The following is a 144,179-nucleotide window of genomic DNA, read 5'->3' on the forward strand; positions in this document are numbered from 1 at the left end:
AACCTGAGCAGGATGGTGGAGGCAGTCCAGGTAAGGTGCTCTTCCTGAAGCGTGATCCTGTAGAAAGGTCTGGTAGCTCTGCTCCTCTGAGAATCCAGTAGGTAAGTGCTGCTTGCACTGTACCACATACCAGCTTATATCCAGGTGAGAATGCTTGGCTCCTCCCCCTGGGCAGAGCATCTCACAATGGGATGATGAGTGTGAAGTGGGTCCTTGATGGCCCATTAAACAGAGATAAACCCTGGAGAAAGTTACCTGTGAGTCATGGGCCATTAGCAGAAGACACCCCAAAGGCAGGGGGCCTGGGAAAACACTAGCCCACCTGGTTCAAGAGTTCATGAAGATGGTGATAGAATAAATACTTTGTGTACACCCTGCACTGCAACCCAGGACAAGCTACTCATCAGAAATGAGTCTATCCACTTCTGAACTCCTGCATCACTGCAGTTTCTGACATCAGTCACAAAATCCATGTAGCTTTTGCAAGGGCCACAAAAACCAATAGCTTTGTTTTGCAATGCTTCCTAATGTGCACATTTACATGAAGTGTAATTTAAAGGTTTTGTTCTTTTTGTCTCTTAATTTGATGCCTTTCACAAACAGAATGGCTTCCTTGTAAAATACTAACACCAGTTTGGCAACCATTCTAAAGTACTTCATGCATAACATTGTATAGAACTCTTAGAAAAGCCTATTTGTTCTACTACAAAACCTTTTTACTGCAGAAAGAAGGGGAAATTGGTTAAGCTTTTGTGATTTCTGCCATTAAAATTGCTCCTATCAAAGTCTGCTAAATAAAATATGTCAGTGTTCCAACACAAATGAGTTTTGCTCCAATAATCACAACATATCCCAGGTGGAACATGTTGGAAATGCTTAGAACCAAAATTATTCAAACCTTTTGAAGATTACTATTTGCCCTAGGTTTGCCACATAAAAGATTAAGAAATAAGTTGATATTGACAGGTGTATTTTTCTAAGATTGGAAGGAAAGAGAGTTTTTGAGAGAAAGAAACTTTTTCTTACTTCAGACAGAAGTAACCTATTTCAATTTTATCAAGAACCTATTTCAATATTATCAAGAAAAAAGAGAAGACCACTCCTAAACTAGTGTTTCCCAGCAACGCTCAGAGGAAATAGAATTTATAAATGAACACATGGCTTGATTACCACTTCTAAACCAAAAATCATTAAAACTTAAATTTAGATCTTGTCTTTTAAATTCAGATGTTAGTTTTGGGATGGGGAAAAAAAATAAAGTTATCTTTGTTACATGAGCCTAATCATGTAAAGTTATTTCAAACCTAGCCTAGTAGGAGCAAATTTATGTCATTTAAATACAGTTTAAACTATATAATCTATTATAAGTTTTTGAAGCACTAGTGCATGTTTATGTAAAATTTATTTTAAATCCCTCAACCACCACACTATTAGAGAAAACTAATTCCCTACAATGTCTCCAGGAATCATTTACTTATTCCTTCCAAATAAATAACCACACCTATCCTTATAGAACACCCTGCACCAGTGCATCCCTTCCTTTCTCAAGGCAAGATTTTTGATTTCAGCCTATTGGAAAGGTTTTTCTCCCATCGTATGGGCATTTGTGATTTTTAGTATATATTTCTTTTCTTTTTTTTTTTTTTTTTTTTTTTTTTTTTTTTAGTTTTCTGAAGCCCTTGAGGAGTTGCAGTGTCTCATTTTCTCTGTAGGCAGATCTTGCTGACTGGTAATGAGAAGGACAGGTTTGACCTCTCTTAACATTAATGATCAGAGCTTTGTTTAAAATACCTCATCACCAGATGATGTTAAGAGGAGACAAGATGTACTTCGCATTTTTATTTCACACAGAATTTGAAATAATATATTGTTAATTTTATGTGCACACCCTCCTATAACAGGTTTACAATACACCAAATGTAACGCAAAAATATCCCAGTGCTTAAAATTCGCATATTTTTCCAAACACACTGAAGCATGACTGAAATATTAACAAGAAGACATCAGGGGTGAAAAAGACTGTACAACTGATACAATAGTAAAGAACAAAAGCACACATTAAAATGAAATTAAAATCGTGATCTCTCACTCATACTGAAATGTTTTTTGCATGCATAATTTAATGCAAATCTTATTCAATTTCACTGAATTTTTATGCATTCAGTAAATCTACCATAGAAAGGCCGTAAGTCAAAACATTTTACCTGAATGTTTCCAATAAACTTGTCATATAAAGTCAGGAAAAATATGCCTAGAGAACATCACAGAACTGCTTCAGTGCTCAATTTTGAGTCAGGCCAGATCTCTAGATTTACTTATTTTCTCACAGGGAAAGAAAAAAAAGCAATTCAGCATTTCTTAGAAATCATAAACAAATAAATGTCCCTGTATAATAACAGTAAAAAAGTAGTTAATGTATTAATGTAGTTAATGTATTAAGCCACATCTATTGACTATTGTTCTCCCCTAATTATCACTGTTACAAAATGGGAATTAGAAACAATGTTACCTTTTTGAATCACATGCAGTAAAACAAGCACAGTTGTGTGCAATCCAAATAAGCCATCAACTGTTGAATAGAATAAAATCATTGCAGTTGGACTTAAAGGACAGATGAGAATTTCTTCTGAAGGTTGTTTGCTGGACAAATCTTACTTGAGGTTAGACTAGAGTTTAAAAGATTTGTTAAAAGTCCCTTTCAACCCAAATTCTTCTATGATTATTTAAGAATATAAGTATTTTTCATAGATAATGAAAAGTGAAATAAGTTGACAAGAGACACAATGTTGGGAAGCATTGTCACAACAGAATGTACCAAAATGAGAGGAACAGAGGCAGCTTTACACCTGTGAATAATGTACTAAAATGCAGCTAAACCAACTGGAAACCACAGAGGAGCCCCAGACATTAATTCATGATGACTTGATTTGAAGAACAGCCCAAATGTGGAGTTTCTTACTTCCAGAGCTTCCTCAGGACACCTCACACCACCCAGCAGGCATCGACAGATGCTGACTGACACAGAGCCATGGTCTCTCGGCTTTGTATTCACCTATGGTATATCTTTCCCCAAAGCACATGAATGTTCCTTATTTGCCTTTAATTACTGACTTTATAGTTCATTTGGGGGGGGACACAGTAGTATTAATATAGAAAAAAATGGCATAAGTAACTGAAGTTATTTGCCAGGTTATTGACAAACCTGGAGTTAACGATGCAATTTCAAAGATTGATTCTCTTCTCTGTGAAGGGATTATGATTAAAGGAAGAAGTGAATAACAATAACAATGACTGGGGCTAAATTACTGTAAATTTTTCAGCTAATTAAAAATAAACAATGAATATATCAAACCAAAGACTGAGTGGATCAACCAATGAATCAATAATAATTTGCTCCTGAATTTTGAAATTATCAAGTCACTGAATTAATACAGAGAATAAACCATAAACCTGACATAAGGAAAAGTGTCTTTTTAAAAACTCCAACAATTCATGCATAAAGATACTGCTGGAAGATGTATTACATCCCTTGCTTCAAAAAACATAAAAGCAAAAAACTCGTCCATCCATCTTCTTCCTGCCCAATACCTAATGTCCTATCTGCCACTATGGCCTTGACTTAACAGTTGAAAAACTTGAAGGTTCATTCTTAATGTAGCTTTTTGACTCAGGGAGTTCATCCAAAAGGGTAGCTAATTGCAGAGAAATAATGAGATTTAAGTACTTTCCCTTCATTCAAATGCTAAAATCTCACTCTGGCTAAAATTTGTTTTTCCTCCTGCTTCCTTCACAGAAATTAACAGAAGTCTTAAAAAAGAGAGGTAGCTACTAAAAAAATTAACAAGTCCAGCACAATTCTTTCATCCTGACTACATGAATTTAGACAGTAGCCAACATAAAATTATTTAAAAACCCAAACCAATAAAAAATCAGGACAAGTAGATGTTTAAGATCTGAGATCCTGCTTGAACAGCGTTGTTCTTCATGGGAGTTATTAGGAAAAAATAGGAGGAAGACCTTGAGGCCAAGATGGGAATGGAGCCAGAAGAGGCAAAGGACACAGGAGGTGCATGGTCAAGCATGATTCTGGGCCAAGAAAGTGAGAACAGAAGGCACTAGCCTAAAGACTAAGGCAAGAGGGGATACAGAAACTGAGATGAAGATTGGCCAAATTTCTACCAGTCTAAATTCTGCATGGAAAAGATATGGGAAAGAGCAGGGGCCAAACCCCAGACATGATTAATGGAACAGAATCTGTTGCGGTGTGCATTTTGGATTTAGTGAAATATCTGTAATTTTTGTTATTAAGTTTTTAAAGGTTTCATTCCTACCCCCACACACCCCCCTGCTTCCCTTGATCACTGTCATTAACTCACATAATAGCCCTGGCCTTCCCCATTGTATCTTCTTAATTGTCCTGGCCTAGGCCATTGTAGACCTATTGTATCTTATCTCGGACACTCCCGGGTACTTGATGGCTATGGCAGGCCAGGTGGCTTAGCCAAGGCCTCAGGTATCATCCACACCCCTTTTACCCCTATTTGGCAAAATCAAGCTCCCCTGTACCTAAATCTCTCCCCCCTCATTTCAATCTGTAACGCCCATGTTGATAAGGGCAACCAAGAACTCTCACAGGCACTCACGCTTTGACCACCTGGGCCTTTGCCCTCAATAAACACCTTCCTAAGTAACACCAAGTGTGAGTTCGCTCCATTCTTCCAAGCAAGGTCACTGTCTGAAATCTGGACCCAAAGTATTAACTTGTTTGTATGGTATCTGAAGAGCAAGCTAGCCGGAGAGACAAGCTCGGAAGGACCATAAGAATCCAGAGATACACTGCCTAAAAAAGCATCAGACGGTTTCATAGATATGGATAGGAAATTTACTGCAATTATTGCTCAGGAATTTGCACTGCAACATATAACTGCACTCAGACTGCCTTCTAACAGTTGCTCCCTTAAATCAGACTTGAGAAATGTATCACTAGTGGAGCAGTCCATAGAGACACACATGACTGTGGCCCTACTGTGAGTGCTCTAACACTCAGTCAAGCACAATTTGGTTTATTAAAAGTCTGTAAGGAAAAGCACAGAAGGGCATAGAAGTATGAATGTGCCAAAACCCCTTTTTGTTGTACCTTGGAGTCATTTATTGTAGGCAACTCTTCCCTGGCATGTAAGGCTCAGAGTCTAACCAAAAGAAAGTATAGATACAAAGTAGGTCACCCAAGGTCCTGAGGGAATATAATGCTTGATAAACTGCACTTGGGTGGAAGCAGCATCTTGGTATGTGTCAGTAATACACCTCCTGTATCATAACTACCCATGGCTATCTCTTAATGGAATTTTATTGAATTCCAGGGAGTGCTGAGGATAGCCCTCATCCTGCTAGTCTCATATTGGACCACGACATAACTCATTTATGTAGTTTAAGAACCTCTAGCAGGAGATAATCCTGCATTTAGTGTTCCCAATTACCTGCAGAAACAATCCTGGGGACTGATTTCTGTGGTGAAAAGCAATGTGCCTTTGACAAAGGAGGTGCTGAAGAATGAGTCCACTTTGGGGATAAGAAGTTCTCAATGGAATGCAGGTAAATTAGTCCTCTGAATTAGATAAATCTCAGAAACTGCAGGGAACCTATGTATTTGTAGATAGAGGATGAACAACAGAACTCAAATGTTTTCTCCCTTCCTGATGATACTACCGAAAATAGAAAGAAACTTAAAAATCATTGCCAAGGAATGGAAAAATGGGCTCTCAGAGTCCCCTATGTCTTGAAAGAATCCCCAGAAAGGGGAAGGCTGTCAGACAGCAAAAGAACAATATAGATAACACATCCTCAGCCAATGGGATTTGTGAATTCATGGGAATTCTATGGGAAAAAGCTCTGGCTAGAGAGCTACACAGAGAAGCTGAAGAGGGTCCTGATGCAAAGTCATTAAGCAAATGGCCTCTCAGGACTTGGAACTTGGCTGGTGCCCATAGGTATGACACATTCCAGACAAGGAGCTAAAGACTCATGGCCTCCAGCATTTTTCAGTCAGAGGAAAACTCCAAAATCTGCTTGTGTAGCATTTTTTTGAGTTTAGTCTCATTTTCCTGAGATGTTCTTTTGCCAAACAGATGCATAACACAGTGGTTATTTTCAGCCACTGTAGATAGAGGTTGGTGGTTGATGACAACATGACACACACAAAAAAAAGATAATCAATGAAATTTTCATGGCCAAGGCAAACCAGTAAATGATGAAACAGAAACTATATTGACAAGAACAGAAGTGCTACATAGGAAAAGTTACATCTGTCTTGAGCCACTGCTGACAAAAGGAAATGAGAATCACCACATAGTTTTTGAATGGCAGTCTTACACACAGCATTAGAGAAAGGAATGTTTGAAAAATAACCTAAAATATCACAAAAATGAACAATCTTTCAATCAGGCATGGTTCGGCATATAGATTATCCAGAAATTTAATGAGAGTACAAAGGTCCACCTGAAGAATTTAAAATGTCCCTTTAAATAATTTTTGTATCACAAAACTGGGTATTTTTGTTATTCTGAACATGTACTAGTACATCATATATTATATATTCCCTCTGGACATTAACTCCCAAACTCAAACAATTTTATATCTAAAAATCTGAAAAAAGCCCACACTTTTTATTATGTTATTTGCTGTTATAACCAGCCTTTTCGCTTTGGCTTACTGCTGTGTTAAATTTAATTTAAATTCAGAATTACTTATGGCAGAAACTTTTATTTTTATTATTCTGTAAATTCAATGTTAACTTGTAGTGCAGTCTAGTAAGAGATGGTGATACAATTGAGAAGAAGAAATGGAAATTCTGAGTGAAGTTGTGTAGAAATCTATTACCCAAGTTAGTAAATGTCTGCTGACCTGGGTTTTTTCATATTTTACTTCTATTCTAGCTGCAGAGCTTAAAAGAGGAAGTGGTGTTTTTCACTCCAATAGGAAAATAGTGTCAGCCTAAATATTAGACTACTCGGCTGAAGTTTGAAATGAGAAATTAAATACACCTTCAATGCAGACACCTGGGAATTGAGTGTACTGCTACAGAGATGAATTACCTCTATTCCTCTCAGGAGTGCAGCAAGAAAAAAAATGACACAAATGTTAGCACTCTTGAATAGCTTGTCCAGTAGACAGAGAAGTCTTCTCTTCCTGCCTTCACTTTCTCCCTAAAACATGAGGATGCCAAATATGAATAAGAAGTTTGGATATTTTCTCTGAACAGACCTTATTCTCATTCTGTTTTTATCTCTTCTAAAAACTATGGATTAAACATAACAACTACGTCAAACTACTTTCTGCTTTCTTCTCTTTTTTTTTATTTCAGCAGAAAGATCATTGTTTCTGACAGACTTGAAAAGTAAGTAAAGCATGACTTAGCTCTGTCTGTACTTTAAACCAATCCTTTTTCAGGCTGGGGTTCAGCTAGAGAATGCTCCATCTGAGAACTCTGTTCTGCAATTTTGATTCCTACAAGTAGCTTTAAAAGGTACAGTGTATATATGAATCAAAAATTCAGAATCAGATGTAATATTTAAATACACCTTTTATATACTTGAAAGCTTCTACTAATTACTCCCCCAAGTCTTCCTTTTATTAGGCTAAAAAATTCTAGTTTTCCAGTGTTCCCACTGGAAACATCATGGTAGATGTCTAATCATGAAGAAATTTAAAAAACCAACAGCCCCACCACCAATTCTCTATCTACGAGGAGATTACCAAGGGGCCAAAGCCAGGCTTTTCACAATGATGCCTGAAAAGAAGAACGAGGATAAATGGAAATAAAAGGCATAAAGTAAGGAGAAACATTCTCTGAGTAGGGAGAAAGATTCTCACCACGAGGCCAAAAAATAGCAGAATGTGCTGACCAGAGTGGTCATGCAGTCTATGAACTGGTCATGCTTTCAAACTGAACATCCTTGGAATTTTAAAAACTCAACTGGATAAATCACTGAGCAAACTGGTTTGTCCTTCTAGTTGATGCTGCTTTGAGCAGGAGGCAGGACTAGACATTTTGAGATCCTTTTCAACCCGAATTTTCCTACAGTCCTAAAATTTACAAGCCTGCTTTTTGGAGAGTCACTAAAACTCTGAAAGAACCAGGTGTATCCAATGTGATGTTGTGATGTTCACAAGTTTAGCACGTCCTGTTTTTTCACTTAACTATAACCCATATATTTACCACTGATGCATGAAGTTGCATTTAAACTGCCAGCCAACCATATGAACTTAAATGGGTTTTCTGAGCTCTTATTTTAGTTCCAGAGAAGACTAGAAAAACAAAAGCTGAGCAAACAAACAAGGCTCTGCTCATAAAGAATTCTTTGGATATCTTATTTGTCCCTTAATCTGCCCTTTATTGCTTGCCAGTTGCATTTTTCTTTACATTTAACAAGCTCACTTGCAATGGCAAACAAGTATTCTCCTAATGATGTTCTGATGGAAGAAACATAATTACACACCATAAAACCTTAGTAGCTACTTTAATTGCTCCACAAATTATCTTTAAGTCCTGTGCATGATTTATAGTAGCAAAACATTCCCCTTTTCAGCAGCTAAATAGAGCTGACTGGGAACTTTAAAAAAAACTTTTTTTTTTTTTGTTTGTAGAAAAATGCCCACCAGATAAATCTATTTTTCAGGGCAGTTTTCACTTAAAAAAAAAAAAGAAAAAAAATTGATGACTAAGTTTTTTTAAATGTAGGTAGACCTTTTAATCAGATTTAAATACCAGGTAAATGAGATTTTAATCACACCAAGAATACCCAAGTTATGAGAGACAGAGAGATGAACAATTTGTAAGCTGACACACAAAATGATAAAAACAGATTCAAGATCTTTATTCAACCAGATTGCAGAGGAGCAAAAATATTGAAATTTGCTCTCAGTGAGGGATCTCTCTTGGTTGAAGATTTTTCTTTTCTGCTGTAGTGGAAGGAATTTAATGTGAAAGACAAAAAAAAATTCAGTAAATGAAGTTTTTGTTTGCTGATGAGCCTATCTTCAAATAACACTTGGGCAGCTGTGAGACAATAAGCAAACACAAATACTTGCGTAATTACAGCAATTTCCACATTCCTCATCACCTCAGCATTTTATAAATGAAGTAAATGAAGTGGCAACTTTGATGCAGAGCTGCATCATTTTTAGACTGAAAATACTCCTGAAAGTAGAACTATGAAAAGACCAACATTTTAGAAAGTGAAAACTGTTTCTCTACAACAAAGCTCTACACTAATTAGGCCATAATTTAACTAGTAGGAAATAGAAATCAGTGAGGAATTAGGAAAGCTTTTGGAAAGAGACAAACTTTGTAACTGTTCCATCAGAGGACTACATTCTGCTATAATTGCAGTTCATGTTTTCAAAGAGGTGTATATTAATGGGTTCCAGCTCACTAATGAAAAATGTTTGTTTCTATAGAATTAATTGTTGAAATGTCTAAACAACTTTGAGCTGAACTCAATGAAATCTGATCTGCAGACTGAAATCCTTAATTATTAGCACTTTATTGAGCCACTTGCAGTCTAAAACCTTTTCAAATACAAAGTACTGGAACAATCTTGCTCTACATTTCAGTTGGATATAATTATTTTCTGAATGAGACAAATTGACTGTTATGTGAAACACATCTACTGAGAGTTTAAGCTGGAATTATATACAAATGCTAAAACAAAACAATCCTGAAAGGTAATAAGTAACAAGCAATATAGAAATCCAAGTAAGCTGTGCAAACTTTGTGAGCATAAATTATATGTGAGAACAAAGACTTGTGGATAGCAGATCTCTAGCAAGTGCTACTCAAAAAAATCCAACTTAGAGATAGATACTTTTCTTCTGTGCCCCAGACCTGTCTTAGAAGACCATGACTGCAGAAACATCTCAAGTTTCAAACTGGAGGCACCAAAGACAAAATGACAAACATATTTCAAGAACTGAGCAACTGCGGCTTATAAAATTTAAACCAAAGATGAAGCAACAAGGCAAATCATAGAACTTTCAGTTGCCATGGCATATTGATAGCCATTAGTATGTTTGTATAATTTATTACAAAATTATAGCACATAAAAGAAATAAGTCTAAAATATAATTAAATACACAAATAATATATATAAAGTATAAGCGTATATGCATTTATATTTTAAAACAGAAATAAACCCAGTATATAATTAAAAAGTGAAAATTGAAGCCAAGATTCCATTTTTTTTTAAAAAAAGAGAGAAACTGGGGAGTTGCAGAAACTGTATTTCATTCAAAGTAAGTACTATCAAAATTTCATAATTCAAAGAATCACAGAATCACTGGGTTTGAAGAGACCTTCAAGATCATCGAGCCCTAACACCTCAACTAAACCATGGCACTGAGTGTCACATCCAAAACACATCCAGGGATGGTGACTCCTCCCTGGGCAGACCATTCCAGTACTTTATCATCCTTTCTGTACAAACTTATTCCTAATATCCAACCTCTATTCCCCTTGGCACAGTTTAAGACCGTGCCCTCTTGTTCAGTCAGTTGCTGCCAGGAGAAAGAGACCAACCCCCACCTGACCACAGCCACCTTTCAGGGAGTTGTAGAGAGTGATAAGGTCACCTCTGAGTCTCCTTTTCTCCAGGCTAAACAACCCCAGCTTCCTCAGTTGTTCCTCACAGGGTTTGTGTTCCAAGCCCCTCACCAGCCTCACTGCCGCCTCTGGATGCGCTCAAGCGTCTCAATGTCCTCCCTAAACTGAGGGGCCAGAACTGGACACAGCACTCAAGTTTACAACTCTAAAGCAAATTTTTTATATCTGCACTTTCAATTAATTTCAGATTCATCTTCTGCTTTTTTTCTATGAAATCATTCACAAATCAATTTAGTGTGGTCACATTTTTCTCTTTGTAACTTACTGTGCTAGAGCAGGATTATCCTTAAAATTTTGGGCAATCTGAAGACTTCAATATGTGAACGTTGTTACTGGGTGTAACTGGCCTCAATTTTTAGAAATTAAAATGATATTTTCAAAATCCGCTTACTTCCATGTATTAATCTTATGAAGCTAATGGGTTTTGAAAAAAATTCTATAAAGCCAGATAAAAATTGAAATGAAATTCTTGATAATTCTAATAAAAATCTAGAATACAATAGTTTCATGACAAGAAATATACAGTACTAACTCTAATGTATCTACCTTAATCTTAACATCTGTAAATGAAACTTGCCCCTCCTGATTTCATGATGATATCAGCACTAAGGTTAAAGATTAATCTTGAAAGTGCTGTGAACAGAAATGTACACTAATGTAAATTCACAACAATCACATTTTTATCATAATAATGAACTTATTAATGCTGAAGAAGTCAATATTACTTGCACTAGTATACTTTTTATTTTTTATTGTTTATTTACCTTCTTAATTTCTTCCACACTACTGAATCCATCTTAACTTTCAGCTTCTCTCTTCCATAATAATTCAGCTGCAGCTATTTCAGGAGACAGTCTTTACTGAAAACAGGTATCTCCTATTGTAACTTTTTGAATTGTTACAGATTTTTATAAAGTTTCTTTTTTCCATCATATACTTTGAAACTCTATTCCCACTAAAGCTGTCCTTTTGAAGGTCAAACCAAAATACTCTTCTTTTTCTGAGTGATTTACCCTCCCCTGAGTCTTAATTTCTTTACTGTCAGCTGCTCTCCCTTACAGTTACTATTTCCTTCAGGATGATAAACACCAGAGTTGATAAATGGGTAAGATCAATGGTGCTATCAAAGATTTAAACAGGTGCTGGAGATGGAATATATAACAGGATCCTTAGCTTTGATGATCCCCCCCTTTAAGACTGGCTTGTGCTCCTCTACCTTGGGGATCTTATGTGGACTGTCACTTAAATTTCCCCTTGGAAGTTTGCCCATGGCTCAGACATGCTACTCCTTGAGTAAACTAAAAACTGACAAAAGCAGCATTTGCAAAAAGTAATGCTAAATGTTGGTGAATGACTGCAGAGAGCTACCCTGGAGTGTACTGTGGAGGATGGTGATAAGTCTGACAGTGTTTGATACTGTCAGAAGTGATCTGCAAGAAGGAGATGGGATTGTATTAGTGACACTCAACCATATGTAGGGCATATGGGGAGAACTTGCAAATCACAAATCAACAGGCAAAATTAATCAGAGGAATAAACAAAACACAGAAAAATTCAGTTAAGAGAAAAAAAGAAAACTAATGTCTCCAGGAAGAAAATAATCTTATACGTACTAGAGACAGCTTAGGACGACATCTTGTCTCCAGCTGCTTCTTTGTGATCTAGCTCTTACATGCTATCTGCTTTGGAAGCGCAGGCACTAGCTTTATTTTTCAGGAATCCTTTTATTCTGACTTCCCTTTGTTCTCTTTCCTGGAAGTTCAGGCCCACGGCTTGTTATCCATCTAATGCTCTGCTCCTCTGCTTCCTCTAGGACTTTTCCTGACACCTTCTCCAGAGCTGAGAACCTCTGATGACATTTCCTTCAGGGTAGGGTGACATTTAAAGCAAAGGGCACAAACCCTGCAATGGAATTTGTAAACACACATAAGTATACATTAGGCAAAACATAACACGCCTACACAAATTTCTGGCAACAGTCACATCTGTGCAAAAACGTTTTTCAATCTCTGCATGACCTTTGAAACCAGAGGACTTTGTCTGTACCGGTGAATTAGAGAGTGTTAGGACAGAGATGTTAAATCACCTATTGCTGAAATGTCAGACTGAGCAGGGATCACTGATTTTCCACACTTGGATGGGTGACCCACCTGGACACCACATAAGAACAAATGAATATCCTTACTACTGCCTTCTGGGGCCAACTTTTAAACTAGGAGACCTCCAATGCATTTTGTGAGAAGCCCTACAGGTCATACTGGCTTAAGATAATTCTTTGATAAATCTGTGTGGTGAGCGATGCAAACAGTACAGGATCTATTACAAGAAGAAAATTAAAAAGAGAAAGGAGGAAAGAGAAAACTTAAAGCATAAAGAGGAAAGTAGAACCCAGGGAATGGTAAGGTTGCAGACACACTTTTTCCTGACTGCATCTGAACTGACTGAAAAGGTCACTTCCCAAAATTACTTCTAGACTGCAGTTGCCTAGGGTCATGATAGCCAACAGAATTGCTCTTCTTCACACATCAAAACCATCTCAGTTGAAATGAAGAGCACATCTGTGTGCCAGACTGAGCCATCCTAACAAAACACCTATACCAGTGTGATCAGAGACTGGTTAGAAGAGTTTAGCCACTTCTTCCATTAAAAAAACCCAAAAAACCCCCCATGTCTAAATCTTAAACCTGTCCAGTAGTGTTAGTGGACTTAAGTGTCTAATGTATCTAGAACAATGCATGGTGCTTTTGTACAAGCAGCTGCAACATGCTCAAGGAAAACTGCAATTATACAAAGCAGACCAAGTACAGTCTCAGCTAGAATTACTTCTCTCCAAGCAGAATAATGTTATCAGGAAGTTATTAACAAATCAACTCAAGATAATAACACAAATAATGCTGCCTGAAGACTGAATCACAGGGGAGAACATAGAGGGTTAAATGAAAGCCAGTGAAGAATATAAGATCTGACAGGGACATGGAATATTAAATGGATATATTCCTGTTTATCAACACTTCATAGCACATTACCAAGACAACATGTAAAATGTTCTGATATTTATCAGTCTGGAAATTAGTAAAGTATTTTTTCACTTATAATTTCTCATCTTCCTTTAAAATGCTGCTGATGTGAATTCAGTCACTGAGCTTGAAAGTGCATTTGATAGTTTGGTTATGATAAGCCCTTTTCTTCAAAATATTTTTGAAAAAAATCCATCCAGAAGAAATATATAAACCCCTCTAAAAACTACAAAGGCTTCTTCACCTGTGTTACTTATAAGGCTTTTGTCTTTTCTGCTCTTTGGGACAAGAGTGCTATGGGAGTTTAGAATTCGTGCTTCTGCTTTTCTATTAATTCCTGCACCATGGGTGCATCCTGAAGCTAAAATTAATAAACCAGGAAGAGGAACAAAACACCCCACTCTAAGTTACCCTGAGTAAAAAATGTAAAATCTAACCCTTAGTTACATCTATGTGCCTGCAGCCACCAGAACAGAGGTGAAAGATCTTGCAAAAATAATATAGGTAAGATCTTGGGATTGTTTCATTTTAAAGGTGATCTTGCAGTTTCAGAATATCTTACTTCTCATTAACTGCCAAACAGGTACAGCTAGCTCTCACTGGGCTAACTGGGCTGCCTAACCAAGGCTGAAGACACAAGGGAAGGTGGTAGCAATAAGGGTAGATATGGCATTAGTGTGCAACCTAGACATGGAACACAACAAAGCCTTTCAGCCATCAACATTTTCTCTTGTTAAAAATGAAACCCCTTAGTTTATTTCAAAATAGCCATAAGGAAACTTTGTGTGAAACAGGATCATTAACTTAGCAGTGAAATGATTTGAGTACAACCTGCCTCTAGTACCTTTTTCAACTTTACTAAAAACTAATGAGTGGAAAAACCAGAAAGTGTCAAAAATAATTCCAGTGAGATACATGACTAGCATATTTCTTTAACTTATTTGTTTCACTTACTGCCTTAAGTAGTTTTAATACTACAGCACAAACAATTTTAAATAGATTTTCTTTCTCATTTGGAGCAAAAACTAGAAATGCTAAACAGAATCCTAAAATTTCAGTCTATTTACTTCTTACAGTTTGGGATGTCAATTTTGGTTTATATAATCATTAGGAAGAAAAAAGTGAAGTTGAGTATGCTGCTCAAGAGTATACATTAATGTTACACACTGTTATTTGCAACCATACCTTAGTGCAACAAGGAATTTGTAGTGGTATCCATGTGGAACAGGCTTGCTTTGTGCTTCTATTAGCTTCTAATATATGAGCAGACTTTTGACAGCTCAAATAGTACAATCTGTTTTCTGAATAGTAGAACAAATTGCTGCACTAAGATGCTACCAAAAAATCTATTACATTCTAATGGTGGTGGTCTAACATATAAAGTGTTCCACAGTTTTTTTATAAATTCTCTCCACTCAAAGAGCATTTTATATAAAAACAAAAAGAGAAAAAAATCTCCTTTGAAATAGTTAACTTGTTTGCCTTAAAAAGTGCTAACTAACAAAAGAAATAATATTGAATGGAACGCTAGCAATCTACATTCCCTAGTTATGAGGTGTTCCTTTTATTTTATTTTATTTTAGGACAAAAACACATATGAAAAATGTGCAATTGACTCTTTATTTAGGAAGTAGACTATGCTTAGTTTTATAACAAGACCTATAATGAATCACCTGCTAAGTGTCCAGATGCCTGCCCTGGTGATCCAAAAAATGTAGTAAGCTACAAGATTAATCTTCCGTTCTTTCTTTTTCTGGCTCAAGATGCATTTCCTAATTTTTGGTTCAAAAGACAAAGCTCAGAATACACAATGGTCAAAAGTAACAACTTTCCAGAGGAAGACAGAATGAAGAGCTGTAAAGGTCAGAAATGACCCAGTATCTTCTTCAGATGAAAAAAAGGTGTAGTATAGAAATGTGTTCACTGTCTTCTGTGATTGTAAACCCTTCTTGTTAATTCTTTATGTCAAAAAGATAATAAAAAATTAGTCTGATACAATTTTTTCTTGCATTCAGCAGTAACACAAAAGCAATGGAGCTCATTTATGTTACAAGGAAACAGATTAGGCTCTGTATTTGCCTTGTAATAGTACCTTTGCTTTCAATGTTTTATCTTCTTTCAGAACACAGTAGTCATTTACAGGAGTTTAAACTTCTGTTTTCTCCAGAGATTTTACTTCATAATATTCCTCTGACTGTACAAACTCAGCTGAATACATCAGAGAATACACTTATGAAATTCGTAGGTGTCATCATGCTGGGGTCAGGGGATGTCAGCTACTCCAGAGGACACGCTGGAAAGAAAGTCTTCAAAGAATATAACTAAATTCAGTAATTATAAGTGGAAAAAAAAATAAAAATCACTATGCTTTGACAGAAGAAAACCAGAAATGGCAGCTAACAGAAGAAAGCAAGAAATCACTGAGACATCTTGGAGGAGTAACCAGCATCACTACTAAAATCTGTAGTGTACAGTTTCTCCTGTGTGTGCCAAAGAAATTGTTAATGAATGCATGTGTGCTGCTTTTAAAACTGCATGTACTGAAGAGCTGAATTCTGTAAGGTGCCAGAATTGGTGTAAGCCACATGAATTGCTGGCATTTATGAGAATAAGCAAAGAAAAATGACTTCCCTTTTAAACAACCCCAAACAAAGATCTTGTCTTGGAAATATTTCTATTCCCTGGGGGATGTTACTGGTTTGCAGCGAATGTTTCCTTAAGTATAACTTGAAAGACTGTCTCAAACATGAGCTCAAGCCTGGTAAGCAGGTGATACGCAAACAGTGCTCTTTTCAAAGATGAGCCACTCTTTAGTGTAACTATTTTAAGGGTGGGCATAACCCCTAAGAATTCAAGATAAATTTGAAATCAGCAAGTTAGTGGAAACCATACTGAAAGAATGGCTTAATTAAAGCAAGGCTGTAAACTAACATTGTTTGTTCAATTAAAGAAGCAGGTGCAGACTAAGTGAATTTACTTACATGCAAAACAGGAAAAACTAGAAGATAAAGAAGGTGAAACAATTTACATAAGGGAGAGATGATTTAATAAAGGCCTAAGTGAAGCAGACCATCTGGATGAAGTTGCAGAAATTGTCACAAATCAAGGCAATTAAGAAATGCAGAACAGAAAGAAAAAACCCCTTACTGGCATGTGACAGACAAGAAAAGCACAATCCAGGAAAGCTTGAAGAATATAGCTGTAGAAGCAAAAAAATCAATAAAACTTTTTTGAGTTCTAAATGGAAACATACATATATGGACAGCTGCTCAGGGAATGAAAATAAACACAACAAACGTCCTTTGCTTTTCCTGTATTTGTGCTTAGCATTATGAATAATTAAAAATACTTTAAAACTCGCCCTTCTTTTCATTATTAAACTGAAACAGAGTAAGATGCTAATGTTAATGTAGTCCTCTGATTTTATCTGATTGCAGTTTTTAACTACTTCACTCTCAAGGTGATCACTGAGATTTGCACTTCAGGAAGGACCAGTGGAAAGTGTCCAGCCTGGGAAGGAAGTCTCCTTTGCAGTGATGCAGGTTGGGAGTGCCTGGCTGGAGAGCAGCTCTGCAGGCAAAGCTCTCGGGGACCCACGTGGGCAGTGAGCTGATTGTGAGCCTGCAGGGGCCGTGGCAGTGATGAGCACCAAGGGCATCCTGGGCTGTGCCAGCAGGAGCACAATTAAGGGAAGGGATTACCTCCCTCTAATCAGCACTCGTTAATCTACAACTACCCTACTGCCCATTTGTGACCCCCAGGAAAAAGACGCTGATAAACTGAAGAGTATTCAGCATAGGGCTACCCAAATGCCTTGGGGCTCGAGCATCTGTGCCATCAGGGGGGTTAAGGGAGCTGGGCCTCATCACCTCGGAAAGAGATGGTTGCACAGGCGGGACCTAACAGCAGCCTCCCGTGCCTATGGGAAAGATATCAAGGGAACAGATCCAGGGTCTGGATGGTGAAAAGCCTTAAGACACTGTTCATAGATGAAGTAACTGTATACCAGTTCAGACTGTATACAAGGAGACCTTTTTTCACCATGAAGACAGTCAAGTAAAAGAGCAGATTCAGGCTCCGTCCTGGAGATTTTTCAATACCTGACTGAATACTGAAATAGCAACAGACAACATTGATTTAACCAACATTGATTTGATCCCACAGCTAATGCTGATTGAAGCAGGAAGTTTGACTAGAGACCTTGAGGTCTCCTCCAACCCAAATTTTTCTACGATCCTATGAACATCAACTAATGTTGCACCACAGTAAACTACAAACTATATCAGACAGTAATGCACAGATAACTGAATGAAAAAAAATATTATAGGATTAAAATAAGGTACAACTTAATTTTCACTGTTACCAACATATACAAACAATAACTTGCAAAATCAATAAACAGATTATGAAAAGATTCCAAACTAAGTTTACAAAAAGATTCTGAGACAGTCTACTTCAAAATCCCACCCACTGCTGCTATTTAGCAGGCATGCAATACTCTTCAGGGAACAGAACAGTCAATGGACCAGCACTAGAATAAAAATTTATTTTCTTTGTTTCATAATTTTTCTATTTTCATAAAACGAGACACTCTACCACAAAATTCTTTTTAAAACACATAGAGATAGAATGAAAGTCAGTCATCCAGAAAGCTATGAATGTGGCAGAACAACAAATTATAAAACCATAAACTGCTATTAGGCTACTAATAAATAATTGCTAATTCAACCATATAAATACATAATTTAACTGTGTGTACTTATATATCTGCTTTTATAAGGCTGAACAAGTTGCATTTGAGGAACAATAGCATGTGCCAACATCTAAAGTACATGTATTTACAAAAAAAGAGATGTGCAAGACGAAAGAAATATCCTTGAACTGTTCATTTTAAAACTGTAAAGGTAACTATGTAAAACACTCCAGAGAACAATGACAGATCACACACACCAAATTATTTTCAGTGTTTCCTATTTAAGTCTATGAGATGTTATGCTCAGCACATCGGACCTTGAGATGGTCCTTTTGAGACATCCAATAGTCTACACTCAGCAAAGAGCACTTTCTCTGGATTTGGTATTCCTCTCTGGAGGCCAGTCAGGTAAAGCTTGGACATGGTCATACCTACTTAGTAAGTATTTGAAGACTTAGTTTAAACCTGCAGCAGGTTTCTTGTAACCTGGTTGCAAATCCCCCAGGGACTATCTCAGCCATCCTGGTAATTTCAAAACTAAAGACAGTGGTGTTTACTCAAATTACATCTAATGGCCATTGGATAAGAACAGAAATTATCTGAAGAAGAGAGATTTAAACCTAGGATCTCCTACTCTAAAACATATAAGGTATCACAAATGCGGGGTTTAGTTTTCAGATTAAGACACCTAAATGCATGTTTGTGGTGGTGAGTTACACACCTAAGCTCATGCTGTCACCACTGTTCAGTTGTCTAAGCAGACACATTTAAGTGATAGTGCCACAGATGATGCTTCAGGGTATCAGAGGCATCTATCTACATGAACAGAGAAAAAGTGACACAAGACTTGGAGAAGATCTGCAGTCCTTTGGGCTAGCAGCTAGACACCCAGACCAAAACAGTTGGTTACTTTGCAAGTGTTTCACAGATCAGACGTCTAAATGTACAAGTCTACCTTTGTGCATTTTCATCTGGAGCCAAGTCCCCTCTTAGTGAAAAATCTTCAAGAAACAAGAGACAACAATCTAGTAAGTATTCTGATTGCAGGGGTTACTGCCCCACCAAAGCCGAGGTGTTCATTAATGCGGTTCACTGCACTATTTGATTCTGCACTAAGCAAATAAGGAGAGCCCAGCTGACCAGTTAACAGTACTTCTGCAGAGAGGTGAGTGTGTGCCTAGATTGCTGCAATGGCATTGCAAGGGGAACTCTCACTCTGCCTCAACACTTTCAAAGATGTACAACTGCTCCAAATCCCTGTCAGAGTGTAAGTGCCATGCAGTTGTGCCATCTCTGGATACAAAACCTTGTCTTTCTGAAAAATAATGTTAAAAATCATGTCTCCAAGTGAGCAGTTACTTCAAAATTCACCAAGGATTAATATATTTCTTGAAATATCCACTGCTTTTCCAGTGGCCTAGAGAGCTTACTGGTGAGAAAGAGCTAAGATCTGCAAAAAAGAAAATATGTGTCCCTTTTTGCCTTAGTTACTTTACTAACAACAAAAATACTTTTTGCCAATTGATGAGCAAATATGGTGCGCAATCTAGGTTTGAAATTTTCTTTTGAATAACAGGCTTGAAAAAAATACACCTTTTGCCATTATATAGATGCCAGTATCCTTCTGCATTTTGTGTCTTTTGCTTATACACTATATTTGAATGAAGCTTTTTTGAAAAAATTAAAATGAAAATTATTATAATTAGGAAAATTTTATCAGGTAGGTACTTGTTAATTTTATTTATTTCTTTCCTTTCTGTTTTTGCAATCATGTTTTGAGCACTGTGGAGGAAGAAGGAAGAATTGATCCTCCACCAGAATGAAACAAAAATACAAGTAAAGCAGCAACAAAAAGGGCACAGCAGTTCCTGAGTGGCTACCCAGCTTACACACTGATTTATTTTATTTAGTTTGGCTAAATTTATCTGATTTTCTCATGTGACTAGTCAGGAATGCTTGCTTTTCAAATCAAAGATTTCTGTTGGAAGAAAGTTAGCTAGAAGAAAGCATTAAACAAATGTTACCATATGACATATCAAATAGGAAGTTTAAGAAACAGAACAGGGGGCAGGGTCTTAGCTAAGAAACACTCTTTGGGGAGCCAATTCACCATTAAAGTAACCTGCTTTCTAAATATCCATGTATTTTACATATATATAAAGCAAAGGTTTATTAAAAAATAAATGCATTCAAATTGATAAGATAGTGATGTTTCAGAGAATTTTCCTGACACAAAAATTGAAGGGGAAGAACAAGGACTAATGCTCAAAATATTTTGCATTTATAGTGAATGTACACTTCTAGGAGACATAATAGAACTAAAATGCTTTTTATCTAATAGAAAAAAGAGCAATTGATCATAATAGTTACCCTTTAGATTTATCAAACACTATAGTTCAGTTAAGATATTGTTAACCTCACACTTTAAAGACCTTTTAAGATAATTCCTGTTAAATTATGTTACTTTAATTATTACTATGAATATAATACCATTGCACAGAAAAAAATCCCATTAAATATTAGATAACATGTAAATATACCAAAGGGGATTTTATCAATATTCATTAATTTAAAACAGAAAGGTTTAAAGTAACTATTAAATGAGTTAAACTTCTTCAGATTAGATCTCTGAAATCATTACTCAACTCAAAGTGAATCAGGCCTATTGTATCTAAACTTGTATATACACAAGTAAAGCCAAACAATATACAATGAATGTGAGAAAGATGTGAAACTGAGCACCAGATTTTATTTTGCTCAAGTAATGACTCATTTGATTATCAGTAATGAAGACTGTCCTGTAAGAACTTCTACTGAGAAGTTGCCAAGTTTAAAATAAACATTTCTATTTCAGCCAACCAGACACTGTCTCTAAACCACGGAGAAGCTACACAACTCTTAAAGGACAGGCATTAGTCTCCTAACTTGGAAGCTCTACACAGAGATTATGACTGTACTTTAAAATTCATAGTGTTTATTTTAAACAGCACTTGAAACAACTTTCTTTGTTCCATTTTCACTGTGTGCACAAACACCAACACACTGTTTTCTATTATAAGAAACAGCATTTATTGAAAATGGCACCTGGATGATTACATTTTTCTATATTCAGAATTGGAAATAAATTGCATTATCTCTGAAACTGTTGTATAGAATAGTAGTTTAAAGTAAATGTTTTCCAATAAGGATAATATCTCTGTCTGGCTTGAAAATTTTCCAATGAAATCCCACAACAAATGCACAGTTAAAAAGTAGGCTGCTTGTTTTAATCAATTTGCATTTGACCTGAGTTCAAAAGAACACTCACTCTCCACAAATATAAAGAAAATAAAGGGAATTCATCCGAGAGATGAAGAACAATTTGATCAAGGTTCTTCAGAAATTTGATTTTTTCTTCTCCTCCATAGTGTGAGCTTGAAATGTTACTTTCTTCTGTCTCATTTTGAAGAAGTTGTTCCAGAACTGTGCACAAAAAAAAAATATTCTCATACTGGGTGATGTCATAAACAGACTGGACCTGGGAATAAAGAAAAATCAGTACATAAGTAGAGTGTGAAAACATTTCTGCAGCCTAACTTCTCAGATGACAGTTGAAGGAATACTGTTAAAATTTGCAGTAATATTTATATAATCAGGACTCCTGTACAGTCAGTATGATTACTTCTAAAAAATGTTTTCCTTTTTGTGGTAACACTCAAACAACTAACACTGCATCACGCCACCAAGTGTGATGAAAAGTCAACATAACCTCTTCATGAGAGAGTTTGTTTTACCTAATTATCCACAGGCTGTGACATACCATAGTGATGTAGAGAAAAACAACTACAATAACAGCTTTGTTTGGTTTGGGCATATAATTAGAATTGGTGGATTTCTGTTTTTTGAGAAATAAAATAACAAGCAAGAAAGAATTTTTTACTCCTAAATATAGACACTCATCTATTCAAGTGACACATCCAGAAAGCAAATAAAAAGTCAAATTTTCAATTGCAATAGAAAAGGCACAAGCCAGTTCCAAGCAACTTTAAGTGGAGTATTCAGCTTGTCAAATGAGCTGGAACAAGGACACTGACCAAACTAAAAAAGTTTTATGTCTTACAGCCTTATCCAATATAAATTCACCTGTCCTGTATCTAGAAACTGGAATTTTACACACAAGCTTTCTGTACATAGGAAATAACTGGTAAGTTACAAACTTAAACCTTGGAGAAGTGTCTCTCTGGAATGAAATTCTGTGTCCTTAACAACCATATCTACTAATAATATGAGATGATCTTCTTCTGAAAAAGGGCTGCAATTAGCAGGTAGATGATCAGAACTGAAAGGTAAAATCATAGCTGCTAGAAAATTAACTATAGATTTTAGAAAATGGACTAATAGCTCCAGTAAATTTAAAAACCTGTTTAGACCTGTGGTACAAAGCCAGATGGGTCAAGGCTTCAACACGGGGCTGTGAAAACACATCAAATAATTTTACTCAGTCTAGATTACATACTGTAAGGTTTCCAAAAGGAATCTGTTATACAGTCATTGGTTTTACAAAAAATGTAAAGTATTTTTGATTCCATTAGAATCTAAGAAAAAGACAGCACTTCACCTTCTCCAGCTAAAACTGAGGAAGATGGTGACTCAGAGATTGATTTGCTTTCTGAGATAGTAGTTATTAAACCTAAAATCTGTCTTGAAGCACCCTGTGGTAATGATTTTCAGGTACCCTCTCACCTCAGAGACAAAAGTAAGACACCACAGCCATCCTATTGCAAAGCCTCAACATAGCAGAAGAACTTTGCTGAGTTTCCTAGAAATCTTGAAAATTGGGTTTGTTACTACAACATATTATCCCTAGCCTTACATACTCCTATTCTGTCTCTCTGGAACCTGGTAAGAAAAATGTGCAGTTTAGAAGCTGCTGCCTAGAATTCAGTATTGACATTCTTGTCAGAACAGACAGCAAAAAATGAAACAGTATTACATTATTTAATAAAAGCACATTAATTATTTGCATATTTCTAAAGTTCAGTTAAATCTAACTGCCTAATTTGGGAAAATCTCCTTCCTTGGGAAAATCAGAGGTAATAAGAGTCTGTTTCTTCAAATATCAAACATCCAACTCTAGGACAATCATACCTAGAGTTTTACACTGATTGTTTTGGCTGCTAACTACCAGTGGGGAGCTAAATATATTTACTTTGCTTATTAGACTAAATTACAGCTTTCAAATTTGCGAAAGTAAACTTTATTAATGATTTACTGAATTTCAAGGAAATAGATGCCTCTAAAGCCCTACAAAGTCTGCTCCTAAGACTTTCAGCGTAGGGGTCATCTGACCAAACACTGGCATCAACAAGCTGAGATAGTTATCCCTTGTTCCTGATTCAGCTGACGGAGGGAAGCAAGGGGTGGCACAGAGTTGTCTGAATGTACATGTCTACTGCCATTTCACATGCCTCAGAGGAGCAGCTGTAAGTCAGGAGGAGTACCTTAGGTGTGCCCTTAGATGTCTGAGTTTTTGCAACTGAGTAGCTCCTAGAGTCCTTTAGCATGTAATTCATCCGACTCCAAACTAGAACTACAGATATACCATGTCCTGGAACTCTTCACAGTGATAAAGTGTGACTGTACCCAGAAAAAAAAGACTATGTAGAAACATAAATCGAAGTTCTATGCTCTTAGTTCTGTAACTTGGAAATTAGACATACAACATTACAAGCAAAAAATTTTCTTTGACTCTCAAGTGTTGGCCTTGAAAATTCACTCCTTTTATATGAGTAATCAATATAAAATGTTTTAGAAAGGCAAATTATGTCACTTCACTTACCCCTGTAAGCTCAGGTTCTTCCATACAGTTAATAGTGCTACTTTCAGTGGGTCTTAAAAGGTGCAACTAATTGCATCTTAGTAAACTATCTGATTATGGATAACAGAATCCACAAGTTAACTAATTAGCTTCTTCTACAAAAACTACTGCATTAAAGCAAAATTGCTTTAATCACACAGAACTGACATTGAAAAGAAAGGGTAAGTATGATGGCAAGGAGGAAGTATTTTTTGAGGTAATTATTTTTCTGGAGACAAATGCATTTTGAAATATTGCATTATGTAACTGAGGAGAGGAAAAATCAGTCTAGAACATTTTCTGGCTCAAGGCTTACTATTAACCTTTCCAACCATTTATTAATCTGAAAAAAATGTGCCTCTGTTTCTTTTGTTAGACGTCTACTGTAGCACTGATTGATGCAATTACTACCAATACAAATTTATGCCTCATAATTGGTAAAGGGATGTCTTTATTGTTCCCTAAAGGTGCAGAGTCAGATAAAAGGCCTGTTAATCTTGCCCATCAATGTGTGTAAGCGGGTAACTGTGCATGTATGTGTACACACCAGAAAGTTCATAGGATGCGTCTATAAAGCAAGCCTCATATATATATATATATATATATATATATATATATATACTGCTATTCTAGAGTACGTTAACACCAACTTTAATAACTTTAACACTAACTGTTTTTCAGAATCAATTTTAAGGTAATCACTCTTACAAAACAGACAGGTAAGCAATATGGATATATATATATATGGATTTTGGACACTACACTTTATGCGATCTGTCCTCATCAATTTTGCCTCACCAAGTACTTGGAAATGTGTTTTGTAGCAGTAGCAGGCATTTTTCATGTACCTTAGTTTTTAATTTAACTTAACTTTTGGAATGATTTTCTTATTATGATTTCTCAATACAAATAAACTTTTTAGAGTTAAATAATTTAAAAAATATTATTTATATAAAATTGAGCTTTACATAAGATGGAAACAAGAGTTACAAGGATCTCCTAGCTGGATCTGATGATCTGCTAATCAGGATTAACTGTATTTACATCACCAGTTCAGAATGCAAGAAGTGTCAAAATGTTTGGTTGAAATTAATTCTCCAATCTAATTCTCTGATTCTTCTACATTACATGTTGACCACCTGGAAATGGACACATATTTACTACATAATTTTAAAGCAGGGAAGAAGTTCTCTTACATGTCTCCATTATAATGCTACCACAGTCAGTACTAATATGTTAAAAGAAACTGCTGTGTTCCAGGTCCCTGGCCCTTTTATACTTCCTCTGCAAAACAATAGACTGGGTAGCTCCAGACCAAATCCCAAGCTGCTGCTGTTTTACTGGACAGATTTGGAGTCTTGGCAAACAGATTAGAAAATATTATTAGAAATTATTAGAATATTAGAATATTTTTGTTTTCTTGTCTTAATGGTTTACACACATTTATATAATTCATTCAAATGCCATTAGTAACAGCAATATAAAACAAGAAAAAAAAATGGAAGGAATTCTCTACAATTCTTAAGGCATGTCACCAGCCAAGTCATATTTCCAGTGATGCAGTCTGTTGGGCCTGGAATTACCATATGCAGAAGGCTGATGATACTTTCTGAGTAGAGGCAAGTAAGTTTTATTCCTTTTACATCTCAAGAGATGTACAGAACTGAGACAGTACTTTACCACTGCAAACAAAAAATAGATGAAAGAGAGTATGTTCACGGCAACTGCTTCCATGCAGCTCAGATGCTTGTGTAGAAGTGTCAGCAACACCTGTATGTTCTCTGGAATACAGGAGGAATGGCAATAACTTGGGGAAACTTCTTTCTTTGGTTAAGAACAGAAGATTTAAATGCTGAAACTTCTGACAAAATGAAAACAATTAAAATTAATTTCAAAGCACCATTATGTTTGATTAGAGACAAAAAGCGCCCCTCCTTTTCTACCTCTGTAATTTAGTTAACATCTGTTTAGGCTTTTTAAGTCCCATGGAAATACCAAGTTTAAATACATGTTTCAACAAGTAACTCTACATAAATGCTACATAAAACACTGACATACCAATACAAACTTTAATCAGACTGGAAAGATGAGTGTTTATTTAGAAAGTCATAAAATTGACACTTCTAGATAGTTATTTTAGCAGAAAAGTATTTAGCCCAGATCTCCCCAATCCACCCTATCCTTACAGTTTTGCTTCTTTTAAATTTTTTCTTGCAAGTTTTGCCTCTTCCATTTCTTGGCAAATCTCTTCTATTCAGAAGGAATGTAACTTTACATGCTAGCAAAGTGTCTTTCCTATGTTTCAAGAAATTTTAAGTAAAATTTCACTGAAACATTAAGTGTTAAAAGGTAGTGTTTCTCCTCTTTTACATGCATGTTTTTCAGAGAAGCAAAAAGAGTAGACCAAAATACACAAGAGCTGCGACAGCCTGGCTGGTTTTGCCTTCCAATGGAAGCACAAGCAGCAGGAATTGCAGCAGCATCAGCTACTGGACTGTGACTACTTAGTTAAGGAGCATGAAGGATAGAACAGAACCAAATCTGCCATCTAGCTGTTTTCCAGATAAAAGCCCCCATGGCCTGTCTGTCCCATCCTCAGGCAAGAAAATGTAGCCAAAGCTTCTAGGTAAAAGGTAGAAACAAAGACCATACATTTCTCTTGATATAGCCTATACCAAAAAACACCATCTCAGCAAGAAGTCCCAGTGCCCCCTTGCTTCCTTGCAGGTGGGTATTACAGGAAATACAGACTGAATCCTGGGCAAGAAAACTAAAATTCATGGGCCAGGAGGCCACAGAGAAAATGGAAGCTGATGTCCTACAGGAATATGGGACTTGCCCAAACTGCTTGAAAATATTTGAAGAGGAGCAAGCCTCTTAGCAAATGTCTCAGCTTGATTTACATGTTTCTAGAGACACAAAATCCTGGGTGTACTATTTAATAGACAATAAACCCAACTCTTTTTTTTTGTTGTTGTTGTTGGTTCATTTTATTTGCTGCTTTGGCTTTCTGGTGGTAAGAAGGGATGCTCCATCTAGAACTAAGAGGAAGGTGACTGAGACTAAACAGAAAGGAAGTGACATACTAAATGCAGTCACTGATGCTCACATCAGTGAAAAACTTATTTCTGTGCTCACTATGCTTGCATATAGGAGCGAGACTGAAATCGCTTTCTGCATTTTAACACTGCAGTTCTAATGAGTATATAATTAACTGTAAGTTCCTAAATGGAGCAGTATTCGACTAGATGAAAGCATCACCTTTTAAGAAAAAATGTTTCTAATGAAAAACGAGAAAAAAGTGACCGACCGGAAACTCTATCAACAAACTGTCCCCATTTGGCAAATTTTGTGTTTACAAAGAGAATGCTGAAAACCTAAGTTTTCAGTAGAATCAACACTGTTTTTACTCTACTCATCCAGTCTAGGTCAGAGGTTAATGGAAATAGGTTTCAAGAATCACTGAATTGGTCCCTCAAGTCAATACATTCTCATTTTATGAATAAACAAGATTAATTTTCACAGGGACTTCTGTTCTTGAGCCTTCAGTTTTCCTTTGAGAAATCCCTATCCAGGTTACTTATTGCTGTGTTCAAGTGCTAAATACAAGAGAAACATTTCTTCATTTGGATAGTAGGCATTTTATTTCAAGAGAAATCTTCTCAACTGGATGTTCTGCAAACATGTAAATAATCTCTGTTTGATAATTAAAATTTACAAACCAAACAATATCCACAGTACACGAAATGAGAGTAGGATAAAAGAGATTATCTATAATTGTTCTTTAGTGTTTAAATAACATGCAGCTATGCATCTCTAAAAAACTTAAGGCGGGCAGGCATGGAAGTCTACTAGAAATCTTTTTGTCCTGTTTCTAATACTACTGTGTTAAGGTAAAAGGTAATTATAAATTGTCATGATGCAGGGTTGAGGTTTTAGCTGATTAGCATGTCTCTTTAGGAGCTTTTTGTTTTGTGATTTGAAATGCCTGTTTCCTGAACAACCCTCTCAATAATCATAATCCTCATAACCATGTCAATTATTCACCTGCCAAGTAAATTCAAACTGAAATTTGAACTCTCAGTATTTCAAGCAAAATTTACATCATGTACAATTCCTTATTTAAATTTAAACTCTCACAGCCCAAATTTTCAAAATACTTTCATATTTTTCAGTGGGTCCTGAAATTCTATTTTTGCCTTTATTCATGCTGAGCATCACTCTCTTCTCAAGTAGATCCCTAAGTTTCAACTATTCTGCTTGCAGATCAAATGTGAATGCAGAAAGGCTCGAGGAATTACCAGCATTTGTAACAGTTACATTTCAGAGGAGAGACCATTAGATAAACTCTTGGAACAATTTAATCTACAGCATATGCAGTGACTAGTCCTGAGTAAGATAGTGCCAACAACACTTTAGAAGTCCCAGACAGCCTCATGCTAGAGAGGTTTCAGAAGCAACAGTAAGAATCCTGCAAAAATAGTATCTGTCCAGACATCATTATTTGGCATACCCTGGAAAATACTTTCGATAGAATTTAAAGTGTTTGTGCTCTTTGCTATCTCCCAAGGGGAAAATACTTATCCCTGAGGCATCTATGCATTGTGCCTCTTCCACATATCACTTAGCAGGGTCATCTGTTACTAGCCCTTAGTGTGACACACTGAATTACAAGAAATTCCCAAGACATCTTAAGCAATACTATTCTTACAGTAATACAATTTCTACAACATATTGTAAAAAATTAAGTATGTCAGCAGCAGAGCACTGATGTTTCCATTTTGGAGTAAGAATCATGATTTTCTTGCAAGTAACGTAACAAAGAAAGCTTTAAAACTCAAATTCTAATCCCCTTTATCCTACTAAAGAAAGCCAAAATATGTCACAAAGCTATCTCATTTGGAGAGAACAGCCAGAATGTATGAATCTGTGAACCTTCTTAGGATAATAGGAATGTATAAACACATTTTATTGTAATCTACAAGGCATAAACTTCAAATCTGACTTCTCACATTTATGTTATTTTATAATTTTTTTCTAAAATTATAAAAATTATTTCTTCACAAGTTGAAGCATGTGAAATATGTTGGTTTGATTTTGATTTAGTTGTTTTTTTTTTTTTCAGAAAAAAAAATCTGAAAAAAATAGTGAATATGTCTATTAGAGTGTAGACCCTTCCAAATCAAATGGGCTATTTAAGAATATTTCTAACTTGAAAATGAAGTTACAGATCCGACAATCCCACGTGAAGTCTCTATCAGGAGAAAGCAATCAACAAAACAATTTAAAAAATTTTCTCAGTTATGAACACTTCAGTATTAGAGAAAGGGCTTTTTTGTGGTTTGTGTTTTTGGAGGACTTGCCTACTTACAAACATAAGAGTACTACATGAAATAACCATTGAAATAATAAATGCTGTTTGTTGACATAAGAAATTAAGTTCTCATCCTGTGAGAAGTGTTGTAACTACAGTAAGGCCAGTGATCTAATCAGGTCTTGAAAATAAATATCATATATATAATATTTTTATAGGTAATAGGACACTAAGGTAATAAGATTAAGTTTTGAATAAAATTTCTCCATTATATAAATCATGTCATAAAACAAAGGATTGTTGAAAAATGCAGCTACATTAGTTTCAAAAGATTTGATAGTTTACCTATTTTAGAAAATGCACGGGAAGCTCTGAAAATAAATAGCATTCACTTTGCTTTAGTGACTCTAGAACTGGGCAGGCAATCATGACAGTAATGCAAGATACACATTTATTTGTACTGAATCATAATTAATTAATTTTTGAAAAGAAAATTTTCAACATGCTTTTCATCTCCAAAGGCTTTTTTTTCCTAAAAGTATGATAACTTTGCCTACATAGAGCTTGACTTCCTATAATTATCTCTTCCAAAGCCAGGGATGGAAAGAATCAACTGAACCCAGCAACCAGCAGATGGCTGGTCCAATAACAAACCAAAGCAGAAGACTGTCACAGAATGTACCCTTAAATTGCCTGCCACAGGACATGAAAGCTGAAAGCTTGTATGGGGTGAAAGAAAAATAAACAGTTGTATGACAGTGAAATCCATGGATACACATGTAAAAACAACTGCTCTTCACCTGGTATAGTGCAACTAAATTTATACTAGGAAAAATGTTCTTGAAAACACCTTCAGGCTCCTTCTCTGATTTACTCTAAGCACTGCCAAGAGGCAGAATGGCCATTCCCATGTTTTTCTATCTCTCAGTTTAATTTACTGCCCCACCCTCTACCAATGATAAGTTACTTCAGAGAAGAAAATCTTCCTTTTTTTTAACTTGAAGCTCTGGAAGCTTACAAGCAGTGGCTCTACATGCATCCCCCTTAACTTTCAATGAGATCCTTGCTCCAAAGCCAGAAACAGACTCCACCACTGCAGGTGCAAAATCAGAAAGAAAAACAGCCCAAACATAAGCAAACCTAGGTGGTTTCGGACTGAGAACAAATGTGTGCTTGATGCTTGTATTTATCTGCTGCAAAAGAAAACAGAAAATCCAGGAAAAAACAAGACAAAAAAAAAAAAACCTCTTAAGAAGGAGCAAGAGGAGTGATTCTAGGCATTGCCCTGCATGAGGAAAAGGACAAACCTGGTTGGAACACTAGCTTAATGTTTGTAAAAAAAAGAAGTTGACATCTGCTTTCTGAATTCTTTTCATCCAAGGAATCAAGGTCTCTGTATATTTTTAATAGATAAAAAATAATACTGCTAAAGAAGACAGGTTTCCTTCTAATTACGCAGTTATTTTTCCTCTTCCATAATTAGAGGCTTACTATTCTATATTTGTTCAAAGCAATATTTAACTTAGTATTAAGCCAACCTTTGTCTTTGATTTAGGAAGAAGTGTTTTAGCTATCCATTTATCTTTTCTCTTGTTTCAGGAAAAAAAATCTTGTAATTATTGTATAGATAAAAAGTCTTTAGGAAAGTGTTTATATTTCACATATATACAATGTTTTCCCAAACTATTTTCCTAAATTGGATTAATGTTTCCCTTAGATATAACTGAAACAAGACAACAATGGTATTTCAGTGATTCTACCATCTGTCTTAAACACCCACTTTCCCCTTCAATTATGTCACCAAATCCCATATCAACTACTGAATTTTTAAAGAATATTATGAGAGTCTTCCAAACTTTAACTGTAAAACTCAAGAGACCTGAGAGACATGGAAGACTCAAGAGATACAGTGTCAGAAAAATTTGACAGCATTGACAAGCAGTGCTAGTTTTGTTATTTATTGTATTCAAAACCATGTGGAATATATATGTAGAATAAATCTTGAGTGGGTTAATTGAATTTAACAACATGAAAATATTTCTCGTTCAGCTTAAAGATGTGAGAAATTACAGATTCAACATATTTAATTGAAAATCACACAAAATATAAAATGTCATGAAATCATGAGAACACCACAGTGTATCTAGAAGTTTGCATACATACATAAAAACTTAATTTTGGCAGGAATTAGACCTTTTGACTAAAAACATAACAAAACAGACAATGGAACAGATTGCTACCTACAATCTTTTTAGGCTTTACAGAAACCAGATGGGTATGACTCTAAGCAAAGATGGTTTTGCTTTCAAATTTTACTTTTCCACTAATTATCTGGTAGACTCTTCTGGAATGATCTAAAACAAGAAGTTGTCTAGACAACTTTACTTTTTAAAAATTGTTGGTTTGTTTCAACTGCTTTAGCAGCACAGTCATATAAAAAGACAGGTTTTTAAGAGCTACAGAGCAGCAGTTTAGAATGTATGAGTGCCATGGTGCTGGAAAGCAGTGATAGGCAATTCAAGATTGGCCCTCTAAAGTTCAGCATGCCAGCAGTAAGTCTAAAGACAGTTTCACTCAGGAAGATCCTTTTGAAACTGAAAATCTTCTGTAACTTGCGTGAAAATTGCAGCATCCTGACAGATCACAAAAAAGCAGAGTAAACTTGAAAGGGATTAAATTCTAAATTGACCATCAGAAGCCAACTAGTTTTTCTAGCTTTGAAGGAGAAAATATAGGAAACATACAGAAAGGATTATGTACAAGAAAATGCTTATAATTCTAAAATTTATGATATCAGGTGAAACAAATAATGAAACCATTATCAAAGAAAGTTCTGTGCTCTGAGTATTATCATATAGTGAAATTTACTAGGTTCTACCAAGTCCAAGGGCTTCCTTTTCATAACACCAGAATAGTTTGACTCCCATTCAAAGCAGTCTGTAGAAAATTGTCTGCTTATGCACATCAGAGTTGCTACATGGCAAACCTCTCACCTGGATGAGTCTGTAAATCTCAAATATGTACAGTGACAAGGGTACAACTGGCCTTAACTAAAGGAAAATGTCTTCAAGAGTGCAGAGTCAAGCCAAAATTTGGATGTACACTACTGTTTTCAGTGAGCAGGGTTGCTTATAGCAGGTCTCATTCCTTGTGCTAAGGATACTATCAAGAAAGGAATCTGGGAATGCAATGGTTTGAAATGATCTAGAGGAAAGCTAAAGAAAATTATGAAGATTTACATATGGCAAGAGAAGCATGTGATTCCTCACTCTGGCATAATTTTTTATGCCAAAGCTTCAACACAGCTCAGTAAAACTAACTAGAACTGAAAAGTAGTAGGGAACCACAGACTTTTTAATTCTTCGCAGAACCTATTTGAAGGATAATGTTCTGAGATTGAATTTGATACATTAAGGCTGAATGCCTTAGCAAAAATACAGATGATTTTATCAAATGGCTTTGCTAAGACAAATATTTAAGGAAAAAAAAACCACTAAAAATGATCAGAAGTGCACTCTTTTGCACTGAGGCACTCAAAAGGAGGCCATGACAACCAAACAACAGAGATATTATAGATGTTTAAAGCAATTAAGTTTTTTTATCAGAAGCATTAATTCTAGAAAAAAAAACAGCCAGAGAAAAACCAACCCAAAGTACATTCAAAGTCAAAAAGAATCTGAACAAAGCTCAGTGAAACAACACTTGACTTGAGAAACCTAGAAGATAGTGTTTTAGATAAATGACTGAGGTGTCTGGTGGACCTGTTACAGAGAGCTGACATAAATGTACCTGTAGGGGCCTATACAACACTCTGATAACAGTTAGTAAGGTAAAGTTTCCAGAAACACGATGTCATTCATGTGAATGAACGCACAACTGTACAGACGAAATGTCATAGTACTGAAGAAAAAAGGAGTAACACCAGAGAACAACATTAACAAAGGCAGCAAAAGAACGGCATGTCAGGGATGCCACTGGAAGTCAAGTAGATATTTGCACTTGTTGAAACTGAATTTTAGAATGGCTCAGGTTGGAAGGGACCTTAAAGATAATCTAGTTCTAGTTTTTTGTAAAAAAAGGAGTTGAAATTCACCTTTCAGCTGTGATTACCTCTGATGGCATGAACAAATTATAATATTACATGAATTGCATCTGAAAATCTCTCCTGTCTTCCTTAGCAGTTACAAACTGGTCTGCCATTCCTTTCCCTGCTGTACTCCCACCACCATTCTTTTGGCTTTTCTCTATATTTTACATCCACCATCTCTGGAAAATAGAAGACAAATGTCCCACTGGCATGACCATTAATCTGGGCCATGTCTCTGATTTTGAAATCTGGACAAAATATAATTTTTTTTTAATTTGAACTTCCCACAAGAGCATGGTATTAGGGGAAAATGGAAGAGTGGAAAATGAGCAAATCTTCAAACTGAAGAAAGAGATAGAAATCTCTTTAAATTCACTACAAAACCATGGATGCTTTGAAGGGGACTGGACCAGAAGAATAATTAGCATTATGTAAAACCTTGCAAGCTGCTTCTATGGAAAGCAGAGTTTAAGAATGCAATTAAGATATGGTATTTACCTGAACAATTTCTAGGCTTAATAAAGTTTCAAGAAGGTTACAGAAAACAGTCCCTATTCCTCACCAACATTAAGACAGCGCATGACCTTTTGTGTAAAACAACAAATGCATCATCCTACCACAATTAAGATAATCTACATTCAGTCAAGATTCTCAGAGAGGACTCTGGTCTTTCTGCAGCTGCCAGCATGCTTGTCAGGCTTGCTGTGCATCAGAATGCAATGTTAGATATAGCATGGTATTTACTAAAAAATTGGCCTGAAAAGATTAGAAAAAAATTAACATTTCAGAGGATGAGTAGCCTTTCAAAAAAGATATCTAAGCTTCAGTTTGGGATTATGAAATGATCTGGAATAAGAAATAAAGAATGTTCCTAACTGTGGACCAGATGTAAGAATTCAAAATACCTCTATGTTATTTTACGTACCTCACTCTTTGCAATCAGATAATAATTACCAATTAAGAATTTAGCAAAGCTTTTTAAATGCCTTTAGGAATACAATTCTTTCCTCTTTGCTGTAAATTTAATGCAATTTAACATAATTGCTTAATTTATCAAGCAAGATTTAAATCACTGTGAAAGATATTAAAAGATCATATTAACAAATCATACTAAACACACAGGCCTCCTAGCTCTTCAAAATTATTTCAGATGACTGCAGGAATACATTAACAAAAGCATGACAAAAAATCATTAGAGACTGACTCACTGAAAGAGGAGAGAAGAAACAAAATCAAAGCCTATCAGAATTGAGGTACATAGATCATCTTTGGTATGCTGCAACTGATTCCTAGCAAATTTCTAGTTTTTAGAAGGTCTAGACTATCTGACATAGCAATTGTAACATTACAAATGAGTGAAAGACATCAGCTGTAGTGTAAAGAAAGCCTCCTATTTTAATGTTCAAACTTGTTTTATAAAAAACCCAAAAGTCACTAATCTTGTGGTTATGTTTTTGGGGAGAATATGTATGCAGAGGGAAAACTTCTGGGATAATACAGCAATTTGAAGAGTGAAAAAATAAGAAAGAGAACACTGCTATGTTTTTATGGCTCTAAGGTAGCCATGCAATACATTCCTTCAAGATTCCCCAATGACAGTGAATTAGCGAATATGGAACTCATGCTCCGACTGCTTCTGCTACCAAATTTAACTCACTTAGATTGAATTAAGGTACTTCTATGCCATATGGGCACATAGTCATTTATTTAGTAAAGCTTTTAAGCTTTCCAGTCTGAAACTTAAAAATTTCTCATTTGGTTTTGTCCCAGTTCCATCTCTCTTCCTTAATACTCTGTATTTTATATTCCCTACTGGAGGGGGAGGAGATAGGATTATCATCATGTAGAACTATGGCTCATTAAATGTTCCTTTTGGTTCCCAATCCTCTGGACAATAGAAATTTAAAGACTTTGACCTTTTTCACCTTAAAGGGTTAATTAGGCTCCTTCCACCTACTGTTCCCTCAGTGGGATCTTAGTCTAGTGTTCAGCAAGGTCAACACTGAACCATTACTACTCTGTCTGTTATTTTACTTTCTCATGAAACTTTCTCAACTACTGTAATCTCTTTCCAGAACAAAATATGACCTATCATTGGTTCCAATCCAAACTCTTCTGTCCACAAGTGACACCGGATTAAGCAACAAGAAGTAAATCCATTTTGGGTTTTTTTCCCAACCCAATTTTTGAATGTCCGTATCAGAGTTATCAACTCAAATACTCGTGCAGATGAAGATACTTAGGATCTTAATTTTAATTCCACTGTCTTCTAGGGAAAAAAAAAAAAAAAAAAAAAGGCAAAAATCTTAGCTGAAGAACCTGCTTTCTATTTATAGGAATTTGCACTTGTTTTTAGGATCAGAAGAAAACAACCTGTTGTGAAAGATCTTCATAAGCATATTCCTTGAAAGAGGCAAAGTTAACAGCAGTTCCAGGTGACAATATGAAAAAAGAAATGGGACCACTTCTGGCTATGATAATATAAATATAAAGACAATGAGATAGAGTAAATGCAATTCTTAAAAGAAGGATTATAGTCAAAATTGGAAAAAGTAAAAAATAATAAGAGGAATGTATTAAGCCTCTTGGGTCTACCCCAATGTGAGAGTAGGCATATTACAAAACTTTTCTCAAATAAGGCTGTCATGTGGGTGATACTAACACCACTATTTCAGTGGACCCTCTGGCTGTACGTGTGGAACAGTGAACAAGTACAGCCCCACTAAGTATGATCCACAGAACTGGATTCCTCTGAAAAGTAATTGTTGTTAAGGCAAGGGATCTTAATATGGTTCTAAAATCTTCAGTGAAAAGAAACACCTCATCTACTCTATCATTTCGAAGAATGAAGTTACCTATCTACCTATGCTAGATGACCATAGGGAAAGGCATTTTTCTAGATAAGCACAGGGACTCAAACTTGAAGGTACTCCTTATGAAAACTGTACAACACCTTGCTTATAACATCCATATAAGGAATGAATAAACCTTGAAACAAAAACTCTTGAAGACATTACCAAAACATGGTGAGGGAGAGCAGTTTAGGTAGAATTTAAATTTGCATAAATAATAACTAACTAAATAATAACTAATAGCTAGTTAATAACTAGCTAGAAAAGCTGATGGTGCAAATCAGTGCAACTTTTTCTCAATTCCAATGGCTTCTGGTCTTATGCCTAGAACTTAACTTTTACTCACATTTACATCCCACTTGATCCCATGCAGCCACAGAAGTATCAACAAACCTTCTCCACCCAAATGAAATGAAAAGTAAATCAACCTATGTTGACTTTTTTGATTTTGGTTGGTTGGTTGGTTGGTTTGGGGTTTTTTGTTGGTTTTGCTTTGTTTTCGTTTAATTTATCTATTAATTACACAGGTTGAAACTGGAGCTTTTTATGATTTTGCCAGATTTAAAATAGCCTTGTTAACAGAGACATATTCTGACCAACATCTGGTGACAAAGGAAGCATTCTAGACATGGATGTACAGTGATCTAATGATCAAACCAGAATGAAAGGCAGGCTAAAAGACCTTAGGGATCAATCTGGGAAAAAATACATAGGCTCATCCCAGAAGCATAGAGAGTATACATGTTCTGAACAGTACAACACCCTCTCATGACTTTCATGAGGATGACAACTATTTTCCAGAAGGGTTTGTGTTGCTTCTCCTATGCTCTCACTTAGTAAACAACTAAAAAAAGGAAGGCGGCAGAATCCCATGCTTGTGGGAAGTCAGAACTCACAAAAGCAAGTCAGTTGTGTCATCACGAGGAGCATAACAAGTCTGAAGAGCTAGGAGCTTTGAAACACTACCAAATCCCCAAGCCAGCTGGTCTAGTGTGAAGTTGTCTGAAAGAATTCAAGCAATTCCAAAGGTAGTTCTTCTGATATAATGTTGTGACAGGTAAAACAATTATAAAAGAAAGGTCTCATAAAATCAGGCCTCTCTGCTAAATTGCCAAAGTTAGCCTGTCACTTCTTCTAAATAATTTCCAAGTTCCCATGCAAAAATAATCTTGGTTCGTTAACACAACAACCTATTTTTTGGGTTGAAAAATAAGTGCATCTGTGTAAACAATAAGATCTGTTACATGAGAACCCATAAAGGAAAAATGTAAACAACCTGAATCTTAGCAACTTCTAACCAAAAAATGAAGTAGTAAGAAAACTATCAGCCAATAGGTCTTGCACATGAGGTCTGTGAAAACTGTATAAAATAAGTTATGTGAATAAAGAATTGGCTTTTCCAGCATGAAAAAAATGGAGTCTTGGCTAACTTGTTACAATAACATACCACAATCTTTAAATACTATATAACGAAAGTGATGCCAGACACAGTATATGCATCTCCTGCTGGTATTGAAACATGAGACTGAAGACTTCCTTCTGAATAACGTCAATGCCTTTTGCTGCCTTTCTTTGACTTCATTGGAGGTGAATGACAAAGTTGCTACTAACAGCAGAAATTGTGCAAAGCTTTGTGATTTTTTTTTTTCCCTTAACACTGAAAAACAGTAGTAGAGCCTGAAAAGCCAGCTTTCTGCCTTCACTCATTGGTTGGAAATCATCATTGCTTGGGACAAACATCTTTCACCTCACAGCTCTGTTTGAACATTAAGTTCATACTGCCTGACTTAAGACACTGCCCTTTTGTCAAGGAAAAGTGCACAACAAGTAAACTATATTCAGTGATTAGCAGGACTGTAAGAATTGGGAGATTCAGACAGTCAAAAGAACATTCTTCTTAAACCAATATTTTCTCACAACATTTGTACCAGAAAAAAAAAAGCTTAACAGATCAGGTGGGTAATCCACATGCATTGCTTCTAGAAGCAATCAGCATTCAAATGTGGGAGACTAGTGTGATGATGGAAATTATCTGATCATCCCATCCTTGCCAACGGGTACCCCATCTCCTTCTGAAAAACCAAAACAGTTTTGGAAACATTCAGGAACACCAAGTGAGGGTTTTCAAAAAAAATTTCCAGTTTTTTAATTCTTTAGTACATTTAGGATTCCCTTTTTAAATTGTGGCATCCTCTGACAGTTTCTGAGAACAAGATCTACATTAGAATCTTAGTACTTCCGGAATTTACTCTTCTTATTCACTCTTTAGGATCCATTAGATGTGGATCCTCAGAGAAAGCATAAAGTATTGGCTGAAAATTCTGCCTTAGAGAGAAGCACAATTGCAGTGATATCAACAGCCCAAAGATAAAAGGTAAATTAGAGAAGGAAGAAAGATTACAGAGAATTAGCTCATATGACAAGAACTTTTATGGAATATTCACACAGAGAATGTAACTAGAATGTTCTTGTGCAGGATCTGAAGATCAGGAAAGAGAATACACTAAATATTATGTTTGAACAAAGGTGTCTCTTAGATGCAAGGATTTTTCTTACCTTCAAATTAGTTCTTGCAATTTAATTCTTGCACAATGATACAGGGCAGGAAAAAATAATCAGTTTCTCTTCTTTATATCATACACTGATTCATATATCTCTGCTGTAACTCTCATTTGTTTGTTCTTCAAGTCATAATACATTGTTCTCTCAGAATCAAGGATTTTACAAGTCTCTAAATATCTTGTGTTTATCCAAAACTCTCTCTAGTCTGTTATGTATTTTCTGAGAAGACATTATCACATGACCAATTTTGCTGCCCATTTATATCATTTATATCTTCACTTGTTTCTCCTACAATCTTAATAAATATTTTAGAACAGGTGCTCTGCATTAAAACAATAGCTAAAACCCTATTTTCTGTACTTGCTTAATGACATTAAAGAATTAACTCTTGAGGGTTAAACAAAATAATCAGTCATTACATTCATGAATAAAAATTACAGTAACCACAATCTTCAAAATTTAAATTTACAATAGTTAGCACCACCTTGCTACCTTAATTGATGAAAGAATAATGACAAAATACTTGGAGTGGTTTTTAATTTGCTGCTCTTGCATGCAATATGATTTATCTTAGGATTTAAAACTGTGCTTAATTGCATATTAAGTGACAGCAATATGTGCAACAAGTTTTTATTAATATCACTGCCTGTCATATTTCATATTGAAAACAATCTACATTGGCTCACCTATAAATTGAACTTGTAACACAGGCCTACTTCACACTAAGTAGCACATTAGTATTCTACACATACTGTAATTGCCATTCTACTGCTTTTATAATACTCATGTTTTGAAATGCTCTCCTTCCATTTATATTAAAAGCATTCGAGATGGCAGTCATTGAGTGGTGGGAATAATTTTGCAAGAACACAGGAACATTTTTTAGATTTATTTTGACTTTGTGCATGTCTGAAAGTATTTCTTTGGTATTTGCTTCTTTGAAAAAAGTTAACTAATTCATGTACACTGATTACTCCAGTAACTGCAGTATTCACTGCAGAGACAATCAAGTTCAAAATTGTTTTAGAAAGATACTGCATGATAGTAACACAATTAGAGCATACTGACGCAGATGACTAAGAGACTAATGCAAATTTATAATCTCTTTTAAGAATGAACTCTGGATCTTAACATGGTTCAAAGGCAAATGAAAGAGGAGGAAATGCAATACAAATACAAATGTTCTATAAGAAAATTAGCATTACACAATACTTAAGGATAGTTTTGGCGAGAAACTGTGAGATAGCAAGATTAGGTGTTCTGGTTTAGGAATGGTATTCTCCAATTTAGTGCTCCCACTGAAACCATGCTGCCACTTGCTTGCTCTCCTCTCTTCAGAAAGCCGGAGAGGAGAGCTGGAGGCACAAAAGCTAAAGATCATGGGTCGAGATAAGAGTAATTTACTGGAAATAGCAAGGAGATAAGAAAATTAACAGTAACAGTAACAAAACTAATGACAGAGTGCACGAGAAAGAGGGGAATGATTCACACAGAAACACCACCACCTGAGTGCTCCCTCCCCACACCACGGTGATATGGAAGGAACCTCTTCCTCCTCAGAAGAGATGCCATTCCTCTTTCCCCCGGCAATGAGGTGAGGTGGTACAGAATAACCTCCTGCTCCAGACCTTGCCCTCCCTTCCTGGCTACTGCAAAAATTAATCCTGTCGTGGCTGGGATAAGGACACTGGGAAAATGCAATGTGTCTAACAAGAGACATCCTGGGCTGCTAAGCCTTTCATGTTGTCCAGTTGCTGTGGAAGGTGACATAAGTGTTTTTCCTGTTTATTCCCAGACTGGTATTACTGTTCTTATTTAGCAAATGTGTATATTATGTAAGTGGTATATCAAGTGGTATGGTAAAGAATACAGCAAGCTGTGAAGAACAGCACAAACTGTTAGTTGAAGGCATCAAGTAGGCTGCACAAATCTATTTCTTCAGAAAATAGTAATTCTTTGTAAGAAAATGAGACATCAGGGGCACTTTTATTTACTGACTTTATTTAAAACACATATACAAATCTCCTTCCCATTTCCAACTTGAAATAAATGGTTTAGGTGCTTCACTATGGACACAGGGTTTGTAAACTGCAATACTGCAGGTGAGCTGCACAGGAAAACAAAATCTAAGATGGACCCTTTTCTTTAACTAACAGTACAAAGAATATCTGTTGGGTTTTTAAAATCAAGACACAAGTATGAATATTTACTAAAAATTAGATGAATAGCAGTTTAGCTTCCAAAAGTAGTCAATCAAAAGCATGAAGTTCTAAAACTAGAAAAATCAACAATCTTAAAGCAAACCATATAGAGAAATAGTAGGGAAAATTATTAATAAGCCAAAGCTGACAGAGTTGCAAAAAGATTTGAGAAAGACAGCAAAAATTGGCTGACAGCAAAAAGGCAAACAATGACGTGACTCACAAGCCCACTTTGAGCACTGCACACTATAACAAGGAAAACACATCTACAGCTCAGTCTCAAATATTATGTACAAGCAAGTCCTCAAATTCCTCAAATTAAGCACTGGAAACAGTAAGGTGGTAAGAAATCAGTTACTTTCAGAATTTATAACAGACAGAGCTTGGTTGTGTATTATGTGTAGCATTTCCTTAAGCTTGTGACATGTGTTATTGTTTCAATTTTTGTTTATCAGACTGTAGAAGGCTAAACTTTTACAGAGTCCATAGAATATTAATTTTTAAAAAAGTTTTAAAAATATCCTTGATTACTTAGAAATCAATTCTCAAAGACTTTCTTTTTGCTGTACACACATCTTATGACATAAGACATAACCTTCCTAATTTGAAATTAATATCCATTCATTGGTATTTCTACAGCACAACTGCCCTTAAAAGGTTGGAAAGAGTAGGTAAAACCAAACTGAATGAACAAATTCAAATTTTTCCAAACAAATATTTTTACTTAAAGTTCTTACAGCAAAGAAACACAAAAACAAACCAGAGAAATAATTCTACTTCTACCTCTAAAAAATAATTCCAAGTTCTTAATGAAAGAATCTGAAAGCATTAAATAATGTATTATGAAGTTTTTACAGTCTGACATTTAAGTCAAGAAAGGACCACAAAGACCACTTGATCTGAAAGTTCCCAGAAAGTGAATTTAGTTGTCTTTCAGAAATAGACGTAACTTTATTTTAAAAATGAAAAACTACAGAAGTTGCTGTTTTCTGTGTAAGTTGCTGGTACAATAGCTGAATTTCCCAAGTACCAACACTGGAAATGGAAAAATATGTTCACGTAAAAGTGAATCTATTAAAAGAAAATGTGAAAGCACTGATAATACTTTAAAGTGGGAAGTAGAACAGGTGGCAATGAATGGCACTGAAGGTGAGGTAAATATGCCATGCAAGTAATTGATTGAGACAAGCTAAAAGGATCAGAGAATATCATTAAATGCTGTAGTAAAATGCCCTGTCCAACTGAACAACCAACCAAACAAAACAACCACAAACCAGAAAAACCAAACAAAATAAGCCCCAAAACAAACACCTCCCCATCCCCCATCCCCTCAAAAAACCCCCCAAAAACCTAAAAGAAAGAACTTTTAAAAATGTTAGGAGTAAAAGTAAAGTCACAGATAAAAATAAAGATATCCTACTAAACATAAGTAAGAAAATAACTAGTTATGAAAAAAAAAGCCAAATCAGATGTAGTCCACAATGGTTTCTACTCCAATTCTGAAGTGGAAGAAGAAAAGGATATTTCTATTCCATATGATAGTGTGGATGGAACTAAAAAAACTGGGGATATGAAAAATAATCTGCAACAACCCAAGACTTCATTAGGACATGCTCTCAAATTTGTCAACATTGCAAAGAGCATCTTTGCAATATTTCTCACAATGAATATATGTCAAAATCTACATTAGAACATCAAACTTGTATATTAATCCTAGATCACTGCCTGGAAGATGTGTTTCAACAGAATAACGCATTTGCCAAAAAGGCAGTGGGATCTGTTTGCTAGGGAATTTCCTTTATTCTAGTACAGTTATGAATTGACTTTAACACAGTTCTGGCTCCACACTCACACTGAATGCTATAAAAATACAAATTTTCTAGTGTAAAAAAGCGTTATGTTCAATACAAACATAGTATTTCAGGGTTTGGACTGCAAATAAAGAATATCAAAGGAAGCAGACCTTTCCTCAACCTCAGAAAGTTCTTGGCACTAATAGATATTTGATTAAATTACAAAAACATAATTTTACTTCTACATAGTTAATTAATTTTAAAATAGCATGAAGAAGTGGAAAAGTAAAATTTATTATTATGGCTAATCATTTCAGAGACCATAATTATTTCTCAAACACTATTTGTAAGATGCCAATTTATTTTAAGTATCAAGTATCACAGTTCACTGCTTATGCTCCTGGATACAATTGGCAACTAATATAATGTATCTATGTTTTATTTATTAGCTTAGCAGACAGATGTGCACTTACTAAATTTCACATTACTTGCTAATATTTCCCTATAGTAACAAAACCCTGAAGGTCTTGTTGGAAATATGTCAACTGAAACTGGAGTTCTGAGGGTTTTTTTACATGCAAATACTTTTACACTTAACTATTCAGACCTTGGGAAAAAAAAAAACCTGTTGCCAATGATATTTCTATTTCTATCATAATTATGACTGGATAAGAGAATTGTCCATTGCTGCTCCTGCAGACCCTTGATGTACCATAAGGGCAATTAAATCAATATGCTTCAATTTCAACATAATTAAATACATAAAAAATCCACAGGCTGCACTTAGTTTCATAACTACACTGATAGCAACAAAATTTCTTGAAGTCTTTGTATTTCACATGGTGCATTTGACTGAAAAGCCTGTGTCTTTTAAATTCCTGCTGGATAAACAGGTTCCTTTGGAATAGGTTGTTAAATTTTAGTCTCTTGGCTTTAGATTTTTTAATTACTTTTTTAAAGTCTTCTTTGGAATTTGGAACTTAGCATAGGGAGATAATTTACCAGTAAGATATTACTGATTAAATGCCTACAGGCATGTTATCTTTGCCAGTAAAATTCCAGAAGTCTGTCGCCTGCTGAGTAAATTGCAATTAAAAAAAAAAAAATCGGTACCTTGTGCACAGGTTACAACAAAATTTGCCACGTTTATTTTATTCCAATTCCTGTATATGCAGAAATTCATTGAGAGCCATCACTTCTGCACACATGAACTGCACTCAATTGGTCACAAAGGATTGAAATCTGCAAATGGATACTGATTAAGGTGGAAGAATAGTCACACTCTTTCCTAACACTGAACTGCGTATTTGAAGAAAAAGTGGTCATGAGGAATGCATCTTTAAAGACAATGCAACCAGCAAAAAATTGAGATCTTTTGGCTGGAGAGGTGATGGTGCTGTATGAAGAGTTAAAAGCAATGTTGCATGCTGCTATTTTGACAGAATTTCTCATACCTGCAAGTCATAGTTAAGTGTCTTTAAAGATACCAGCAAAGGTATTTAAAACACCTTGCATTGGTTCATCTGCCTTCACTTTTCAGGCAGGAGAATCAATCGGGAAGCAGCTCAGGAAGACGAAAGATGTGCCAGGGAGCCAAGCCAGCCAATGATCCTTTGGCTCTAAAGGGAGAACTGCTGCCCTCTGGCTTGGCAGCAGCTCTCTCAGGCACTGTCCCAGGGGACTGGAGACTGGTGGGCTACCAGGGTCACATGGAAAAGCAGGAGCCTTCCCACCTACTTCCCTTGTCACAGAAAGAATAGCTTTGCCATGGCAACTGTGCTATGAACTCTTCTGTGTTTAGTACATCTTATTTTGGATATATCTTTCTGGGGATTGGGTTAAAACCAAAAAATTTCTTCCCCATTCCAACGTTGCTAAGAATCAGTAAGATTGAATTGTTGGAGCAATCTCAAATACCCTTTTCTTCGTATCCTGATAGCCCCTTAAAATCTCTACTTAATTTCTTCTTTGAATATCTTACACTGCAGTTTAAAACTGTTCAAACGAGCAATAAGGGAAGGAAAATGTGGATGGCATGAAAACAATCATAAAGTAGGTATAGATATCTTACACTATTAGGATTTCTTTTCTCTTTAAACCAGACATTTGTGTTTGATAGTGAATGCATATTACTGTAACTGAGGCTTTCTTAGAAAAATCGTAACAAAAAAAATTTGAAAATACAAATAGAATACTTCAGGTTTGCTAAATGTGGTAAACTTTGTGAATGAGGAGACAGAGGAGAGAATCGTGTTTCAGAGCATCAGGTAGAAGAGTCAACCAGGGCAGACATCACTGATAAGTACAGGTAGCATTAGGTAAGAGTTTGTTTCATAGACAATGAAAAAATATGAAATCATGCCTTATATACAGCCATAATAAAAATTAAGTGATACAAATTAAGGGCTATGTGAAGAAGAAGCAGCAAGAATTATAAAACACTAGGAAGGATTTATAGAATCCTTCTATAGAATCTGTAGATTCTAAACAGAAGAAAAGGAAACTCAATAATACTTAGATTTAAAAAATCCTAATTCTTGTCTTAAATATTATTAATTCAAAGTTAATTCTATTATTTCAAGAGTACTCAAACTTAGCAACTATATAATGTTATCACAGCATAAATCCAAACATTTAACGTAATTTGACTGAAAAATGGAGTCCTCTAGTGATTGCAAGAGCGTCTGGATCTGGTCTTTAAATTTGAAATTTAGTACTATTCAGAATTATTATTAGACCATGAGTTCTAGGAAAAATTTAGTTTCCCACAGCTGGATTTCTTCCTCAAATAAATATTTTAACAAATAGATAATACATAACAAAACAAAATTTAGTCAATAGTACCAATTTGAGTTGATTCAACACAAACCTTGTTGGACAACTCTTTACACTTCATTTATAATTCATCTAACTTTCTATACAATTATATTTTATATATAGCCCTATATAACTTTATGGAGCTGTAATACTATTTCTGCATATTCTATCAATCTTGATCAGGGATTTTTGTTGGGTTTTCCTTTGTTTTGGTTTTTTATTAGCTGTTACTTAATTTTAGGCAATAAAATTTAGACAGAGAAAGCCAAAACTCATAAGCTATTATTAAGGAATGAGGAGAATAATCATTGTAAACAATGAACAGGATCAATTCAGATTTGATGTATTTATAACACATTCTTAAATTCAGCATCTGGAAAAATCCATTGCCTGTGTAGAAAGGTGTTTGAACTAAATGACTCCTGAACTCAGAATCCATGAATCAATAATATAATTTAACTTTCAAATGAACTTAGAATATTTTGCAAGGAAGTTAAAAAGTAGGTTCTGAAATTGAAATGTACAGTAAAATACATTTTGAAGAGCAGCTCTTATGATAAATAGATATATTCAAAAATGAGAAAAAAGGTTCTTGAGTATTATTAATTTTGTTATTAGCATAAAACAACCCAGAACAGTTCATATTATTTAAAATGCTATTGAAGTGAACACAGCTGTAATCTACTCATTACTCAGATCCTTATGTGTAACTGTGCACAACTCTCTAAGGTCGTGATCAGTAATGCAGTCCAGTCTTCAGCTACTTTTTCTCCCCAGTTTCCAAGCCCTCTCTTAAGATTACCATTTCCTCCATCTTTAGAGATAAATTATATTATACACAGGTGTTACAGTGAATACTCAATATAAGTAGGGACACCAGAAGTAATCTGTCTGAGAAAAACTGAATTCACTGGACTCCAAATATGAAATCCCCAAAAGGCTTCCTCTGAGGCAAACCAGTCACTTCTTTGCAGAAACTACCTGTTTAACATGCCTGCCAGGACACATCTAATCTACATCCTGAATTTTTATTACTGCCTGAAGAAGAGAGTTTTAACCTCCTGCAATTTGAAATCCTGACTGTGGGATGTGTTAGTAGTTTTCTAAAATGACTCAAATTTTGTAAATTTTCTGTAAAGCCTCTCTCCTGACCTACTAGCATTAATTATTACATCCTTATTATACCAATCTCCCCAAAACTAGCATTCACACTCTTAGAATACTATTTCAATTTCTTCTAAAGCTCAGAAGCAGGGGAAATCTACAGTGTAGTTTTGCCTCCTTTCCCCTTTTGTGAAAAATTTGACCATAATGATTAACGCTAATATACTATATTAACAGGAGTTTAACGTTTCAGATATTTCCCACCCCTCACCCTGAGACAGGTTCAAGTATACTTATGTCACCTCCAAAAGATGCTTATCATGAATGTATTTCAGTACTTCAATAAGTTTGACATCTAACCTTAATCACCTAGTATGTTTCTTCTTGTTCAGTACACAAAAGGATTACTCCTTGTATAACAACTTTTCACGTTCTGCGAGACAATTACAACTTCTCTTCCCCCTCAGCCCTCTCTTTTTCCAGATTATTTTATGGAAACTGACATTTTGTCAACACTATCTCTAAACACATCAAACATGCACACACAAGATCTCACAAAGATTACTTATAAAAGATGGAAATACCCTATTCTATGATTTATTGTATTTTGAAATAGATGCAAAACTTTAAAAACAAACCCAAGCCACAAACTAACCAATAATATTTTTTTTTGACATTTTGATCAACTCTTTCTCATATATCATATGTTGCCTAATTACATACTAGTACAATTATAATGAATATTACATTACAATTATAATGAATATTGGGCAAGATTTCACAGTCCTCATCATGAAGCACCTTTTACTGCTTGGCCTATTTAGCAACATTATCTGAAGAAAACAGACAAATTTTGAGAAATATATTAATAATTTTCCCATTATTTCAAAAGTTACACTTTAAAGGTGATTAGTAATGCTGTATAGCAAATAACAAAATATTATTCCATATAAAAGGTAATTCTGTAAGCAGTTTAATTCCCATGCAATTCTCTGAAGTCATTATATAAATCCTCTTCCTTCTTGTTAATCTTAAATAATATATAAGGAGAATCTCAGCAGCTTTATGCTTTCCCTGAAAGTCAACTTTCTCCACTTTTTCTACAGTGGTATCTACACTCTAAAGAAGCAGATGGGTACAGTTTAGAAAGAGCTGTCTTTTGCATCATAATTAATTTTTAAGAACCCGTGACCATGGAAAACTGTATCTTAAATAACCCACAGACTGGAATCAGCTCCTACGTTACACAAACATAGGTACAAACTTCTAATTAATTAAATTCAGACACTCCAATTTAAGTAGATTCTTCTTCCAAGCTAAGTAGAGCTGAGCAGTTCTTGAGCAACCACCATGCAGAATAAACTAGTGGGACACATTCCAGAGGTTGGCCAAAGCATTCACTAGGAGAATCATTAAACACTGAAGAAATTAAGGTCCATGATTCAGACTATGTTCTTTAATATTGCAAATAATGATCTTATTTATTTTATATAGTTTCTTAATGTACTGCTAGCTCCTTGCTTTTACTAGGAATGGCAATTTTAAATCCATATAATGGCACTACAAGCGTAATTTGTTTCTTTTATGCTCACAGGTGTTTGGCTGTGATTTGGTTTTTTGGTTTGTTTTTTTTTTTGAAAAGGGTTCTTGCTTTTGTTACTATAGAGAATGAATGCTGCTGAATTAGAAAAAATATTATTCAATATTTTTTCTGTTCTTGTTATATGCATGGGCATGAAATTGTAGTATTCAGTCACTGCTCTGAATACAGAATTAATACTTCATATTATTATGAGAATCACTGCTATAATCCCACACATACCACAAATACTACTTTAACTTCATAAATGCTTTTAGTTGAGGTAATGCTTTCCTACTTTCAAGAAAGAATCTTTTCACTGTAGCTGCTAATCCATTCTTGGCTGTCCAGGACATTATTTTACAATGCCTGCTATTATGGCGTTGAATTCGAATGCATGAATTCAAAGCAAAGCTCATGCTGGCTTCTGTGAAAACTGTGGACACTTAAGTCTTCCTCTTCACATACAAAATGGCTTGAGAAAGAAATCTACAGAAAAAAGTTTCAGTCTGAATGGTAAACATTTTCCAAAATTTACAAACTGAAAAAAAGCTCTTATGATATAAAACACTATCATTTACCTGATCTACAGTGTGGGCGAATTTTACTGTGTGAGAATTGATTCTTTGTCTTGCTTCTGAGAGAGAAAAGTATTCTTTTCACATTGTACCTGAAAATTTATTCTGTTTTCAGCAGATGGTACAATAATGTCTTTCAACAATACAGCATTTATCTGACAGAAGCACAACCCACTAGTCTAATTTTGCTATCAATATTGGAAATACCAACTGGAATTATACACCATTTACTTTTGAGAAAAACATACCAATTATCTAGAATTACTTATTTTCAGTGAGAAACAGTTTTCAAGCTTAAAAGTGTCTTGCCCTCTTCAGCCCCAAACTTCTGGTGTTACCTTCTCCTGGCTACTCTGGAGTTAAGAGTCTGTGAAAGACATACAAGGTTTGGTATGTAATTAGGTCTGAGAAGTAAAAGGAAGATAATTGTGATGGTGTTGAGGTGGAAGGGAGGTTGATAACATCAAAGACTGAGCAGTAACACAATAGTAGTGGACCATGAGAATATCTAGATGGATACAGAAGGGAGGTTAATCACAGTGAAGAATCACCATGTTGATGACTCCTGCCCATGGCAAGCACTGCTCTAGATGTAATCTGAGTTCTCAGTAACCCTTGGTCATTTATCTGTTTCCTCTGCATGGCCTAAACAGCAGATCTTTAGCTCTCCAAGAAGCAAAAAGAATGTATGTTCTCTAACATGAGTGGACACAAAGAAAGGTTGATCAAGCTCACCACATAAACTGCACGCTTTCCAACTAAACTACACATCCAGATGAAAAACAAAACAGCTCCTAAAAGATCCAAGTACTACAGTTCCTGATAAATAATTTTGCTAGCTTGCTCAAGTTATTCAAAACCCTTCTTAAAAGCAGGCAAGTTCTAAATTAAACAGATAGAGAAGCTAATGTGTTGCTTTCCTTGAAACTGCTTCCTTCATTAAAACAAATTAAAAATAACAAGAGGAAAGATATGGAACACACTTAAATATAATTAGTTCTAGCCGTTATTCAAAGTCCCTCTGAAATATCTTTCAGCCCTGGAAGGCGAAGGGCTAATTTAGTGGGTTATGTGCTATCCTCCAGGTTTCTTAGGTATATGAAAGGTTTTCTAGAGAATGTTTGATAAAAATGAGGAGTTTCAGAGCATGTCCCAATATTCACCTTATGTTTCCATAAACTGATAATTATTACCTTCACCAGTTTGTAACCGCTAGAGTGTTACTGAAGCTCCTATAAACTTTCCTGAACAGTATTACTCCTTTGTAGGTAGAAGTATGACTTCTCTCTATATGACTTAACATCTTTTCTTTTAGGAACTCAAATAATTTGCAACTATAATCTATTTCATTTCTAGAAAATTTATCAAACCCAGCAGGATTAGAGATGATACAACAGCAGAAGGGATGGACACACCAGAGGATTGTGCTACCATTCAGAATGATCTCAAAAGGCTAGAGAAACTGGCCAAAAGAAATCCTGAGTTGCCGAAAATGGGAATGCAAAAAAAAAAAGCTTTGAGCAGGTTTTTATACTAGATCATGTCCAGATGTTTCCAACCTTCTCCATCCCATACTTCGACGATCATTCAATCAACTCACTCTGTTTAAACGAATAATAGGACTGAATCATAGTTAAAATAATCAAATTGTGTAGAAAGAAGTCAAAATGGTTAACTTATGCACTTACTCTAAACTAAGGGGTTTTTATAATTTATTCTAATAAGCAGAAATGCTACTTAAACATTTAACTGTTACTCCACTCTCTTGCATTTATCATACACATTTCACCATAGTGCTCTGTATTAAATGTTGTAGCTAGGTTTAGTAAAAGAGCTTTGATTAAATTATAAGCCTCCACAAAGAGTTCTTGAAAACTGCAAGTTCAGCTAGAAGTTTAATAATCTGAAAACTCAAGAGACACTAGTACTAACTTTTAATGAAAGAATTAATTATGAAGATGAAATAGAGCCCAAATGATCTTGTTTCAAGACAATACACCCAGAGGTTTAATTGGGCTTTGCTAACTCAATTCCAGGAATGACAGATGCCAAGAAATTCAAAACATACAAGCTACATCTTCAAAGCCTACACTATAATCATGCAACCTGGGATGCAATTGTCTATGAGAAAGGAGAAATAAACATTTATTTTTCTTCTATTTTTCTTATTTGTTTGCTCTATGCATTTGACTTCTCCCTAGTGAACTGCTACTAGAATCAAGTGAAAATAATCCATTTTTATGTAACAGGAGGCTAAGCTGGAGTGGATTCAAGAAAGTTATTTTCTAAAACTACTTTTAATTCTGTAATGTTGGTGCTACATGCATTTCAAATTTGTACTTCAGCAGAAAAGAAATAATTCTACAAGTTATGCAATACAAATTGTGCTGCTATAAATTCTCCGGTAACAGGATATGTGTGCAAGTGTGCATTGGGAATTGTGGTTTAACTCAGCAGAGGAATCTGATTACCTGCATTTCATACAAATTCAAGACTGTGACCAGCAATGTCTTAATCCTTAATCTAATCAAGCCATATAAATCATATATCCTGCCTGAGAACACTTCAGCTTCTCTTTCAGGAGCACCTCCAACTTCAGCAAAACGTCCTCTGCTCCACAAATCCTGGACATCCAAGCCTGACACCAATCCAGCAACTCATATAATTAACACACAGATCTAAACACACTTAGCTGCTGCTCTCATTCTCCCTCACCATAAACCTACTCCAGTATCCCATTCCCATATCTCCAAAACCCCTGTGAGTCCCAATAAACTCACTCTTCCCCTGACACTTAAGCCCACCAATACATACAATGCACTGAATCAGTTGTGAACTGAGGCTACATCATCAGTGCCTACCTAAAACTGAACCCCCAGATCCCTAAGTCCTCAGTACAATAACCTTAAATCTATCTCTGATACCTTCTATAAAGATGTTCAACTTTAGCTCCTCCCAACCTATCTCCCTAAATTAAATCTACACCAGAAATGCTGTCAATGTAGCAATGAATAGGATCTTTGCTGCTGACACCAGTTGTGAAACCCACTTTCCCCTCTGGGGACAGAATTAATAGTGGTTTGCTGACCTTCCAGATCAAGCCTTAACCAGCACTGTCACCCAAAATATATAAGATTAAAATATGCTATGGAACCAGATTTCATCTTCCACGTGTCTCAGCCATGTAAATCATAATTCCAATCTTAGCTACAAAGCAAACTATGCAGCTAATACCCTTCATCCCAGATATAAACCTACACTGTTAATAACTTCTGTGTCAGTTAAATCCATGAGAGACAAATTCTGCTTGTTTCAGAGCCAAACTTGGGACAGCAGCTCCTTCCGACTGTGGTGGCAGCACGTGAAGGTTTTAGAAAGCACTAAACAAACATCAGTTAATCTTCCTGGTCTTTAAAATAGTGATGGTTAAGCGTAAGTTCTCTAGGTAGATAAACACAGCTTCAAATGTATTTTTAGCAAAACCAAATGAAATCAACAAAGGAGATTCCAGCAGGGCAAGTTGATGTTCTAAGTCATTATGTACAGATCTGTCACACATGTTTAGAGAGACAAGTGTGTGCAAAGCTAGGAAATCCAAGATACTGATGTGTTGGGTAAAATGAAAAGAATGTTCTGAAAGAAAGATGAAGTAATGATTTTACACTAGCATCCTCTGTAATTCCATAGTTCCATTTACATTTTCCTATATTTATCTAAGGTCTAAAAGAGAGTTTTAATTATAAGCTGAACTCTTAATTATACTCTTTAAACAAAAAAAAAAATCATTTTATCAGTGATTCCCAGTTAGAAATTCTAGGACTACAATTCTTTACTTTTCCATTTTATGAAGATGTGGAATACTAAAGCAGCAAACAGACTGCAAAGCCACTGACACGAGAACTGTGCATTTATAATGTATCCCAAAAAAGCATTTAGTGAAACTGCGTTAAAAGCATGCATAATGAAGACTTTCAACAATTCTCCAAAATCAAAAGCCAGAGGGAAATCTGTAACAAAATCTGTTACCTTTCCTGGAAATTGAACTTTTAAGAGCACATATGGTATATATGCTATTCACATAGACAACTGCAATACCCAAAAAGCATTAAGGAAGCAGCGCTCAATTTTCTGTAACATCATTCCATTTTGCAAATCATTGTCTGTAAGCAGGAATGCTCAGTGAGGAAGGGAGCTTAACAGGAACATTAAAACTATCTATTTGAAGACATAGGTTTAAGTAAAAATCAAATGGTCTTCCAGACTAGCAGGCCTACCACATATGCCACAAAAATCTGTTGCTTTGTCCTTATTCATGTTCTGCTTTCAGGCATGCAAAAGAACTAAATGAGCTGTAAAGAAAGCAATAGGAAAAGGACAGTATTAACACTGAGAATAAGGAAGCAAAAGCAGCATCAATCCACATTTAAAAAAAGGTGTAATGAAAGCTTAACTGCATCAAAAATTCAAGTAGATAATTTCATTTAATTTATAATAATGTTGTTTTTGGTTTTTTTGGCTTTTGGAATTTTTTAGTTTTGGGGTCTTTTTTTAAGCTTTAATTCTGCACACAGTTTGAAACAAGAAGATTTCCAGAAATATTACTTAGTAACTTTCTGAAAGATATTATATTTTGGTATCTTTAATTACGCGTTTTTCCTTTTCCAGTATTATGCTTCCATGAATGACATGATTCACCAATATTAAGAGTAATAACACCCTAGTCCAGAGCTCTCCTCATGTAATCAATATTTGCTGCTTCTGCTTCCAAACACACCTGAGGTTTTCTGATTACATGTCACCCTCAATTTTGCCAAGCACCTAAGTGTAGTCAAAGCCCTGCTACCGTTTAGTTCTGTAGGAACACTTCTAAACTCCTTTCTCCTTAATGCTATCATTTCGAGATAATACGAGAGGGAAGAGAAAACTGTATGAACCATTTGTCATTTTCCAGTTCTGTCTAACTTGTAAGCATCTTAAAATCTAACCTGTAATAGGGGATGACATATGCAGCAAAAGCAGGTATACACTTCAAAGGTGTATGGCACTCTTTTGTCATATACCAAGTCTTGACTGATTCTTTCATTCCTGCCTTTCAGAGAAGAGATTTACTTATTCCCAAATCCATATCTCCACACTAGGTATATAAGAAAAAAATGCAGACCCACTAATTATTTTCTCCATCCATTATTTACTTTGTTATCACTAGCATCAGCAGTTCCATGGAATAAAAATTACATTACACTTACTTAGAGCAAAATTTTGCAGCATCTTTAACAATTCACAATTTGAAATATGCTACAATCTCTGCTTACAAGCATAACAAGGAAAGAAATGACATCTTAAAAAGGATGAACAGATGTCCAGATGCAAGTTAAATTATTTTCTGAAGGTCTACATAACACCAATCTCTTTTTTTTCTTACCTAGGTGAAGGTAATTAATCTGATGCATCAGCAAAAGTCAACAGTAGAAATTACAAAAAGCCAAATATACTTGATAGCCATTTTAGTACCTCAAACAATAGTAGACTGCAAAAGGTACTTAGCCTCTCGAGCTGCATAATAGAATCAGTTGGTTTTTTCTTATTAAATCTTTTAGACATTTTCTACCATAGTTGGGAAAAAATAGTATAGCTTTTTTTTCTAACCCATAAGAAACTTTTATTGCAACATATATAAACTTATGTTTGAAGAGATTAACTGTACTGCATAAATGAAGTAAGCTTCTTGGAAAGAGGAGTTTGTCTGAAGAATTCTCTACATCACCTCAGACACACAAGCCTTTGGAATAAAGCACGTGGTGCGTACTACACCTGCCCAGAGCCAACACTGGATACAGAATGGATACGTGAAGAAAGGCTTATGAAGACAAGCTCTGACATTAATAGCTCAGTTCTCAGCACTTAAAACCTTTTGATCATCTAGCTGAACTCAGCTACAGGAAAATTTCATTTTCCCTGATGAACTGATTACCAGCTGAGCTAGTCCAACTTGACATTCACAAAATTTCTAACTTGCAGGCCAGTTACAAAAACAGAAAGGCTCTCCAGCTACAAGAATATTTCAGCCCTTGATTTGCCTCCATATAGAGCTGTTCCTGTACAATTTGACATTCCAGTGACATGACAGTTAGCTACACAGTGCTGGATAGCAATGAAAATCTTGGGAAATACTGAAAACCATAGTGCTTCTTTTTCTTTTTCTGCCTCAATACATTGCCTGCATAGACCACTGGTTTTACAGGTCTTCCTGTTTAGAGGCACATGCATCAGACACACCATAGCTGATTGCATCTTATAAGCAGCTCCAATCCACATATCCTGTACAATCCATCATCATTAGTCACCAGCCTCTTGTGGATACTAATAATAGAATTTGAATACCTGGTAACTAACTTAACTTATTAATTACAGTAACTAAAATAGAACTTGTTCCAAACATCTAATAATGTTACTCAAGTCTGTCAGTGTACCCGCTGAAGTATGCTTTGCATGACTACCTGTTACAATGTTCTGCAGGATCAGGTCTTCCCTCAATGTCTCTTGCCCAGATCATCGGAAAAGACATTTTCATGGAGATATTATGGGATTTTTTAACCCTTAACTCTGGAATTTTACAACACAAGTATCTGCATTTCAGGTTATCAACTTAAACTTATGTAATTTCTCATAGCCAGAAGAAAGAAGCAAACAACTGTAGGGCCAATAATCATAAGTATGTACGAGAACATAGGTTGGACAAGAAATGACTTTTCCCCTCCTTTGACTACAATGGAAAGTTAAAGTAAGAGAGTCAGATGGAAACATCATAGAAATCTGAATTTAGGAGAGACAAATCCCACCTTATGTCTAACTCCTTTGACTCTTTTGAGTCAAAGCTGTTTTGTTTTAATGAGCCCGATTCTCAAGAATTTATGTAACATTCAACCAAGCTTTGCATGACTATCTTCTTCATATTGGCAATTTTTAGTTAACCTTAGCTGCTTGATTGACTTTTATAAGAAGCAGACAGCAAGGTCTACTACATACACCTAAACTAAAGAGGATGAATCACACCCTTTATATCCTGTGTCATTCACTTCAGGTGAGAAGTCAGCATCCACATCTGAATTTGGACTTAATGCTTACATATTGAGAACTACATATAACTTGGTATTTTGATTACAAAATCCCAAATAAACAGCTATTCAGTGTACAGCCTTTGTGATAAAATCATTTTAAAGTTTTAAAAAAGTAAAAATGGCATATAGAAAGTAATGTGATATAAAACTTGGGTAATGCTACTCAAGCTATGCATTAGCAATTACTGAATAACAGAACTTTCCAAAACCTCATAGTATGTCTTTCTTTCTTATTTCAAAATCTATTTTCTGTTTTCTAACTTTCTTTTTCAGAATTCTTGGAATTAACACTGGGGGATTAGAAATGAGCAGTAAAACACAGTAAATCACTATATGCTTTCCATTTCTGGCTCTCTGTCTTTGAGAGTAATCATAAAGGAAGATCTGCTATCACAAGAGGAGCTCAATGTTTGAAAAATAATCCATCTTCCATAGTATCTGAAATCTTCCATTCTGAAATCTTAGTATCATACAGTTCTATCTGTTCTGCAGTACAATTGGGGTTCAGAAAATTTCTATTTCATAGTAAGTTAAGGTTCAATTACAGTATTCTTATAAATTGTATTTATGAAACATGAAAGGTTCCTATAATAGATAACACTCAAAAGTCGACCCACAACATCTGTTTAAAAAAGGAGATCCAATTGAGTTTATATTAATATGCTTTTGCCTAGAATTCAGCACACTGGTGTCAGCAAAGCACTTAAGTATGAGATTTACTTTGAGCCCATGATGAAGTACTTAAATGAATTAAAGCAAACTACTAACTTATTTGAGAGTTTAGTAACATAAAACTCATCTTAACTGTGTGGAAAATCAGGATAACTATACTGTTTTACATAGTCCTTAATTACTTTTACTTTCCATACTAATATGTGGAAACACTGTATACAAAAGTATATGATTCATGTATTTGACACTAATTTGCCATATTGTAAGATTAAACAATTTAACCAATTAGACAACAATATAAAAATATTCAGAGTAATCTCTATACTTTTCTGTTGTAATTTATTACAAACACTTTCCAATAAAAAACCTAATTTTTTAATTTTTAAAGCATGGGACACAGACAGTCCTTTAGAACTGTGCAGACCTTTAGAACTGTGGGCCATAGACTGAGAAGCTTGTTCCAAGAGTTACAAACTCTCTAAAATCAGTCAGAATTCTGAAGTAAAATATTTTCAATATTTATCAAAGATGTATACACAAACCTGCAAGGGGTTGAACTGAGCACACTTCCTACTGAAGACATGATGGAATATAAAGTTGCATATTCTTAAATTTATGCATTTGCAAACTATTTGGAACTTACCTCAAGTCTTAATGAGGAAGTTGAAACAAAAATATTGAGCTATCTAGATGATTAATTTAGAAAAATTAAAAGGAATGTTGTCTTTATTTCAAGTCAGTGTTGAAAAACATCTTCAATTAAAAATATTACTATGAAAAAATAAAACAGAAATTTTCTTGCATGAACAAGCTATTTTTTTCAACTTCAGTATTCCATCAAATGTTCAAAAGTTAACTACAAACTAACCTAGATATATGCCTTAAATAATTCTTTATTTCTTCTATCTGCCAAAAACAGTAAAACTAACAACAAAGCAAAACAAACTTCATTTATTTCCAGGCTTCTAATCATAACTAAAATTCAGAATCTCTAATTTGATTGTTTTAAATGGGAGATACTCTTTGCAATTAACAGTGGTTTTGCTTAAGTAACAAAATACAATTAGGATACTTGTTAGCTAATGAAGTTTGATTATATGAAGTATTATCTTTCTCCAAACTCTAATTTAAGTATTTAGGAAGAGGTTTTTTTAAAGCTGGCATTTTGTTTATTTCAAATTGACATTGTATCATTGGATTTGATTATAAAACAAGAAAAAATACTTTAACCCTTTTTAGAATCATAACTTCCAGAAGTCATACTGCACAGATTCAGAAACATCTGGAAGTAGGTCCATAAATCAGGCCATCAGAATTAATATTTCCGTAATATTAACACATACAGAATATATGAGGGTTTGTAAATGAAAACATCTATTTGGACTTAATGAAAGAATGCATGAACTTTAAAAACACTGACTTCACCACAAGCTAAGCAAACCAGAACTTCAGTTATTTTCCCTACACATACTGAAGTTTTTCAAAGTCCTACAGAGTGTCAGATACAGATTGACAGATTCCCAGCTCCTGAGGCTTCACCAAATATGAAAGCAATAAAAATAATCACAGTATGGCAAGGTTAAGCAGTTCCATAGTAACTAACTCAGAAAAGCACAATGCTTAGTATGACCTTGACATCCCTGTGGAGCACTGAAATGTTCTGTGTTGCCACTGGCAAAACTGAAAAGAAAGACGACTAATCCTGTTAAGTAGGTGAGATTTAATAATGTTAAAAATTAACAACTGCTTTAAACTTAAAAAAACAATTATTTTTTTTAATTACACACTTCCCTATCCTTACAGTTGTTATAAGTCTGTTGACTTTTGTTTGCCATCAATAAATCTAGCATGATAACAGTGACCTAAAATAAGACACAGCTCATTGTCTAATTCCTTCAAAACTGGCATTTTCAGAATACGATTCAAACTAGAAATCTGGCTTGGCAATTGCATGCTCCCTCTCCAACAGTCCAAACTTACTACTATACCATATCCTAGAGAGAAAAAGAATTAAGACTGCTTGAGCAACTCCTATGCCTTTTGTTAAATTAGACTACTGCAAAATAAATCCATGGTGAATGTTTTTGATATGTACCAATAAATTTATTTGCCACCAAATAAGAAGTTTTTAGGATACTGTAAAATCAAGTTGCAATCCCAAGTGAAGCTGAACATTTTGCATAAAATACGTACCAACACATACAGATAAATGAAAAACCTATGAAACCCTTATTTATTTCAAATATCTCTTTTTCAAATGTTAAAGGAACATCCATTCTCTCTCTCTTTCCTCTAGAGTTTACTGGAAAAAATTTAATTTAAGAATAAATTTTACCAAAAATTCTATTCTGCTCTTTACTTCCTACTCATTGTAACAAACTAATCAATATTATGTGCTGGATAACTTTTGCATCATGAAAATTAATAATTTGAAATAATTCACCCTAATAATGTGAAATGTGAAATCTAATTCTGAAATAAAATAAAGCAGCTGACTTTCCAGTTTTACATGAGTCAGAGAGAGAACATCAAAGTTCTATTGTGTGTTCAGCTGAATACCAAAGTTGTATTTCCTGCACAGTCAACAATTTATACATGGCACTGTTTTCTAACTCATTATTTCAAGTATTTTGCAAACTATATAGTATGATCTAATAACCTATACAGTCTATTTATTATGCAGTCTGATTTTACCTTTCCATATGGAATTTTCTCTTTTTTTTTTTTTCTCTCTTTTTGAATTTACTGTTTAAGGTAGCTCCTAGCATTTTCTGGATTCTTAAATCTGAATATTCCATAGAATTATGCTTTTTTTACATTTTAAGAAGCAAATAAATACAGCCAAAACACCTCCCAACATCACTCTTTAGCCTTTCTCCGAAAGAAAAGATGACACTACCTGGTGAGCCTGCAACAACTGCTCAGCAAACTGACGGACTTCTGATAGGAGAAGTGATATTAAAGAATTTCTTAGTACGTTGTTCCTTCCTAGCAAACCCAGCGTTTCTGATACAGAATGCAGTGCCTGAAACTAAAGAGAAATAACAGCAAATTTAATCTTTCAAAATGCAGCTCAATCTTTTTTTATCCCAAACAATTACTTTCAGTAGAAATGGGATTTACATATTAAAATGTTAAAGAAAATGCCCAATTCAAAATTTTAGAGTTTAAAATTCTATTGATTACAGACGTATGAGATCAATGAGAAATGGACATCTATCCTCACAAGATTAATACCACAGGAAACTGTCACGTGAACAAACTCCTCCAAAAGTGTGAACTCCCCAGGATACCACTTTTCAGCATTAGATGTCATCATACCCATCTCTTCACACAGCAAATCGGTGACTACCCTGCACATACAGTTCTGCTTTTCACAGCAAGATAAATGAACAAACAAATTCTTTGAAATTCAAACATGTGAGCTGGGAGCTGTACTAGGGTGTTCTGTCAATATAGTTATCAGGAAAAAACTTGATTAAATGCTAACTGCTAGAAGACACACTATGTATCTGTATGTATTTTCAAATCCAAACAATTCACTTTCATACTGTTCTTTAACAATTTCTCCTGAGCCACAAGAGTAGTGATGTAGACTTACATGAGAATTAAGTTAGTAATGTTTTGTCACAGTTTCTTCTACTAAAAAAAACACCCGTTTTTTTGTTCCCTGAAATTGAAATAAATAGCTATTATGTAATGAAGCATACAGCTCTGCAAAGTACACCAGATTTTCTATATGTAAACACACTGGAATTATTTCAAAGGAAAAAGAAGACACATTAAATAGAATTACTATAATTTGTATTCTTGCATAAATGTATATCCCCTAGAACACTAATATTCAGTAACTCTTTGTAAATGAGTATTTTTGACTGACAAAAGGATATTATCACACAAATTTGTATGCCTAAGAATAACTATGATGTTTTAACCACTCGAAACACACCACTGCATCCTATTAACAACCTAGATTATACCTCCAGCCAACTCATATGTGTATACAGATGCAGACATAAATATATATACATACATATATATATGAATAAAAATACTTGCCCACCATTTACAAGTTTGCATCAGATGAATCCTGCTGGGAAACTCTTCCAAACACACGAAAGGCAGAAAGGTGTTCCAGGAGCAGTCAGCATGATTTGATTTAGGGGAAACATTTTACCTTGACTTTACCATGGTTTTCAACACCGTCTCTTGTAAAATTGTCACTGACCAAATTCTGGACTAGGTAAGTAGACAGCAAGGTAGACTGAAATTTTTTGCTGTAAACCCCATTAATTAGGCAGCTTTGCATTTACAGTTCTTGCTTGACTGCCTGATCAGCAGTTGATGCAATGCCTATTCAGCAGCCCCTTCCAGCTGAAGAGCTGGATCAGCTTGGTTATCATCTGCCCAACATGAGACTCCTATGGAGAGTCAGAACAACCCAATTTGAACAAAACTTTGCCTTCAATCACTTCACTTCTGCGTGTAATCCCAAAACAAGTATCAAAAGAAATCTACAAAAGACACACAAGTCTCAAGTTCAGAATTGAATCTGCATGCAGACAGAGATACAAAGTAAACTCCTCTGATTAAAAAGAACTTGTAAATTGTACACATACAGCTTCAAAAACCTGCGTAATTAAAATCGTTCATCAACATATACATCAAAGAGTCTATAAATATGAAATGTGAATGAAGATGTGACAAAAATAGGTTTCTGAACAATGAAAATGATATGAAGGCATAATGTAATGCATGCACCTACCTGTGCTTTGAGGACATATAAATTAAAATGAGACTTTCATATACTGGAAATATATACCCCTCCAAACAAAACAGTGACTCCTCTTTTTAAAAACAAAGCAGAAATTAAAATTTTGAAAGTCTTCCGCAGTGTCTACTAGAAACAAGTTTGCAATACATTGATAGTTCTGCCTTGAGAGCAGCCATGTTCCCAAGGATACAACTGCTTCAAGTCATGGTTTAAAAAATGCTTAAAAATAGCATATTTTTCAGTGAAGTTGCCATTCATTCTTATTTCTTTTAATAAATTAAGGAGGGATACAAATTTTACAGTTCTATATTTTCAGAGCATAACACTGAGATACTTGCTAATTTGCCTTTGGCAAGCAAGCAAACTAGGCAATTGAGAGCAGTTTTTCAAGGTAACCTCTGCAAAGATCACAGAAAAACATGAATATTGTTGTTCTTCTTCAAGCTCTCTTCTATTTGCTTACATAATTTTTGATAGATAATGAAGCAATGAAACTTTTTTGTGCAATTATTGTTAATGCTAGCTCCTGAGATATAACTAAAATAGGATCTTTCACAAAAATTCTGTTATCTTTTGTCATTTGGCAAAAGTTGTCATTTTCTATTTGGAACTTTCGAGGACTAGATAACAGGGGACCTCGAAATTTAAAGCCTCAGCCCCTACTAAGAGAAGTAAATAGGTATTTTGTATTTTGTAATGAAGCCACTTAGGGTACTTAAGATATGGGTATCAGCGGCAACAAAAAATCCCACTGGTTAACTTATTAACACTGAATAAATATTCTTATTAAACATATCCTTATAATAAAAAAATTCACAGTAACATACTATAGAAAATATATTATTATTATATTTAATAAATATTGATACTGATTTTTAAAATTCCACTGATTTATTAAAGAACAATGGTTTTACATTGTAACTTGATGGATCACTTATATTCGTATAAGAATATTTTGAGAAAATAAGAGACAACAAAGAAGGCTAAGATAGTGCTGTTAGACTATATGAATTAAATGCATTCAGAATGAATTTATAGGATATAAGTAATAAATCTGAAAATAGCAAACAGAAGTAAGATTTTGTTGTACAGCAATGCTCATGTCTTGCTAACTGTACTCTGTAACAGTTACTCTGTTACACTACTCTGGAAACATTAAAACTAAAAAAAAAAGAATCTAATAGTATGTAGTTTCATTAAAGATAAAAGCATATGTTCAGCTCTCAAATCTATCCAGTGTTAAAAAGGAACAGAAAGCTTTTAATCCCCTGGGCTTGTTTAATGTTGAAGATGAAATAAAACCAATGCATTTCAGGAATCCTCAGGTAAAAGCAGTCAGAAAATTAAATGGTAAAATATATTTCACTAGAAACAGGAAATAACGGAGCCTGGTTCACTGTTCAGGTCCTGCATCACCTCTCCCTAGTCATCCTCCCACACCCCAGGTTGTACTGTCTTCCCATGTTATTCAAGGAGAGCAAGAGAGGGTAATGCTGTGACAGTATCTGGGAAGGATGTGTGGACTGTCGACCGGGCTGTTGCCAAAATGAATATATAATGTCAATGTTCGGCTTATCTCAGGCATACTAATTTGGTTTCTCCTTTACCTAGCTACAGATTTTAAAGCCTACTTGAAGGCACTATTGACCTTTCACTTCTTTCCAAATGATTTCAAGCTGGCTATCAAAAGTTACTTGCAGAGGAAATGACTGATAACCAAAGCAGACAGCACACTACTGTAAGCTCTGTTTCCCAGGAAATAGCATAAAAAACTTACAAATTAGTTTTCTAGAACTCATTTATCACTGTGTTAGATTTTATTTAATAGTGGATAGTTAAAATTTGTGAGTTTAACTTTGATTTTTTTAATTTTGTGAGTTTTTTAATTCCTTGATGAGTTGTGTGATTCACTACACCATTAAACTACGAAAACTGTACCTTCTTTTCTGTTTTGCTAATTTAAAAGTTTTTGTCCCAAGTAACAGCTCTCTTTCTCAATAAACTGACATTTGGCAATACAGGACAGGCAAATAATTATTGCAGGCATCCCCAAATTGTGAGGTGTTACACACAAAACTATTTTCGCCTTTGATTACTCTCACCCATTTAGTCCAACCTGACTTCCACACCTAATCATCAAAGCCAGTTGAAAAGCTCACTTTTATAGAGAACATTAGCACCCCTTTATCTTATCTTCACATTGCTTCCTTTGTTAATTGATGGTTCTCCTGTAGCTCTCTCTTCCTGTTTACATGCCAGTATTTATTCTACCTATCATTCTCGAGAATTTAAACATATTATTTCAACTGTGCTCTGTAGACCACATCTCAAGCCCTTACTCTGCCTTTATCCCTTTACAGAATCATACAATCCTGGAATGTTAAGGCTGGAAGGTATCTTAAATATCATCTACTTTGCCCTCTCTGCCTGGGCATAGACATCTCCCATTAGACCAGGTTACTCAAGGGCTTATCCAGCCTGACCTTTAACACTGCCAGGCCTGGCACATCCACAACTTCTCAGGGCAATCTGTTTCAGTATCTTACTGCCCTCACAGTAGAGAATTTCTTCTTAATACCCAGGCTAAATTTCCCCTCTTTCATAATCTTGTTCATGCTTCCCTCCACTCTTCTTAACTTGATGTTCTCCACTCAAACCATCAGCTGGCTTCACTGCTGCCAGTATTGTCCCTGGAAAGCTGTGGTGTGATATGCAAAGATTAGAGCCACGGGGTGCTAGTGAAGATCCTCTGCTGCTGATTCCGAAATGTGCTAGCCGCACTGAAGCACACTTGCAGTCTTAGGGATATGAGCCAGGGACTCCTGAGTAACAGAAGCCAACAGGGAAATACCAGGGAGGGAAATGTCTCAAAGGAATTAACAGGTGTTCCTCTAGGAAGGTGACATGGCTGACAACTCAGCTGAGGTGCCTTTACACCAATACACACAGCAAGGGCAAAAACTGGAGGAGCTGGAAGCCACTGTGCTGCTAGAAAGCTACAACCTTACCATTGGTTGGAAGTTCAGTGGGACAAATCCCATGACTGGAACATGATTATTGAAGGCTAAAGAGTGTTCAAAATAAACAGGGGAGAAAGGAGAAATGGAAGGGTTGCCCTCTCTATCAAGAGCTGGATTGAGCTCCAGCTCAGAGAACAACCACAAGCAGCATGAAAGCCAGTGGGCAAGAATCAGAGACTGAGGCAGCAAAGGGAACCTTTTGACTGGGATCTACTACAGGCCCCTGATCAAGGAGAGCCTCTTTGTTGGGACCCTGGAGGCTGAAAATTTCAGGCTTTCTGAGCTGAGGGGTGCTGACCCTAAGGCAAGCACTGCACTTGACTTGAGGCCTTGGAACAGGCTTCTGAGATTGTGTGATAGCACAGGGGTTGTGGGTGTGTAGTTTGAATAGTGGTGTGTGATCTCACAGGGTGAAAAACTTAGATTTGGGGTTTTGGTATACAGTAAAGTGTTTGGGCCAAGATGGAGGATTCAGAGTGTTGTCTGGGTACTTCTTTTTTGCCTTCTTCTTCATTTTCTTCACAGATGTGGGTGGTTTTCTCTAATTGGGTGAAAAAGGTCCACATTACAAGTCATTATTGGGTCAAAAGTATAAATAATATAGGTGTCACCTTGGTATTGGGTAATTATCTCTTAAAGAGCCTTGGTGAGAGTTAGAAGCACTCCATTTTGCCTCATTTCTCTATCTTATTAGTTGGAGCTCACGCTTCGTGAGACTGTAAATAGATAAAAAATAATAAACAACCAAGACCAAACTTGACTCAACGTTTCCCATGTCTTTCATCCTGACTTTGGCTGAGATAAAGCAGACAGAACTGTAACACCTCTTGACAAAGTCTTTTTGCAGGTGGCATTGAGCTCACAGGCTCTTGTCCTAATGGCAAGCTTCAGCCCACCCATCATCTGCTGGAAAAGCCAACTTTGTCCTGTAGTTCTTCCACGATTGTAGCTTTAGTGTATGATCTGCATCAGCTGAGGATGGCTGAGAGGGGGATGGACATTTTCTTTCATTCATTCTTGTCTTATTATTTCTCTGATCCATTTTACTGAAGTAAATGAGGGTCAGTCAGATTGGCGAGTACTTTAGACAGTAGTAATTTTCAAGACAATGGATTTTGATTACCATTTGACTTAACTCTCTTCATAAGGACAACAGGTTACTGAGAAAATTTAATTCAATAATCAAGATATTCAAACATTGACTCTTACTAGACCTCAAAATCCAGGCAACATGTTTTAATATTCATACAAATGAAGTGCTCTTCCCCTAAAAAAGCAAAATCCTTTTCCTGATGAAAATGCACCCATAATATACCCCTTGAGACTCAATTAATTAGGAAAACTGAAGCCTGCTTGTTTTACATTTGAAAACCACCAGTGACAGGAATAACTGTTTTTAAATCTTATTTTTCCCTAAGTATGAAAGACTCTTGTAAACCGATGGGTTAAGTCCTGTCTTGGCTGTGGCTGACAAAAGATACTGCAAACCTATACACAGCTGGGGAAATTTACTGTTACCCACAACTAGCTGCAGCATGTATTAAATGCAGACTGTTGCACGTATTCAAGCATCAGAGTAAGTTTATGATTACTCTCTTCCACGAAAATTCAGTCATTAACAAATCATACAATTTGAATCCTAGATAAGAAAAGATTCAAAACCATGGTTCTGATGAATGTGTGCAGTTTTAACTGCACAAGAACACATATACATTTCATTACATAATTGCCACTGAGATATAAACATTTCTCCTTCTGCTTTTCAATATATTACTTTTCAACTTGTTATTCTCACAAAGGATTGTGAATTTTTTCTCACACAAATATCCAGTAAAGGCATCAAACTACTACTTAGAACTTCTGCATTTGCTTTTCTGTTAAATGTTATCAATAGCAGCATTTCGAGCACTGGCAAAATTTTGCATAAAGGCTTTTAGATGAAACATGAGAGAAAAATTAAAATGGGCAATAAAGTCCCAAACAGGAAAAGAGAAGTTCCTAAAACTATGTTGATGTCTCAGTGTTCCTCCAGATGCTGTTAATGCTAGTAACTTCAAAACAACTACCCTAAAGGTAGCCAATTTCTGAAAAAGAAAAGGTTAAAAAAATAAGAAGGAAATATCCCGTAACCTTTCTTTGTGTGTGTTGTTTGACTGGAACAGCAATTCATGACTTAGTATCATCTTCAAAGTCAGTATTGCTGTTTTAAACATAGCATGAGAAGCAAAGAACAACAGACCACTGAAACAAATCTCTCTTCCTTCTAGGTCTTGTTTGAAAGAGATTATGAGTGAGATGGGCCAGAGAGACGAGGTATTTGTTGAACAGGACCCCAACACAGCTCAACGTTAGAATCCCAAAAGTAGTGTCTTTGTCTTTTGGTTAACTCCTTAAAACATGAGGTCCAAGAAACAGACACAGATCCCTGTAAAAAACCCAGTGTGAAGGCCAGGACCTTTTGGCCCACAACAGATGCATTAGCCAGACTTTGAATTAGAGTATTGACTGCATTGACTGTTCTCTGTACAACCAGTGAACTGAACTGTCTGCAGTACTGACAAACTGGTGTGACACCACTAAGGATCACACCACAGAAATCCCATGTAATGCAGCACCCCGTGACGTACTTGGCCATGACAGCTTTGAACACAACTGAACTGCACTGAAAGAGGCTAAATATAAATCTATTTTTCTTTTATCTCCAAAGTAATAAATGAGACTCTGGATTCCCTCACAAAACCTGTTTTGAAGTTTCACACAGCTGTGTAGACAAGAGATGCAAATATGACACATATAAAACATCTTAATTTCTGTTAGAAGAGGTTTGACTTTTAAAGATAATTCCATATATTATGAACCTACAGACAGCCCAGATTCACCACAGGAGGCTTCCAGGCAAGCTCTAGGATACCACCTCTGAAGCACTCTACTGTCATGAGCTGTCCAAAACCTCACCAGAAATACAAAACACATATGCTACCCTAAACAGCACAGGGAGCTGGGAATCCCCTAGTGCCTCCAACTGTTGCATTTTTCTGATATAGGACAAATGATCTCCTGTTTGAACATACTCTACACAACAGATACAAACATCAACAGAATAGGAACACTTCAGTGCCAGTGAGTGAGTGATGCAACTAGGAGCAGGAAAAACGTACATTTGCTGTCTCTCTGCGGAGGTGGATGAAGACAGACACTGTCAAATCCCAAACAGGTAGATTAAGCAAAAAACTATGTTCCAGTGCTTCCTTTCTGAAGTTTCCACTCTATTGTAAGGACTGTAATTACATACCGTAGCTCCTACCAGAGTTTTCCATGCAAAATGTTTTCCCATGTTTTGTCAGGTAGTAGAGTTCATTTGAAAGCCAGAGCCAGTGGCTCTGCCAACAGAATACAAGCTCACAGAGTTTTATAGTTATATATATAGATGACACTTTGGTCAGTTTGAAAGCAGGACTTGCAAGGAACCTACATAAATACGACAGTGGTTCTGTGACATAGCAGAGTGTGCCAGTGGAGTGACTCTGCACAAATGAACAATTTGCAAACTGAAAGGCAATACACACTGCTACAAATCCCCAAAGGTCTCAGTGATGAGGACTCAAAAATTGGTGATGAACAAAGTGCTTGCTCCACAGATCAGCAGTGACTGTCACACATTTTGCTGCATGAAAGCAACAGCTCATCTGTAGCAGAGTTAGATATAGGATCCTTACAAGCTTTCCTGTGGCAGCCATACAGGGATGCAAAACCATGCCAGCAGCAGGTGCAAAGTCAGGCCTTGCACAGATTGTTGCACCTCTGAACATTCATTTATGCTTCACCCTAAGCAGCTGTGACTTGAGGGCTCCTTTTTTAGATATTTCCAGGTTTATTCGAAAAGATTGTGTGTCTAACAACTGTGTACATATTTCTGAGCTGCTCTCCAAAACAGAAGGGGAAAATTTAAAAAAGGAAAATTCAAGAGGCCATTTTTAGATTTTTGATATAGATAATTTAATGTTTTATGCAAAATTACCTTTTATTTTCTCTCACATACCTTAATTGACAAACTTATTTTTTTCCTTTTGATACCTATGTCAGTTTGGAGTTTCAGGTCAGACTCTATCCAAAGCACACAGCTTTAGGCAGCTGGATCCAGGAAAAAATTTCAGAGTACACACCTCTGCTGGTTTTACAGTTTTCAATGTTTTATAATTAGGAACATTTCAAACAATAGGATTCAACAGTTACAGCAAGTAATTCTGCTGCTGTTTTTCTCCCATTACATCTAAGGTAGAGATAATGATTCCTTTTCCAATTCCCAAAGATTATTTAAATTTATTTAACTTGTTCTGAAAAACACTGAGATTACCTTTGAAAATGTAATTCATTAAGTGTAATTCACAGCCACTTCCCTCTGTGAGCTTTTTTAAGGTGTTTCTCACAGCCTTTTATTCTTGAAAGTCCCTGACAGTTTTAATGATGACGATAGTAAAGGGAAAGCTGTACCAAATACTACTTTGCTGCATAGCTGTCTATACAAATGCTTTTTGACAGTAAGGTTAGATACAACAAAATATTAGTATGTTTATTCTGGAGGGATTTAAGCATTTTCCTGGAATTCATACAGTTTGCGACTCTTTCCAGAAGATAGCCTTGTAAGTAATGGTAGTTTTTTTGTTTTTTTAAACCTATAATCTTGCTATTTCAATCACCACCTGTATGAAGTGTTCCTGGGAGATATCTGGTACACAGCACATGTAGAATTAGTTACACAATTTACACTGCTAATTCTGAATGCTACATTTCCATTTATTTCTATTTCCAATTCAGTTTAAAGAAAACCAAACCTCTAATCTAGAAACCTCCAGGATTATCCCTTAGTAATTGGTTTATACGATTTTTAAACTCTTTTAACCTGTTTGACTGAAGTAATGGCTGCCAATAGTAATGACTGAAGTCAATATTTTGGCGGAAGCAAGATACAACATATCTCATTAAAAGACATCTGTTTGTTTTAGTGAAGTTATTCAGAGAAAATTTACCACTTTCAAATTATGTGGCTGTATTACATCTCTCCTGAATGATTCATAAAAATACTTTGCAGACCTGAAACATCCCTGATCTATCAAAGTATTTTCTCCCATCTAAGACCTCTCACTTAAATTTTGCCAGATTCCTCCAATCAACAGGAAATCCAGATAAATACAAATGGAATGTATGGTCACGTCCTTTCAAAACACTGATGAGGGACACCTCTAATTAAAGACTGAGTCTTGCACCATGCTGACACTAAAGTAGAGATGTTTCTGGTAGTAGAAACACAAGGTTCTAGTCCTGAAAAGATTTCAGCCTGAATGTTTCCTAACCATAATACAGGTATATCCTTCTCACAGAATCACTAGGTTGGAAGAGACCTCCAAGATCATCCAACCCATGCCCTAACACCTCAACTAAAGCATGGCACCGAATGCCACATCCAGTCTTTTTTTAAACATATCCTGGGATGGCAACTGCATCACCCCGGCAGACCATTCCAGTACATTATCACCCCTTCTGTAAAAAAAAAATTCCTAATATCCAACCTCTATTCCCCTTGGCGCAGCTTAAGACTGCATCCTCTCGTTCTGTCAGTTGCTGCCAGGAGAAAGAGACCCACCCCCACCTGACCACAGCCACCTTTCAGGGAGTTGTAGAGAGTGATAAGGTCACCTCTGAGTTCCTTTTCTCCAAGCTAAACAACCCCAGCTTCCTCCCTCAGTTGTTCCCCACAGGGTTTGTATTCTAAGCCCCTCACCAGCCCCGTTGACTCCTCTGGACGCGCTCAAGTGTCTCAATGTCCTTCCTAAACTGAGGGCCCAGAACTGGACACAGCACCTGAGGTGTGGCCTCACCAGTGCCAAGTACAGGGGAAGAATGACCTCCCTGCTCCTGTTGGTCACATCATTCCTGATCCAGGCCAGGTGCCACTGGCCCTCTTGGCCACCAGGGCACACTGCTGGCTCATGTTCAGCTGCTGTCACCAGAATCCCCAGATTCCTTTCTGCCTGGGCACTGTCCAGCAACACCACCCCCAGCCTGTAACACTGCAGGGGTTTTTGTGACCAAAATTCAAGACTCGGCACTTGGACTTCTTAAATGTCATCCTACTGGATTCCACCCATCCATTCAACTGTTCCAGGTCTCTCTGCAGAGCCCTCCTAACTTCCAACAGATTGACACACGCTCCCAGCTTAGTGTCGTCTGCAGATTTACTAATGAAAGATTCAATAGCTTAATCCATGTTATCAATAAAAATATTGAACCAAACTGGCCCCAGCACAGACCCCTGAGGGACACCACTGGTGACTGGCCACTAGCTGGATGCAGCACCATTCACCACCACTCTCTTAAGTCAGTTCTTAACCCAGCAAAGAGTGCTCCTGTCCAAGCCCCGGGCTGCCAGCTTTTCCAGGAGTGTGCTGTGGGAGACAGTGTCGCAGGCCTTGCTGAAGTCCAAACAGACAATATTCACAGTCTTTCCTGCATCCACCAGGTGAGTCACCAGGTTGGTCAAACATGACCTACCCCTCCTAAACCCGTGCTGGCTGGGCCTGAGACCCTGGCCATCCTGTAGGTGCTGCATGATGACACTCAGTATAAACTGCTCCATTACCTTACCAGGTACTGAGGTCAGCCTAACCGGCCTGTAATTACAGGGATCCTCCTTCCCACCCTTTTTGTGAATGGGTGTCACATTGGCCAATTTCCAATCTTCCGGAACCTCACCAGTGAGCCAGGACTGGTTGTAAATGATGGAGAGTGGCTTTGCAAGCTCCTCTGCCAGCTCCCTCATCATCCTGGGATGGATCCCATCTGGGCCCACAGATTTATGAGTGTCCAAGCATCTCAGCAGTTCTCTGAATGCCTTCTCCTGGATAAAAGGGGCACCATTCTGCTCCCTGACACCAACTACCAATCCACAAGGACAGTTGTCCTGAGGACAAGCTGTCTTCCCACTAAAGACTGAGGCAAAGAAGGCATTAAGCACTTCTGCTTTCTCCTCATCTGCAGTTACTAAGTTCCCTCCCACATCCAATAGAGAAGAAAGGTTGGTCTTACCCTTCCTTTTACCATTAATAAATTTGTAAAAAACATTTTTCATTATCCTTTACAGAAGTTGTCAAATTAAGTTTGAACTGAGCTTTGGCCTCCCTAATTTTCTTCCTACATGCCATTTTTTCACCCAATGTCCTCTTAATTTGGTAATAATATTTGTTTGATGTTCATGTTCTGGAATAAACACTCAATACACAGACAGTCGGATTCATTTTAACTTAAGACAAATGAGCACAGCCATCCACAGACATACCTGATTTCTAAGCTCTCTCATTTTGAGAGGCAACTTTAGAATTTATCCTAAAATAGGAACCTAGTACCCAGTATGCATTCTTTAGGCTCCAAGGATTACAGGGTAATATCTTAATTTGCTCTAATGGCTACATGAGGACATTAAATTGGTACATTTAAGCATCAAAAAATACCACCATTGTGTCTGTTCCAAGTTACTCTAAAAGGCAGAATGAAAACCAAAAATCCTAAGAAACAATTCATTATCTGTAGGGCATCTTGCAAAGACAGATCAGGGATGCTTCAGTTGAATAAGGAAATTAACAAGATGATACATGGAATAGCACACAGTGATGAATACAAAAAAAATGCAATTCAGTCCTATTTGTTTTTGTGATGGGGACATTATTTTTGAACTCTTCATTCATTTGCTTATGTATTTTTAAAACGCAAATTTGCAAGTAGCTAGAGAATGATGGATATCTGAAGCAAACAAACTACTTTATTCAGATGCTGAAGAAAGAATAAAAATTCATTACATATGAATGAATAGCTACAGTATATCTCTATATAACAAGAAAACAATGTGGTTTTCCCTCATATTTTCTATAAAGTTGCTTTAAACTGCATTTTTTATCAGTTACTTAAAAGTTCTGTACTTTGGAATAGGCTAGAACTTGCTAGAACATGAGCAAGAACATTTTCAAGTGCTTCAGAGCATTTTTTATCCATATTGCAGAAAAGAACAATCAAAAAAATCTCTGAGCAGTACACTTCAAAATATAAGACAAACTGTTACTTTAAATATGCATAAAACCAGGAGAATATTACAGTATATGGAAGTGGGATACGAAAGAAGGAAAATGTAATAAACTTACCCTATTGACACTCCTATTTCTTAAAATAATTTGAATTAGATTTTTCTTAAATTCTTCCATCTTCTTGAAACACTTCTTCAAAACATGATTAGATAATTTAGTATCAGTTATCAAACTGATCAAAACACGAACTCCTTCAGTAAGAAAACTTGGAGCTGGGAATTTAGGACTGTTGTAAAAAAAAGTAAGTCCATCAAGTAACTGAGACACTGAATTGCATATGGTGAAAGAATCATTCTCAAGCTCTGAGAAGTCTGCTTGAAGAATTCCTCCTTCTGACAGATTTCTTATTTCAAGCAAACGTTGCAAAAAATGCACTGGAGCAGTCACAGATTGCACCTTGCTAGTATGGCAAAGAGTCAGTGGGGGAACTCTTTCCAACCAATGTTTTGATGCATTGACATTACGCTCAGATTGGTGAAAATCTGAAGCTCTGCCTAAAGAATCAAACGCAGAGTCATTACAGACATCACATCCAGAGTCTTCTAGCTGGCTTGAGTAACTTGTAGGATTTATAGATTCCTGACCCAGAAGAGTTTCAGCAGAAGTATCCTGTTTTCCTGGAATGCAAACATGAAAATTACACTTGTGCAATGCTTAAATACATACTTATTGAAAGTGCCATATATACTTTCTCCTTTTTGCTTCCATGCAAAAAATCATGTAATACATGTGTATGTTGGCTCCTCAAGAACTTCCTATGACTAGAATTTAGCTGTGGAAGAAGATATTTTTAAATTAAAGTCAAAAATTTGAAAAGTTAATGTCTATTTGTGAATAAAATGTTTTATGCTCATAGTAATATGTACAGTAATTCTGAGTTTAAAACTGTCAAAAATTTTAAGTTTTCCTAGATATAATTTAAGTATACATAAACCAAAAAATTTAAGTGAATATCTATACCCCCATTATTTTCCAGGGAAGAAAATGCATGTAAATTTTTGATCCTCCAAACATTTTCACTGCTTTTATTCTCAAAAATTCAGACTGCTTTTAAAAGGCGGTGAAAGTCTGTTACTATAACTGCATCAAATAAAATATTCTTCTTTATGTGTACTCTCGCTCTCTAGTCAGGTAAGAAATTCTAACAACAGTCAAAGTTGAACAGAACATTAGGTTTGATTTTTTTCATTATTTAACAAAGAGGAGCATTCAGAATCAAAAGCTTCTTCAGTCATCACCTATCTCATACCATCTCCTTCAAAGACACATGAACTACATTACAAGAGGTATATAGTACATTCACACCAATAAATTACTTTTGTGTGCTACTGTAGAATCTCTTTCATCCCATTTCACACATTAAATACATTTAAGGCAATGCCTCTTGACATTCAAGGCAATGCTCCAGGTGACAAAAGACCTGTACTACATGCTAACTATGCCAAAAGATCACAGTCAAAACAAGCCAGAGAAGTGAAGTGGAAGACCAACACACATAAACATCTCAGTGCGAGGAGGCAAAGCTAGAACTCCTTACTAGGGCAGAGTCACAAACTGCTTCCCCTCTCACTCTTGGAAAATGTGCCTATACTGTTCACTTTCCACAAGGATGCAATGCAGTACCATACTCCTCAGCCTTTGTATTCTCAAATAATTAGAACAAATAACAGATGGTTTGGCCTCACAGGAAATAAATGCTCTATTCCATAGCAAGTTTAAAAAAATCATGTTTAACACAGAAAAACAGCAACCCTAAGCAACCACCATACAGTATTCTGTATGTTAATAAAACACTACTCAAAAATTTTAATATGGACTTCATTAAATTCACCACTTCAAAATAAACTCTGACCATTAATTCAGTCTCTGAAAACATACCACTACCAATGAAAGTACTATTAACAAGATCAAAACTGGAAATGTGGTTGGTTTATTTATTTATTGTTGAGTTTCATGTCTTTGACACTCAGACATATTTGAAATTGCACAGTATTGGTACCAACTGACTCAAAATGAAAGGGCTACCTGTAGGGAAATTAACTGCCATTTCCAGGAGGTAGGAAAAGCTGGACATTTAGGGCCAGTTTAGCATTTTATAGATTAACACTGTTTCCAAATGCTCTGCATAGCCAAACTTGGAAAGCAAGCAGAAAAAGCAAACACACTTCCCATGATCTGACTAACAAGAACAGGCATCCATGTTTCATGTCTTCACTCCCTAGGGTTTTGAGCAAAACACATTACAGAAGAAAAAAATTGAAAGTTGTTTTTGGTGCCATTTAAGGAAAATAAACCCTTCCAGGGAATCCCTCTACTGTGAGTTCCACTATGTGATTATTTTGTTCTTGTTCTTAATCCCATGGGACAACATGAAAATTGCTCATGAGGATTTAATGTCAGACATCAGAAGAAGCAAAGCAAGAATTATGTGCAAAAACCCCACATGTATGTTTGCTGATTCTCTTGTGGAAGTAAAGTAAAAATAAGAAATAGAAGAGGTGAAAGAAAGGTGAAGAAAAGAGAAGGAAAAGGGAAGAATAGTACAGCAATATCCATAGAAACAAAACTTAAGATGTTCCCAAATAAAAGAGGTAGGGTATTCAATGGAACACTCCTACTAGGAGACAATGTTGCATTTATGGTTAGGTTCCTATCCACTGAAATATCAAACTCCTGTTCCATGATGAGTTTCCAGAAAATGCTGTTACAGTAAGTCCTCAATTTCAGTGTATATCCAGCTAAATAAGTAATACAAAGTGCTTAAAATTGTTAAGCCATTTACATGTTCCAATCATTTGGGAAGGAGGTGGCAGTTACTTTGTAAAAAACAAACAAACAAACAAACAAACAACAAAAAACACACCAGGAAAATATTATTTCCCTCAAAATGTCTAGAAATAGCATGCCATTTATTTGTTGAAAGAAGCTAAACTCATCACTTTGTACTTACTTAATATTCAAATGAGAAAGCAATCTTGATATTCACACCATGTACAAAAGTACATTATCAAGTACAAAAATAAATAAATAAATAAAGGAATGGCATTAAGCCTGCCTCAGACTAACAAGAATCTTTAAATACTAATTTCAAGAACATTTCACCATATATGTATTGGAAAAAGAAATATGAAAATTTAGTGTGTGTGATAAAGTGACCACACATTTTATAACGCTATAAGTAATGAAATATCTGGTCATTTACAGTCTCCTTAAATTTGTCGTATCAAATTCAGGAAATATTTAAATTCTTAATTCCTATTCAGGACTATCTCCTTACTAAATTAAGATCCTGAGCTGAAAAACAAAGCAAGATCCTGAGCCCCAAACAAAGCAAGATGTGATCTCACAAGGAGAGACCACCTTGGGGTGCAAAGGCTAAAGAACTCACATCTCTCTACTTATATCCACTACAGTAGAAAGAGTATGGCCTGAAAATCAGAAGCCACTCAAGGGATGCCGGAGTGACTTACATACTGCGCAGTGTGTCAGCAAGGTGTGCAGGCACGACAACTCAGATGCACAAACTGCTGTGGGACTACAAAACAGAGGCTTTCATCAGAGCAGTGAGATGCCAATCAGCCCCACAGTTAGAGAACAGGGACTATTCAGCTAGTCCTAAGGACGCAGAGCTCTAGAAAACACCAAAGCCAATCCCATCTCCCACATCCATTTTCTCAATGTGCAGTAAAAGAGGCAGCTTGTGTAAGATCCATGTAGTAGGAGCTGGGGTGGTGGAAGATGCTTTCTCAAGACACTCTGTTGGTGGCTGCCTCAGACTGGAGAACATTTGAATGAGAAAGGCCAAATGCTACATGTAGTTCTAAATTTAAAAACTGGAAGAAGGGGCCTCAACTGATGAAACTGCTGTGAAATGGTAAAATGATCTGCAAGTCTTTTGAAAAACCTAATCTGCCTGCAGTTCCAACAGGGACTGCAGAACAGAAAACAGGCTTGAAGGTGGCAGAGGTGAGAAGCAATGTGAATATATGATCTGAATTCTGCAAAGAAAAAATTACTTCAGTTTCAAACATTAGACATTGTTTATATTCTCTCATTTCATAAGCAGACACGTGGATTATCATTTGAAAATCAAAACCAGTGACATCAGACATGTAAAGTTCTCTAAAAACTCATTTACAATTGATAGTCTCAGCCCTACTGCTAAAAGAAAAAACAAGAGACAGCTAAAAATGAGACATTCATGGAAACCTCTTTGATGATACGGCATTCTGCTTTCCAAGATGTTTTCAGTCAATAACATCTAAAAGGAAATGAAAACGTAAGTGAAATTATGTCTACATCTATATTTTTCAGGGCTCTGTTATTCTTCATTTAATTTTCATTGATAGGTTTGTTTGAAGCGCACTTTCCATGAATAATGAATCAAATTTATTCTCTTATTTAAAAACCCATAGGTTTTTTTTTGCCTTTCTTTTATGTGTAACTCTGTTTCTATTCTGGTGTTTTCATTGCTAACCAAGCTGACTGGCTGAGGAAAAAACAACTCTCCTCACTTCGTGAACTCATGTGTTTAGCACTCCATTGTTGTCCTGATCTGGAACCAAGACAAACTTCTATTTTCATTATTCCATAATAATAAAGCAAAAATATTATTATAGAATTGTATTAGAAGTCTCCAAATAAGTTTTAGAAGCCTTGCATCCCACGCTTTGTTTCTGCATCTCCCTGAGTTGTTTGTTTTGGTTTTTTTTTTGTACCTGGCTTGGAAAAGAAAGGACTTTTGTTTAAATGCAAGGTGCTTTTTTACACTTTTTAATGCTAAAGGTGCATGCTGACACATTTTACTGCATTTAGGGACAATTTCACAGAAATGAATATAGGACTGAGTATGTAAAATTCTCCAATTGTTCAGTGCTAGGATTGAAATGCTTCTCTAAAGGCTTAGAGGCATATATTCAATTTGTTAAGGATTTTGCTTACATAAAGTATCTAAATGCTTAGAATTCAGTAAGAACTGAGAAGGATTTTGAGGATATAAACATTAATTTTTAAGAGATCTCTGTATATGACACCACAAATCTTCTGTAGTTCAAATCAAATAAAGCAAACTTTCAGTAAAGATATGAAAGGATAAATAATCAGGTGACAAACATACAGATTTGGCTCAGTTAATGCTCATCAAGCAGCTTTGACAAGAGAAGATCTGACAAGCTTTAAAATATTGACCATCTCAATGATGTGACTGAAATTTGAGTTCTAAGCCAGATATGGGATATTTCAAAATACTAAATGAATTAAAGTTATCTCTAAAGATGACCTGGCCAAACTGGTAGTACTAAATTGTAAGCATTACGTCTTATCAGAAATGCTCTGCATTATGAAACAAACAGAGCTTTGCTAAGAGACAGGAAATAGCAGCCAATGACAGCTGCAATGATCTGCATGCAACTTAGTGAGATGAAGGCTAAAATGAGGTGGACTCCTTAAGAAGTCGGCTAAAGTGTGCCTTCCTAAAAACATTGCTTTTCTTGAATACAACATGGCATAAATGTTTGGCTGTTTTGCCTTTATATATCCAGAAGGATGCAAAGAAAGATCTGCTTAAGGAACTAGATTTTAAGTTTGAGTTGGGTTAAGATTGCCCAAAATGGTTGTGAAATCTCCATCCTCAAAGATACTTAGAAAACGTCTGGACACAATCCACAACTGGCTCTAGGTGACTGTGCTTGACAAGAGGCTCGGACAAAATGATCTTCAGTGGTCCCTTCCAACCTCCACCATTCCGTGAGTCTGTACTTCCAGGAAAAAAAATTGACTGATTTTTAGCTTCCCGCAGTAGACTTAAAGGCAAAAGGATCCTAATTGCCATGGCCACACCTGTTTTTACCATATACATTCAGTTTTCCCCAAAATTATCATTCTGTTACTCAGAAGAAAAGAAATTATTTCCCACTCAATTATGAATCTCACTTGCTTTTATGAACCTTAATTCTAACAATCACTATGCATCTTATAACAAATTAATAAAATAATACTAAACCCTTTCTCTTGCTGGGAAAATTGGGATGGTTTTGCCTCTGAATGGGCTCCTTACACAGAAATCTGGAAAGAAAAGGACGCTTCTTGGGTCCCTTTGCCTGAAGTATGTGGTCAGAACAGGTGTAGCAATGCCACTGGACAAGATAGGCAGCAGATGCTTTCAAAAGGAGAAAGTTTCCACAACCAAAACAGACCTGTTCTCCATGGAAGGAGCAGTTCTGAGATTTCGATGAATCATTACACTCCAGCTGGTGCTTTTTGCAGATTGCAAATTAACTTATTTAATTTTCCTGAAAAGGCCTCAGCTTTCTTAAAGTTCCCCATTGTGTCAATACAATTATGGAGAACAGATTTATCTCACCATCATATTCCAAGAGCCATATTCCTACAAATCTGTCCTAAATACAATTTAACTTCATTTTTGCTATCTCACAGACCTGCTCTCATTTCTTTGTTCTCCTCATAAAAACATAAAATACTTCTTGGGTTGTGAGACATTCCTTGTCATGCTGCCTACTTGCATTATTGCCACTGGTAGATGCATGGGAGCACACCAGTACACCTCAGATGTCAAACGAATTTCTGAAGTACTGTGTGTCTGACATCCCTATGTCTTAGAGAAAAAAACGTTGAGATGACACACTGGGCTATCCTTATGGATCTGTATGGAGAAAAAGACATCTATTTTTATTTGGGGGGATGGGAAGCCAAGAAGTAGGTAGAGTGTCTTTATACAGAATCATCACATCCCTAAGCACCTGAAAAAAATAATCAGAACGGTTTTCCATGGCAACATCAAATTAAGAGTTGACTGCTGCCCAACGGAGAATCCTCTGACCGTAGAAAAAGGAAGATAGAAAAAGAAAGAAGTAAAAGATACACCTCAGAGGCTGGCAATTCCTCTGCAATTGTTGTGCTTTTGTACTCCTTCTAAATACCAGGAGGGGAAAGTGATGACAGGACACAGCAATCTGTAACGGCAGCTCATTTAAACACACCAACCTGAAAAAATAGCTTTTCCTTAAACATATCATGATAACTTGGAAATTCTGGTCTGTAGTCCTCTACCTTACTACCATGTCATAGGAACTAAAATTGTTGCTAAGTGCTATTTACAACACATGTAAACATTTCACTCTATTTCATCTGTTTTCTGGGGAGGGAAGTAATTTCCCCTAATAGATGAATGTGTTTGTGTCATTACTATTCAGTCAGATGTGGACTGGTGTTATCCCCACTAACAAGGAAGACTCCTTTATAAGGCCACAGATGAGATACCCTCTGAGGAAATCTTCAGGTTTTGGTCTGACCTTTCTGAATTCATCTGATTGGTTTCTCTTTGAAAGTAAGCTTAAAAAAAAAATCTATTATCAATTATGTTCTCTCACCACTCCTTTTAATGTAAGCAGGTAGCGGAAACATCACAAGCTACATTACTTAAGTCATGATGGAGAGTTTTGCCCTTTCAGAAGTTTGATATCCAATTATTCAGAAAACTTTTTGACTGGCCATCATTTTTCCTGCCATCATCAAGGCAGGATTTATTTGATCCTGTCTTTGCCTGCCAAGGAAATCCTAGGGTAAAAGATAAGCACCTAGAGTTTCTGCCTCTCCCTTCTGAGCAACAAATTCCCAAGCCAGGACCTACAGAGAAGTGGAAAGGGACGAGAAGGCTGAATTCTGTGGCCCAAAGCAAGGCTGCTGGTAAACTGTAGCTATGTAATGCTTATAACCAGTTTTACTTCAGCTGTTGAACTGGCTGGTTCCAGTTCTATAAGCTCCCAGTGAGAAGAAATGAGATTGAAATGTCTTCATTCATACTGCTCTACAAAGGAAGTTGCTCCCTTTTACCACACATAGGACTAAATGCCTCAAGAAACACGCCAAGTTAAGGAGTGAAGCAGGAGATACAAAAAATCTTTTTTTCCTCTGGGTGTTATTCCCAAAAGAGATACAAATTGCTTCTTTGACACAGGGAACAGAATTTAGGGGACCTTATCCTGAAAGGCAGAACACAGCCCCAGGATAGAGTTAAAAGTCAGACATTCAGGTTAATCACATTATGACTCAGAGGTCAGTATTTCCCTAAACACAGACACTCTGGTAGGGTGGCTGGCACATGTGCTACTGTGGAGGCTAAAAACAGGAGGGAACTCCAGGGCATGCAGAAGAAGTTCTACTGTAAATGATCTATAAAATGAAGAGTAACCTAGTTCTAAAAGGGTACGGGGTGGAGAGAATCTGGTTTTTATTTTAATTAGAGGAGCAAGCAGTTCAGTAAATTCCTACCCACTGCATAAGAAGGAAATAACATGAACCAAGTCTGAGGGTGAAGCTAAGGAAGAGGAACACATACTTGAGGCAAGTTTTGCTAAACATATACCCTGGATAATCAATCTTGAACCGTCTAGAGTATCAGCTGGAAGCAACCAAGGTAATAAATATCTATCCTCTAAACTGTCATTCCTAAAGTACTTGGCAAAAAAATGCTTGGCAAAAAAAGGGTAGAATATTGCATTTATGCCTTCTTGGGTTGGAGTAACAGCTGCAGGCTTTTCAGAGCTCTTAAACACAGCCAGCCAAGAAACAATATGATCATTGATTTTATGAACTAATGCGAGTGAAGGAATTTGTGTTACAGGACAGGTGCTTCAATCCATGAACCTATGAATTCACCAATGCTTTATCTTTTCTTGTTGCTCCAAAGCAAAGTGATAACAGAATGCTCAAATACTCTAAATGCTTATTCTTAGAATAACACTAAGAAATTTCTATCCTCCTTTCTGTGAAATTTTAATCTGAATCTAAGAAAGGCATGAAGCTTTGCTTTACCATGAAATTTGACCTTTTTTCTACCCACGGGCATAGCTGTAAGTACAATACTGTCAAGGTGAAAAATAACAGATAATTGCAAAAATATTTGCTTCTCCTCCTCTTCATATGATTGACATACAGACAAAAGCACCACCAAGGAACAGAGTCCTTGTATTCAGAAAGACAACTGAACAATAAGTCAAATAAGGAACCTCCAGACACAGCATAGTCAGTGAATACTCTGCACTTTCATAAAAAACACATTAATCTGTAAGAGCTCATACCACCAAGCAGGTTACCTGCAGGAAAACGTGCTTCTCCCTCTAAGTTAGGAACCCACAACTTTTTTAGTGTCTCTGAGGACAAACAAGTATTCAGGTGGGACAAAAAAATTTGAGCATTTCTTTTAAAAATGGATTCTCCATTCTTTATCCTTAATGTATTTGCACATCTGTACTGTGTTCAACTGTATGTAGAGGGGGAAAACAGGTACCACAGCTTCAAAGAGCTCACAAATTTCTCATATCAGGGAAATAAAACTCCATGGGCAGTTTCTAATCATTCCTGAAGACTACTACTATTATTACAAACGGCAGGTGGGAGAGGAAAGTTCTCACATTCAGGATGCAAGGCAGAGAAGATACAGCTGCAAAGTGAACCCTGCTGAAGGACTCAAACTCTTCAGTTCTAAAGAGGTACCAGCAGGATCAAATACAGTCTTATCCTTACTGCATGAGATTTTCTGGTGCTGGATTTTGTGAAACGCAGATATTCCTGTATCTAAAGAGTTGTTAATAAAAACAGAAGAAACTCATAGAAAAGCTGAGGGTTTGAAATATTTTTAAGAGGCTGCTTTATTTTAAGCAGAACACCAACTCCAGAAATGAGGCTAGAGAAATAAGTGGAGGAGGAAAAGGATCCACGATATCTGCAGATTACTTGGTGCTAAGAACAATCCTAATTATCATCCTCAGCCCTAAAGAGCATACCTCTGGTGTGATATTAGGTGGTAAAGCTGAGAAACCATAATGATGGCTTGATGGATCTATAGCGGTTTCACTCGAAAGGAAGAACCACCACTTATTATTACCGCTTTTTCTCATAACTTAGATTCAAGCTCCTTGTGCCTTTGTATCTCAGCAGTAGCCACCCTTTAGCTTCTATTCTCCATGGGCTTGAAAAATCTCAAAACTGGCACAACACATAATAAAGGTGTTGGGTTTTGTATTGGGACAGAAGATGGCAGTGGTGTAGTGGCCCCTATTTCAAGTAAGCCTTGCTTCTACAACCATCTTCCCATACATGTCAACCACAGACATCCTACTATTAATATACATCACCAACTTGAGATCCCAAGGACTGCATAGATCTCAAACTCACCAACAGACATTCCATCAGGTATCAGTAACAGTCTTTCTTTACTCAAAAGCAAGTGACCAAGCATTTGTCTCCAGTAGAACTGTAATCATGAATGCATACTCAGTGGAAACAGTGCAGGTGTAAGACATTTAAAATTAGAAAAGATTTATTACATTTTAAGTCTGTGAACAAACTTCAGTATGATTAGAGTAATGAAAAGGATGTTTCCTTTGCAAGAGGTGTTATATCTCAGAGACAGTTTTCTCTGCCTATCTCACAACTAAAATTTAGAGTTTAGAGAATCTTTCAAAAATTAGAGTACAGAAGTTGCAAGTGAATTGATTTTGTTTGCTGCATTTTGCTAATTGGTAGTGTTTGCTGTGTTCTGTTTAATCCACAATCAGAATATTCTCTCCAGACATTAGATGTTTATAAATTTCTCCTGATAATATGCAGCCAGTTCTTCAAAACCTAAGACACCTGTTGGAAACTGCATCTTAAAAGTTACTTTTAGTCTTAAATGTCACGTTTGCAACAGGTTGCAGAAAATAGACACGCAGACATTAACAAAGTAAGAACAGTCATTAAGTCACTTCTTTGTAGAGAACTATTATACTAATTAAATACATAAACCATTAAAGCCTCTAGCTGAAGTCTAATGATCCCCCATCAGTCAACGTTAGAGATTAGAAATCTTTAGGCAAGGCAACAAAGACACTACTGTTTCAGTACAAAGGCAGTGTGGCAAAGCCTCATCAAGTTTTCCACCAGGGAACCTTCTAAAAATCTCAAGCCATAAAGCAATTAGCTATACATCTTGATTTTAGAGATCCCCTCAACAAGGAACTTCCTCTCTCCTTCAGCCCAGAGCATTTTGACCCCCATCTCCCAGGAAAGTGTCTCCCCAGAGCCTGCAGAAATCCTTCATGCCTGATTTCCAAGCTCACACAGTGTCACCGATACCTTGAACTGAGCATGACTTACCACACATGCACAAGTCAGAGAAACAGTGCTGTTTGAGACCATCTTTTTTAATCTTTTTTGACTAAAAGCTTTCCTGAATTCAATAGTATCAGACTCACAATATTTTACCATATGCCATAAAAAAACCTCACAGTATCCACAGTCTCAGTACATTCTCAGAAAAAACAGATAAACAGCACCCAGGCAGGGTAGCCTACCCTACCTTCCTGTTACACATATTGGGGATTAGTGCTTCCAACACTTTAGGCTTAAATCCTGATTTTAAAATCTGTAGGGTGGTTAAAAAAATGTAATATGTCTTTAAGACATATTCCAAATGCAAATAAAAACTAGTTCTTACAAACTGGTATTTACAAGGTTATAGGGTAACATTGTGTATTGACAATTTTTGTCTGCAATTATTTTGTATAATACCTATTGATTCTGAGAGTTAAATATAGAAATCCTGCATAAGCATCAAATTCTCAAGCACAATCCCATTACAAATGAAATAAGTGTTCCACTAACTCAGAACTTTGGGAAAAACAAAAAACAGTACACTGAAGACTCTCACATCTAGGTACAAGAAATGGTACAGGCAACATGAAAGCTGTTTGGTTCCCTGCTATTGCAACGTAGCCAGAAATTATTTGAGTAACTTACTGTTCTCCAAGCAGAATCTTGGAGAGATCCTGGTCAACAGAAGCTCCTGTCGTAATCGAAGAACTTCAGCTTCCAGCACTTCCACTTTCCATTTCCATCCAAAATCTTGTTCAGATACAGTTTTGGCAAGGTACTCTGTGTATTCTTTGGAACTCTTCCCTGGTGGTTTTGAGCGGATAATTGCAAAAGCCAATGCTAGTTTTGATATTTTCAAATAAGAAATCTGATTTTCTCTTCCACCTTTGATTTCTATTGCATTAGAAAAACAGAAAACAAAAAGGTTACTTCACTATGACTCCATTAAGGAAATGATGCACAATATTTTCTTGGCTTTGAAAACTGTTCAACAATGAGACCAATTCTTTCATTTCTAGTGCATTACTAAATCATCAAGGAGAACAGAAATACAAGCATCTGTGCACAATGTAAGAACATACATGAGCTGCACTCAGCTATAAAAATAAAATTCAGCCAATGTTTGAGAATAACTGTGGAAATAGTAAGCACTTCAAATAGGCTTATCCTAGCAAAATTTTCAATGCAAATGCTAACCCCACTGAAACAAGGATGAAAAAAAGTAAAAATATTAACCTCAAAAAACTCACCCTGATACTCTCTCCCCCCAAAAAGAATTCTAAACCATGACACAAGAATTCATTTGGGGTTATTTATACTTAAGTACAATACATATAATTTCATGGAAGTGTATCAAAAGGTTCCACTGCTCAAAAGATAAAACTTTGAGGTTGTCTCTGGTTTTGGACACCTAGTATTGGTGCCCTTGAAATTTTAAGTCTACTTTAAGCCTCAAGTCTGCAGAAAGCTTCAAAGTGATGCAAGTGGCTAGTAAAGCAAAGAAGACAGTCTTATAAGCTTTGTTACAAACAGTAAGGATGGGGCAAAAGGCATCATAAAGGTCAGAGTAACAAAATATTTAAACAGATGATTACATCATCTGTAACAGCACAGAGCCTAGGAGCAGAGAAGGAAAAAAATTAAATTAAAACCAACTAATATTAACCAGCCTATCCAGTTAGCAAAGTTAGTAAAGTCACATTTTTTTCTAATTCCACACCATTTTCATTCAGTTGTTTGATTTATTCTTTTCCTGAAAAAAAAAATCACTCCCAAAATAATAAGAAAAAAAAATCACTTCCTACAATTTTGCCCTGACTTGGATATCTACAACTTTTTCACAGTGCTATTTTTCTCTTGTTATCCATCAAAAATGCAGGTTAAACACTAATAAGTTGTGTTGAGCAGCTCTGAAATAGTCACAGCACAGGTTTGAAAAAGGTATCTTTCGTCACCCTTTCACCAGATCATCTGCTATCACTAAGCTCACTTTCTTCCTCTGGTTCTACTCGACTTTGGATAGTAAGTCATAAATCATCCTATATTCATTTATCCATCAGGGACACTTACAGAACAAACTGCTTTTTAAGTATGTATTTCACCTTTCAAATACTTCTGAAATGCACAATCAATCCCTGTGCACTCCTTGTACACTGTCCATTCAGATACAGCAGCCAGTTAACGCTTTACATAGTACAGAGCACAAAGGACAAGAGTGCAAAAATTCCTTGGGATCTATTTACCTACAGCTACAGTATTTACCTTGGGATCTATTTACCTACAGTATTTTAAGCTACTTTTCTCCACTTGAAACACTCCATTCCTGTTGTGTGCCAGGGCAGAATCACCCAATCTAAGCCATCAGTGCATTCTTGAAGCTAATTAAATAGTAAGCCTTTAGAAACTGAAGTATACTATGTATATATCTTACTTAAAGCAGTTATACATTAAAAGGTACTTCTGCAAAATTTCTGATAAAGAAAATCTATTTCACAGAACTTTTAAATTCATATCTAGATTTTCAGTGAAAAGCAGAAATCGATTCTCTCAAAGGATTAGCACCTCTGTGGGAAAGCTAACTGGTGTAAGACTTTTGCTTGCCTTATACATCAAAGGAAATGTTTACAAATACAAAAGCATGCAAGTAATTGACCTGCCTTCAAAACTGTGAATAAAACGGAATATATGGAACCACAGTGAAAGAAGATTAAATAGTAACAGTAAGGTATCCAAAATATTTGGCTTTGAATCTGAAAGGTGCTTCCCATCAACAGAAATGTCACCCAGAAATTACTCAAACAGTGTCTGTCAAGCTCCATTCTTACAAAGTCCCTGTGCAGAGCAGAACGATAAATGAGGGCAGGCAGAAAAATGTCTTACACTTCTCATCTAACATTTTGGTACCTCCAGAGACTGCTCTGCCAAAACTTTCTGATTCATCTCCCTTTTAAGGACAAACACTTATTTACTTTCTGCTTCATGACATTCTTTCTCAGTATTAGTATTTTCCCTTAAATTACATTCACAGAAGTTGCAAAATTATCAACATTCCAGTATGGGGCAGGCAGAGGTATTTATTCCAGCATTTCATGGACACTCAGGTGCTTTTTATCATCAGAGTCACCACCAATGCCTTATTTATCATATTCTATTTTTCCTTACAGGACATACAAGTACAAGGGAAGTACAAGGGAAGTACAAAGTTTGCTGCCTGACCACTGACATATTACCACCATGCTACTAGTGTGAAATGCTACTTTGGTAGTATTTTTTGACCACCCATTATCAAAATAAAGAGAGTAATTTTTTCATTTTGTTTCAAAAGGGACTACTGTGTTTTAAGCATAACAAAAAACTTAGTACAATGGAGACAAGCAAAAGGATCCTTCAACTGCAACATTCCAAAATGCTATTTTCTAAAGTAGATGTTTCCCCTAGCAAGTCACATAAATCACTACCTAATTATGCTTTAAGAATCTTAAATAGCATTCCACCTTGACACTTAAGGCATACATTTAATTAATGAATTAATGCAATTTGGAGTTTGAGGGGGTCTTTTCCTCTTCAGCATCTTATACTGTAGGAGTGCCTTACACTGAATGAGTTTAGGGAGATATTCTTACCCTGGAGGAAAAACTTACTCCTTTTCTGGAAAAATAATTTGCAAAGATGCTCTTACAAAAAAACCCCAACAGCAGGACAGATCACAGAACACAGCTGGTTTTTCTTAGGAACAAGACACACCACAGTTTTTGGAGAAGTCATTCTGATGGAATCACAAAATCAGTTGTTTCAAAATGGGTAATTAATGAGAAATAGCAATATTCCTACATGCATTTCCAGAAAAAATGATTTCTTAAAGATTTTATGGAGAATATACAGCTCTTTCACTTGCTTTCTGTTACTGACACTATCATCATCTCTCTTCCCTTCTTTTTTGATTAGGCAAAGAGAAGTTTGTGTATGGAACCGAGTTGATTGAGGTTTTTCACCATACCTCTAAAGGGACAACTGCTCTCAGAAACTACTATGTAAGTCTCTTAGAAAATAACACACCGGATGACACTACTAGAAATATGGGGATGCTGGCCAACTGTGCATTAGCAAAAATTGCATAGCAATCTGTTGCTCTCAGGAAGGGCTGAACCACCAAATATATTCCACTGAAAGCATATTGGCAGCTACAGAGTTTTATCAATAATGTTTGTGCTCTTATCAGCATAGAAATGATAACACTGGTTGGGCAGAAGAAAGTTTTAGAGCCAAACCAAAAATTTTCCTTGACTGAGAATAGTACTCGACCAAGAGCAGAAAGGAGTCGCCAGTCTAATTCTAGCTGCTAATGCCAAAATATGTCTGACATAAACAGAAAGAGAAAGGTTCAAGAATTATCCAAAGCTCCATTCCTGTGATTACTTGGTGTTAAGGAGAGAACCAGTAATCCCTTGCAGACTTTGCTGGAAGCAGGACTAAGCACCCTAACAACAGATCCCACACAGTGACAGGTTCCCTATGCAAACCCCTCAACCCACAAACTGATATTGGAGGAGCACTCAGAGGACACAATGGGTTTACAATACTGTTGAATGGGGCTAAGTCTACAGATTTCCAACACAAGAATGACATTCCATGCTTCCAGCTCTCATGCAGAGAGAGGGCACTGATAACCCACAGACCTGCTGAGATCCTAGCCACGGGAGACTGCTGAGCAATTATCTACCTGCTGAAATAATTACAAAAGAAGTGATCAACTGTCCCAAACAGCTTTGTGTAACTTAACCAAGGGGAACTGAGATGTGGTGCAAGATCCATTGAAGACCTTTGATATAAGCAGGAAACAGGGTAACAGAAAGAACCAGGATAAATTTGATTCATAAGCACTACCCTAATCCACCAACTTGCCAGTCCTCTTTTGCAAATGCATTTGATGCAGCAGCTCATATGGAGAGATGGAAATGTTAAGGGTTAATGACTCAAGGAACGGCCATTTGCAGAAGAAGGTGAATCCTCAATTCTAGAGCTTTTAAGAAATCTTTCAGGGATGTTTATGGATAAAGAAGGTCAATTTTATATCACTTACTCTTCCGAGTGGTACATACAGTTTTCTCACTGACCTTGGAAACAGGTAAGTCACAGGGAAATGGGGGAAGACAGCTAAGTTATGATATGATTTAAAATCATAGGGTACCTTAAATCAAACCCAAAACCTAAACTCACTTGGAATAATTTAACACTAGAGTAATACTCATTAATGTCAAAGGATTATAGACCTTAGGTGTGATTTCCAAGTTTGGCCATGAAATTCATGGCTAATAATGGAGGAAACTGCTGCAAATGTCATAGACAAAACCTTATTGATTACATCAAGAGATTCATTTGTTATTCAGACCCTAGCATATGAATTTAAAAATAATTTTAAAAAATAATAGCATAAGATACAAAATAGACTGTAATTCATGTAACTTCCAGGCCATTCCAGGGCTCTGTTTTCTCCACACATGAAAATTTTATTTAAAAATAAGAGGAGTTGTCAGGGCAGAAACAAATTGCCAGTCACCACTACTACATAGCTAAGAATATTCAGACAGCCCTAAATATAAAAAAAATTGCTTTTCCCTCTAAATTTAAGAGTATGGTCTGTCCTTAAAGGTACAAATATTCATGGAAAATCTGTTTTGTTGCCAGGATTTTTACTTTAACTAGTCTGTCAATTAAACAGTACAAATAAAAGAGAAAAAAATACCCATATCTTTGTAACCTCATCTGCTTTATACAATAGAAACCAAAATATTGACTCATTATGATGGAGCACAAAATGCTGCAATTGCTCTAGTGGAACTGGGCTGAGTTAAGACACATATGGCTACAACATTAAGCAACAATAAAATAAACTTGATTTAATTGGTATGCCTAGCACAATGTCATTTGTGTATGTAATAAACAATGAAAATGGGACAGCTACATAATCAAGATGAACTGAAGTATGCCTTGTGCTCCAATTAAGCAGCTTTTATTGTAAAAATGCATAATAAACCAAGGCTACTCTACAGTGTGATCTTTAAACAACCTACACTCACAATACATAAAGATATGAAATGTGACCATACTCAATGTGGGAAGAACTTGCTTTTCCTCCAACAAGCCAAACAATAACTCCAGCATATTTTTTTCAAATGAACTCAAAATGGTAAAACAATACTGAAAATAATCAATATTTTATGTTAAAAGCATAAGGAAACTTGAAGGTAGGATGTTTTATTTTTTCAAACTCAAACTTTTAAATAATTTTAGCCCCTAAAATCAAATCTTATAAATTCTCCAAAACCAAATAACATGAATGAATTGAAAAAAACATTTTAGCACTTACTAATGTTCCTCAATTATAACCATATCTGAGAATTTAAGAACGTAAGCAACCATAATTCCTCAGGATTTCAGTAACATTTCTGACGTAGGATTTATCTCCTCTTAACTACAGGAACCTACAGATTAGATGGCTACAATTGAGATAGTCGTCTGAACTTCTTTTATTATCAATGGGCAGAAACAGAGATTTCAAATGTTAAAAATAAGCCAAGCCATTTGTACATTTTGTGGTAAAGTCATGACCCAGAAACATTTGTTTCCCCCCACGGACCACAAAGAGTGTTAAGAGGCTGCATCAGATGCACACACGTGTATTGTGGCTGCACTGAGATGAGCTGGAGCACCACAGGCAGCTAAACCTGAGACCTTCAAAGACCTACTTAAGGCACCTAATTAACAAGAAATTTCGTGAGGCTGGGAGCAGCACCCCTTAAAAGAAGTTTGCAAGTCTAGATCTTTTTGGTATCTCTGGGGGGTGGTGGAAGCTTTCTAGAAGAAAACCCAAAAGTCATGGAAAAAAGTTTGTGAGAATACCTCTGTGAACATATTACAATATACAAAATAGCAGACAGCAGGGCTCAACCGAGGGCTGTTGCTGCTAATAGAAGAGGCGGAAAGTGTACAACTAAGACCGATCGCAAGGTGGAGGATGATGATGATAATCCAGGAGAAGGACCTTCACCAAAATCAGAAACTACATCGAGGGGTGTAGACTCTGGAGCCAATATTGATTCATTTTCCCTAAAGGACCTTCGAGGCCTGAGAAAAGATTACAGACGACAACCTGATGAATCTATAATAAGTTGGTTAGTCCGCCTTTGGGATGCTGCAGGGGAGGCTACAGTTCTGGATGGCACTGAAGCGAGGCATTTGGGATCTCTGTCGCTAGACCCTGTTATTGATCAGGGCATGATGAGGGAGGCTAGCCCTCACAGCCTCTGGGAACGGATTCCGGACGGTGTAGCACAAAGATACCTGTGTGCAGATGACCTTTATTTGCAGCAGACACAGTGGAGGACCATAGAACAGGGGATCCAACGTCTGAGAGAGATGGCAGTAGCAGAGCTTATTTTTTCGGATGACGTAACAACTAGGAATCCAGACCTGGTAGCATGTACCCCTGTAATGTGGAGGAAACTTGTGCGGCTTGGGCCATCTGAATACGCCTCTGCCCTAGCAATAATGAAGCGAGAGGAGACAGATGAGACTGTGCTCGATATGGCGAAAAAGCTTCGAGCATATGCTGATGCTGTACATGGCCCAACTCACGCCAGAATTGCAGCTGTGGAAACACGACTGCAGAAATTAGAGGACAAAATAGAGGAGAATCATAGGAAACTCAGGGAAGAGATTAAGGAGGACTTCCTCCAAATCTCGACTGTGCAAATTAGAGGCCCTGGTATCCAACGCAGGCGCTCCTTTGATGGGGAGAGAAGGTACACCCCACGAGCTGAGTTGTGGTTCTTTTTGCGTGAATCTGGAGAGAACATGAGGAGATGGGATGGAAAGCCCACTGCTGCTCTGGCACAACGGGTACATAATTTGAAGGAAGGTAGGATTCAAAGAGTGGAAAGATATTGCTGCCCGGTTACAGAAACTACCGGTGAAGATTCGCCATGTAGATGCCCATGTCCCCAGAAGTAAAGCTAATGAGGAGCAGCAAAACAATCAGCGGGTAGATCAAGCTGCAAAAATAGGAGAGTTGAAGATAGACCTAGACTGGGAGCACAAGGGAGAGTTGTTCCTAGCACGATGGGCCCATGATGCCTCAGGTCACCAAGGTAGGGATGCCACCTATAAGTGGGCACGAGACCGAGGGGTGGATCTAACCATGGACAGCATTTCTCAGGTTATCCATGACTGTGAGACGTGCGCTGCCATTAAACAAGCCAAGCGGATGAAGCCCCTCTGGTATGGAGGGCGGTGGTCTAAGTACAAGTATGGGGAGGCCTGGCAGATTGATTACATCACACTGCCTCAAACCCGCCAAGGCAAGCGCCATGTGCTGACCATGGTAGAAGCCACCACGGGATGGTTGGAAACCTACCCTGTGTCTCATGCTACAGCCCGCAATACTATTCTGGGCCTTGAAAAGCAGGTCCTTTGGAGGCACGGTACTCCCGAGAGAATTGAGTCAGACAACGGGACTCATTTTAAAAATAATCTTATTAAAACCTGGGCGAGGGAACATGGCATTGAATGGGTGTACCATATCCCCTACCATGCACCAGCTGCAGGTAAAGTGGAGAGGTACAATGGGTTGTTAAAAACCACCCTGAAAGCATTGGGTGGGGGGTCCTTAAAAAACTGGGAACAGCATTTAGCGAAGGCCACCTGGCTAGTTAACACCCGAGGTTCTACCAACCGAGCGGGTCCTGCTCAGTCCCAGCTCCTTAATATAGTAGATGGAGACAAAGCTCCAGTGGCCCATGTTAGAGGTTTGTTGGGAAAGACAGTATGGATCAACCCAAACCAGAACACAGGTGCAAATTAAAGAAATGAGAAACATCTAGTACACTCAGAATTATATGAGCATAAAAAAATCAGTTTGGCTTCTCAAAGTTTCTTTGCTTCACTCTTCAACAAGATCATTTGAAAATAATAATTTAAGCCTGAGTCTTATATTAGCTTAAAATTCCCTAAAAGCTTTTCTTTTCTTCCTTTTACTCTCCTTTTTCTCCTCCAACGGGCCTTTTTTATGTGCCACTCACAACAACACAGAGTCAATCTGGCACACAGTACCATCACCATTTTCTCTTCACTATTCTGACTACTGAAGACATGAATGTGTTTCCAGAATAGGGAATTTATTCTATAAAACCTGCTGTTCAGAAATTAAAGTATAACTCAGTGGTGTAAATTTATCTATTCTTATGTCAGCACAGATTTCTTCCACTACCAAAACAGAACTGTGCTCACTTAATCAGCTGGGTGTAAATCCATTTGGTTTGGGAACTGAGGATATACTTTTCATTACAGCTTTATGAGATGAAATTTATGAAACCATGAAATTCAGACCCTTATTCTTTTACAAAGTTTCCTATATGCTAATAGTAATTACATAAAGAGTAAATTTACAGTTGGCATTAGGGACTGTGGAAAACAATCCCAGCCTTTATACACTGCCAAGTTACAACAAAAAAGCAGTCCTTATCTCCACAGCTTTACCTATTGCAATGACTCTATTAGCTTTTGAATGGAGATTTTCAAAGCAGAGTTCAAAAAAAGGCAATCATCAAGAGTTTGGAGGATTATATGAAGACTATTTTGCATAGTTCCTCTTCCCATGTTAAAATATAGTGACTAAAATATCACCATAATTTCCTTTTCAGTTTCACACTTTCAGCCTTTGCGGAACGGTTCCACAAAAGTTTTCAAATCTATAAGATCAGTGTCCTTCAGTGATACTGATTCATTCATGCAGCCTTCCAGAATGCATCCACTGTATTTTAAAAACCTTGGTTTTGGATTTCTTACAGAAATTTATTATAGGCAGAAAGAAAGATGAGATTGTTCAGAAGAAATGTTTGTAATAGAGGACAAGGAAAAGAGGGAATACTGCTAGGAATCCAGTACTCTAAATAGCATACATCATGCAATAAAGAATGAATCCTTATATATACTATAGATATTAACTATAACCACATTTAAATGTGTAGTGTCTAAATATTAATTTATGAAGCACTGGAAATTGTATAAGACAGCAAGCCACTGAAAAGACTTGCGAAGGATTCACAGCCAAGTCTATAGTCAAGTACTTTTTTACACTTTTATTTGGCTCAACTACTAGTTTATTCAAATTAAGACAACATCAAAGCCACGAAGATGATCAGAAGGCTGGAGCACCTCTCCTCTGAACGCAAGTTGAAATAGTTGTTTATGAAGCCTGGAGAAGAGAATGCTCCAGTGTGCCTTTCACCACCTAAAGGGTATTACAAGAAATGGAAAAGGACTTTTATAAGGGCAAGACAAGGGAGAATGACTTTAAACTGAAAGAGGGCAGATTTAGACTAGTTATTAGGAAGAAATCCTTTACTGTGAGGCTGATGAACATGTTGGAACAGATTACCTGGAGAAGTTGTGGATGCAAGTCTTGGTTTTAGCTGGGACATTTTCTTCTTAGTAGCTGGTACAAAGCTGTGGGTTTTGGATGCAGTATAAGAATGACATTGATAACATCCTGATGTTTTGGCTGATGCTATGTAGTGTTTACCCTAAGTCAGGGACTTTATAAAGTGCCATGCTCTGCTACTGAGGAGCTGCACTGAAAAATGGGAGGTGAGCAGGGCCAGGACAGGTGACCTGAACTGACCAAAGGAATATTGGGATTTTGGCTCAGAAATGGGCTGGGCATTGGTTAGCAGGAGTGGAGCAACCATGTTCATCACTTGTTTTTCTTGGGTTCTGTTCTCTCTCTTCCTTTCCTTGTGAAAATTCTTCTTATTAATCATATTATTAGCATACTTAGTATCACCATTATAATTTTTTTTTAATTACTATTCTTATCTCAATCTATTACATTTACCTTTTCTTTATGACTATCCCTGCTGAGGTGGGGGGACTGAACAAAAGCCTGTGTGGTACTTAATTGCCAGCTGGGGTTAAAATCCACCCCTGGAACTGTTCAAGACCAGGATGGATGGGATTTTGAGCAACCTGGTCTAGTGAAAAGTGTCCCTTCCCATGGCAGGAAAGTTGGAACTAGATGATCTTTAAGAACCTAGAACTCCAAGCCATTCTGTGACAATACAAAATCAATCATTGCTTTCTTCCAATGGTGAATGAGAGAAATGCAAGTGACTAAGCCCTATAATTTCTGAATTCCTAAGGTCAGAGTGATCAGAAACTATCACTTCAATTCATTGACATTAGAAATAATCAGTAAAAATACAGATAACTTTGATAATTCTTTGATATATCTATATATTCACACAACCTTTTTTTTCTTAACAGGAGCACTAACAACATTAATTGATCCCCAGAATCCATCCAGCAAAACTTCACAACAGCGGTGTTTTTCCTTGTGACTTAGGTAAAACGGACAGAAGAAAACTTTAGATTTGTAACTTATAAAAACAGAGACAAGTAATTAGTAGCTGATTTTCTTCACTATTAATAACCAAAGCAGCGCAACTTTCATGAGATGGTTCCCATTTCCTCCCAAATAAACTCAACCTTTCCTCAAGAAGTCACTCTTCGATCACCGGAGGCTGCCCTCGACAGGCCTCCCGCACGGAGAGAGGCAGGCGTCCCAGGACAGCCAGGAGGTTGTTCCAGGAGCACCACTTGCATCCCTGGGCACAGGTGTGCACTCGATGGATGTCCCCAGGGCCCTGACACCGCGGGCCGGGGGCTTCTCCTCCCGGAGCCCTCAGGGCCTCCCGGCAGCGCGGCCGGCCCGCGCCCCGACCCACCTGCGGCGGCGGCTCCCGGCTCCATGGCCCGGGGCCGGAACGCGACCTCTGCCCCGGCCGGGCTCGGGCCCAGGCACAGGCACTGCCCCGGCCCCGCGGCGGGCGGCGGCAGCTCCCCGGGGCGGGCCCCTGGCCCCCAGTGGCGTTTCCGTGGGCCGAGGCGCGGCGGTGGGCAGAGCCTGCGGACCCGCGGGCCTCGCCTCCCGCTGCCGGGGCTGGGCTGAGGGGGAAGCGCCGAGGGCGGCTGGCGGCAAAGGCCGCCTCAGTCGGGAAGGGACAGGGAGGGGGAAGCCATGGAGCCCCACAGGAGACATCTGAAGGCGCTTCCGCCAGGGAAGGAAGGGAGCGGGGCTGGGGACAGGCTTTTAGCGAGCCTGGCCGCAGCTGGGCCTGCTCAGGGTGCAGAGCCCGCCATCCCGGGGCACCCAAACCACCGCCCGCGCTTCTGCACCGCTTGTTGCTGTGAACTGCACTAAGGTCTCTCAGCGGGTTTGCTGATTAACTTACGCCTCTTTAAACTTACCTAAAACACAGCCCCATACCAGCCACGGTGCAGAAAATTAACTTTATCCCAGCCAAAACCAGCACAATATCTTAAGAGGAAATGGGCTCATGAAACTTCAGAACTGTGTGCATTGAAAAGAGAAGCTGCCTTTTAGTGGAAACACTGTGAGCCACGGTCGCCAGTTAAGAAATTATCTTTGCTTGAAAAATTTTATACTTTACACAAACTGTGCTGAAAAGGCTGGGATAAGGCTTCTTGGCCAGAAATTGAGTTATAGAGGCATGGAATCACTGAACCATTTTGGCTGGAAAAGACCTTTAAGATCATTGATTCCAACCATTAACTCAGCACTTCCAAGTCCACCACTGAATCATGTCCCTCAGTGCCACATCTACACGTCTTTTAAAGACTTTCTGGGATGGTGACTCCACCACTTCCCCAGGCATCCTGTTCTAATGCTTGACAGCCTGAAGAAATTTTTACTAATACTTGGTTGAGGCGGCTGACGACAGAGGACAGGAGAGATAAGAAATTATTAATGAAGTCAGATGCATTAGGTGCTGTAAGGCTTATCACAATACATCAAGCTTTTAAGTAGAGGGGGGTCAATCTTTCTGAACGCAGAAGTATTCAGATGTGACAAACAGTACAGACTTTTACATTTCTTGGATAATCTAAGCAGCATTATTTTTATCATGTTCTTTTATTCAAAAAACTTATTTTTATCAATATACATAGTGGAGAATTTCTGATCTAATACATTTTTAATTATTATTTTGAAAGATTTACCTTCTGAACTAGAGAAAACTGTTAACACATTGGAACTTTCGTTTTAGACTTCAAATGTTAAAAATAAATTAGACAGAATAAGTTAGAGAGCATTTTCATTCTGACAGCACTACTTATTTCTCAGTGAAACTCAAAGGAAAAAGAATAACAAAACATTCTCCAGCTTTCTATAAAAGTGGCATATCAGGAGCTACACTATAAATCTCTGTGCATTTTTTGTGCATGTAAGTGATGCAGATGCTTCGTGAACTGGATGCTCATTATGTACATTGGAACCTCCATGTTTTCGTATAATCTTTTCAGCTGAGACTGAAATAAAAAATTCAGAGACATCAGTGCTTTTACCTGCAAACCTGTCACCTATATACAGAGAGCTGAATCTAAAAAGTAGAACTAGGCAGGGGCAACATTATTACTGTTCTAAAAAACAAAGTGGCTTTGCTTTTTCTGAGAGTACTCTGCATGTAATTGTAGGCTTATTGAGAGGCACCTGAAAATTCTGAGGCCTTCTGCCATTAGGCAGCTGCCTGGAAGAATGTTTTTCACTTAATTGTTTTGTACTTAAACTACATTAATTTAAAAAAACCAAAAACAACCAAAACCAAAAAACAAACCCAAACCAACCAAAAAACCACAAACAAACAAAAAACCCATAAAACTACAAAACACCTGTATAAGATCAGTTTTAGATTCACAGTTCCCTTTTTTATATATTTTTGATTTGGAGCTAGTAGTAATTAGAAGGAATTGTTCTTAAACTTGGAAAGTTACTGTGCACAACTTTCAGAATACCAACCAAAGTACAACTTACTGTAGTTTTTAGGTTTGCTTTCAAAATAAGTTAAAGCATCCCAATATTTTCAAGATGGAAAAAGATGGTGTACCCCCACTGTTAGCAGAGCATCTCTAACAACTTTTTTGTTCATCTGAAAGCAGCCAAATCTGGGCAAAATCAACTGCAGAATCACTGAGATGTCTGTTCCTGTTTTATTGAAGAACGCTTTTCAAAAAGAATGTGTAGAACTTGCATTAACTTTATTCAGTGAGTGTTCCCAGTGATTACTTAGAATCATTAAGGTTGGAAAAGGCCCTCGAGATCATCAAGTCCAATCTTTGACCGATCAGCACCCTGTTAATTAGACCATGGCACTGATTGCAACATCCAGTTATTTCTTGGACACCTCAAGGGACAGTGACTCCACTACCTCCCTAGGCAGCCCATTCCAATGCCTGGCCACCTTTTCAGTGAAGAGTTTCTTTGTGACATCCAAGCAGTATAATCTAACATTAATTTTTCGTAAATGTGCAATGTGTTCATGCACATGTATTGCTGTATGGTGCAAATTTCATGTTATAGCAAATAAATTTTAAAAAAGCTATCCAAACACGAGATGATTAGCACTGCATGTAATCTCAAGTGAGACACCAGTGAATTGAAGCTTCAGTTTGAAATAAGCAGTTTGTAGTTTGTGAAGGAAGCTGATTCTACTAGTTGCACATAAATTCTTTTGATCTTTATATGAATATGTCTTTTGATCTCAAGAGCAATCAAAGGATATCTTTGTGGTGAAAGGTCATGCAAAATAATTAGCTGCTTTTGTTATTAATTAAACATAAAAGCGGTGAGATGTTTAATCATATAAGAGGTCATGAGTTCTCAGTATTTAACCAGTCCACATGCTGAATGATTTCAAACAACTAAGTGGTCAACTAAGAACATACGCAAAAAGCACAGGCTTTAATCAGTTGCTAAGAGTAAATGGATTATGTTACTGTCAAGCAGGCATGCTGTTGGAACCCTAGAGGGTTGCATGCCCTGCTCTTAGTGGACGGTTACAGTATCAGCAAGAATTTGAGCATGGAAGAATATATTTTTGTTTGGAGAACTACAGTCTGTCAGAATTTATAAGACATCTTTATATTTTATGTCTGTTTACCTGAGAACTGAAGTATCTGAAAAAACACGTATGAAATGTGCTGTCTCAACTACCATAGCTGCAATTTTGTTTAGCTGAGATGGGGCAAGAGATACACTTTTTAAAAAGCACGTGAAAATCATTAGCAGGACCGTCAAAATCTTCTCATTTGAGCCTGTTTTTCCTGTGTTTCAGTGCTATATTTAATTAAAAATAAAAAAATTTGGCATCGTAATTCTTCATTACTCAGCATCAAGCTGTTTTCAAAATAGATTATAATGTGTTCGTGATGGCTCTATTTTCTATGTAATTCTGATGGAACCAATATGGCTCAAGCAGTCCCTTTGGGCATAATCTGCAATTCTAAACAAATCTTCTGATCCAGGATGTTCAGTGAGTTATGCAATGATATCCTTTTTTCTGTTCAGAAACAAAGCATTATCATCAGGAAAAAAAGAATCACATTTATGTGTCTGATGCAATGAAAACTTTGTTCTATAAGGACAATATAAAAAGTTAGACATGACATGAGGAGAACAAGGAAACTAAAAAACTTGCTACTGTTTAAAGGCATCATACCATCACTTATGAATAGATATTTTATAGTGCTTTGTCATCACTTACATAAAATTAATGACAACAGATTACATTCCTTTCTATACGCTACATCCTATGGACAAATAAAACCTTTCCCTCAAAGAATTTCACTGTCTGGAAATCAGTACTGAAAGATTCTCACTCCACTAGGTAAGAAAAATGATAAAAGCATGTTAACAAGTAATCAGAATGATACTTAAAAATTAATGTGACAATATAGCAGGTAATTTTCTGCATTTACATTTCATCATTTAGCTAAGAGTAACAAAATGGTGTTGCAAGACTTTCCTTGTATACAGCAACAGAGGTCTGAGAAGAAAGAAGAATTAGAGTATGGACATATAAAGAGTTTTCATTTAATTTTCTACTTTTTGTTGTAGTTCCACAAGGTTTTCTTCATGAAGTTCATAAAAAGGAAAAGAGGTAAACAGGGTAATTGCTATGATCCTAGCTGTGCTAGAATATAAAAAATACAGGTTACACTTCTATACACAGAACTTAAATCACACAACATGTGAGCAATCCTTGCTAACTGCCTCATTATATAGAAAATTGAGTGCATGGAAATATCCACATTATTGTGATTGAATCCTGAGACATTTTGTTTAGCATTCCTCTGTTGCAAGCATGAAGTGTCAGCTGAATCATGGGTTACAATCTCCATTTCTTTCTGTTGACTTAGCTGGGTGAGGCATAAGTTTCAATGAAATGAGTTTCATTTCCTGCAACATACTGACTTAATCACACTTCACACACTAGAAAGACCAGGTGCCCACTTGAGACACAGTGGTTGTGCTATTTCTTCTAGCACCTCACCTGTCTAGCCAGCTTAGAGCTTAAAGGATACAGAGTAAATTTCTTTCTTGATGTGATTTTCACCTTGTTTCTCATAGGAGCATTGCACCCAGCAATTACAGTGGTGTTCTGGAAGAGATTTGTCTCAATAACTTTTGCCAAAAATGCTCTGCTTTGGGTGAAAATAAATAGTCTTTAGGCTACAGGGAGCTTTAATATGGTGAAAGAGTAATTACCAGGCAGGAAGATGAGAGCTCCGGCTTTGATTCCCTCGTCCAGGTAGCATGTATTTTTCTTTAGAGACAACTGAAATTTGCCCTATTTTCAGAAAAGAAATCAAATTACCTTCATGTGAGGGGTTATGCATGAGAGGTTATGTACCACATGACATGCAAATGTGGTACTTCTAGACATGGTGTAGTGTTGGACTTGGCAGTGTTGAGTGAATTGTTGGACTCAATGATCTTAGAGGTCTTTTCCAATGAGTCCTAATGATTCTATGATCCTGTGTTGTCTCATCCAAAGAGTTATTCCTTTGATGGAAGAGCTGTAACAGCAGTGTTGTCTTGGTGATAGTCTTACTTGAAGTGGGACATAGGACTGACTAGACACCTTCTAGAAGTTCTTTCAAACCAAACCGAGCCAAACTGAGACAAACCAAACCAAACTCAGTATTCTGCTCTGACATTGTCCCTGACCACCTGAATATTGACTGTAACCTGGTGAATTGGGCTGCACGGTGAAAGAGGTGGGCTTTAACACTGACACAGAAGTGAAAAGAGTTTGTATGTGCCAGCCCTCTGACTACTGAGTTGACAGAAACTGGTTAGTGTAGGTATTATCTGTATTTTGTAATAATTTTAGTATTCCAGATGTAAAATCACAGGAGAGTTTTTGGAGGTTGTTAGCCATATGTGGACATACATGCTCTGGAGGAAATAGTACGTGGTCTGGCAGTCTTACACAGAGGTAAGTCTTTTGATTCACGCAAGAATCTTCTCCATGGCACCTGCCTTTGCCAGTTTCATCTCTCCCAAGATCCTTGGCAGTAGTGCTGAGAAATCTTCTGCTAAAAAATCCACAATCTTTGCACTGCTTTGGAAGCTGTTTTGTGGACTGTGCTATATTGTGGCACCATCATGGTCACGGACTGGCATGTCAGGCTGGCTGGACACATAAATAGCGTATAATAAATCTGTGCAGTCCAGGTTAGCCTTCAAAGTTATGATATTATCTTTCCTCAAAACAACAATATTGTACTGCTCTTGGAGGCGAGGAGAGGGAGTACCATCTGCTCAGCTATGTAATTGTCACCATTTCATTCACTTAAAATTAATTTTGTCAGTTTGCTCTAATTGTAAATATGTCCAACCAAATTTAACAAGCTTAAACCATTAATTCATTAATTTTTCCTATATACAAATATATATAAGTGTACATGCTTTTAGACAGATGGATAGGTAGGTACAGAAGTGATAAGGTGACCAGGTTATGGTAAAGAGGCAGAAGAAAGTATTTTTATTTATCTGATGAATATGTTTCAACTATAATGACTGGCTTCCTAAGATTTCCTTTACATGAAACTTTTCTTCCCTCAGAAAAATCCCATCACATATCCTGGGTCAATGGTTACTCAGCTTTACAGCTGAAGGGCTGTAGATAATTCTAACAGATCTAGGTAGCTGTAATCAATATTGTATCTGCCTTGAAACCCTTAACCTGTGCTTCCTGTGGCTCCAGGCACTCATCAGGGAAGGGCTGTGGACTGACATAAATTCTCTCTCCCAGCAGCTGGGCTGTTGGTTCAGAGAAGAAGAGCATCTGCTTGCAGCATGAGAGGGTCACATGAGCATGGTTCCCATGGCCAGTATGAAATGGTGGTGATGTACAAATGTGAGCACCAGCAGGTACAAATGAAGATGCCATTTAAAAGTTGTGTGATGTGACTCAAGTGATACAATTTAAAATCTAAACCAATCTTTAAAAGTTATGTCCTCATGCAGCTGTCCAGAAATCTGAAAGTCCGTATCTGGGACTCAGGTAGTACATTAGAACTGGAAAGATTGAGCTGTGCATATTTTAAGGGGAGAAAATTGCATGTGCCCATAAGTTGCTACAAATAGCCATTCCATAGGAGGTTTTAAGAGGTAATCACCCATCTGCCAAAATATTGGTGTTGTCTTTAATCATGTTTCTGCTGAATGAGTAAAAAAATCAGAAAAAATATATAAAAAAAAAAAAAAAAAAAAAAAAAAAAAAAACCAACAACAACAAAAAACCAAACACCTCCCAAAAAACCCCAAAAACTCAAAACAAAATCAGGATTGTCAGACCCTGTAATTATGAAGAAAACAAGTGATTAAAAGGAATTGGCTGCAATAAAAGTGAACTTAAATTTTATTACACGTGTAATTTTGAGACTAGACGTAGTTGTCATGACTTACAATAACATAAAATCCCTATTAAAGGGAAAGACACTTCATTTAAATCTGTGGAAACTACTGTGTAAGTATAGTTCATAAAATGAACTAAATTCACTGAACTAAATGAACTAAGTTCTATTTAGTTTAGTTCTAACTAAATTGTAGACTTTTGTTGAAATGATTCACTGTTTGATCTTTCTGTTATGCAAAATAAATACACAGTTCCTCATTTCAGCTGTGACATTCATTTGCTCTCTACTGTAAGCATGATTGACTATATAACTTCATGTCTCAAGGATTTAGGAAACAATGAAAGCAGCAACTCAGCAGAGTGAAATTCTTATGTAGGTTACTTGGATAATTCATATCTGAGAATAAAGAAATATGAGTTCTGTGGAGTACATGTGATACTTGATATATGTGCTTTATATATAATTTCCTTAAGGTCTGTAAGAAAATTAAATTGAAGTTTAATCAGGAGTTTTGCTCTGCACTGATCTGTGAGAACCTAAGATGAAATTGGATGAAGAAATGTATTTATGGAGATGATCCTCTTGTATTCCCACGCACCTTGCCTTTGGAGAGGAGTTGTTTTCCAATAGCTTTCATAATTTTTATTTCTTCTTCAACTCTAATATTTTATTTATACATTATTCCCATATCTGACACACAGATATGTGCATGAATACATTGAGAGCCATGCACATATGAATATAATTCTCTCAAGAGAAAATGTGGCTGTCAATAAATATGCAGTGTGGCGTATCTGTGACCAGGGCAGGCAGTTCTAAGATGCATGACTTGATTATTTCAAAACTAGATTTCTTTAAACATGCCAAAGGCAGGTATATGTCAAGATAAAAGCTACGTGAGTTGGAGTGTAAAAGGGCAACCTAAACATTTTTCAAAGTATTCAGAAATCTGTTTGCATGTATTCCATACCTCAGAACTAGCCAGACTGGATTTTTCCGACACTTTGATAATAATTTACAGTTGGGTAATGAACAAACATGAACAATATTAGCACAACAGATCATGTTCTTAAACTTGTAAATGTCCTAATAGAAATTAAATACCTTCTCAACCAGAATTGTGGCCATTGCAAGTAAAGTTGTATTTAAAACAAAAAAGTTTTCCCCTTTGTTTCCTCATTTGAAATATTCATCTATGTAGCCCTCAGAACACTATTCCTTGCTATTAAATTTCTTCAGACATTTAAAATGCTTCAGTTTTTAAATGTTTCAGACCATCCAGAGTTTTTGAAGTACTGTCAAAATTTAAAGAAACCTATGCTGCCATTGGCGTTTCTTCATACACTAAGAAACCCTCTCTTCCTCACAAGGAGTTATTTCTATACTTGTTTTCAGGGGTAAAAGTTGTTCTGCCAATATTCATGAAGATGAGCTTGTCCTTGCTACTTACATTTTATTTGTGGAAAACGGATCAGATAGACTGCCTGAATGCTCTGGGAATTAGTGCAGTTTAAAGTCAATACTGAGCCAAAGAGATGGTCCCAATGTCCCACAGATCATTCCTTAGACTGTCAATCAATACATTTCACCTGGGTCTCTCTAACTACTAAGTCAAGTAGCAAGTAACACCAAGGAGGGAAGCACATTGGAAACATAATGAACACCTCAGTAAGTGAGGCAAGGGTGTATCTAGACAAGTTTTGTGTCTCATGTAGTGCAGTGGAAAAGGCTGTTAGAATGGGGTTTTTTTGAGTTAACTTGCTGGCATATATTTTCTTCATTGTGTCCTGTTTCAGCTTGTAGACACTGTTGAGCCCTTCATTACTGCTGTAAATGATCATCTTTCATTCCTGGTCAGTATTTTTTTCCTGTACTGCATCCAGCTCTTGGGTCCTCAGCATAAGAAAGACAAGGACCTATTGAAGCAAGCCCAGAGGAGGCCACCTCTAAAGATGATTGCACCTCTAAAGAGGGATGGAGCACCTCTCCTATGAGGAAAGACTGAAAGAATTTGGTTTATTCAGCCTGGAAAAGAGAACACTTTGAGGTGACCTAATTGCAGCCTTCCAGTACCCGAAGGGAGCCTACAAGAAACAGAGAGAGGGAAAGACTCAGAGCCCTTTTTGTAAAGGCTTGTGTTAATTGGACAAGGGGGAATGAATTCAAACTAAAAGAGAGTAAGTTTAGATTAGGTATTAGAAGGAAGCTCTTTACTGTGAGAGTGGTGAGTCACTGAAACAGGTTGCCCAGGGAAGTTGAAGATGCCCCATCAAAGTCAAGTTAGATGGGGCTCTGAGCAGCCTGGTCTAGTGAGGTGTGTCCCAGCACACGGCAGGGGAGTTGAAACTTGATGATCTTTAAGCTCCCTTCCAACCCAAACTATTCTATAATCTTATGATTCTTTGGTATTTCTGTTTTCCTTGTATCTTTTTGGTAAGAATATGCCATTGCATCAATTTTATTGAACAAAGTGAGACAGGAGATCAACCACAGAGAAAGGGAATTAAACTTTTGTCTCCGGCTTCTCTACTAGTACTCTATCTAATGAGGTCAGTTGTCCTATTTTACTCATGTGATTAAGAAAAATACTGATTAAAAACTAACTTGGACTTAAATTTTGCCACCTTTTTTTAACCTAGTTGCTTTCATAGATGTTCATTTATTTAGCTTTCTTCAGTGTGGTAATATTTGTCTCCAAGATCATCCACTAGGTTTTCTTGCATGTTATGTCAAAAGAAAAAATGCAATTTATACACATAGTCTGTAGATAATGTTTTTTAACCATATCTCCTTCCAAGTGTTATTGATCATAGTCAAGATGATTTCAGCTAATTATCCACAGGAGATAAGTCACCTGATAGCCATTTGACACTCCATTGGCAGAAAATATCACCCTTTTAAATTTACATAGTAAGAGTAAGAAAGATAGTAAGATGAAACTGTCTTCAATAGAGCAAAAGGAAGAACTTCAATAAAACTGACAGAGAACTTGAAGCAACAAAGAATTTAGAGACATCAAAGAGAAGTTGGTTTCTATTAATTTGCCTTTCTAAAAAGTGACTGCTTTCCATTTATATAACCCTCAAAGCTCATCAACTAAATTTTACAGAGCCTTACTTCACTTTTTTTGCCTGAGGACTTATTTTGAAATTATGCAATTTTTTTTTTTCGTCCTTCTTTGGTGAAATGACAGCTGTAAGTCAGGCTGCAGCCATATACAGCATCACTATTTATATTTTCCAAATATATATATTTATGCATTAGAGATGTTAATTCAGGTTTGAAAAACTGGGTACTTAGATAAATTGGCTATAAATTAAATAGAGTAGGTTTTTACATGTGTCCAAAACACTGTTCCTCAAACCTTAATTCTTTGCACGTTTCCAGGAGATCTGTATTTTTCTAACAGAACTCACAAGATATTAAACCATTTGTAACTGAAAGAGTTGCTATTGAGTACTGCATCAAATGTCATCCTATACAGATTTTCTATGCATTACTTAAATGCAGTTAGCTTGCACCACAAGGCTAAGAAAGCCCCTGTGAAATATCTAAGTAGCTCACAAAACCCTTGCAAAATACTTTCAAATATAGGAAACTCTAAAAAAATTTCCAATTTTTCTGAACAAATTAAAAGATTATATAAATTTCCTTGAAAGTAAAACTTTATAATTAAAAAACTGACAGCTCCTTCACAATAAAATCATAAATGCTACTCAACTTGGACTTTTATAAGGGCTTAGACAGTGAGATTTCAAAGGAAATAATTTTAAGGAAATACTGATTTATAAATATCAGAAAATCATGAACATTGGATTGCTAGGTGACTAAAACAGTTGAAACTAAAATGAAAAATGATAAAGCATGGATTTGTATTTTCAATTTAAAACAAAGAAATAATAATATCATAAAATAATTTTGAGCCTCCACAAAACCTAGAGGGTAAATCTGTGCACTGGAAATTTTCCCATCCTGTTATTTTCCCTTAGTTTAATTTTTGATTTCTGGGATCACTTAGAAGCTCAAGTTTCTTGCATGATGATTAGCACATTGAACAATCTGTTAACTATTTCAAAGAGAGAAAAAAAAAGTAAGCAGTCATGCTTTGGTAGTGAGTTCTTTAATGCCTTAGTTATAAATACTACCAAAAAACGTGATGAAAATTAGAAGGGTTAATGCATGTTTGATTCTAAAAGATGCTGAAAATATTTGATAGTTGTGATGGTTAACCGGGGCTGGGTACCAGGTGCCTTCCAAGAGACCCTATTTCTTCCCTTCATGACAGGATGCAGGTGGAGAATATAAGAAGCAGAAAAACTCATTATTCAAGCTAAAAGCACTTTAATAAAGCAAAAGCAAAGGTTTTACATGGAAGCAAAGGAAAACAGAAAGATTTCTTCTGTACTTCCCATCAGCATATGATATCCAGCCACTTCACAGGTAGGGCTTTAGTATGAATAGCAGTTGCTTTGGAAGACAAATGCTGTACTAATGGACTCCCCTCCCCCCTTCTTTCAGCCTTTATTGCTGAGCAGATATCCTATGGTATGGATATCCCTTTGGTTACTTTGGGTCAGCTGTCCTGGATATGTCCCTTCCCAAGACCTTGCCCACCCCCAATCTACTGGGTGCAGTAGGGGAGTCTTGGAGGGACAGCACTGATGCTGTGTTATCCACACCTTTCTAGATCCCCTGCAATGCACAGCACTATGAGGGCTGCAATGGGGAAAACTAACCCTGTCTCAGACACACCAAATACAGTAGCATCTCATTTTAATGTTTTTAATCTGTTGAAACAGATCATTGTCTTCTGATGTCTAACATCTCATAAAGAAGTGTCTTCTTGTTTAAATAGTCACTAATAATAACAACTGAAATTAACACCAAGACTCTGAAACTGGATAGAAGTAACTGTAGAAGCTTCTTCTGTAGTAACTGGAAATAAGAATTGTTTCAATTCTTTTTATTGTTTTCCTTTATGCAAGTCTCTACACAGTAAGTTTAAGCACAAAAACATGCTACTCAGGTACAATTGAACTGATTAAAAGAATAATGATACACATACATAAGATCAAAGCAAGCATCCTTTCTTTCAAAAAATAAAAACACTGTTGCAAACACTTAAACAGCTGCACCTGCATTTTTGATACCATTGTCTGGGAGGGTGATTTCCAGTCACTTCAGCTGTGAGTCAGAGAATAAAAAGGAACTTGTTGACCAGTATCTGCCATGGTCATTGCTTGTTTGCATCAGTCTCTCACTGAGACTGAAATGTAATCCTGAAGGAGCAAAACTGACACAGTGGTTTTGACTTCATTTCAGTCATTGAGATATAACACTGTGAAAGGTACCTAGATTTTCTGAAGAGATAATATGTCCACTTAGGTAAATGTTTTGGAGGTCAAGGTGTTGCTTTTGTTATCAGGAGATGAGCAGAATAGACTTTTTTCAAGAAAGATTTTTCATTAATTTCATTAAGCTACTTTCACATATCCCTTAGAGCAGTGGGCCTTTGGGTTAGTGCCCAGGAAACTGGTATGTGTCCTTCTGAGGTCAACAGAGGACCTGCTATCTTCCAGCTCTTAGCTGGAATCTGTCAGGCTTCTGTGTAGTTGCTGGGCCAGGCAAGCAGACAGACAGGTGCACACTGTGTGTGCAAGTTGTTTCATGCAGTTTTGCACATACACCAAGTCTCAAACATCAGGCTGGATTGTTTAATTCATCAGGTTTGGACCCAGAAGTGTTGGCAGATGGAGGAAGGTGTAGGTCTCCTCAGTTGCAGAATCACAGAATATGTTCAGTTGGAAGGGACCCACAAGGATCATTGAGTCCATCAATATTCTGCACAGCACCATCTCCCAAGAGTCCCACCCTGTGCCTGAGAGAATTGTGCAAACACTTGAATTTTGTCAGGCTTGGTGCTGTGATCACTTCCCTGGAGAGCTTGTTCCAGTGCCCAGCCACTCTCTGGGTGAAGAACCTTTTCCTGATAACCAGCCTAAATCTTCCCTGACACAACTTCAGGACATTCCCTTGGTCTTGTCACTGGTCACCACAAAGAGATCAGTGCCTGCCCCTCCTCTTTCCCTCATAAGGAAGTTGTAACTGCAATGAGGTGTCTCCTCAGTTTCCTCCCAGCTGAACCCAGTGCCCTCAGCCACTCCATGCAGCTTCCCCTCAAGGCCCTTCACCATCTTCGTCGCTTTCCTTTGGACGCTCTCTAATTGTTCAGTGTCTTTCCTATACTTGTGTTCCCCAAAACTGCTCCAATCACTGGAGGTGAGGCCACCCCAGTGCAGAGCAGAGTGGGACAATCCCCTCCCTTGCCCAGCTGGTGACGCTGTGCTTGAGCTAACAAAAGTGAGCTATTACTAGCCATCTTAATTAAATCCCCCTTAAAAAATTCCTTGCAAATCCTTTATGACAAGTAAGGATCAACCAGGAATCTCCTTAATTTATCTTGAAATTAAGAGAAGAGGAGAAGGAAGAATACAGAAATTTGAAAAGTAATGTGAAAATGGGGATGTTTTTACTGATATTTTGGAGGCAAGCCAAACTGCTCATTTGGATTCCTACTTGCACAATTTATTTGTCAGTCTTCTTTTTATATTGCATAAGATAAGAGATTAATAGGAAAAATAAGGACACAGAAAAAAGTTTTAAAGTACTTAAGCTGACAATCCAAGTGTCATAGATGTTGAGTTTGCAGGCAGTAAATCCCTCCTCCTGCAGTGGGCAAGTCTCTCTGTCTCCAAAGAGCTTTAGGAGAGTCATAGGAGGCTTTGGATTCAGCAGGAAGGCTTTCATAGCTGTCTCTGATATAAGAGAACAGTAATGTGAATTAAATGTAAGCTTTGTTGGTGGATTGGATTAATTTTACTAGTGACATAAACTGATTTTAGATGTACCAACTGTTTAAAAGTTGGAGGTTGGGGTTTCTGAAGTTCTAAAGATTCTGCCAGGTTTGGTTTAGAGTTTTTTATAGGCTGTAAAACACAAACTCTGAAGAAAGTCTTCAAGATTTGATTCACTGTACCGTTTAATATCCCACACCGGCTCCTTTGGCACAGCATTCTTTATAAATGAAAGCTTTCAAATTGAAATCAAGTTTCAGGCAATTGCCTTTCTGAGGACAAACAAAAGAACCAATAAGGAGCTGTGCAAGAGCCTTTCAGGAAGTCATCTGGGACCTTGAAATTCTGAGTTTTCCTTTGTTATTGAACTGATTGCTTCCTCCTTTGGTATCTCCTCCTCTGCCCTGCAAATGAAACATCCAGTCCTGTCTTTCTGAAAAGAGTTGATGGATGAAACCATTTCATATTATGCACTGCTACCCAAGCTCTTTTTATCCCAAATGGATTATGCATATGGCTGATTTTCCCCATACAAAGTAAGAAGTAAACAGAGAGTGATAGATATTGGCTTTCCATCATCTGATCTGTCAGCTGCTGTACATTAAGAAGTTATCTATGCCTTTAATTGTGAGTAGGAGAGGGATTTAGAGCTTGCAGGAGTGTAATTGTTTCACAGTAAATCTACAGATAAGCCCCTCTTCCTTACTGCCCACACAGTTCCACTGATTTTAGAATATTAAATTGTCCTTTTCCCTTCAAATGCCTAAAGGAAGGTCTATTATCCTGAAGTCTTTGTAGCTTAGTCTCTAATGTGATTCTGATATTGCTAGCCAATAACTAAAATGAGGACATGTTAAAATAAGGCTCCTTTTATTACTGCCATAGTTCTTTACTGCATTAATTTTGAAGCATATTTCTATTTTCTGTTTAATTGCAGTCTTAATTAAAAATTTTGACAATTGACAAGTTTCTTTCTCACATGATGTATTCCTGGAGACAAGGTGTAAGCTTTGGAGGAGGATAATGAAGAGGAAGGATTTCTACCTTTGAGTGTGCCAGACACTGTGAAATTTTCTTTTCAGTTTACTTCAGCAGATAAAACAGACTTGTTTTAATGTCTAATTCTCAAATTTCATATTATTCCTTATTATGAATGGTTTGAATTCAAGTGAGCAAATACCTCATGAAAATCAGGTAAATGGTCCTGTGATTAAATAAATACCTGTGATCCCTCTGGGTTTGTCTTTGTTTTTTTGATCTTCATCAATCTTGTCTTGTCTGTGCAGTGAGGAGACAAGAATATGGGCCTATTTAGCAAAGACTACTTGGGTAAATGAGATAATGAACAGCCACAGTTGCTTGTGTTCCCCAACCTGCCTAAGATGACAAGTCATATTGTTCATTGATATTATTAATAAGACAAATGCACAGGAGAAAAATATCTCTGTTTATCCATCCTCCATTCACTAGCAGGAATTTACAGTACACTGCTTATGGATGTAACATGGTTTCTTATTTAGTATTAGTCTAATTACATTCTTTGAATCAGTGGGTGAAGAAAGGAAATCATGATATAAAAAACTGAGACAAACACTGTTTGCACTGGCCCCAGGTAAGATGTGCTGTTTCTGGCCTACCTCTCTAAAGAAGCACAAGTTACTTCATGCTAACCGTGCTAACCTTGAAGATTTCATGTGACGAGAATGACCAGGTCAGGGGACACAAATGTGGATCTGCAGCTGTAACTGGAGCTTCTCTCTGGGTGGACTTTGGGCTGCATGGACCTGAGAAGACTGGATACCACCAATGAAAGCCCATACAGTTTGTGGTGAGGTAGTGCCTCCTATATATCTGTTGTCACACAAAGCGGCTAATTATCCCAGTGCTAGGGATATTTGGTATTTTTACAGAGAGATGCTGATATACTATAATAACTAATAAACTATAGGTAGTTTATTTTTGCCTTGACTTCAATTTTTATTTCTACTGTCATCTTTTTTTCCATTCATTTCATCAAAATAAATGTTGTAACACATACAAGCAGGCCTGATGAAAAATAAAATGTCAGATACATTTTGAGAATAAAACATTTTGACATTGTGCATCTTCTTTTTAAAATCAGAGGGTACAGTAATTGCATTTGGCTCAGTATTTCCTCTGACAAGGAGGTAATTTACTTTCACAGCTGCCTTATAGAAGAGGATGACGTTAAAGGAATAATTGACAATTTGTGGGATTTTTTGTGATTGGCATTTGTATTTCCATTTTAATTGAGTTTATAGGATTCTCCTTTCTGTTCTGTGTGTATTTCAATAATCACTCAGTGCTAAAATTTCCACATAGAACTTCAAATAGGTTGGAGTAACATTTTATATGCTGAACAGTTATGAACAAAACCCACAATTCTCTTTCTCTTTCTTAATATTCTAAGATGATAAAATGGAGTGTATGCTGTTGCAAAACCAACAGAAATTATGACTGTGATCCCAGTATTTTTTTGAACAATGCAATCAAATGATTCCATATATTTACAGACCTAAGTAGAAAAATAACAAGACTTTGACAATAGCACCAGAGGTTGGCTTGACTCCTTATTTACTGGACTCTGAACCCAAACAATTTTTGTGTGCTTAAGCAAGTATTCATGACACAACATTTTGAAGATAATACTATTCATAGTATTCTGTGGGTACTTGGCTACAGGGAACAGAAATGTATCTATGTAGTGAGAAAACAGACAAATGGAGGTTCAATAAAGCATTAAGCAATATTGCTAATGACAATCGCAAAATAAGGCAATGGGAAAATAAGGGAAATGACTGCTGACATTGTTCAACAACCCACAGCAATATAAGATTAATCTTGAAACCTGTGGACCAATTGGTAAATTGCATAAATTACTTAAGGGCCTTTAACATTATAACATTTAATGATTTATGTCATTTGCAATGTGCAGCGTGTCACATCCTATTGCAATACTCAGTTATATTATGTGTAACCATCTATCCAAAATGCCGTTGCTAAATTTGCCTAGCTCCTCCTCTGTATATGAGAGAATAAAATTTCATTTCCTTATATAGTTTAAGGAAGCAAAATTAAAATGTAAAGGTACATGGAAACCATTTGTTATTTTGACATTGAAATTTCTCCTCTAGGATCCTATCTAGACCGATGAGTTTTCCTAATCTGATACCAGGGCTGTTGTTCCAACTGGATATGCAGACTGACCAAAAAGTGGATAGCTTCTGATAGTTTATTCACTTAGGTTAATAGCTTTTCAGTTTTATTGAGCATTGCTAAATTGAAAAAAAAAAAAAAAAAGGCTTTTAGAAGAAAGCCAGTCTTCTAAAAATTTTGGAAGTTTTGGACATTTTAATTTAAATTTCTTCACTAACTCTATTTTTTTTTAAATCAATCAGTAATACTATTATAATTTGATTTCTACCATTTTTACTATCTCTAAATTTTTATAAACAGCTCATATAAAATCTCCAGATTCTTTGATACTTTCCTCAAGGTAAATTAAATCTAAACTGATAAAACTGGCTGTTTAGTGAAGTATTGTATGAAATTTCATACCTCTAAGGGTTTTCTTTAAATCTAGCTTTCACCTACAACAATTAAAAAACTGCTGATAGATAGGAAAGCTCTGTCAGTTACATTGCTGGTGACAGTAAGGGGAACAGTTTAAAAATATTTATCCCCACCTTTTCAGTTCAGTATGGGCATTTGTATGGTCTATGTCAAATAGGCCCTCTTTGTAATTTTAGGTGTAGATATTAGAAGCCTGACTGATGTTGCATGTATGTATTAGAGCATGTGTGTGGATAAGTGTGTATGTATGTATGTGTGTATGTGAATACACATTCATGTTCAGAGAGAGTTGTTTTGCGTCTTCTGAGATGAACGTGCTTTTTTGTTGTTGTTTGGGGTTTTGGGGAGTTTTTTTTGTTTGGTTTTTTTTGGGTTTTTTGTTGTTGTTGTTGCTTGTTTTGTTTTGCAACGTGCTGAAAACCTTTACACTGATGCATGGAACTGGCATTCTGCTTAGAGTTTTACATGTCTGGTACAAGTCTGCTGAGCTGGAAAACTGTATTTTGCAATTCCATTGAGATTTTGCCGACAAAGGTCTGACTCATACAAATTGATAATATACACTCTGAAATCTTTGTCAGTTGAACATTTTTACAGTAATAATCTTCTTGCAGCAGTAATCAACATAGTCATGTTGTTTCAGAAAACAGTACAGAAGAGCCACTGGAAAAAGCAAAAGATATGGAAGTATTTGACTGAAGAGCTACTTTTCCTCATTTCAGTAAATGGTCTCTATGTTAACCCAACTCTGTAACCAATCAGCTCAAATCTCTCCATCCACAAAACACAGTGAGAGGGAGAGTTGGTCTCCTAAGGATTTTAAGGAGAAATGGTGAGGCTTTTTTATTGTTTTGTCTTGTTTTTTTTCCCCCTGCCTTTGTCTCTTGTCACAGAGAAAGACTTTGTCTTTTTCTTCCACTCCTGAATTCTTTGTTCATGAACAGGAAAAAAAGGTTGATTGAAATGTTCTAAGAGACATGCTTTTATACTTGCTTCAGGTTTAAGAAGAAAAAACAATGCCTAATCACAGCTTCCACTTCAGTGAAACAGATTTTTCACTGACTTTTAAAACTGTGACATCAGTCAAAACAGCTCCATCATGAAAAAATAAGGTACAGAAAGTGTATTTGTAAAAAAGTAACTCATAGCGCTAGAAAGAAAGAAAGTAACTTTTTTTTTTCCTCCAAAAAGAGCTTAAAATCCATTCAATAAACTGTAAGGTCTTCAAACTCACATCTTGGTAAATGTATTTAATCAAATTTTACATTATTTCATATTTGCAAGTGGTTTTCTATTCAAATATATCTTTAACGTAAAAATATCAAAGAATAGTGACAGACAAAAACTGAAAAAGTTTAATTTGGCATTAAACAAGGACTTCATATGGGACACTGACAGATTATTTTGTCCCACTGATTACCGTTGTCTTCTTCTGTGCAGGTTATGAATAAGAATAATTTCCTCAGTGGTTCACTTATTTATTAGGAAGCACTTCACATAATGAGAATGCAGTTCTTCTATGCTACATGGCTTTTAATTGGACCTGTACTCATTGGAATTACTTATGTAATATTACTTTAAATGTGCTGAGATATAAATAATATGATTTTCAATTCCCCTTTTGTACTTGGAGACACAAATATACTTCCAGCAATTATCTTTGAGAAATATACATAATTTGATTATACTTTTCTTGGTTCTGTCTTTAATTTTGCTCAAGTAATATTAGTATTTTTAATTTATTTTATTAATTTTTAAAAGTCAGTATTTGTAGTCCTTTTGAGTTAACTTAGTTTGCATTTGACCTATTGGCAAAATGGTTTTAAATGGTTTAGAAAAGTATTTCACTGGCTTCTGATGATGTTTCTTCATCACTGAGAAAACTTTTTGTTTGTATTGCTCTTGCATCTTATAATCTGCAATGTTTGAAATATTAGAAGTACTGGGAGGACCATTGCAAATCTTTCCTTATGTAGAGCAACGTGCTTGCCAAAAATGGTTCTGTTAATGCTAAAATAATTTTGGTGCACATTAAGGTCAAGCTCTGTCTGCAAACTCTTGAGACCTGGCAATGCCACATGCAGTTAGTGTTAGCCAGCTGACGTCCCTGTAGGTGCAGGACAGACACCTTTGGAGGGTGGTGACGTCCACCCAGAGAAATCTTGGCCAGCTGTTCCTGTCTCCTTCCATTATCTGGAAAGAGAATCGAGTACTCTCTGTATTTCTAACCTTTAGAAAGCTGAGGGTAGGTGAGAGGAATTGCAGCCTGAGTGCAGACACTTCAGTGCAGCCACTGGGGTTCAGGTGGGGCCAGCAGAGTGGCGGTTCCACAGAGCAGCTGCTGCCCAGAGCATCGCACGGAATGGGCACAGCAGGGCTCGGGTCAGCACCACAGGTGGGTGAGGAGCTGCAGCTGAGTCACAGTGAGGGATACTGGGGAGAGACCTGTATCAGCATGAGAGATCCATAACTGGTGGGTGAGAGAGGAAAGGACAATGACACATGTTTTCCTGCACAGCCTGAGAGAGAACCCGAAATTACTGTTATTGGCACTCCAAGATACCTGAGCAAATAACATATAAAATGCCCTGCTTTAATATCTGCCATGTGCCTCTCACTCCCAAAGTACACATTAGGACCAAAGTTCATTTTCTCTCACTGAAAACTCGTGACACATTTGGGATAAAGTACTGCATGCTAAGATTTCATTAAATAACTAAAAATTCACTGCCAGAGCTGAAGTAATTATTCAAGACTTGTGCTCTCATAAAAGGCTTTTTTCTTGCCTTTAAATCTTCTTTTAATGATGTGCTTTTCATTTAGTTATAAGGAAATTACTTGAATTGTCTCAATAAAAGTTTAAGCAGTCTTTATTCTGTAACTAAAAACATGCACAGGAACAAATAATTTCAAAGATATATATCAAGTATATACAAACACTACGGAATCATTTCTTTTGAAGCAATTTTGTGAAACCACTTAAAATCATATAGTGAAACATGAATCTTATAAACTGAAAAGGAAAAATGAATTTAAAATATAGAGAACAAACTTAATTTGTGCTTGTTTGTGAACATTTATTACTAAAAGATATTAAACCAGAATTTTTAATGTTCACAGTGGCTCACTCTCACCCTACCACTTCCAACATTGCTGTAATGAATACAATTTTCTGAAAAAATATTATTGTTTTGTAATTAGTTGTATGAGTATAGAGAAAAAAGTTGTTCTTTTATTTGCTCAGTGATAGGGTGGGGAGAAGGGTAGTCATCTCTATGTAGGCTCATGTACCTTGCCAGGGCCTTATGGAGAAATCTTGGCCAACTTTAGCATTTTAGCTCTGTCTGTAGTTCCCAAAAGAATGGGAAGTATGCATACATGCACTGCAGTATAGCACTGAGATGGTCAGGGCCCCCTGCTGTGGAGGAAAGTCTTCACACAAACTCACAGAAAGGCAGCCAAAAAACAAAAGCCTGAGTACCAGATATTTAAAATTATTTAGAGACCCAGGATTTACTGGTAATAGGTAAAGGAGGGAGGCTTGAAGTTTTTTGTTGCTTTATTGGGCATAACTTGTTTGGTTTAGCCCAATGTAATAGCACAAACCACAAACCAAATACACTGTTAAAGCCTGAATATTTTTGTTACACCAAGCTATGAGAGTTCTCAGGAAATTTAATGGTACCCCAGACAGAAAACAGAAGAAACCAGAAGTGTCAGCAGTGCACAGGCCAGTGTAAGAGCAGTGGATGGGAACCTGTGCTGGGAAGCAGCCTTCACCTGCTCCCATTCCTCAGGTGAGTAAGGGACAGTCCAGTGTCTTCCTGTGTCAAACATACCTTTGAATTCTGGAACAGGTTGCATTTGGAGGTAGATGGGCATGAGTAGTATCTACAGAGAGCATACAGTGCAGGCTCTCTGGTCATCCCTGCTGTAGCCCTGGTCTTGAAGGGGTCTTTGGCAGCCACATCAAAGCAGTTTTTGATCCACACATAGCTCATGAGCAATGGCTATATCAGCTCCAGCCTGAATAAATAATAAATAAATAATCTGAATAAATCTCTCCAGCTGTGGCAAATGCCTAGTTTGCCCCAAGACCTTGCTGATTTTTCCAAAGAAAGAGAACACCCTCCATGCCTGTTCACCCAGGACCATCTGTCATGTCTCTGCAGCCTCAGACATATCTGTGATGTTGGTGGTGCTGCACACGTCCAGCTGCCGTGTGTGCTGCCCTGTGCTGCCTTGTGCTCCTGTCCCTGAACCAGCTCTGTGTCTTTGTGAGTATGGTCAGCTTCATTCTCGGGTATGACTATCTCCCTCACAAAAAAGGATACAGAGACAGGAGTTTAATCTCTTTGTGCTGTAAAATTAGGATAGGCATAGGTGATCTGTTAGGTGCTACCGGGAGGTGAACAAACTAAAATGTAGGAGTAATGACCATGTCAGACTTTTGAGTCTAATTCTTGCCTTGAGCAATGTGAGCAATAATTATACTCTCTGGTGAGCTGCTCTATGGACACGAGTAATTATAGTCCTCGATACACAAAAACGTGTGCCTCATTATAATGAAGCACAGAAGTAAACAAAAATAAATGGACTAGAACTAAATGTTCACAGTGCCATTTATATGCTTGGCTTTAGACTTTCACCCAAAGTTTTACATTCAAAGGAAATCTGCATGTGGAATTCTGGCCTTATAAGTGGAGCTTGTGTGAAGAGTAGTTGTTAAAAATATTTGTCCAATACCTGAAAAGAAAATGGTTATTCAACTGAAATATTTCATTTGTTAGTAATCAAAGTGAAAATTTTGCAGAGATACACTGCTCCTAAAGTTAAAATTCAATTCTCTACTCACGTTTCTGTGGTAACTAGCTCAGTAACACTAAATAATTTAGTATTCCAGCCCCATTTCATTAAAACCCTAGAGTCCTTGCAAAGAATAAGTATGAAAGTATGAAATTCATGTGACTAATTGTAGTCAGTTACTTTTAAGAGTCAATGCAGGTCTAGGGAGTAACTCAATTCATCCTAGAATAGAGGTCTTAAATGTGGATATGTGTATTTAATCAAAAGAATCTAGCCTAGAAACATACAAAGTTCAGGCTTAGAAATCTGATCTCTTTGTGTTCAGATTTCATTAAAAGTAAACCTGCTACCAAAGTTTCTAGGTATCCAAAAAATGTATAAAGCTTACCATGCAAAAAGCTGCAGTGGGAACCCATGCTGGCCCTCCAAGTTTCAAGACAGATTTGGCGATCAGTCAGTTACATTCAGTCTGATTCTTCTACTTTTGTAGGGAAATTGACTACATGGCTACAAAAATTCATGTAATCTCCAGCACTTCAGTTTTTCCATACCTGAAAGAACATGGCACTGAAACATATGTGGTGGAAATCCTGGTTCTTCTGAAAGAGAAAAGAGAAGATTTCTTTGATTTCTTTGACTTCAGAAATGCTAGGATTTCACCCAAGGATAACGATGGTTGTGCCATGTCACCCCAGGCATTCACAGGAAATGAAGAGAGTTCCTTAAACTTCAGAAAAAAAATCAAACAACCCCCCCTTGTCTCTTCATTGAGGCACCTGCAGGCAATTCTACAGTAGGGCACAGGTTGTCTTGTGCTTGAAAGGTGAACAGAGAAATGAATGCTGGAGTTCAGCAATGACTCACATCTGGCAGTGCATTTTCCTGGCACTTCTGAGTGGCACTGCCCTGCTCTGCTTCACAAAAGCATGATGTGGGAGATATTTTATATGGAAAAGCAAAGCATGTTGTGTGGGACTCAAAAGTTATTATTTCATCCCTTATTCAAATTACTCTTTAGATCAAGATTGTATTAATGCTCATAATTAATTTGGCCTTACATAATGCATGTAATCTAAGTATCTCACAACACTTCTTGAGCATTCTCTAATTAATCTAGTCGCAATCTCTCAGTGAAGTACTCAAGGAATCTATGTGACTTGTTTCATCCAGCGCCAAGAAGCAGTCACCTCTGGGGTCAAGTAAGGCACAGCAGCATTTTCAATAATGCATAGCAGCATTGTGTCACTCTTTGGGAGGGAAGTGACAAGTAGAATCCCTAATTGGAACTACAGGGGATTTAAGGAAGGAAAATGTATTTATCTGCAATTTCAGATTTAAAGGTGCTAACTTGTTCTTTCCTCTGAAGTTTGTCGAAGGCTTTTTCATGTCCAGTTGGCTTTTTTAGTTCACAAGTCTGAGAGGAAGACCTTACCATATCATGATTTCATGACCTATTATACTTTGAAATTCTGTATCTACACATAGCATTTACTTGCCCAAAGTAAATAGCCAGTGTGATTCTTTGATCCAAGCTGTAAGCAATTCCCAATATTTAACATTTCTCCCTAAAAGGTTTATTTCAAGCAGTTTTATTATCCCTACCATACAGAAAAAACCTGAAGCATTGGAAAAATAAATTATCTTCCTCTACATACTGAGAAAGTCAGTGATTAAAAGGTCATCAAATCTTGTTTTCCAAGCCTATATTAGTTTGCTAAGCTCTCACTCGTCATTCTTTCTGCCTGTTAAATCATTCCTAGCGTTCAGTCTGTATGACACTCTATTTTTGATGCCCTTAATTAAAATACAGCTTGAACACAGAGTGTATAATATTCTGCCTAACAGGAGAGCTTTCACATATCCATTCTCTTTTGTTCCTCTACAAAAAAAAAAAAATAAAAAATAATAATAAAAAAAAAAAAAAATAATAATAATAATAATAAAAAAAAAAAATTTAACCCCCAAAAAGCTACTAACTCCACTGATGCAGAAGTTCCCTAAGTATATTTTAGACAACTGCTCCTCAAATCAGGAGCACCCCTTTTGTGCCGCTGGGGCTTCATCCTTGTGAAGAAATGCACCAGGCTCAAGTCACCCAGGCTCTTTAGGGCTCCACAGATTGAGGCAGATGGGACACAAACTTCAAGGGTCACTGGGGGACAAATGACTTCACCTGCAATTCCCCCATGAACAGGATTTTTACTGGTGACAGCTCTGAACTTCTCACAGGTTCTTGCAGCCAGATCAGGGTGTGGTGATCTCCTGTAACCTCCTCTCTGGCATGCAAAATAACAGATTATCACAAAAGAATTTTTATATAGGATATAAAACTGTAATTAATTTAAATCCTCAGAGAAAAAGAATCTGCTGTGTCTATAGGTGAATATTGTAATGGACAATTACACTCACCACTGAATACCAGAGACTTTACTGTCTCAATGATAAGAAAACATCTAATGTTTCTAAACAAGTTTGCTGAGATGGGGAGGAGCCTGAAAAACATATATATATATATATACTTTTCAAACCTTAACTTTCATGTGCATATCTTTTTTGTTGTTGTTGTTCTCTGTAACAACAGAATCTATATTCTTATGATGACAATGGATAAAAATTATAAGGAACATGCTAAAGATTTCTGATTATTATTGAATTTTGAGAAAGCAAAGCCAATACTGTAGCATATGAACAATGCACAGATTAAAATACATAAAAAACAATGTAAAAACATCTATATACCCAGTATTTTTACTGCGCAGTAATTATATAATCTGCAATGATTTATACTATCCTCCATTTTATGAAAACTGTGAGAACAGATGTACATTATCATTGTCAAGGGAGCAGACAGCCAACATGACCATTCCCAAGATGAAAACACATTTTTGAGATGACACTTTAAGTAGAGCTCCTATAAGGATTAAAATTCCACTTTCTGAATGTTTTAATTTCTTGATGCTTCGAGATCTTTTGTGCAGTTCTTTTATGAAAAAAACATTCTAGGAACAAAAATCCATCAAAGCTAATTTTTCCAGTTATCTTATCATAGAATTATCACAATTGTGAAATAATGTTATTCCTGAAGGTAAAAAAAAAAACATTTTCACATTTCACCAGAATATCTGTCAAAGTTCTAATTGCTTTTGTGGTGTTCTTTAAATAAGTTCACTCACTTTGAATAATAATAATAATAGAAATAAGGCTTTTCATTTCAGGAAAAAAAATCTTTAAAAAGGAATTTATATTCTCTTTCTGATTACACAGAAAAGTCCACATCTCCTTCACAGGAGATAATAAATTTCAGATGATTGTATGAATCATGTTTACTATGGTGTGCATTATTAACAGTTGCAGCTGCATGGTCATGGTAGCTGCACTTATTTTTTCTTTGTAGAAAGATCCATGCACTTTCTTCTCAAGAAAGCAAAAATGAAGTAGTCTCTAGAGTCAGGCACTAATTGCTGAAGATTACTGAGTTCATCACATTGCAGGCCAAGGAAACATATGGGAGCAGTGAAGTTAACTTCAAGGAATTAAAAGAGAAGTCAAGCTTGAGCTCTTCATAGTGATGAGGAATGTGGGCTTCTAGGTGATACACCTCACTCCAAGTGAGGTACCTAATTACCTTCTCTAAACCAGGACAAATTACTTCAAGTTGGAAATTCCTTGGTATTATTTGCTGACACTAAAGGGAATGAAAGGTAACAAACTCACTCCTTGATAGCTAACTGTATCTAAATTTTGGAAACATGTTTCTATTCTAAGTGCCTACAATTATCATCAAATACTCGTTTTAAACTCTTTGTGATAACCATTCCTAAAATGAGCTAGAAGCCTGGGAAAGTGCCAGGGTGATGCTAGGGCAGTGACATTAGCAGTGCTAAGTGTTCAGCAGGGTGTCATAAACTCTTATTTCTTGTTTAAGTTTTCAAGCAATATTGCATTTGAGTGAATAAGTGAACGTGTTTTTTGAATATTGCTATAACTGTACTTGCTGCTGTACATAGAGTGAGTGAAATATCAAAGAAAGCACAGTAGATATAAAACCCCACATTGCTATAACCAAAATACAATGACCAGATGTCTTGGCTTGGCTCAGATTTGTAAATACTTTGCTACATGCAGAGCATAAGAGACCTTTGATCTTATTTGCATAAATTTATAAAAAGAAAAGGAAGTATTATTTAAAGCCAGATTTAAGTTTTAAATGTATGTGTGCTAATGTAAAACTCCAGCTAAAGCTATCCGTTGTTGTTAGAAATGTTAAACAAAAGTATTGCTGCGTGTCATTGCTCTGTTAGGATTTAGAGGCACTTAGAGAGAAAAGTGTAGGCAGCCAGCTGCACTGATAAAAAACGGCTGAAATCTGCTCTTAAGGGTATTGGCACATCACAGCTGGCAGAACAGCAGAAATACCTAAATTAAAAGTTAATTTGGGTATCTCCACGTTTTGCAGCAGTCTGGCATGTTCTACGTTACCTTTGGTGAGGCTGCACAGATGTTACCGAGGGGAGAATAAGCCAGTTCTCATAAGTTTACAGCATATGTTTTGCTGCACTGCTCAGATCTGCTTGGCTTTACTAGCCAAATTCAAAATGCATAAAATGGCAGTGATTTTTCTCTAGTTGTAATCATTTTTTCTACGGCAAAATTGGATCTGATAACAAAGGGAAAAAACAGGCGGTGGGGAAATGTAAACAACAGAAAAGCAGTGGAGATTCTCCTTGAAAAATGTTCAAGAGAGTTATTTGTACTGAAACAACAAACGGTATCTCAAATGCTAAACAGTTCAATATGCTATCCTAGTCATACTTAACCTGCTATACAGATTAAGACCATTATAAATAAATTCAGTCCCCACCCCCACACAAAGTTAATCAAATATAGAATCAAGACAGACGGAACCTCAAGTACAGAAGGAAACATCTCATTTCTCAGTCATACTCAGTCATCCAGGAGAACAGATGGCCCTTAATAGCATGCCCTGAAACGTCTAATTACATGAGAAACTTTGTATAGTTTTTCTGGACTTTTAATTGGTCTCCCAACTGTGTGTGGAGACAGCCAAATGTTTTAATAGATTAAATAATAAATATCAAGATAGACTGCGTTACAGCACGTACAAGACCTGGCTGATTTACTCTTAACATGGATGTAAAAATATGGCAATGCATGGAGGGATTCAGCCCTGTGAAACCAGACTGTCATGCAGACAAGTTCTACTAATTTCTTTGGAAGTCTTCCTCATAACATGTTGGGTGCCTTGACATCTCACAATATCAACAGGGTGTGTATGATAACAGACTTAGGGTCACTAAGAATTTAGCCTACGTAAATGACATGAATGGAGCAATGGTTGGTAACTATAGCAACCAATAAAACCCTAACAGGAGAGGGGAATGGACATTACACATCAGCATGCCAAGCTGAAATGTGATACTATAACAACAAGATTCACAATATATTGGAAAGATACAATCTACTGAGAAAATATTTTTTTTTAATTTCTGTTAAAAGAATTTGTGCATATTTAATGATGGAAATGTAATTAAGTACCTAAACAGCAGTAAAACCAAAGTATAATCAAGTTCACAAGTGTTGTTAATGAACAACAGACACAGAAACTAAGCATTAAGTGAAGCATGAAAAATCAGCAGCAGTAAATGCATTTTTCAGTGTGCACTGAACTCAGAGCCTTATCTAGAGATATAGGATCTATACCTCAATTGCCCAAAACCTTGTATAATGTTTCCCTCTAGTAATAAAGGCCATAGGAAAGCATAAGAGTTCTGCTCTAGTTGGTCAATCATATAATTTAATCCAGGTTGTGATTGTGCTGTTTAACCACATTAAATTTTGTGCTGCAACTAGAAAAGCTGTTCCAAAATGTTGTTGCTCTGATGCTTAGAAACGTCCTTTTCACAATAAATTTATAAGTAGCCAGTTTATACTCATTTGTACTTGTGCCAGCAGTGGCTACTAGCTCAAATGGCTTTTCTCTGGTGTATTATCATACAATATTATGGATATGCAACATTTTCTTAGGCTGTGAAAGCCAAGTTCCTCTTGGAACTCAAGATGGAACCACAGAATGGTTTGGGTTGGAAAGGAGCTTTAAAGGTCATCTAGTGCACCCCCCCTGCCATGGGCAGGGATGTCTTTCACAACATCAGGTTGCTTTAAGCTCCATTCAACTTGGCCTTGGACACTACCATGGATGGAGCATCCACAACTTCTCTGGGCAACCTGTGCCAGTGCCTCACCACCCTCACAGTAAAGAACATCTTCCCTAACATCTAACCTAAATCTCTCCTCTTCTAGTTTAAACCCATTCCCCCTTGTCCTATTGCTACTGACTCTGGTAAAAAGTCTCTCTTTTCTTTCTTATAACCCACCCCTCTATGTATTGGGAAGCTGGAATAAGGTTTTCCTGTTTTCCAGGCTGAACAACCCTAGCTCTCTCAGCCTGTCTTCATAAGAGAGGTACTCCAAGCCTCTGATCACGTGAAAACTTTCTTCGCTCTTAAGCATCTTAGATGCCCTTCTCTGCTTTTCAGCATGCTTAATCCTCTTGTGTGAGCAGCTGTAATTGTACACTATAGTCCAGATAAAATCTTGCTAGAATACTGTTTAGTATATTTCTATTCTTAAGAAGATGTTTTCATATAACTGCATCACATCAGGCTATCACAGGATCTCTACTGGATACCTTTTATTTTTATTTTTTTTTTATTGTTGCAACAGGTGGCTTGATTCAATGCAGAAACTCTAGATACTACTCCTTAATTCCTGGCCTTGTGTTTTGTGCCACTGAGTGTTGTCCCATTTCTATTAACTCAATCATCAACTCTACTCATCAGGGTCCAAAAACCTCTATCTCATCTATGGTTGCCATTTCATTGTCTTTTATTCCTGTATATGTGGCTGTGTTGTAATAACTGAGCTTTATCATTATTATTTATATATGTCCTTCATCATATGCCTGAAAAATTGTAATCACAGTGATAAGAATTTCGAAAATAGGAAATATAGAGATTTAGGAAATATAGACATGTCTATTCACCTGCCTGTGCAGTATTTCAGGGAGTGCCTCAGTGAAATCTCTTCTGCAATCCTTCCACAATGCAACTGACCAAAATCCTTTCTGTTTTCATCCATATAATCTTTATTTCACTGTTGGTTACTACCACAATGATTCTCAGTCCCATGCTTTAATCTTGTCTTTCCTGGACAGTACAAACCTATTTCCCATTAATGACTGTATTTTCATTATGCTTCTGGTTGTTTTGCAGGAAAGAATCAGTTCATTAAAAAAGATCCAGACTGATCAGCAGTATTTTACATGTATTTCCCAGAATGCAGGAGGATACAATGGGTCATCATGGCCATGAGGTCTGAAAGCAAATCCTGTTCTGCACAGCCCAAGTGTTGCAGATGTGAAATAACTACGTAGAAGATCTAACATCTAAAAGATAATACTGCTTTCCCTTTTGGTTTGTATAGTTAGTCAGTGTGACACGCTGTATTTATTAGCTATCTTTGCTGTCTCTTTTTTCTGTTCACAGGTAAATCTGGTTAAATCAGATGTATGTTTACAATGGTCCATTAAAGATGCTTTTTTTCTCCTGAAAAAATGCAAAAATCTTGTGGAGCAAGAAAACTTACAGTGCTAGGCCTATACCAGCCAGCAGTAACTCCAAGAGCTCCCTCTCTGGGTAGAACAGCAGATGTTCTCTGGACCATCTGTGCTGGTTTGTGCCAGAGGTTCCTAATGCTCACTTCCCAAATACAAGGTCTCTTATAAAGCCCCCTCCTTGCCCTTTCATGCAAATCCTAGTTGCTACCTGCATATGGATTGTAACATTGCAAAAAGCCTGGATTTCAGGCTCTCCCCTCTCATGCCCATTTCAGGGCAACTTCTGCCATGAAAGGGTTAAATTGCAGTTGCTGAGATTGTCAGATGAGATGGTCAGACCCCACTGCCCTGTCCCACGTCCCTCCCTGGGGATTTTGTCCAGCTGCAGTTCCCTAAGGCATATCCAGGTGCTAAGTAGACAAGATGGTTCTATACTACTAAACATACCGGTCTCGCCCAGTGCATATATTTTCCTTTGTACTCCTGAATATTACCCCTTCTCATAGCTGGATATTCAAAGTAGTACCAAAATCTTTATTTCCTGCCATCAGAAAGTCTGGGAGTTCAAGAACTAATATTATAGCTCCTGAATCACAGAGATTTATGTCTAGCAGTTAGCATTTTTGTGTCCCCAGACCTTTCACTGGCGTACTGACAACCTACTCATGGTCCAGAAGCTACAGCATTCACCCCTTTGTGTAATGATTTCCAGATGCTGGAAAAGTTTCCTTGCATTTCAAAAATTCCACAAAAAAGTACAAGAAAGATAGCCTCATTTAAAAGTGTAAAGAGCTAAAAAGTACTCTACTCTTTAAACATCTTGACAACTGCATTGCTAGAGGCAGAGCTGTACTGGAAGTCTTCCAGGGTGGAGAAACAGGATAAGAAACAGGATAAGAGAAATGGCATTAAAGAACCACAAAACCCCATATTACTCACAGGCTCTGAAAAATGTCCAAATAAAAGTTTGTTGAAGTAATGACACAGGGGGAGGTATAGGAAAGTCAAGCTTGGGGGAAAGAAAGCAGGATCTACAATTCCAGAAACTTCAAAATACTTAGTTATATTGTTCAGGTTGTCTTGTTCTTATGCTGAAGGAAGAGTCAGACCATGGGAATTCAAATAAGGAAATTTTGAAGCAGTCAGAAAGGGCCATGAGAAAGTAAATTATAGATAAGGAATGAAAAAAAGTTATTTGGAAATATTGTTTTGCATGATAATGGACAAGTCAAATAACCTTCTGGATGGAATCACCTAACTCAAACAGAGAAGTGAAACACAAACTCCTGTAATTGAATACAGACCTAACCAAGATGACTGCTGATAAGTATTCAGCACACAGGACTTCAAGTTTATTAAAAAAAAAGAAGAGAAAGCACATCCTAGGAAGATCTGCATGTGTGATCACTGTTTAACCCATCAAGCAGATAAATAAATCAAGTGAAGATTAAGTAAATTAAAATTCTTAGCATTAGATCAGGCAAAAAACTTAAAAACAACCAAACCAAACTTGTTTGCAAAGAGAACAGATCTATTTCTTTGGAAGAAGAAATATGAAGAAATCTTCACATAAAACTGCAAAACCAGCTCTAAAGTAGCCATACATAATACAGCTCTGCAGTGTTATTCTGCATTTAAATTAGATGTATGCAGCAGTTAGGTGTTGCAATCAAAACAGAATAAGGGGCCTGGGTAGTGTGACAGTTTGCTATTTCCTATCTAGTTGTATATTTGCTTCACTGTTTTCTAGTTTTCATTCTGTATCTCCCCAATTTTTGCCTTCTTCAAAATAAAAATAGGTAGATGGAGGAAGAAGGATTGTTTACTGGGAGCTTATTACAGCGTGGCTGTTAAACTGATTAGGGTTTTGGAAACCATCAAACAACTAATCTAGATCAATGCACAAGGTCACACAGTCAAATTAAGGTTTGTTTCCTGTGGACTCAGTGCTTACCTCTGGGGTTTCAAATTAGCCTACTAGACAAGTAATTCAGTTATTTCAAGCCTGTCACATTGCACATAGATATTATTTTAATTGAAGTACCTGTCCACTTAAAGGCACTTTATGCATTAAAATAGTTTCCTGACCAGCACATTCTGAAAAACACCATTCCTTCTCCATAGAAATATTCAAAATTTTTCAGTCTGAGACTTTGGTAACAAAGGTTCCAAGAAAATAGTTTTATATTCAATAAATTGGAGTCTATCATGACTTGGTATTGTGAAAGCAAAAGATAACATAAAAAAATCTATAGTCAAATTGTCAATGAATTGAAACAAAGGGTTATAGACAAATATTTTTAAATTATTTGTTTGCCTTTCCTCAGATTTTAGCAGAGTTATTGCGGGCAGCATAGTATGCACAAAATTTTATACATAAATAATAATTTCATTATACAGTGATTATAGCTTATAGACACTTAGAACAGAAAATGCTACAAATACTATGACTACTTGACATAATATCAGAGTAAAAATGCATTATTTAATAGTTTCAGAATATTCAGAATTGTATCCATGGAACAATTATTAAATCGTCTGCTAATGACTCATAATAGGTTTAGGATGGATATATATACCTATGTCTGTCTGTGTACACACACACACAAAGTTATAACACAGTTATGATCCTCTGTGAGTGCATGAGGTAATGGGATGTTCTCATTTACCTTTCCTCTATGTCCTCCATTTTAAAAATAAAAGTTTCAAGACAAAAGGAAATGGAAGGGAAAGAAAGGGAAGGGAAGGGAAGAGAAGAATGGATATTAAAGATATTCCCATGTACTTTAGGTTAGGAACCTGTTAACATCCCAGCCATGGCTCCCTTAAGTGTTTGACCCTGGCTAAAACTGGAGATACATGAATTATAAATCATCTCCACTGCCTGGCCAAAATGAGTTTGACCTTTAGCTCACCTTGAATCAATTCAGACTACATAATCAGGATCTCAACCTACAAATAAACAAACAAGTAATAAAATGTGATGACCCACGATTATCTGTGCCTTTCCCACAGTACCAAGGTGCCTTTCTGGATGACCTTGTCCAGTTCTCAAGAACTCGTATTTGTAGTACTTGTGGGGTTGGTGGAAACAGCCACACAAACCTAGTGGGGAAGAAACGAAATGCTGTGGTGGAGGAGATAAGGTGGGAGAACTCTAACAGAGAAGCAGGACATCAGAGTCCAAAACCAGCACAGTTTTTCCAGAAATTGAAATAGATCTCTGGTTTGAGAAGGCTACTGAAAATAATAACGTAGATTTTGAAATGCATGGACCTCATAAGCTGCCTAATAACATTCCCATATTTGTAACTTAATACTTTACAAAGTCAATAATATTATAATTATCCAGAGAGGGAGAAAAAGAGAGAGAGAAAGTGAGAGAAGGAGGAGAAGTATTTCTGTAAGCAAAAATCACTTAGAATGTCTGGAGATTTTTCCCAAGTTCCTGCATGATCTAAGACTAAATACAAATTAGAAAAGCAACCTACTGGGAGCAAACATAACTGAATCCCAACAACAGTGTCCCATAATGCCAGGATAAAAAATATAGAAACTATTAAATAACTTGAGGAGTTTCTTCCTTTGGAACTTCTTAAATTAAGCTAAATATTTTTGTAAATTACATATAGGTGTTATTGGGAGTTTTTAAAAATAAAACACAATGAAATGACAAACTCAAATCCAAAAGCAGATGTTGAAATATTTGAGCTTGCCACTGGGTGATTCAATACTTACTATGGGGCTGCATTACACAACAACGAGATGGTTAAGTTTAAAAAACTTATTATTACAGTTGAGTTAGAGTGGAGGCACAAAGACCAGCTCTTCAGGAGTCAGTGCAGCAGCTCAAAATCCACAATAAATTGGAGGAAGATGAAACTAAAGGCTTCACTTAAACTCACAGTGAACCCAGTACATGAAAATGTCAAGAAGTGTTGTTTAGCTTAGAATGACAAAACAAAAGAATGGGAAGTTGTGTAAAAAAAGTGTCGATGTTTCTTCTGCCTAACACAGCACAAATTTTGAAACCCTGGCATTTTCACAGGATGTAAGTATTAATTTGCAGTCAATTATGATAAATTCAAATGCTACACACTGTTAAGCAAAGGATGTACATGCAGGGTAGTGAGAGGAGAGACACGTGAATCTCTGAGATGCATGTCTCTGAGACCCTTGCCTTATGGTGGAAACTAGAAGACTAAAAAGCTCGTTCAACTCAAAGCCAGATTTTATTAAAACATAAACTAAAATAAGAAGTCTTTTAAAGAGAGAATACTAAGAATAACTAAATAAGACAGAACAGAAATAAAATTCTGTATAAGCAAATCTGTTCCATCCATCATATACTCAAAGACAAATTCTTGCTTCTCTGCTTGGCTGCTGTGACCCCAGTAGAGTTTGATTTACAGCCAACTCATTCTCATCCCTAAAGAGTTTCTCTCTGCCACAGCAGGACTTGGGCTGGGTGACCCAGGTCACTTTACTCACCCCAGTACTATTTCTGTGGGCTACAGTTCCTCCCTTTTTGCCATGTCTCTGACATGACAAAGAAAAGAGACGCTTTTTTTTCTTGCCCAGGGGCCAGTGACCATCTTCCATGCCTCTGGAGGCACAACCTGAGTCCACCACTCAGTTGAAAGGCACACTGCATTACAGGCTATCTGAGAACAAGCTGTCCAGAATGTGTCCCACAATCTGTTTGTATTAAGTTTTAGAATCTGGTATTTGGACTACAGAACTATACTGCTTGGCAAGATGACAGCTTTCTGATTTAATGAGTAGAAAATTATCATTTTTTTGACTATAAGAGAGAAATGTTGTTTCCTCTTTGTAACTCCATTGCCAATATGAATTAGTTTTTAATGCTTACGATTGGTTTTTCCTCTAAGAAACTCTTCAGATAAAGTCTTTTAGAAATCTGAAGACTTTATTTAAGCTGTGTTTAATATTTAACAGTTTTTACATGAGCACAATACATTTTGACTTTTTGGTGGGTATTAGTTTTATGGCAGCAAATTACAAGAAAGGTTTAGGAGCTTTCCACTCCAAAGGATAAGGGCTTTTATTGAAAACAGCACAGAGAAAATTGCCTGAAACAAGAAAAATAATGTACATGTATATGATGTTTATATTGGCAACTTGGAGATGATGAGAGCATTGATGAGCGCCAATATTCTGTTCAGTAAAGGAGGAACTGAACTGAAAACTCAGAGACAGAGAGGTTTCCCTGCAGTAAAGACTCACCACATGCAACATCCAGGAAGATATCTTGGATCAATAACATCTAGGTCCAGTTCAGGCCACTTAACTACAAATAGTAAATTACAATAAAAGCTGCATTTTTTTCTGAAGAAATTGGTTACATATATTAAAAATGTTTTGTTTCTACTGTAGATTACCTCAGTGATTATCTGTAACTGTTGTTCAGAGCACAGAGTAGAGCCAATACTATTGTGTATAGACATCCTCAGTGAGACATTCTACATGCAGTATGTTTAAATTTAAAAAAATAAAGTTTCCATTACATTATTCACATAAGTATTTCCATATCTGAGTTGAAAACAGAGTCCCAAACTGGGAACATATTTGTGCAGTCACCAAAATTATTTGCAAAGTCCAGTATTCATTCACGCAGATTTCCATTATAAAGGAAAATTATGGTGTTTCTATATAGGAACAAGATCACTTACTTATTCCATCTGATTATGAGATTTGCATATCTAAAATCAGGAATGTCATAGACGGAGAACTCAGTCCCATTAACATATTGCCCAATGAATGGACAAACCTTTTGTGTTTTCTGAAATATCTCTGAAATTTCTCAGAGGATGCAGCATTAGTTGAATAAGGTACCAGAATTAATTTTAAATAGATTATGAAAAAAAGACATTAGAGTATGAAAAGGACCTTGAACTGTGACAATTTGGTTATTTCACTGTTTTATGGAGTCATTCAAAATGATAATGTTGTGTACCAAGTCCAAGTAATTAAAAGGTATAAAAAATGGACATATGGTGATAACATCTTTATATGATAAATATAAACAAGAGACCCAGGAAAAAAATACTGGGGAGAAAAAAAAAAAAAAAAAAAAAAAAAAAAAAAAAAAAAAAAAGAGCTATCTGTACAGCCATCTGGTTAAAAGCATTAGTCATGTTTAGAATAAATCCAGTATCTATGATCAGCTTGAGAAAACAGCTAACCTGTGCTCCAGGCAAGCATGTTGTAATTGAGTAAAATGGCATGTGGGGATAGATTAGAGAAGCTTCCACTTTTGTTGCACCTAATTCTGTCAAGAAATCCATTATGACAATAGAATAATAAATAAGTAGAAGTCTTAGCTTAGCTTAGTAAAAGTCATATTCTTTACTAGACTTTTTCGTCTAGTGTCATTCTACCGTGCAAATCTGGTTTTCTCTGTTAGAATGAAAAATTAAAGTTGATTTAATTTGTATTTCTATATACACAAAGAAAATCTACACATTGAAATGGAAAGGATTTCAATAATAAAAGAGGGAAATGAAGCCACACATTTGAAAAATGTCTTTATCATCAGTTAAAACCTCAAAATCCTTAAATTGCTAGAAAAATTTTATTCTCTCTCTTTGATTCCATTTTAATAATTTTAAAGTCAGAAGGTTCTTTTTAGGCTTTGCTTTCTAGCATTACCTTATCATCTCAGCCTTTATGTGACACCCTCATGTTTCTGTGGGTAGCGTCAAAGACAAAATACAGTCACATTCCTGGCTGCTTCTGAGCCTGGATTTGCTATCTGCATCTGACATCTGCCTGAGCCTTTGCAGTGTACCACAGGAAAAGTCTCTGGGTTGTTCTGAATAGCAATGTCAAGCAGAGGTACAAACTGGGATCCTGTGGTCGGACACATTGGTGCTTTCTCAGAATGACCATCCCATGAGGGTGGAATGGCCATTATGCTTCTGGTTTCAACACCAAGCTCAGATATATGTGCAGCACTGCACAGTGTAGATGCTTTGTTTGTTTTCCACAATCAGTGAGGGGAGAGGTGCTTCCCAAAGCTAATGCACCTTGTCTGTCTTCATGCTTATCTCAAGATGGGTTGAACTACCCACTCAAAGATTGTGCTTCACTCTGGGTCCTCCAGGACTTTTCCAAAGCTTAGGAAAGCTTGTGCTATTTGAAAGAAAAGGAAACAATTTGCAGAAAAAAATATTCCTTGCTTAGAGTGAGATGGAGTAGAGCTCTTTGTAATAAGATGTTCTGGCAATTCCAAATGTGGAAGATTTTTAATTGGACAAGAACACAGCAGGGACCTATAGAGATCAACATATTGGGGTGACACGTTTTGACCAGTTAAACAAAGAATATGGGCATTTGTTTCCCCTTATAAAAGTGTCCTCGTATTATAGATGTAAACTTTAGGCAAAGTGTGATCTAATGTTTTAATTTCCTACTTGGCAATTTGATTTTTGTTTAGTCTGACAATCCATTCTGCCAGTCTTTAAGACTGTTCAAACCAATGGTTTATAGTCATTAAGGAATTTTTTTCTAAATCAACACTAAAGAAGAGAGTCAAGCATTTTATACATGCCAATATGCTTTAACATGTTCTTCAATAAGTGAAGAAAAATAAGAGTAACATGTAACAACTGAGGGCTCCCGAAGAAAATCTTTGCTAAATGTTAAAAGTATTTTTCTTATAAGGTTGCTGTAACTGAAAGAATTAGTAGTACTGAGTTCTCCCTTATTTCTATCTTGTTCTAAAAGATCAACACAAGATCATGTGGCATCACTTTCAATGACTGCACAAATGACTCACAAAGGGGAAACTTATCCTCTGAATGCAGTAAATTTCCCCAATGCCTATATTTTATGCTGCTTTCTAATGACAAATAAATCAAAAGCATTAAATTTTCAAAAACATTTATTCTTATTCAAATACTATGTAAGTATCTCATAAATACATATTTCTATTAGAATAATTCCACCTGATCTAGTGGGTGACATCTCTGCCCATGGTGGGGGGTTGGAGTATGTGATCTTTAAGGTCCCTTCCAACTGAAGTCTTTCTATGATTCTATGAATATGTAATTTGGGAATTGATTATAGAGATAATATATGCCCTTTGATGTTTCATGACCACATGGCTCAGTAAGAGCAGACATGCTAGAAGGGAGATCATATCCTCTTACCTATTTAAGTCTTTCAAAATTCCAGGAAAATATTTATAAGAGAAGGAAAATTAGTTGATATTATTTATTTAGATTTTGAAACTGCCTTTCATAATATTCCTCACACTGATAATGAAATTCATAAAGATCAAGGTGAGAAGCAATTTGTTCATATGGACTGAAAACTGTCTAACAAATGTGACTGCTGAGGTACAACAAATATATTCATAAGGTTTGTATGGTTGTCTATGTGTAGCAGTTCTGGGGAGGGTGATAAACAGCAAGATAGCAAAATTATATAGGTCAAGAAAACCCATGCCAAAATAGGACCAATATGGGGAAATAAGCAGTGTAGTGAGGTGGCAATAAGAAATTCAATGCAACAATAACTCTGGATGCAGTCATAAATTACTAATCACAGCTCTCTAAGGATCACTGCATAACAGAGATGAGAATCAGAAAGTAAATATTAGGCTACAAAAGACTGGTATGAAGAAAAAAAAGAGATTGTAAGCCTATTTTAAATCGAGCTATGTCTGCTGTGCTAGGAATACTGTCCCCAGGTTAGCCTATCTCAAAATATAGTTATTCTAAGGGTACAGATGGGAGTAATAAGAAAGATTAGAAAGAGACTCAGAATTCTGCATTAAGAAAGTATAGAACTGGTACTCTATGTTTTACAGAGACTTCCTAACCTACATTGTCTTGTCCAAGTGAAGATTGGTGGTGAGAAAGATAAAAGGAATTTAATCTTACAAATAAGTGTGCTTCTCCTTTTCATTCTTCTGACACAGATTGTGGAGGAGAAATATGTTTTGTAAACAAATATAACAATGTGATGATCTATAAATATTAAATACAGTCTTGTGAGGAAACCGGAATTTTTTGATAAAGTGCATTTTGTGTTCTGATGAACACTTAATCATTGTCCCTAAAGTAGTAGGCATCATGCGGAACACCATTAAGTATGAAATACGACAAGTCCTCATTAGGATTTCCTTATGAAATAGCTGCCTATTTGAGAGATTCCCTGAAGGTGAAGAAGGTGAAGAAACCAAACTTGGACCATGCAGACCAATGATAGCAGGGAACTGACAGATAATCGTGAAAGGTTGCACGCTTCCACCTTTTTACACAGAGCTGATTTTGTATATTTGAGCTAGATCTTGCATCCTCCATGGGTTTTCCAATACTGGCATACACACTATTTCCTGCCCGTGGGTCATGTCTCTGCCAGCATTCCATACAGAGTGACTAGCTGACCAACTCTCCAAGAAACTCACAGGCCTGATTTCCTTTTTAACCTCTCTCCCTAATGCCTGCTGTACTGGTTAAGGGCAAATTTGTGAGAAAACTCCTGAATAGGATCCCTCTGGGGAGCAAACCCAAACGGACTCTCCCCCTGACTAGTCTGGGAAAAAAACTTCCTCAGAGAAAAATGGAAAAAACTACTTATTTGACAAAGTACCCACAGCATAAAGAATGAATATTATGTAAACAACAAAACAGCAAAAAGAACTCTGTCCTGCAGTCTGTCCGAACCTCAGCTGAATCCAGTCCCAGAGAAGGAATGCAGAGGAGTGAAGGCTGTTTTCTCAAAACAAACTGAGCACTTCTTTCCCTGCTTCGCTCTCAGAACCAGTCTTAAAGGCACAGAACTCAATATACAGCACATGCAGAACAGACGACTGGGGACACAACCATCAAAAAGTCACCCTAGGACACCTGCTTATGTCTTCCAAGCCACTTCAGTCTAGTTTACCCTCCCACTTACCCATTAAAAAAAAAAACTCTCAATGTTTATTTCACTGAACTTGTTTGTTTTCTCCTCAGTTATCACAAAGGTCAGGATAAGATGAGGGGGTTTTTTACAGATGGTCATACTCCTCACATCAGGAGGAATAAATCAAACACAAGCGATATTGGGGAAGGCATTGGGGGTTAGGATCCTTATTCTGGATGCCATGAGCTGGAAAGGCACACTAGTGGCTGAATGGTATCTTGACACTTAACTCCGTAATTTAGGAGGAGCAAATCCAGGCTTCAGTTCCTATTTTCTGGCATCATATAATTTTTCAATGTATAATGAAGCTTCTTCTGAAAACAAACCCAGCTGCATTTTGGTAGAACTTTGAGATAATTCTAAACTAATACTGCTTAATCTTGTTCATTTTGCGCTCATTTTATAGAGCAAGAAAAGTAAAATTAAACACATTCCTTTTCCCAGACCAAATTTTCAGGACTTCCCACCTTGCATGTTCCCAATTTCTACTTCAAGTCTCAAATAATTAAAATAGCCTCCCTTTTTCCAGAAGAGCAATTCTCCTCCCCAGCCTGAATCCTCAGATTTAGATTACAAAATTAACTGGGAAGAAGATAGTACAAATGACATGGAAAATATAGTAAGTACATTAAAGCTAGGACTGGCTACAAAACATCTTTATGCTACATCCCTTCTGTGCTTCATTTTCCACTGCTCCTTCTGCTGTTAACCTTTGTCCTATGCTGCTTAGAAAGTGCCCATAGTATCTGAGAAGGGCTCCAAGCTTTAATAATTTAGATATTGGTCTGACCTGGCACAAAATGTGGCATAACTGATGGCAGAAATAAGATCAAAATAGATTTGATGGATTTAATGGAGTGCTTGTGGACAAAAGTTGGCTTAACACATAAAAGATTTTATTTTACTAGCTTGACAGCAAAATGAAAGACTGTATATACAGAAGATGAAGTTAACAGGGACTGATAATGTGAAGTGTAATGCAATAGATAAAACCACAGATACATGGGGAAGAGCCTGGGGAGATCCAGGACTCTGGAACACTTTGAGATTTGCTGCTGGAGGTGCCTCTGCTTAGAGATGGTGAATAAACAGGCAGACACAAGTGTGCCCATAAGCAGCCTTTTGCTGCAAGCCACTAAAACATACTCTTTTATTCCCACTGGAGCATGGGACAGAACAGAATTGAGCTATCCATCCCCTGCCCTTTGACTCAACTGCCCCATAGGCATGGTGCAGGCATTTGTCTCTGTGAGCAAGAGCCACAGGGGACATGGGGACAAGGGTGAGCTGTGGACTTCAAAAGCTCCCAAGTGGAATCAGTGATCAGGCATTGTATGGCCCCACACAACTGTGGGGAAAGCTTCTGATCTGTCATATTTTGGTTTCTCTTCTCTTTGTGAGTTTGTTGTTGTTGTTGGATTTTTAGGTTGGTGTATTTGGTTGAGGTTTTGTTTATTTGTTTGTTTTTGAGAGGGAAAGTTCTGGCTTAATTTCTGAGGGAATTCCCAGTTTGTTTTGTGGGAACTCCTACATATAAGGGTACCCTATATAAGTACAGCTTGATGTCCAGGTTCCAAGTTCATCCAAAAAAGCCCAAAATTTTATTTCTTGTACCTTTTTATAAGTGAACCTGCCCCACATACAGATTACTCTGTAGAGAGACTTTCCTCTTACCTTCTTCCCTCGAGTAGGAGAAGCAAGAAATAGTATTTCTAGCTTTAAGGAATTGCAACACATTTCTCTAGTTTCCACTGGGACTCCCCGAGCTGCAGCTCCAGGACAAGCAGTACCCAGCCTCCAGCTTCTGGGTGACTCTGCAGCTTTGGAGCAGTACCAAAGAGGCTCAGCAATGCTTTTTCAGGCATGAAATCCTCCTGCATGCCACAGTGAGCCGAGAGAAGAAAGGTGTGCTTTGAAGGAGGGAGTTCTTTAGATCTACCTCTTCATAAATCATACTTTCATCATATTTTATTCTTCATATCTATCAAAGTAAAAAGGAAACTGAATAATATAATAATCTGTCATTCAGACTGAGAATTTTGAACAAATTTACTTTGGTAAAATACCCCATCCATGCTGTGGCACACCACCTCAGCAGGCTGGATGGAAGGTGTGGCCAGTTTGAAACCCAGAACTTCAAGTGACCTCTGTTTTTCTGCTTTTGAGTACTCTTGTCTTACTTTCCTCACTAAGCAACAGTTATGCAGATCTGACTAAACACCATGGAAACAATTTTGCTGAGGTTTCTTCCAGTGTTTATTGCACAACACCTATCTCTAATTGCCAGCAAGCAAAATTACTTTGAGCAACGACAACAGCAATAACAACAAAAAAAACCCTAAATAAAATTTGGGACAGTAATTAAAAGAATATGAATGCTCAGGAGAAAAGCTTTCTTTTTATATTCTGTGGAGATGCAAAGCAAGGATCTCCTATTTATTTTAATTATGAAATAGTATTTGGAACAAGACCTTAAAGAATGCTGGTTAGAAAAAAACAAAACAAGCATAAAAAGTAAAGACTTTTGTTAGCAGAAACCAAAACAACAAACTAAAAAGCTTCCAATAGAGAAAGCCTGGATGGATGGCATGGCAATACCTGGATGAGGCAGTGATTTAATTTCTCCCTTTTTATAATGAAGGTAGAATTTTCATATTTACCTATTCATACTGATAAAATATTGTCAGTCAAAACCTGCAATTTCATATTGATGAGAACATGGCACAAATGTGAATGGTGTGAAGGAGTGAAGATTCATCTTGTGAAGAAAGGGTAAGTGGGAGTCAGTTCTGCTTCTCAGGGAGAATGCAGGTCACCACTTAAAGAAAAGAAAGAGAAATAAAAATGGGATGTTAGAAAATAGCTCAAGTCAGTGATTCTCCTATTTTATGCCTTTTCCTTTTCACAAGAATCTGTATTTACATTCCATATATGATACTGAAATTGTTCCCAGCAGACATGGCAAAGTACTGATATAAAAATCTTCCAGTGGACAGAAGGAACCCTGGAAAGGAAGCTGCTGTTTGACCTACCTGATCTCCTTTTATCATCTGGTGACCTGCCTAGTGGATGAGTGAGAGACTGTGGATGTTGTCTACCTTGACTTCAGTAAAGCTTTTGATATTGGGTCACACAGTGTTCTCCCAGAGCAGCTGGCAACCCATGGCTTGGACAGGTGCACTCTTTGATGGGTTAAAAACTACCTGCATGGCTGGGCCCAGAGAGTGGTGGTGAAGGAAGTTACATCCAGTTGGGTGTTGGTCACTATTGGGGTTCCCAAAGTATTGGGGCCACTCCTATTTAATGTCTTTATCAATGATCTGGATGACGGGATTGAGTGCACCTGCAGTGAGTTTGCAGATGACACCAAGTTGGGTGGGAATTTTGATTTGCTGGAGGGCAGAAAGGCTCTGCAGAGGAATCTGGACAGGCTGGATCAATGGGCTGGAGCCAATAGTATGAGATTAAATAACATGAAGTCCTTCATCTTATATACAGTTCCTGTATTTGAGTCACAACAATCTCCAGCAGCACTACAGGCAGAGTGCCTGGAAAGCTGCCTGGTGGACCTGGAGATGCTGGTCAGCAGAGGTTGAACATGAGCCCAGGTGGCCAAGAAGGCCAATGGAATCCTGGACTGTATAAAAATTAGGGTGGCCAGCAGAACCAGAGCAGCAATTGTACTTAGGCTTCTCACTTAAAGAAAAACATTGACACACTGGAGTGTGTCCAGAAAAGGGCAATGGAACTGTGGAAAGGTCTGGAACAGAAATCCTTTGAGGAGCTGCTGAGGGAGCTGAGATTGTTTAGACTGGAAGAAAGGAGACTCAGAAGAGATCTTACCACTCTCTGCAGCTACCTGAAAGGAGGTTGTAGCCAGGTGGGGGTCAGTCTCTTCTCTAGGCAACCAGTGGCAGGACAAGAGGAAGTGGCCTCAAGCTGTGCCAGGGATGTTCAGGTTGAACATTAGGAAGAATTTCTTTCCTGAAATGGTGGCCAAGAATTGGAATGGTCTGCCTAGGGAAGTGGTGGCATCACCATTCCTGAAGTTGTCTAAGAAGTGACTGGACACTAAGAAGTGACCGTGGCACTTGGTGCTATGGTTTAGTTCACATGATGGTGTTTGATGATCTTGGAGGTCTTTACCAACATTTACCATCTTGTGAGTCTATGAATACACAAGCATTGATTGAACAAGAGAATAGATCAGGAAACAAAAATATGACTCTTCACACACACTCCTACACTCTCCTGAAATGAGGAGAATTATAGAGCCTGTGTCTGGGACAAAATAGTCTTCTTTTGCAGGCTGAGCCTTCTGGCTATTTGAGTAAGTTGCTCTAGAGGATAATACTCCCTAGTTTGACTGTCGCTCAGCTTAATTTACATAAGTTCCTTATGTAAAGAGTCCAGAAGGCAACAAAAGAGAATTCCTCTTTCCCTTTGCCAAACAAGGTCCTTTATGCTTCATTATGCTGTGCTTCAGCACAGGTCACAGCTGCAAGGTCACAGGCTGAGTCCATACATGCAAACCCCAGGAATATTAATATTACTGCACAAGAAAATCAAGAGCCAGTGTGTTTCATCATCAGTCACTATTGATTTCTGTTTACACTAGAGCTTTAAAGAAAGAACAACAAACAAGTTATGATGTAGGATGAGTTCCCAGCCATGACTGGAATAAAAGATTTTGGGAAAGCTGAAAGACTTCAGAGGAGGTTTGTGCCTCTGAGAAACCACTTGCAAAGTAACTTCTGTAGCTGACTCCAGTTTGGCTGGAGAAGTGTTTTTGGCAGAAAGGTAAGACATATTCAGAGAAAAAAAAAAGGGGAAAAAGAAATATGGCAGTGACAACTATATTTGCTAACCTACAATTTCAAGAATATTTTGATGCCAAAATTGTTGAATGCTGCCCAAACCAAGGCATTATGAGGATCAAAAATGTCCATGACAAACAATGTTCATTGTAAGTACTCAATAACTATGCAAACTAGAGTATTTTTTCAGCAACTGAATACCTAAATATAGCTTTAAATACAAATGTGTACAAAAGCTCACGAGCTCAAAAGCTATGTAGAACCTAATCTACCACTCTTATCGATGAGAGGTAATAGCTGAATACATGAGTGATCTTATTAAATAATTTTTGCTTTCAGTACCAGTTATCTTCTTAGGATCAGCTCCAAAGATATTACAGTCAAAATATCAACAAATATTTATTAAAGTAGAACAACATAGAGAGAATCATGTAAAACTTCTACAGTATTTGTAAACTGACATGCAAGGCAAATGAAAATAAACCTAATCCAAGCCCAAAGGCAAAACTGGGTTTCTTATTGATACAACAAAAGCAATGGCTTACAAGCCTCTGTTCTGGTCTTTCATTTCTAGAGCATATATTTTTGAAAGCTTGGTATTACTGAATTGCCCACAAAGCACTGAGAAACACTATTTGCCAAGGAACAGTTTGCTGGTGTGGGTTTGGGGTTTTTTCCTTTCTTTTCTCTTTTACTGATGAAATAAACCTACATCAATGACCCTGCTATCTTGTAATCCTAGATGTGTTACCAGGCAACCATTATATGCAGCAGCACCTGGCTTGCCCCCCTCTAAAAATAACCCAAACCTCCCAGATCCTTTCATTTTGTGCACTAATGAAAGTGGCATTTTTCTACTGCTAAATGCTTACTCAGGTATTTCCTTAAAAATTTCAGTGATAAAATGTTAGTTATCCTTTCCTGAAGCAATGTGATCAGGTAACAGGTTCTAACTGCACATTGTTATATTTTCATTCAACTATATACTTCAAATGGGGCTGTATTTGGGAACTAAAGTAAATTATTTAGAACTCAGGAACAATGTCAACAAATGTAGCATGAGTCAAAAATCTATGAGCTCTGGATGACTATGCCAAAAGATTTATCACAAGCCAAATATACTTTTTTTTATCCTCAGTGCTATACAACTCTGAAACAGTAAATTAAAATATAGAAGCATAAAATAGTTTGGGTTGAAAGGAACCTTAAAAATCATCTAGTTTCCAAACTCCCTGCCATGTGCAAGGAACACCTTCTACCAGACCATGTTGCACAAAGCCCCATCCAACATTGCCTTGAACAGATCCAGGGAGGGGGCACCCACAATTTCTCTGGGCAACCTGTGCTGGTGCCTCACCGCCCTCACTGTAAATTTTTTTTCTAATAGATGATCTAAATATGCTTTCTTTCAGTTTAAAGCCATTCTTCCTCATTCTATCACCCCATGTAAGAAGTAAAGTCCCTTTCTAGCTACTGCTTTTTTTTTTTTTTTTTTTTTTTTTTTTTTTTTTTTTTTCTAGCTTCCCTGTGGAGGGCTGCCGTGAGGTCTCCCTAGAGCCCTCCCTCCTACAGGCATAGCAGAGGTGCTCCAGCCCTTTGACATTTCAATAATAATAAGAAGAAAAAGACAGAGTAATGATTTCTGTATATTTCCTTAAGGCAGATGTCATGTACTGATAAACTCCTGAATTTGGGGGATCGAGTACAAGACTAAGCTGAAAGTGTAACTAATGATGCTAGAAGAAATAGAACTAAATGATAGTCAACATCCCTCATGGCAATGCAGGGAGTCTTACATACAAGGTGAACTTTGGAACAAAATGAAAGTCCTGAAGTCGATCACACATCATCCAGAGCTTCTACAGATAAACTCTAAAATTTAATGCAGAGGACACAAAACCCATTCCATCTGGGCTTGGCTGTGAGACTTCAGTCAGAGTGGAAAGTGAGGTGTAAGAGGCTTAGGTGTACAATGTCCATCAACTCCTGACAACATGAAGCCAGTGTACAATTAGCAGCTACCAGCACAGCTGTTCTGATGGAGTCACAGCTAGCAATAAATCCAGAACAAGCTGAGGAACTGCCACTTATGCTGGCAGAAAAAAAATAAATCATAAGAGTAGAACAGCACTGCCATACATACTGTCTTTTGTACTCTGAGTTGAGCTTTTTCCATGGAGGAATTTCTGGTTTCTCTTCCATTATGGAACTCTTTGCCACCCTGATTTAGGATTAGCAAGCAGAAGTTTTTAAATTATGTATTAATATGGATTTTCACAGACTTCTGCAAGCCTGAACAAGGTGTCCTAGCACACTATAGAATGGCCTCAATGCTTGATTCTACCCAGCCTGAAAGGATAGGTAGAATTTTACAAAGCCAAAGAAGTTCAAAGCAACAAGCACCAGCTGCACCCCAGAGCAAGGGATAACGATGCAATAAGCAGAGTACAGGCTTTACAAAAATCTTCAAGAGGGTTTGCAAGGATACTTCAGAGGCAGTTAAACATGTCAGTGGAATGGCAAGAGGGACCTAAATGAGTGACAGTATACACTTGAAAGCAAATCTGCTTTATGGCAAGTTAAAACTCCAAGGTAGATTATTCAGCACAGAACAAAACTTTTGTTCTCTGAAGAAATTACACAGAAAAAAGTCCAAGAGGAATCACTAAGCACTCAAAGCTGCCATTTCTTGTTTTCATGGGTGTGTTGGTTTTGCACAGCCTGGTTTTTGGTGGCAGGGGACCACAGAGGTGGCTTCTGTGAGGAGTTGCTGGAAGTTTCCACCATGTCCAGCAGAGCCAATCCCTGATGTGTCTGAAGATGGACATGCTGCTGGCCAAGGCCGGGCCAATGAGAGAGGCTGGTAATGCCTCTGTGATAACATATTTAAGAAGAAATCAAAACAAAAGTAGGGGCAGAGATTTAATTCCAGTCAGAGAAGAGGAGGAGGTGAGAACACATGAGGGAAACAACATGGAGACACCAAGGTCAGTGGAGAAGGAGGGGCAGGAACTGCTCCAGGCACCGGAGCTGAGATTCCTCTGCAAGCTGTGGTGAGACCATGGTGAGGCAGCCCATGTGGTGCAGGCCCCTGCAGCCCGTGGGGATCCATGGGGGATGCACAGATCCACCCACAGCCCATTTTGGGAGGATTACTGCTGCTTGTGATATTGGACCCACGCTGGAGAAGTTCACGGAGAGCTGTCTCCTTGGGAGGGACCCACGGCCTCAGAGGGGAAGGACTCCTCTCCCAGAGCAGTGGAAAAAAATCTCAGTAAGGAACTGACCAAACCCCCATGCCCTGTCTCCCTGCGCTGTTGTGAGAAGGAGGGGTTGAGGGAAAGAAGGTGTTTTTAAGGGCTTATTTTAATTCTCATTATCTTCCTCTGACTTTGTTAGTAATAAATTCATTTTGTACCTCTAAGGTGAGCCTGTTTTGCCCTTGGAGTGCTTTCTTCTGGTTCTTAACTCATTAACTGTTCATTAAATCTTCTCTCTGCCCAGCTGTAACAGGGGAGGGTGAGTGAATGGCTTTTATGGATGCCTGGCATTTGGCCAGTGTCAAACCAGACAACTGGTAAATATTGTTTCATTTTTTTCCCCCCTCATTAGCACATCTTTTAAGTGGATGGGCTCCCCACTCAGGCATAAACATGAGCAAAATGGGATGTTTACAGATTGGACTATGCTTGAGGGTTTAAAAGAATGGTCTGAGAAGCAGAGCTCTGCTGTGACCCTGGGGTACCCTGAAAGATTACAGCTGGCTAGAAGGGAAAAGTAGTTTTGACTGGAAGAACCT

The 144,179-nt window shown here is 36.9% G+C and overlaps 1 protein-coding gene across 2 annotated transcripts; it reads right to left on the minus strand.

Moving 5' to 3' along the window:
- Positions 1-19,304: 19,304 nt before the first annotated feature.
- On the minus strand, positions 19,305-95,802 carry MEI4 (meiotic double-stranded break formation protein 4). 2 transcript variants are annotated; one of them, XM_083858584.1, is made up of 5 exons: positions 95,741-95,802; positions 84,606-84,854; positions 72,864-73,423; positions 59,780-59,911; positions 19,305-21,884 (listed from the first exon to the last, which is right to left on the minus strand). In XM_083858584.1, the coding sequence occupies exons 1-5, from the start codon at positions 95,763-95,765 to the stop codon at positions 21,633-21,635; spliced, it is 1,218 nt and encodes a 405-aa protein (XP_083714710.1). In that variant the 5' UTR covers positions 95,766-95,802; the 3' UTR covers positions 19,305-21,632. The 2 variants fall into 2 exon arrangements, with proteins under 2 accessions (XP_083714710.1, XP_083714711.1); XM_083858585.1 differs by lacking the exon at positions 59,780-59,911.
- Positions 95,803-144,179: the final 48,377 nt, after the last annotated feature.

This window comes from Zosterops lateralis (assembly GCF_965231275.1).
Source record: "Zosterops lateralis genome assembly, chromosome: 3".
NCBI lineage: Eukaryota > Metazoa > Chordata > Aves > Passeriformes > Zosteropidae > Zosterops > Zosterops lateralis.

What these genes read in the sequence shown, in the direction of transcription:
- MEI4 (XM_083858584.1), bottom strand. Translation starts at nt 95,765, where the DNA reads ATGGAGCCGGGAGCCGCCGCCGCAG. An exon ending in AAGATTCTGCTTGGAGAACA is followed by an intron (nt 73,424 to 84,605) that starts GTAAGTTACTCA and finishes TTTGCATTCCAG; the next exon opens with GAAAACAGGATACTTCTGCT. An exon ending in GAAATAGGAGTGTCAATAGG is followed by an intron (nt 59,912 to 72,863) that starts GTAAGTTTATTA and finishes ATTTCTCTTTAG; the next exon opens with TTTCAGGCACTGCATTCTGT.